The following is a 142,576-nucleotide window of genomic DNA, read 5'->3' on the forward strand; positions in this document are numbered from 1 at the left end:
ATACACGGATAACTCTAAATTTAGTGTTCCCGTAACAAAAGTCACACAAAACAGAACGCCAATGTAGGCAAGCCTGCAGGGGCGCCTGCGCAAGTAGGCGTTTGGTGTGTAGCGACATCACGGACCCGAGCTAACGGGGGAGTTTCTACTCCCTCCCACGCCTAGCCGTGCGTGGTTTTGCCGTGTCCGGGGAAAAGGGGATCCTGGGGGTTGAGCCGACGCTGGGTGATTGGACCTTTAAGGCCCCCCGGCAGAGGCAACACACCCCTTTAGCCCCGGCTTCACGTAGACGGCACCCCTGGGCTGACCCACCCAGGGGAAATCGGCAGTCGCCTTTTCCTATCTCTCTCTCCCTACATATCTTCGTCTTTATCTCTTACTGTTTATCTGTCCTGTCTTCTACTCTCTTCCGTTTACTTCCAAACTTCCTGGCGGCTAGGGTTAACCCTGTGCAAATAGCCTACCTTGGTCTAGGCGCATTGGGTTATAGTGGCGTTGTACGGCTGGCGTCTGCAGGTTTCAGCATCCGCAAACTTGTAGCATCCCCTCGTTGGGCTCCGTGGTGGGTGGCCGCCAACGCTGCTGAACAACATACAATTAGCATGCATAAAGCATTCCCTTTACTTAGTGATCGTGCCTCCTCAAAGCGGGTACGCACCGAAGTTATCAATTTTTTCATCCGGCCAAGACAAATCTTTCCTCATTTCCACGTTATACACTGCGAGAAAACTAACAAGCAAGCCAGAACTGTATCCCCCTTCGTAGTGGCTAGATGCTTAACCGACACTCTCGGTGCCTGGTACAAGGTTACCAAAATTGCCAGTGGAGATCTACTCCTTGAAATACGTGACAAAGACCAATTCGATAAACTGAACACCATCACAACGTTTGGAGACACCCATCAGTATTACGCTGCACAGGTCCATGAACTCTGCTCGCGAGGTAGTATCGGGCGCAGATTCGCTTGACCTGACCGAAGCTGAACTTCTGGAAGGATGGAGAAGCCAGAACGTGACAAACGTAGAGCGTATTAAGATAAAAAGAGGTTAAAAGGAAATACCAACCAAACACTTAGTACTGACCTTTGCTTCGAGCGATTTGCCGGAAACCATTCAAACTGCGTATACAAAGACATCCGTGAGGCCATAAATTCCCAGCCTCCGCCATTGCTTTCAATGTCAGAGATATGGCCATAGCTCGCAAAGCTGTCGTGGCCGGAAAACTTCTGCTCTGTGTGGAGTCGCGGGCCATGCGTCCGACAGCTGTGAAGCACCTGCACACTGTGTGAACTGTGGCGGTAATCATGCCGCGTACTCAGGTGCCTGTTCTTTCTGGAAAAAAGAAAAAGAGATCATCACTTTAAAGATAAAAGAAAACATTAAATTTAAAGAAGCAAGAAGGAGAGTCTCGCCATTTTATGGCCCCACATATGCTGATGCGGCGTGCCAGGGGGAGGCGTCGCACCAGCCCTCGCCACTCCTTCGGCTTGCGCAGAGCGAGCCATTGGCTGTGGCGCCTGCCGCCAAGGCGGCAGTAGTTGAGTCTACTTCGCCTGCTATTGAACGGACACCAGAGACTCCAGGGTCCTCGGGTCTCAAGGCCTCACCTCGTCAGGCGAGGGCCAAGCTTCGAAAAACCAGCTCGCATAAACGGGCATCCAGTTCCTCCGAGGAGGCAATGAATACGGCGGCACCCCTGTTGCCAAAAGAGCGGAGCGGCTCTCTGGAGGGCGCCAAGAGAACTAAAAAGCTCATAACAGGGCCCGATGATAGCCCTGTTACTTGAGCTCGACCTTTCAGCTTAAACAAGTCACTCCCTTAATGTACACACAGCACTACTTTACTTCCAATATGGAAACACAAATTATACATTGGAACGTCAGAGGACTGCTTAAAAACCTCGACGATGTCCAAGAGCTTTTATACAAACACTTACCTCAAGTGCTGTGTGTACAGGAAACACACCTAAAATCCTCCAATACAAATTTTTTACGTGATTACGTCATATACCAAAAGGACCGAGATGATGCTGTGGCGTCATCCGGTGGCGTAGCCATTATTATTAACCGAGAAGTAGCGTGTACACATTTACCACTCCAGACATCCCTTGAGGCGGTGGCTGTTCGAGCGGTACTTTTAAACAAACTCGTCACCATCTGCTCTTTGTATGTACCTCCCCACCACCGTCTTGAAAGACGTGAATTTCAGTCTTTAATAGATGAACTGCCTGAACCCTATTTGCTTCTTGGGGACCTAAATGCACATAGTGGACCGTGGGGCGATTCTCGCTCTGATGCACGAGGTCGTCTCATTGAACAATTTCTCTTCTCTTCCGGTGCCTGTTTGTTGAATAGGAAAGAGCCAACATACTATAACGTTGCCAACAAAACTTACTCGTCTATCGACCTCAGCATCGTATCACCTTCACTCCTACCCCTACTCAAATGGAAAACCATAAATAATCTATATGGTAGTGACCATTTTCCTGTAGTGCTGAGTTCGCAAACAACATATGAAGGTCCTCTACACGTTCCCAAATGGCTGATAAACAAAGCAGACTGGGAACAGTTCCATAACACTACTAGTTTGAGTTGGACAGACATATGTAGGTTAAACATAGACGAAGCTGTGCAGTATTTCACAGCTTTTCTAACTGACGCAGCAGCCAGGTGCATACCGCAAACATCTGGAATGCACGGCAAACGACACGTCCCATGGTGGAACACGGAGTGTCGTAATGCGCGAAAGAAACAGAACAGGGCATGGAGATTGCTGTGGAACTCGCCAACAGCGGAAAACCTTGAGAGCTTTAAGAAAATAAAATCTCGAGGCAGGAGAACCCGTCGGCAGGCCAGAAGAGAAAGTTGGCACAAGTTTTTATCAGGAATAAATTCGTATACACAAGAGGCCAAAGTCTGGAACATGGTTCGTGGGTAGCAGGAAGAAAAGTACACTCACTCCCACTCGTAAACACTCAGGGTGATACCTTGGAAGATCAGGCGAACTTCCTCGGTGCACACTTTGAACAGGTATCCAGCTCGTCCCACTACACTGACACTTTCCAAAAATACAGAACAAGAATAGAAAAGCAGAAACTCGAACACAAATCCACCAGATACGAGGCATATAACCAAGCTTTCAGTCTAGCTGAGCTCCGAACATCTCTAAACTCCTGCAGTACTTCTGCCCCAGGTTCTGACCGTGTGATGTATGAAATGTTAAAAAACCTACCAAACGAAACCCAAAAATTCTTACTTTGTACAATGCTATTTGGTCTTCTGGCACTATTCCTACCTCCTGGAAAGACGCTATCGTTATTCCCATTTTGAAAGAGGGCAAGGACCCTTCTTTACCCTCGAGTTATAGGCCTATAGCACTTACAAGCTGCTTGTGCAAAGTATTCGAAAAAATGATAAACTGCCGACTTGTACATTTTCTTGAAACAAATGATTTGCTCGACCCATTTCAGTGCGGGTTTCGAGAAAGTAGATCCACCACAGACCACCTTGTTCGTATCAAGGCACAGATCAGCCTTGATCACACACAGCCTTCGTCCATAAACAATATTTTCTCTCTGTGTTCCTCGATATCGAAAAGACTTATTATACAACATGGCGTTTCGGAATTCTAAGAGACCTGTCCCACCTTGGTGTGCGCGGAAGAATGTTTCATATAATCGAAAGTTACCTGTCAAACCAGACATTCGGTGTCCGTCTGGGCAGTGTGCTTTCCCAAACATTTGTCCAGGAAACAGGCGTGCCACAAGGTGGTGTGCTTAGTTGCACACTTTTTATTATTAAAATGAATTCTTTGCACTTGTCCATTCCCCACAATATGTTCATTTCTACATATGTCGACGACGTTCAGCTTGGCTTCAAGTCATGCAACTTGGCCATGTGTGAGTGGCAGGTACAGCTGGGTTTAAATAAAGCCTCCAAATGGGCAGATGAAAACGGATTTCGACTTAACCCACAAAAAAGCACGTGTGTCTTGTTCTCTCGAAAGAGAGGCATGCACTCGGAACCTGACATTCGACTGAACGGGCAATGTCTGTCCGTCAAAGCCGAGCATAAATTCTTAGGCTTAATCTTTGACAACAAGTTGACCTTCGTACCCCACATAAAGTATTTAAAAACAAAATGTTTAAAAGCCTTGAATGTTATAAAAGTGTTGTCGCGTACTACGTGGGGTAGTGACAGGAAATGCCTCATGAACCTGTATAGGAGCCTTATTCGCACCCGCTTAGATTATGGGGCCATTGTTTATCAGTCTGCGACTCAAAGTGCTTTGAAGATGTTGGATCCCGTGCATCATTCGGGCATCGGCCTTTCAACGGGTGCTTTTCGCACCAGCCCCGTAGAAAGCCTTTACGTTGAGTCCAATGAGTGGTCGCTTCATCTGCAAAGAACCTACATGTCCTTTGTATATTTCGTTAAGGTGAAAGCAGACAATAGGCACCCCTCATACTCTACTATTAATGACTTGTCGAGCTCCATTCTTTTTCAAAACAGGCCTTCAATGAGGCAGCCCTTCTCAGTTCGCCTGAAGGGTCTAGCTGAGGACACTGGAGTGTCACTCGAAGACAGTTTAATGGCTCCTGTAGCATAACCGCCAACGTAGCAGAGGCAGACTATAGATTGTGATGTGTCTTTCCTAGAAGTTACTAAACATGCGCCTATTGCCCATATTCGAACATACTTCTTGGAACTTCAATACAAATACACACGTCCTGACTTTTTTACAGCTGCCTCTAAGTCTAACTCGTCTGTGTCCTACGCTGCTGTTGGCCCTTCCTTTTCGGATGCTGGCCCTCTACATCCAGGCACAAGTATCTTCACAGCGGAAGCTTACGCGATACTTGTGGCAGCTAAACACATCAAACAATCACAAATACAAAAGCAGTAATTTATACAGACTCCCTCAGTGTGGTAACGGCTCTGCACAGTCTTAAAAAACAAAACAACCCTGTCCTCGTTTCACTTTACTCCATTTTATGCACACTCAGGGTGTCTACCAATTACATTTTTTCAAATTCCTTGACTTTTCCAGGTTTTCCATGACCATTTCAAGCAAATTCCATGACCGGTACGTCTGCTTGGAAGAAACTGCGCACTGGAAAACAAACTCTTGAGCGCGGTAAAAAGAAATTATGAGGTGCTCATATAAAATGGAAACCATGCTGCTTTATTGCATTCTCTTGTCTGAAAGCATTTTTTACAATAAATAAAATATTCAAAGACACAGTAATTGTCCCTCGACAAACAGAAAAGCTTGTTTACTTGCATCGGCAATGCCTTCACTGTTTCAAGGATTCAATCTCTTGCTGCAACATGGAGACCTGAAGCTGTGTGTCTTCCATCAGTTTTTGCTTCTTTGATTCAAGCTCTTTCACAAGAGCCGCAGTCCTCTTCTTTTTCCTTTCAGCATCCAATACGTCCAACCGTTGCTTTTTCCTCTCCAGGTCTTCCTTCCATTTGATGTTGGAACTTCGAACCATGTCTATCATCTTGTCTGCTACGTCAACTTCTGCAACACCACCTGCTGCAGACACCTCATTGTACACTAACCTTTGTGCTACAAGTGACTCCTCCTTCATATTTTCCACAAGACATTCCTTGTTCACTGAAAATCCCCGCTCCACGGAAGAATTTCCATGTGAAAGGCACAGCACAATCTTCACAAACAGCAGTAGCTCTTCATGAGAACTTGCACAGAGTTCCACCCACAGCTTCTCCAAGCGCTCTCTTGCACGATCAAATTTTCGCAAACGCACTTGTGCAGTGCTGTTCGAGCACACTTGTACATATGATCTACTTGCTCTCTCTCCTTGTACCCCGCAGGGGCGCCTGCGCAAGTAGGCGTTTGGTGTATAGCGACACCACGGACCCGAGCTAACGTGGGAGTTTCGGCTCCCTCCCACGCCTAGCCGTGCGTGGCTTTGCCGTGTCCGGGGAAAAGGGGATCCTGGGGGTTGAGCCAATGCTGGGTGATTGGACCTTTAAGGCCCCCCGGCAGAGGCAACACACCCCTTTGGCCCCGGCTTCACGTAGACGGCACCCCTGGGCTGACCCACCCAGGGGAAATCGGCAGTCGCCTTTTCCTATCTCTCTCTTCCTACATCTTAGTCTTTTCTCGTCTTTAAATCTGTCCTGTCTTCTTCTCTCTTCCATTTACTTCCGATTTTTCCTGGCGGCAAGGGTTAACCTTGTGTAATTACTCAACCTTGAGTAGTTATATTTGGTTATAGTGGCAATGTACGGCTGGCGTCTGCAGCCTTATGCTATTAAGTGCTTCAGCGTCCCCTGGTTGGACTCCATGGTGGGTGGTCGCCATTGCTGCCGAAAAAAAAGTACACTACTATGGGAACACCTGCATTTCCCCGTCTCCTAGATCGTCCTCCGCCTAAGAGGGGACGCACCGATGACATCTCAATTTTCAGCCAACCCAGACAATGCTTTCCCAAATTCCATGTTGTGCACAGCAAAAACCCAACAAAACAAGCCAGAGCGATATCTCCATTTCTTGTAGCTAAATATCTGACCGAGCTCTTTGGCCCAGGATACAAGGTTACAAAGATGGCTAGCGGAGACCTTCTCCTTGAGCTGCCTGAAAAACACCACTATGAAAAACTTGGCAGTCTCGTAGCATTTGGTAATATCCCAGTATCTGTTTCACCTCATAGATCAATGAACACCTCACGCAGAGTTGTTTCAGAAGCAGACCTTCTTGAAATGTCTGAACAGGAACTGCTTGAAGGGTGGAAAGAGCAAAATGTCACGGATGTGAAACTAATCGTCATTAGACGCGACAACAAAGAAATACCTACTAAACATTTAATACTCACTTTTGCATCTAGCACACTGCCTTCATCTATAGACACAGGCTACATCAAACTCTCTGTCCGTCCCTACATTCCCAATCCAAGACGGTGTTATAAATGTCAACGATTTGGTCATGGCTCGCAGAACTGCCGGGGTCAGGAAACTTGTGCAAGATGTGGTAGCCACGGCCACCCATCTGATAACTGTGTTACTACGCCTCACTGCGTGAATTGTGATGGGGAACACGCCGCGTATTCGCGTTCCTGTCCTAACTGGAAGAAAGAAAAAGAAATAATCACTATTAAAGTCAAAGAAAACATCACAATCAAAGAAGCAAGACGAAGAGTGTCGCCATTTTACGGCACAACATATGCTGATGCGGCGCGTCAGGGGGCACTGCCGCACCAGCCCTCGCCACCCCTCCGGCCCGCGCATACCGAGCCGGCGGTTGTGGCACCTGCCCCCAAGGCGGCTGTAGCCCAGGCTACACCGCCTACTCCCAAACAGAGACCGGAGACTCCAGAGTCTTCGGGTCTCAAGGCCTCCCTTCACCAGGCGAGGCCCAAAATCCGAACTAACAGCCCGCACGTGCGGGCATCCAGTGGCTCCGAGGAGGCAATGGATACGTCGGCACCCTTGGTGCCGAAAGAGCGGCGTGGCTCCTTGGAGCGCGCCAAGAAAACAAAAAAGCAAATAACAGGGCCTGGTGATGGCCCTGTTAAGTGAACTCAAACTCCCCGTCTAAACAGCCACTCGCTTTTCGTACACACAGCATTATTTTACATTCACCATGAACACCCAAATTATACAATGGAACGTCAGGGGCCTTCTCAGAAACCTTGACGACATCCAAGAACTCTTACACGAACACTCACCAAAAGTGCTGTGTGTACAAGAAACACACCTTAATTCAAAACACACAAATTTTCTTCGTAAATACGTTATTTTTCGAAAGGACCGTGATGATGCCATGACATCATCCGGAGGTGTTGCCATCATAGTGAATCAAGGAATTGCATGCACACACTTACAACTCCAAACATCCCTTGAGGCAGTGGCTGTTCGAGCGGTTATTTTTGATAAACTGATCACAATCTGCACTATTTACATTCCTCCTAGCTATCAGGACATGTAACATTTATGTAAACATTTAGACACTCTAAGAAGACAACACTTCCCACTATCCTACCGACAACATATACCTTTACACCCTGCAATGTTCGTCGGTAGGGAACCGCTTTTTAGTCACAAATCATTATTAGCGTTTTTAAAGGAAATCCATAATTTTCATATCATATACCCGGGCATACCGTAGCACGACCTCTCTAGAGAGGTTTTTGCTGCGGTGGCTACACAGGAAAGCACTTGCCTCACGGCCCTTGCACGCAAGGGTACTAACGTGTGAGGTACTTGTGCTAATGCCATACATGTCCACCATCGTTTTTCATTATCACCAACTTTTGTCACCTATTCACACCACACACATCTTTCACGGCATGGTCATCATTTTATTACTTGTATGTTCTTACCCGCCTTATCGCGAGGAATTTTATGGCCCTTATACAGCCGCTTATCACAATCATTGTCCATATTTTTAGTAAGATGAAATGGCGCTCTTTGGCCAACAAATGGCCCTTGCGCCAAAAAACACCATATATCATCATCATATTCACACCATGCACACCTTTCACGGCATAGTCATGATTTTATTACTTGTATGTTCTTACCCGCCTTATCGCGAGGAATTTTATGGCCCTTATACAGCCGCTAATCACAACCATTGTCCACATTCCTGTCTCATGAACTGGCGCTCTTTGGCCATCAAATGGCCCTTGCGCCAAAAAACACCATATATCATCATCAGCGTTTTTAAAAGAAATTCATAATTTTCATATCATATACCCGGGCATTCCGTAGCACGACCTCTCCAGAGAGGTTTTTGCTGCGGTGGCTACACAGGAAAGAACTTGCCTCACGGTCCTTGGACGCAAGGGTATGAACGAGTGAGGTACTTGTGCTAATGCCATACATGTCCACCATCGTTTTTCATTATCACCAACTTTTGTCACCTATTCACACCACACACACCTTTCACGGCATGATCATGATTTTATTACTTGTATGTTCTTACCCGCCTTACCGCGAGGAATTTTATGGCCCTTTTACAGCCGCTAATCACAATCATTGTCCACATTCCTTGTCCCATGAACTGGTGCTCTTTGGCCATCAAGTGGCCCTTGTGCCAAAAAACACCATATATCATCAATTCAGCCGGAACGTACACTCTGTCCAGTAGGGCGTGGCTCGCTGCTTGGAAATGCGTGAAGCGCACAATGCAGTCGTATTCTAAGCATTCTGCCACGTCCTCAAGCCCGTATTCATCAATTATTTCGCGAAGCTCAGCCGTGCTGGCGTCTCTATACGCTGTACCACTTGATTTATCACGCGCTGCCAGTACACAATTAAAGTCCCCCATCAGTACCAGGTTCCTTTCGACGTTGCAGTAATTTCTGACACTCTCGAAGAAATGTCTTCGTTCGTCGAGTAAATTAGGAGCATAAAGGCATATCACTCGCCATTCAACTGAACCATAACGAAAATCACACAAAACCATGCTCCCCGCCAAGTCTGACCTCACATTCCTCACTTCAAGGCCCGGGTGTTGGCGCACAAAAAAAAAACGCACCCCGCAGATCGCCCTATATGGCGTGACTCACACCCGTGTAGTACATTGACATGAAAGGTAGCACCATACTCTTGGTCTCATCATCACTTCCAATTTCGGTTTCTTGTATGGCAATGATGTCTAAATCGTGTTCGATCACCAGGCTATACAGCTGTCGTTGTTTTCTCCTCGCCGCAAGCCCTCGAACATTGATTGTAGCAAATCGCAAGGGTTTATCTGGCAGCGCCATTGGAATAATTTATAATAGAGACCCAGAATATGGGCTTATGCTCCTGTCTACACATGACCTTGGGGCCCGCGACATAGGTCGGGGCTTCCACAGCTTACTGCTACGTGACCGGTGGCGGTGGCGGCGGCATCGTCGCTGCTGTCAGCCTCCGATCCTGTGGGATGTTCGGCCGTGGCCGCACTGTCGGTCGACGTACAGGGGCTGGTTTTGCTGGAGGTTCACCGGGACTGCTTGGGTTAGTAGATTCACTCTCTCCCTCGGCGCCTTCGTGTGATCGCTTATTCGTCGTGGTGCCCTCCTTGGAAATGTCCATTTGCTCCAGTACTTCCCTGTTGACCACCTCTGTCACGTTGCTTTTGTCCTCCTGTGTCTGCAGTGCTTCCGAGGAGTCATTTTTCACAAACAATGTATCTTCGGCTTTGAGGTTCGTCGACTTTACGTGAGCTCTCTCACCTGAGATTCACTCAGCTGACACGCTGTCCATCGTGGCACTTTCTGCTTCCGCTCTCGCTGCTGCCTCAGAATCTGCTTCGTCCATTAGCAGCTCCGAAGTGTGGTCGCTCCCCACGGGCCCTGCAACACTGGCGTAGGTACGCACGCATTCCGACTCGTTGTGTCCAAAGCGACGACACAACGTGCACCGTCGTACCTTACAGTCCCGACGAATGTGTCCGGTGCACTGGCAACCAAGGCATAGCGGTGCCCTTCCCGCTTCCACCACAAGAGCCAGCTCACCAGCAATCCTTATTTGATGGGGCAAATCTTCTGGCTTGACTCCCGCCTTAAGTGTCATCGTCACATTACGCGTCGTTGACGCTTTGTCAGCCACACCACTAACCTTCCACCGTTCCTTGATAATGTCCGTCACTCTTCCATAGTTCAGGAAGGCCGCTCGCACGTCGTCGTCCGGTACGGTAGGCAGGAGCCAGTGCAGCTTTAACCGAAGCTCCTGGTTCGATGGATCGATGAGGAGGCAACGCTGGCCCTTCACTTTCACTTCCGCTTTTTCCAGCAGCCTCTTCGCACCTTCGGCACATTTGAACGTGACGGCCCAAACGTGATTCATTTGATACGCCCCCAAGGCCGTAACCTCGGAGAGCAGTTTCAAATCACTCAGCATATCCCTGAAGTCTTCTACACGGTAAAGCCGTGCCCTCACATCCGCATGCACAAAAACAGTATTCAAAACCAGACGTCCTGAAGGCAGACTAGGCAGAACAACGCGATACTCGTTATCCGAGGCAGCTATCACCCTGTTTCTGCGGCCAGAAACGGCCGCTGATACCGCTCATACAGAGCCCATTCCAAACGCGTCCGCTCGCTATCGCGGCCGGAAGTGGAATCGCATGGTATGGCCGATGGCGAGAACAGGCCGTTCCGCAACACTACTTATAAGAAACTTCAGGCGATTTCCATCTTGTCAAGCTGAAATAACGGCTTATGCAACGCGTTAAATTCTCTTGGCGAAAAACTTCGAAGGCGTGGCTATACCCTCTGTGATTCTCCGACTGAAAGCTCTCTCTGTTCCTTCGTTGGGGCCCCCGCAGGGGCGCCTGCGCAAGTAGGCGTTTGGTGTGTAGCGACACCACGGACCCGAGCTAACGGGGGAGTTTTGACTCCCTCCCACGCCTAGCCGTGCGTGGCTTTGCCGTGTCCGAGGAAAAGGGTATCCTGGGGGTTGAGCCGACGCTGGGTGATTGGACCTTGAAGGCCCCCCGGCAGAGGCAACACACCCCTTTGGCCCCGGCTTCACGTAGACGGCACCCCTGGGCTGACCCACCCAGGGGAAATCGGCAGTCGCCTTTTCCTATCTCTCTCTCCCTACATCTTCGTCTTTTGTTCTCACTTTACATCTTTCCTGTCTTCTCCTCACTTCATTTTACTTCCAATTTTTCCTGGCGGCAAGGGTTAACCTAGTGTAAATATCCAACCTTGGGTAGATATTGTTGCGTGAAGGCACAAGGGAAACTAGGCGTTTTAAAATATATTTACACAGCGCCAACGCGCAAGCCAAGATGGCGAACAAGAGAGAGCGCGCGCACCCACAAAATCACCTCGTCTTCCTCAGCGCCTATCTCACTGTTTAAGTGGGGCATTGTCTCGTAACATAACCCCCGGGTGCTGAAGCACCGTCTCGGTGCTTTCTATTGTGTTGCCGAGTGGTAAAGCTTAAGGCGGGATACGTGGACAATGTCTGTAGACAGCGAAGCGGAGGCGGAGGAAGACTCGAGCGGGGCTATCTCGTATGTCACATCTGTCACCTGGCGCAATACGCGGTAGGGTCCCGAGTACCGGGAAAGCAGTTTTTCAGAAAGTCCGACGCGTCTAGTCGGAGTCCACAATAGCACAAGAGAACCTGGTGTAAAGGAAATTTGGCGGTGATGTGAGTCGTAACGATGGCGCTGGTGATCTTGCGATGCTAAAAGGCGCTGACGAGCAACTTCTCGTGCTTTGCGAGCCCTGGTGATAGCATCACGGGTGTATTCAGTCGTGAAGTCGACGGCTGTCGGAAAGATGGTGTCGAAAGGTAAAGTTGGATGACGGCCAAACACCAGATAGAAAGGTGAAAAACCAGCTGCATCATGGCGTGAAGAATTATAGGCAAACGTAACGAAGGGCAATGCAACGTCCCAGTCCTGGTGGTCGGACGATACGTACATAGCGAGCATATCAGTTAAAGTCCGGTTGAATCGTTCAGTGAGTCCGTTAGTTTGCGGGTGGTAAGCTGTCGTAAATTTATGTTTCGTCTCGCAGGAGCGAAGCAGGTCGTCGATAACTCGGGAAAGGAAATAGCGCCCACGATCTGTTAGGAGTTGGCGTGGGGCGCCATGGTGAAGTATGACGTCGTGCAGGAGAAAATCGGCAACGTCTGTGGCGCAGCTGGTTGGCAAAGCCCGCGTGATAGCGTACCGGGTTGTATGATCCGTCGCGACAGCTATCCACTTATTCCCCAAAGTGGATGCAGGGAAAGGGCCTAGGAGGTCAAGACCAAGTCGGAAGAAGGGATCAAAGGGAACGTCAAGTGGTTGAAGGAACCCGGCAGGACTCATAGAAGGTTTTTTGCGGCGTTGACACTGATCGCATGAGGCGACGTAGCTGCGGACCGAGCGATAAAGACTGGGCCAGTAAAATCGACGCTGTACGCGGTCATACGTCCGAGACAGTCCGAGGTGACCGGCAGTGGGAGCGTCATGAAGCTGGCCGATCACGCTCGCACGTAAGTGGGAAGGTACTACAAGGAGCAGTTCGTGTCCATCAGGGCGGACGTTGCAACGGTACAATGTGTCATCCTTAAGCACGAACAATCGAGTAGAAGGATCGGGTGCCGCAGAATGAAGCTTCTCGATGATGTTACGCAAGGTAGGATCTCGGCGCTGTTCCTCACGGATGTTGCTTAAAGCGGAGAGAGACAGCACACATGGCGATTCATCGAACGCTTCAGGTGGGTCCACTGGATTCCGAGATAAGCAGTCAGCGTCATGGTGTAAACGGCCAGATTTGTAGGACACCGAGTAGTTATACTCTTGAAGCCGTAGTGCCCATCGACCAAGGCGCCCAGTGGGGTCCTTCAAGGACGAGAGCCAGCAAAGTGCGTGGTGATCGGTTATGACAGTGAAATGTCGACCATGTAAATAAGGCCGAAATTTTGCTACTGCCCAAACGAGAGCAAGGCATTCCCTTTCGGTGATGGAGTAGTTCCTTTCCGCCTGCGAGAGGAGACGGCTGGCATAGGCGATAACGCGGGCGCAGCCGCTTTGATGCTGAACCAAAACAGCACCGATTCCGTAACCGCTGGCATCTGTGTGTACTTCTGTAGGGGCAGAAACGTCGAAATGGGCCAGAACAGGTGGTTTTGTTAGCGATTCAATAAGTGTAGAGAACGCCGTAGCCTGCGCAGCGCCCCATGTGAATGAGACATCTTTTCTCAATAAGTCTGTGAGAGGACGGGCGACTTCCGCAAAGTTGTTCACAAAACGTCGAAAGTACGAGCACAGACCGAGAAAGCTGCGTACTTCTTTAGTGCAGGTCGGAACAGGGAAGTTACGCACGGCTCGCACTTTATCGGGATCAGGACGTACACCAGAGGAGTCGACAAGGTGGCCCAACATTGTTAGTTGCTGGCGTCCGAAGTGACACTTTGACGAGTTCAGTTGGAGACCGGCATTGCGAAATACGGCCAGTATTGAGGAAACGCGGTCGAGGTGGGTTTCAAAGGTCGGGGAAAAGACGATAACGTCGTCAAGGTAGCATAGACAAATTGACCATTTGAACCCACGCAAAAGAGAGTCCATCATCCGCTCGAAGGTGGCTGGAGCGTTGCATAATCCGAAGGGCATGACCTTAAATTGGTAAAGACCATCGGGGGTGACAAAAGCGGTCTTCTCGCGGTCCATGTCATCGACAGCAATTTGCCAGTAACCTGCTCTTAGATCAATAGAAGAAAAATACTTAGCGCCGTGAAGACAATCTAGGGCGTCGTCTATGCGCGGTAGCGGGTAGACGTCTTTTTTAGTGATCTTGTTCAGATGTCGGTAGTCAACACAGAATCGCCAAGTGTTGTCCTTCTTTTTGACAAGAACAACAGGGGAAGCCCATGGACTACATGATGGTTCAATTATGTCTTTGGCGAGCATGTTGTCGACTTCTGCTTGAATTATGTGACGCTCGGTCGAAGATACGCGGTATGGCCGTCGATGGACAGGGGAGGCATCGCCGGTGTCAATGCGGTGCTTTACCGCACTGGTTTGACCTAGTGGACGATCACAAAAGTCAAATACGTCCCAGTATGACTCAAGAACGCGAAGGAGTTCGTCAGCTTGATGCGGCAAAAGGTCTGACGCGATCATTTTTTTAACATCAGGAGACGGGCTTCCTTGCGAAGATCGAGCATGTGTGAAGTTGGAGTGTCGAGCCTCGTTCGAAGACAGAGCTGATATGACGCATTCTTCAGAAGGAGTCAGCATGGCGAGGGCGATTCCGCGCGGAAGCACTTGCGGACACAGAGCAAAGTTGAGCACAGGAATGCAGGCGCGGTTTGCACGTAACTGAATAACAGTGTGTGGTAAGGTAACACTGTGGGTCAAGAGAAGGGATGTGATGGGCGCGAGCACATAGTCACCATCGGATACAGGTGGCGAGGGCGTAACGGTGATGCAGGTCACAGTTTGCGGTAACAAACGGACATGTTCAGCAGAGCACATACGGGCTTGCGGTCGACTGGGCGGATCAATCGGACACGGTAGGTCAAGTTGCACAGTACCGGCTGAACAGTCGATGAGAGCGGAATGAGTGGACAAAAAGTCAAGGCCGAGGATCACGTCATTGGTGCAATGAGAAAGAACAGTGAAGAGAACTGAAGTTTGACGGCCGGCAATAGTAACGCGTGCAGTACAGACGCCAATAACAGCAGCCGTACTACCATCAGCAACGCGAACGCTGCGTGAAGGGGCTGGAGTAAGTACTTTCTTTAAGCGGTCTCGAATGTGCAGGCTCATCACAGAAATATGGGCGCCAGTGTCTACTAAGGCTTTAACAGATAAACCGTCCACTTCAACGTCGATCAAGTTCTGATTGGTCGGGAGCGTCAACAGAGGAATTGGAGAGCAAGTCGTATCAGCAGCGTCACCTGCTGATTAGGTTATAGCGGCCATGTACGGCTGGCGCCTGCGCATCCTTCGCGTCTCGCAGCGTCCCCTTGTTGGGCTCGGTGGTGGGTGGCTGGCATGGCCGCCGAATAACCTATCAAATTTATGGGAACCCCTAGCCCTCTTACAACTAATCGCCCCTCCAAGAGGTGGCGCACCGATGCAATTTTTGAGTTTGTTCCAAACAAAAAAGATAACTTCCCCAAATACCACATAATTCACTGTGAAAGTACAGAAAAGAAAGCTAGAAGTATTTCACCTTTCCTTGTGTCCAAATGTCTCATAGAAACGCTGGGCGCAGGCTACAAGGCCACAAAGACTGCCAGTGGTGACCTGTTACTTGAACTAAAAGACAACGCACAGTACCCCCCGCAGGGGCACCTGCGCAAGTAGGCGTTTGGTGTGTAGCGACACCACGGACCCGAGCTAACGGGGGAGTTTTTACTCCCTCCCACGCCTAGCCGTGCGTGGCTTTGCCGTGTACGGGGAAAAGGGGATCCTGGGGGTTGAGCCGACGCTGGGTGATTGGACCTTTAAGGCCCCCCGGCAGACGTAACACACCCCTTTGGCCCCGGCTTCACGTAGACGGCACCCCCGGATTGACCCGCCCGGGGGGAATCGGCAGTTGCCTTTTCCTGTCTCCACCTCACATCTTCGTCTTTCCTCTCACTTTAAATCTTTCCTGTCCTCTACTCACTTCTGTTTACTTCCAAACTTCCTGGCGGCTAGGGTTAACCCTGTGCAAATAGCCTACCTTGGTCTAGGCGCATTGGGTTATAGTAGCGTTGTACGGCTGGCGTCTGTAGGTTTTAGCACCTGCAAACTTGTAGCGTCCCCTCATTGGGCTCCGTGGTGGGTGGCCGCCAACGCTTCTGAAGAAAATTAAACTGGCATGCATAGAGCATTTCCAATATTAAGTGATCGTACCGCCTTAAAGCGCGTACGCACCGAAGACTTAGGATTTTTTAACCGATCAACTGAGAACTTCCCCCATTTCCATGTTATACATAGTGAGATAAGCAGCAAGCAAGCCAGAACTGTATCCCCCTTTGTAGTAGCCAGATGTCTCACTGAAACTCTAGGAGCCGGGTACAAAGTTACCAAAATGGCCTGCGGAGACCTCCTCCTTGAAGTTCAAGAAAAAGAACAGTTTGAAAAGCTACAGAATCTTTCAAATTTTGGTGACACTCCCATCACTGTAACGCCACACAGATCCATGAACACAACCCGTGGAGTAGTATCTGATGCTGATTTGCTCGGCTTGACTGAAGACGAACTTCTGGAGGGGTGGAAGAGTCAGAATGTGACCAATGTACAAAGGATCACCATTAGAAGAGACAACAAGGTAACACCAACAAAACACCTAATACTCACGTTCGCTTCCAGTAATCTGCCAGAAAGTATTCAAACAGGGTACACTAAGACGTCGATCAGACCATACATACCTAACCCACGTCGTTGTTTCAAATGCCAGAAGTATGGCCACGGCTCACAAAGCTGTCGTGGTCACCAAACTTGTGCACAATGTGGAGTGTCAGGCCACAACTCTGACAATTGCGAAGAACCATCACACTGTGTGAACTGTGGCGGAAATCATGCCGCATACTCACGGTCTTGCTCATTTGGAAAAAAGAAAAAGAAATTATCACATTGAAAATTAAAGAAAACATCACATTCAAGGAAGCAAGACGAAGAGTGTCGCCATTTTATGGCGCTACATATGCTGATGCGGCGCGTCAGGGGGCAACGCCGCACCAGCCCTCGTCACTCCTTCGGCCAGCGCAGAGCGAGCCGACGGCTGTGGCACCTGCCCCCAAGGCGGCAGTAGTTCAGTCTACTCTGCCGCCTAGCGAATTGAGGCCGGAGACTCCAGGGTCCTCTAGTCTCAAGGCCTCCCCTCACCAGGCGAGGCCTGCCCGCAGGGGCGCCTGCGCAAGTAGGCGTTTGGTGTGTAGCGCCACCACGGACCCGAGCTAACGGGGGAGTTTTGACTCCCTCCCACGCCTAGCCGTGCGTGGCTTTGCCGTGTCCGGGGAAAAGGGGATCCTGGGGGTTGAGCCGACGCTGGGTGATTGGACCTTTAAGGCCCCCCGGCAGAGGCAACACACCCCTTTGGCCCCGGCTTCACGTAGACGGCACCTCTGGGCTGACCCACCCAGGGGAAATCGGCAGTCGCCTTTTCCTATCTCTCTCTCCCTATATCTTCGTCTTTTGTTCTCACTTTACATCTTTCCTGTCTTCTCCTCACTTCATTTTACTTCCCATTTTTCCTGGCGGCAAGGGTTAACCTTGTGTGGCTATCCAAACTAGGGTAAACCATATTGGGTTATAGTAACTGCGTACTGCTGGCGTTGCGCAGACATGCCCACATGCTCTGCCACGACCCCTTGTTGGACTCCGTGGTGGGTGGTAGGCGCCGTTACCGAAAAATACACATTTTCCCATGGGATCCTCGACCCCCTCTCTAAATGATCGTGCCTCGAAAAGGGTACGCACCGACGCAACTTCACTACTTTGGTCGAAAAACAGAGAAACTTTCCCAAAATACCATGTCCTCCACTGCGAACAATCTACAAAAGCTAGAGCAATCTCACCCTTTCTTGTGGCCAAGTGCTTGAGAGAGACCATTGGAACCGGTTATAAGGCCACGAAGATGGCAAGTGGAGATCTGCTTCTCGAATTAAAAGACAAGGAACAGTACAATAAACTCTCGCACCTCGTAGCCTTTGGTAACATCCCCGTCTCTGTGAGTGCACACCGTACAATGAATACAGTGCAGGGCGTGGTATCGGACGAAGATTTGATGACACTGAGTGAAGAAGAGCTTCTTGATGGATGGAAAGACCAAGGTGTAATACATGTCCAGCGCATCATAATCAGACGCAACAACGAAATAGCAACAAAGCACTTAATACTCACCTTCAACTCAACCACTTTACCTGAGACTCTCGAAACTGGCTATATAAAACTCCATGTCCGACCCTTCATTCCTAACCCGAGGCGTTGTTTCAAATGCCAGCGATTTGGTCATGCATCCCAGAGCTGCCGAGGGCAGCTGATCTGTGCTAAGTGTGGCACAACCGGCCACAGTGCTGATGAATGTAGTCATGATGAGGTCCTCTGTGCTAACTGCGAAGGTAGTCACCCCGCATACTCCACAGCGTGCTCAGCCTGGAAAAAAGAAAAAGAAATAATAACTATAAAAGTAAAGGAAAATATCACATTCAGGGAAGCAAGACAACGGGTCTCACTAACATTGGCATTGAAAACACCTTTCGCCGAAGTGGTGCAACGAGGGGCGGCACCACAAAGGCCCTTGGCATTTGCCCGGACCTCGCCTAGCGTGCCGAGGCCAATGCCACAAGCCCCTACGGCGGGAGCAGCTAGCGCTGCCCTGCCCAAATTCAGCCTGTCCACACCAGCGACCTCGACAAGCTCTGGCGGCAGCCAGGGCAATCGCGAGGCCAAGGGGGCTCCATCGACCCCCAGCTCGGTAGGGACAAAGACTTCGTCGACCGAGGCGAAGTCTAAGCGACGCACAGATCGCTTTTTAGAGCGGGTGTCCAGTGCCTCGCAAGAGGCTATGGACACCAGTTCAAGCCAAACGGCGCAGGAAGCGCCGAAGGAGCGGCGAGCTTCGCTCGACCGCCCCAAAAAGGACAGAACGCCGATTACAGGGCCTGGCAAAGGCCCTGTAAAATGAGTTAATCCCCGTCTTCTTTGCACACAGCACTTTTCCCTTCTTTTTTTCCACTATGGGCAACATCATACAGTGGAACGTAAGAGGAATACTTAGAAATTTAGATGACGTCCAAGAAATTCTGTGTAAGTTTAATGCGAAAGTGCTATGTGTGCAAGAAACGCACTTAACTCCTAAGCACAAGGACTTCCTACGACAATATATTATTTTCCGAAAAGACCGGGAGGATCCTGTCGTACCATCTGGCGGTGTAGCCATTATAGTCGATCGTAGTATATATAGCATGCCAGTATTTGAAGCTCCAAACGGCCCTGGAGGCAGTGGCCATTCGAGCTGTACTTTTTAACAAACTCATTACCATATGTTCTGTGTACATACCACCGCATCAACAGCTACACAGACGTGATCTGGAATCATTAATAGATGAACTCCCAGAGCCATTTCTGGTTCTAGGTGATTTTAATGCACACAATGTCCTGTGGGGCGATGCTCACTGTGATGTGCGAGGACGTCTCATTGAGCAGCTCCTTTTCTCTTCTAGGTTATGTCTTTTAAATATGAAGGAGCCTACGTATTTTAGCCTTGCAAACAACACATACTCCTGCATAGATCTTAGCATTTCATCACCGTCCCTTTTACCTGTTTTTAAGTGGAACGTTCGAAAAACTCTTATGGGAGTGATCACTTCCCAAACATCCTGAGTGCGGCAAACGAAGATCAACTACCATCGCAGGTTCCTCGATGGAAGATTGACTCAGCTGATTGGGAAGAGTATAGAACTCTTACACACATGACATGGACTGAGATGTCTGCCCTGACCATAGATGACGCTGTCACGTATTTTACTGCTGTTATACTTGATGCCGCATCTAAATGTATTGCCCAAACGAGTGGCATGTCTTCTAAACGGCGAGTCCCATGGTGGAACGACGCATGCAGTAAAGCACGGACCACTCAGAACAAAGCATGGGCATTGCTTCGCGATTCCCCTACAGCAGAAAACCTGGAAAATTTCAAGCGGGTCAAATCGCAGGCAAGGAGAACGCGCCGACAAGCTAGACGAGAGAGCTGGACAAAGTTTATATCGAGTATCAACTCGTACACAGACGAGGGAAAAGTGTGGAATAAGATAAAGAAAATTAAGGGCCAACAAACGTATTCTCTTCCACTAGTTAATAGCCTTGGGGAAAGCTTGGAGGATCAAGCCAACTTTCTTGGCACACATTTCGAACACTTATCGAGCTCCTCACACTACTCCGAATCCTTCCAGAATTACAAGGCACGAATAGAAAAACAAAAGTTAGAAAGAAAATCCCCAAGAAATGAGGCATATAATGCACCATTCTGCTTAGCAGAACTGCGAACAGCACTCAGCTGCTGTAATACATCTACCCCAGGTTCTGACAACGTAATGTACGCGATGCTGAAGGAACTACCCTCCGAAACTAAAGAAACCCTCCTCTCTCTTTATAATCGCATATGGTTTTCGGGTGTGATCCCCTCCGCCTGGAAGCAGGCTGTTATAATTCCAATTTTGAAGCAGGGAAAAGATCCCTCTATTGTATCAAGTTACAGACCTATAGCGTTAACAAGCTGCCTCTGCAAGCTATTTGAAAAAATGATTAATTGTCGCTTACTCCACTACTTAGAAACAAATAAATTGCTCGACCCATACCAATGTGGGTTTCGAGAGGGTAGATCCACCATCGACCATCTGGTGCGTATCGAGGCACAGATCCGAGACGCTTTCGCCCACAAACAATACTTCCTCTCTGTGTTTCTCGATATCGAGAAGGCCTACGACACAACATGGCGTTTCGGCATATTAAGAGACTTGTCTCACCTGGGTGTGCGCGGTAGAATGCTTTCCATAATCGAGAGTTACTTGTCCAATCGGAAATTCCGTGTCCGTGTGGGCAGTATTCTCTCCCAAACATTTGTCCAGGAAACAGGCGTGCCACAAGGTGGTGTGCTTAGTTGCACACTTTTTATTATTAAAATGAATTCCTTGCACTTGTCCATTCCCCGCAATATGTTCTATTGTACATATGTCGACGACGTTCAGCTTGGCTTCAAGTCATGCAACTTGGCCATGTGTGAGCGGCAGGTTCAGCTGGGTTTAAATAAGATCTCCAAATGGGCAGATGAAAACGGATTTCGACTTAACCCACAAAAAAGCACGTGTGTCTTGTTCTCTCGAAAGAGAGGCATGCACTCGGAACCCGACATTCGACTGAACGGGCAACAACTGTCCGTCAAAGCCGAGCATAAATTCTTAGGCTTAATCTTGGACAACAAGTTGACCTTCGTACCCCAAATAAAGTATTTAAAAACAAAATGTTTAAAAGCTATGAATGTTATAAAAGTGTTGTCACGTACTACGTGGGGTAGTGACAGGAAATGCCTCATGAACCTGTATAGAAGCCTTATTCGCACCCGCTTAGATTATGGGGCCATTGTTTATCAGTCAGCGACTCAAAGTGCTTTGAAGATGCTGGATCCCGTGCACCATTCGGGCATCCGCCTTTCTACGGGTGCTTTTCGCACCAGCCCCGTAGAAAGCCTTTACGTTGAGTCAAATGAGTGGTCGCTTCATCTGCAAACCTACATGTCCTTTGTATATTTCCTTAATGTGAAAGCAGACAAGAGGCACCCCTCATACTCTACTATTAATGACTTGTCGAGCTCCATTCTTTTTCAAAACAGGCCTTCAATGAGACAGCCCTTCTCAGTTCGCCTGAAGGGTCTAGTTGAGGACACTGGAGTGTCACTCGAACACAGTTTAATGGCTCCTGTAGCATACCCGCCACCGTGGCAGTGGCAGACTATAGATTGCGATGTGTCTTTTTTAGAAGTTACTAAACATGCGCCTATTGCCCATATTCGAACATACTTCTTGGAACTTCAACACAAATACACACGTCCCGAGTTTTTTACAGATGCCTCTAAGTCTAACTCCTCCGTGTCCTACGCTGCTGTTGGCCCTTCCTTTTCGGATGCTGGCCCTCTACATCCAGGCACAAGTATCTTCACAGCGGAAGCTTACGCGATACTTGTGGCAGCTAAACACATCAAACAATCACAAATACATAAAGCAGTAATTTATACAGACTCCCTCGGTGTGGTAACGGCTCTGAACAGTCTTAAAAAACAAAAAAACCCTGTCCTCGTTTCACTTTACTCCATTTTATGCACCCTCTACACACTCAACAGAGATGTTGTTGTGTGCTGGCTGCCAGGGCACCGTGAAATTCAAGGCAACGTGATGGCGGATCAGCTTGCTGCATCCGCCCACGAAAGCACCGCCATTACACCGACATCAATCCCGGCCCCTTATCTTAAGCCGTCTCTCGAACGAAAACTCAGGGACTACTGGCAGAGCAAGTGGGATACACACACACAAAACAAACTACACGTTATCAAGCCACACCTTGGCCATTGGCCACCAGTATCAAAATCACGTCTAACAGAGGTAACACTAACAAGACTCAGGATAGGACACATATACACGACACACACACATCTTTTGTCCGGTGATGATCCACCATTGTGTGATAAATGTGGTGAGGCATTAACAGTTCTTCACGTTTTAATTCAATGTAAACATTTAGACACTCTAAGAAGACAACACTTCCCACTATCCTACCGACAACATATACCTTTACACCCTGCAATGTTCGTCGGTAGGGAACCGCTTTTTAGTCACAAATCCTTATTAGCGTTTTTAAAGGAAATTCATAATTTTCATATCATATACCCGGGCATACTGTAGCACGACCTCTCTAGAGAGGTTTTTGCTGCGGTGGCTACACAGGAAAGCACTTGCCTCACGGCCCTTGCAAGCAAGGGTACTAACGTGTGAGGTACTTGTGCTAATGCCATACATCTCCACCATCGTTTTTCATTATCACCAACTTTTGTCACCTATTCACACCACACACACCTTTCACGGCATGGTCATGATTTTATTACTTGTATGTTTTTACCCGCTTTACTGCGAGGAATTTTATGGCCCTTATACAGCCGCTAATCACAACCATTGTCCACATTCCTGTCTCATGAACTGGCGCTCTTTGGCCATCAAATGGCCCTTGCGCCAAAAACACCATATATCATCATCACCAGGCGAGGCCTAAAATCCGAACCACCAGCTCGCATGTGCGGGCAACCAGTGCCTCTGGGGAGGCAATGGATACAACGGTACCCTTGGTACCAAAAGAGCGGCGCGCCTCCTTGGAGCGCGTTAAGAAAAATAAAAAACCAATAACGGGGCCGGACGACCGTCCTGCCACCTGAATTAACGAGCTCACTCCAACACAGGATACTCTTTGTACACACAGCAGTATCTCTCTTGTTTAAATATGCAGACAGAAATATTACAGTGGAACATCCGAGGCCTTCTTCGAAACCTCGATGACTTACAAGAACTCCTCCATGAACACAATCCAAGAGTGCTGTGTGTACAGGAGACACACTTAAAACGAACTAACACAAACTTTTTACGTAACTACATAATCTTCCGAAAGGATAGAGATGATGCCATGCTACCATCCGGTGGTGTAGCGGTTATAGTAAGTCAAGGTATAGCATGCACACAATTACCCCTTCAAACTTCCCTCGAGGCGGTGGCTGTCCGAGCAGTTATTCTAAACAAACTTGTCACTGTTTGCTCTTTGTACATACCTCCACACCACCGTCTCGAAAAACTTCAATTCCAGTCTTTAATCGACGAACTACCTGAACCTTATCTGGTCCTTGGGGACCTGAACGCACATAATGGTCTGTGGGGTGACTCTCGCTGTGATGCCCGAGGTCGTCTCATTGAACAATTCCTCATTTCATCGGGTGCTTGTCTGTTGAATAGGAAAGAGGCAACATACTATAACCTTGCCAACAAAACTTACTCTTCCATAGACCTCAGTATCGCATCTCCTTCACTTGTACCATTACTTCAGTGGAAAGTCATAAATAATCCATACGGAAGTGACCATTTCCCTTTAGTTTTGAGTACACCAATAATAAATGAATGTCCTCCACGTGTTCCCAAATGGCTGGTAAACAAAGCCAACTGGGAACGATTTCAAAAGCTTACTCACCTAAATTGGACTGACATATGCGGGTTAGGCATAGATGAAGCTGTGCAGTACTTCACGGCTTTTCTTACTGACGCAGCAACCAAGTGCATTCCACAAACATCTGGACTGCCCGGCAAACGACACGTTCCGTGGTGAACACTGAGTGCCAGAATGCGCGAAAGGAACAGAACAGGGCATGGAGGTTGCTGCGGAACTCGCCGACAGCGGAAAACCTTGAGAGCTTTAGGAAAATAAAATCTCGAGGCAGGAGAACGCGTCGGCAGGCCAGAAAGGAAAGCTGGCACAAGTTTTTATCAGGGATAAATTCATATACACAAGGGGCTAAAGTCTGGAACATGGTTCGTAGGGTAGCAGGAAGACAAGTACACTCACTCCCACTCGTAAACACACGGGGTGATAGCCTAGAAGATCAAGCGAACTTCCTCTGTGCACACTACGAGCAGGTGTCTAGCTCGTCACACTACACTGAAGCTTTCCAAAGACACAAAGCAAAGATAGAAAAGCAGAAACTAGAATCCAAGTGCACAAATTACGAGGAATACAACCAACCTTTCAACTTAGCTGAGCTACAAACATCACTAAACTCTTGCAATAATTCCGCTCCAGGCTACGACCGTGTCACATATGAAATGTTGAGAAACTTGCCGCTCAAAACGCGAAAAATTTTACTCTGTCTATACAATGCTATCTGGCTTTCAGGCACCATCCCTGCTTCCTGGAAAGAGGCTATTGTTATCCCTATTTTGAAACAGGGCAAGGACCCTTCCTCAGTTTCAAGTTATAGGCCCATTGCACTAACCAGCTGCGTTTGTAAACTTTTTGAAAAAATGATAAACCGCCGACTTTTACATTTCTTGAAACACACAATCTGCTCGACCAATTTCAGTGTGGGTTTCGGGAGGGTAGATCCACCACCGACCATCTGGTGCGTATCGAGGCACAGATCCGAGACGCTTTTGTCCACAAACAATACTTCCTCTCAGTGTTTCTCGATATCGAGAAGGCTTACGACACAACATGGCGTTTTGGGATATTAAGAGACTCTTCTCACCTGGGTGTGCGCGGTAGAATGCTTTCTATAATCGAGAGTTACTTGTCCAATCGGAAATTCCGCGTCCGTGTGGGCAGTAATCTCTCCCAAATATTTGTGCAAAAAACGGGAGTACCGCAAGGTGGTGTACTTAGTTGTACACTTTTTATTATAAAAATGAATTCCTTGCACCTCTCCATCCCCCGCAACATGTTCTATTCCTCATATGTCGATGACGTCCAGCTTGGCTTTAAGTCATGCAACCTAGCAATGTGTGAGCGACAGGTTCAGTTATGTTTAAACAAGGTCTCCAAATGGGCAGAGGAAAACGGATTCCGGCTGAACCCAGGAAAAAGCACGCGTGTCTTGTTCTCCCGAAAGAGAGGCATGCACTCAGAACCCGACATAGAACTGAACGGCCAACGTCTGTCTGTGAATGCGGAGCATAAATTCCTAGGCTTAATCTTGGACAAGTTGACCTTCGTACCACACATAAAGTATTTAAAAACAGAATGTTTAAAAGCCATGAATGTTATAAAAGTGTTGTCACGTACTACGTGGGGTAGTGACAGGAAATGCCTCATGAACCTCTATAAAAGCCTCATTCGCACCCGCTTAGATTATGGGGCCGTTGTCTATCAGTCTGCTACTCAAAGTGCCTTGAAGATGCTGGACCCCGTGCACCATTTGGGCATCCGCCTTTCTACGGGTGCTTTTCGCACCAGCCCCGTAGAAAGCCTTTATGTTGAGTCAAATGAGTGGTCGCTTCATCTGCAAAGAACCTACATGTCCTTTGTATACTTCCTTAAGGTGAAAGCAGACAAGAGGCACCCCTCATACTCTACTAATAATGACTTGGCGAGCTCCATTCTTTTTCAAAACAGGCCTTCATTGAGGCAGCCCTTCTCAGTTCGCCTGAATGGTCTAGCTGAGGACACTGGAGTGTCACTCGAACACAGTTTAATGGCTCCTGTAGCATACCCGCCACCGTGGCAGTGGCAGACTATAGACTGCGATGTGTCTTTCCTAGAGGTTACAAAACATGCACCTATTGCCCATATCCGAACATACTTTCTGGAACTTCAACACAAATACACACGTCCTGAGTTCTTCACAGATGCCTCCAAGATCAACTCCTCTGTGTCCTACGCTGCTGTCGGCCCATCCTTTTCGGATGCTGGCCCTCTACATCCACGCAAAAGTATCTTCACAGCGGAAGCTTACGCGATACTGGTGGCAGCTAAACACATCAAACAATTACAAATACAAAAGGCAGTAATTTATACAGACTCCCTCAGTGTGGTAACGGCTTTGCACAGTCTTAAAAAACAAAAAACCCAGTCCTTGTCTCACTTTACTCCATTTTGTGTACACTCTACACACACAAACAACATGTTGTAGTGTGCTGGGTGCCAGGGCACCGTGAGATCCAAGGCAACGTGAGGGCGGATCAGCTCGCTGCATCCGTCCATGAGAGCACTGCCATCACAACTATATCAATCCCGGCCCTTGATCTTAAGCCGTCTCTCAAATGAAACCTCAGGGACTACTGGCAGAGCAAGTGGGATACACACACACAAAAGAAACTACACGTTATCAAGCCACACCTTGGCCATTGGCCACCAGTATCAAAATCACGTTTAACAGAGGTAACACTAACAAGACTCAGGATAGGACACACATACACGACACACACACATCTTTTATCCGGTGGTGATCCACCATTGTGTGATAAATGTGGTGAGACATTAACAGTTCTTCACGTTTTAATTCAATGTAAACATTTAGACACTAAGAAGACACCACTTCCCACTATCCTACCGACAACATATACCTTTACACCCTGCAATGTTCGTCGGTAGGGAACCGCTTTTTAGTCACAAATCATTGTTAGCGTTTTTTAAAGAAATTCATAGTTTCCATATCATATACCCAGGCATCCCGTAGCATGACCTCTCCAGAGAGGTTTTTGCTGCGGTGGTTACACAAGAAAGCACTTGCCTCACGGCCCTTGGACGCAAGGGTATGAACGAGTGAGGCACTTGTGCTAATGCCATACATATCAACCATCGTCTTTTATTATCACCAACTTTTGTCATCTATTCACACCACACACACCTTTCACGGCATGGTCATGATTTTATTACTTGTATGTTTTACCCGCCTTACCGCGAGGAATTTTATGGCCCTTATACAGCCGCTTATCACAATCATTGTCCATTTTTTTTAGCAAGATGAACTGGCGCTCTTTGGCCGTGAAACGGCCCTTGCGCCATAAAACATCAAATATCATCTTCGTCATAAACACCACCAGGTACGCTGCAGGTTGATACAACCATGTTAGGCAAGTGTTGCCCCAGGCGAAGTTGACAGACAGTGCGAAGGAATGGGTTGTCGACGTCTCTAAAGAAACAAAATCGATTGACTACCTGTCTTAAAAACAAATGCGACAAGCCCAGTCCTCCATTTCGCACTCGAATAAATAAATTGGTCCGACTCGATCTTTCCCAAGACGATTCCCACACAAAGACAGCGAACACACGGTGAAATTTTTGGATGTTTACCCTTGAACAATGTAAGACTTGTAAAATATACCAAATTTTACTCACTAAGAGTATGTTGCAAATTGTGGCTTTAGAAAACATAGACCAATTCCAGCCATTCCACTTGTTCACTCTTTCCCGCAGGTTATCCACTTGGCTCTTCCAGTACGAATCGCTGTCTTTGTAGCATTCGAGGGGGGCACCCAAGTATTTCACCGGTGTCGTAACAAACCTTATGCTGGCAAAACTGTCTGGGGTTTCTGGCCAGTCACCGTGCCAAAAGCCAAGGCATTTTCCCCAGTTTACAGCGCTGCCACTTGCAGCACAGAAGTTAGTAACGCATTTGACAGCATCTGCTATGCTGTCAGAGTCCGCGCAAAAAATGGCAATATCGTCCGCATAAGCCAACAGTCGGACTTCAACCTCGTGCAGCTTAAACCCACGGACACAGTCATTCTCTATGACACTCAAACAAAAGGACTCTATGTACAAACAAAACAATAGTGGTGAGAGAGGACAACCCTGACGGACCGAACGCTTGACTGGGATGCGCTTCCCCACCACCTTGTTAACGATTAGCCGCGTTGAGCAGTCTCGGTACGCCATGACAACCCCCTCTTTGATTATTTTCCCTAAATTCACATAATATAGGATGCACAGCAGAATTGCATGAGGCACCCTGTCAAAAGCCTTCTCGAGGTCGATTTGCAGCATTGCGACTGGCGCACCAATAGCGTCGTAACATTCGAGGATGCTCCGGGCTGCGTGTATATTCGTGAGGATAGTTCGACCTTTAATGCCACACGTCTGATGCGGCCCCACGAGCTCCGTAATGACTGTTTGCAACCTTTTAGCTAGGATTTTCATGAATATCTTGTAATCTCCATTAGTGAGGCAGATTGGGCGGTAAGAATTTACTCTGCGCAGTGCAACGGGGTCTTCCGATTTTGGTATAAGAACAGTGTGAGATGATGAAAAGGACGGGGGTAATATTTTCAGCTCGAATGCCTCATTATAAATGTCGGCTAAGACTGGTGTTATTTCAAACTTGAAACACTTATAAAAGGCGGAAGTCAGGCCATCAGGGCCAGGCGATTTCCCGGGATGCATACTTTCAATAGCACTGTTAACTTCCTCTTCCGAAATGGGTTCCTCCAATATTTCTTTTGTATTATTGTCAAGCTTTGGCATCAGCGGTAAAAAATCTTTTTTAAAACGATCGACATCAACTGAGCTGGCGGCGAATAAACCATTGAAGTGCTCAAAGAAAGCACGCTCGATAACATCTGCGTCATCGCTGACTTCACCCTCGTGTTCAATTTCTGTTATCTGATTACGGCGCGCATGCCACTTTTCTGAGCCCAACGCCCTTTTTGACGGTGCTTCTGCCGTTATCAGTCGCTCGGCTCTTGCCCGAACCATAGCACCGCGGTATCTTTCGACATCGAACCGCTCAATTTTACTTTTCAACGCGCGAATATCTTCAAGAAACATGCCGGGCATTCTACATTCTTCGAGGAGCAATTTTTCCAGGTTTCTGCGCATGAGCTTTTCTTCTGCTCCTTTTTCTCTGCTAATAGTGCTCGAGCGTTCCAAAGCCTTCAATTTAACGACCTGCTTGAAGTTCTCCCATTTTTCTCTAAACGTGTTTTTACTGCGAACTTTCATTTTTTCAACTTCTGTCATTACTTCCTCTATAAATTTTTCATCACTCAGCAGATTCGAATTCAATTTCCATAGTTGCCACTCGAAGGCCCTTTTCGTTTCTTTCGTGCTAGCTACTACAAAGCTAACCAAGCAGTGGTCACTAAATGAAACGGCGTTAACACGGTATGCCTTGCAAAGCGGTACCAATTCAACACTCACGTACGCCCTATCTAGTCGGGCGTGGCTGGCTGCCTGAAAGTGGGTGTACTGCATAGTCCGGCCACCACCGAGACATTCGGCCACATCCTCCAAATCATGTTCTCTTACTGTATCGCTTAAGACAGCCGTACTTGCATCCCTGTAATGTCGTTCGCTAGTTTTGTCTTTGGCTGAAAGGACGCAGTTGAAATCGCCAATAATGATTAGGAGCCTATTACATTTGGTATACTGCTTTAGTTGTTCGAAAAATATGCGTCTTTCGTCAGTGACAGTCGGTGCGTACAAGCATCTTACGCGCCATTCCAATCCCGAAAACAAAAGATCACAAACAATGAGCCGACCAGACGGACATGACGTTGAGGCTTCTACTTTAGCACCCAGACTCTGTCTGACGAACAAAACGCAACCAGAAGAAGTCCCTATGACATGGCTAACTATAACAGAATACCGCGGCAAGAATTGGCGCACCATGCCCGCAGTTTCATCGTCGCCATGGACTTTAGTCTCTTGGACTGCCAGTATGTCAAGGTCGAGGTCACTTACTAGCCGATAAAGCTGACATTGTTTTCTCCGTGAGGCCAGGCCACGCACATTTAAAGTGGCCACACGGATTGAATTTTCTATTTGCACCATTGTAAGGCTACGAAAAACCCAGGGGCATGGCGCTTACCTTACAACTGCAATTCCTTCCTGAACGCCTTGTCCCAGTACAGTCCTTAAGTTGGCGAAGGCGGCGTTTCCGCCGTCTTGCGCTCCGACGAAATGTTTGGCCGTGGCCGGATGATAGGCCGCCGAGCGGGAGTCGTTTTGGCGGGTGGTTCGTCCGGCGAGGCAGCAGTGGTGCCCTTGTCTTTTTTCCCTTCGTCACGGGGACGCTTCCCCGTCACAGTGCCACTGTCGCTTTCAATCCCAGTCATCGGTTCAGCCTCGGAGGGGGTCTCGTCTGCTGAGCCAAGACACGTGTCACCGGTGCTGCTTGCATCCACCTTTTCACTGCTTTCTTTTACGCCTTCGTATGGAAGCCCGGCGTCGGGCTTACCTGGTGCTCCACACACGCCCTCTTCTTCATGGCATGACGACCCATCTTCCACAGCAGAGTTTGGGTTAACTCCTGCTGTTTCTTCCGAGTCTGCTTCGTCCATGAGGTGCTCCAGTGCATCACTTTCCTGCGCTGGTCCGGTCACACTGGCATATGTCTTCGCGCAGTCGTCGTCTTCGTGGCCGAAGCGGCGACAACGACTGCAGCGGGGTACTCGGCAGTCGCGACGTATGTGACCGGTACTCTTGCACCGTAGGCACAACGGTGCACGGCCCGGAACGACAACGAGAGTCAGCTCTCCGGCAATCTTGAGCTGGTGCGGAATGTCATCCACCTTGACATCGGAGTGCAGCTTTAATCCCACAGACCGCGTCGTTGAGCCCTTTTCTGTGATGCCCGGTGCTCGCCACTTCTCCCGTTTCACTTCGAATACTTTCCCATAGGGAGTCAAGGCAACACGCACGTCTTCGTCGGTCACGCCGTGCAGCAACCAGTGAAGCTTCAAGCGAACCTCGCGGTTCGCTTGAACATGGGCGAACATGGGCGATTCTTTACCTTCACATCGACGGCGGAGAGCAACTTCCGAGCAGCTTCAGCACTCGTCAGTGTCACAGCCCATACGTGGTTCATTTGATACGCCCCCAACGCCAAAACGTCGTCGAGCGCACCAAGCTTGGCCAAAGTGTCCCGGTAATCTTCGACGCGGTAAGGCCGGGCTCTCGGATCACCATGCAGGAAAACGGTATTCGCAGCGATGCGTCCGGAAGGCAGATTGGGCAGAATCACCTGATAATCGTCGGCGCTAGGCGCAAAAACCCTGTTACCGCGGCCTGTTCGGGCCGCTGGTACCGCTCCGTCGGAGCCGAACATTCCGCGACCGTATCGCTCGAAAGCCGGAAGTGGAATGCATGGTATGGCCGATGGCGAGAACAGGCCGTTCTGCAACACTACTTATAACAAACTGTAGGCGATTTCCGTCTTCTCAAGCTAAAATAACGGCTTATGCAGCGCGTTAAGTTCTCTTGGCAAAAAACTTTGAAGGTGCTTGGCTATACCCTCTGTGATTCTCCGACTGAAAGCTCTCTCTGTTCCTTCGTTGGGGCGCAAAAGCACGAGTGCGCCAACCTTTACGCACGGATGTGTGTGCGCTTGCGGGCCGCCGCCACCGGCCATGCTCGTTAAGGCATTTTCCGTAACTTTAAGAACGTCTGTTGCGTCGGCGTTTATAACTGAGCCGCACACGAGTGACCGATATAAAGCAGGTATGTTTGGAAGACCAAGACACCCTCCACTGTGGTCTATACTGGCTTGGCACTTGATGCTGGCCCGCAAGTCACGCAGTGTCGAATCCCGACCTCGGCGGCCGCATTTTCTGTAGAGGCGGAAATGTTTGAGGCCCGTGAGCTTAGCTTATATTGGGCGCACCTTGAAACAAACAAACAAGAAGAACCCACGACGCCAAAATTTCCGGAGCAGTCCACTACGACGTATCCCATAATCATATGAACATCATATACCGACAAATATATCTTCTTGAAGCTATTGTACAAACCGGCAATAAATAATGTCGAGTAGAGATTTCACACGATCGAACTGCCATGCGCGCTATACAGCTAAGCAAACGTGCGCCGGCATAATACACACGCAATAATTTCCTTCGTGAGAAACGAATGACGTGCAAAAGTTGAACAACACCCTCGAACTCTTCCCCCGCTCCTCTATTTTTCCTCTGAGCCAAAAAAACCACACATCAAGGCAGATTAAAACAGAAGAATGTGCCATGTGCCCTCGGTGTTCTTCCGATTAGAGATATCGCACACACCAACTGCACGCGCGTCAAAGTTAAACCCGTGTGCGCAAGGATTAAGTTTCCGCGTGCGCGTGATGATACGAGCAACGAATGACGACGAAAAGTTAAACAACACCCCCACCCCGCCCCTCTGTCTTCTCTTAACAAAAATAGCAAAAAGAAAAGATGAAGGGAGATTGAAAAAATGGAGTATGTCATGCGCACTGGGTGCCAAAGATAAACCCATGTGCGCACGCATCAAATTGTGATTGGCTAATTGTATGCTAATGTTCGCGTGTTAAACGGGCAACCAATAACGTCGCAAGATTAAACAACACCCTTCTCCACTTTCTGTTCCTTCTGTGCAAAAAAAAGTTTGAGAAGTAAAAAAGTTGCCATCAGCACTCGGTGTTCCCAGGTGGTCTCCCTCCCAAGTACTGACCGAGCCCAATGCTGCTTAGCTTCGGTGATCGGACGAGAACCGGCGCATTCACCATGGTATGGCCGATGGCGAGAACAGGTCGTTCCGCAACACTACTTATAACAAACTGTAAGCGCTTTCCATCTTGTCAAGCTAAATTAACAGCTTATGCAACGCGTTAAATTCTCTTGGCGAAAAACTTCGAAGGTGCGTGACTATAGCCTCTGTGATTCTCCGACTGAAAGCTCTCTCTGTTCCTTCGTTGGGGCGCAAAAGCACGAGTGCGCCAACCTTTACGCACGGATGTGTGTGCGCTTGCGGGCCGCCGCCACCGGCCATGCTCGTTAAGGGATTTTCCGTAACTTTAAGAACGTCTGTTGCGTCGGCTTTTATAACTGAGCCGCACACAAGTGACCGATATAAAGCAGGTATGTTTGGAAGACCAAGACACCCTCCACTGTGGTCTATACTGGTTTGGCACTCGATGCTGGCCCGCAAGTCACCCAGTGTCGAATCCCGACCTCGGCGGCCGCATTTTCTGTAGAGGCGGAAATGTTTGAGGCCCGTGAGCTTAGCATATATTGGGCGCACCTTGAAACAAACAAACAAGAAGAACCCACGACGTCAAAATTTCCGGAGCAGTCCACTACGACGTATCCCATAATCATATGAACATCATATACCGACAAATATATGTTCTTGAAGCTATTGTACAAACCGGCAATAAATAATGTCGAGTAGAGATTTCGCACGATCGAACTGCCATGCGCGCTATACAGCTAAGCAAACGTGCGCCGGCATAATACACACGCAATAATTTTCTTCGTGAGAAACGAATGACGTGCAAAAGTTGAACACCCTCGAACTCTTCCCCCGCTCCTCTATTTTTCCTCTGAGCCAAAAAAAAACACACATCAAGGCAGATTAAAACAGAAGAATGTGCCATGTGCCCTCGGTGTTCTTCCGATTAGAGATATCGCACACACCAACTGCACGCGCGTCAAAGTTAAACCCGTGTGCGCAAGGATTAAGTTTCCGCGTGCGCGTGATGATACGAGCAACGAATGACGACGAAAAGTTAAACACCCCCACCCCGCCCCTCTGTCTTCTCTTAACAAAAATAGCAAAAAGAAAAGATGAAGGGAGATTGAAAAAATGGAGTATGTCATGCGCACTGGGTGCCAAAGATAAACCCATGTGCGCACGCATCAAATTGTGATTGGCTAATTGTATGCTATTGTTCGCGTGTTAAACGGGACACCAGAGACGTTGCAAGATCAAACAACACCCTTCTCTACTTTCTGTTCCTTCTGTGCAAAAAAAAAGTTTGAGAAGTAAAAAAGTTGCCATCAGCACTCGGTGTTCCCAGGTGGTCTCCTCCCAAGTACTGACCGAGCCCAATGCTGCTTAGCTTCGGTGATCGGACGAGAACCGGCGCATACAGCATGGTATGGCCGATGGCGAGAACAGGTCGTTCCGCAATACTACTTATAACAAACTGTAGGCGCTTTCCATCTTGTCAAGCTAAATTAACAGCTTATGCAACGCGTTAAATTCTCTTGGCGAAAAACTTCGAAGGTGCGTGACTATAGCCTCTGTGATTCTCCGACTGAAAGCTCTCTCTGTTCCTTCGTTGGGGCGCAAAAGCACGAGTGCGCCAACCTTTACGCACGGATGTGTGTGCGCTTGCGGGCCGCCGCCACCGGCCATGCTCGTTAAGGGATTTTCCGTAACTTTAAGAACGTCTGTTGCGTCGGCTTTTATAACTGAGCCGCACACAAGTGACCGATATAAAGCAGGTATGTTTGGAAGACCAAGACACCCTCCACTGTGGTCTATACTGGTTTGGCACTCGATGCTGGCCCGCAAGTCACCCAGTGTCGAATCCCGACCTCGGCGGCCGCATTTTCTGTAGAGGCGGAAATGTTTGAGGCCCGTGAGCTTAGCATATATTGGGCGCACCTTGAAACAAACAAACAAGAAGAACCCACGACGTCAAAATTTCCGGAGCAGTTCACTACGACGTATCCCTTAATCATATGAACATCATATACCGATAAATATATGTTCTTGAAGCTATTGTACAAACCGGCAATAAATAATGTCGAGTAGAGATTTCACACGATCGAACTGCCATGCGCGCTATACAGCTAAGCAAACGTGCGCCGGCATAATACACACGCAATAATTTCCTTCGTGAGAAACGAATGACGTGCAAAAGTTGAACAACACCCTCGAACTCTTCCCCCGCTCCTCTATTTTTCCTCTGAGCCAAAAAAACCACACATCAAGGCAGATTAAAACAGAAGAATGTGCCATGTGCCCTCGGTGTTCTTCCAATTAGAGATATCGCACACACATACTGCACGCGCGTCAAAGTTAAACCCGTGTGCGCAAGGATTAAGTTTCCGCGTGCGCGTAATGATACGAGCAACGAATGACGACGAAAAGTTAAACGACGCCCCCACCCCGCCCCTCTGTCTTCTCTTAACAAAAATAGCAAAAAGAAAAGATGAAGGGAGATTGAAAAAATGGAATATGTCATGCGCACTGGGTGCCAAAGATAAACCCATGTGCGCACGCATCAAATTGTGATTGGCTAATTGTATGCTATTGTTCGCGTGTTAAACGAGACACCAGAGACGTTGCAAGATCAAACAACACCCTTCTCCACTTTCTGTTCCTTCTGTGCAAAAAAAAAATAGTTTGAGAAGTAAAAAAAAATTGCCATCAGCACTCGGTGTTCCCAGGTGGTCTCCCTCCCAAGTACTGACCGAGCCCAATGCTGCTTAGCTTCGGTGATCGGACGAGAACCGGCGCATTCAGCATGGTATGGCCGATGGCGAGAACAGGTCGTTCCGCAACACTACTTATAACAAACTGTAGGCGCTTTCCATCTTGTCAAGCTAAATAAACAGCTTATGCAACGCGTTAAATTCTCTTGGCGAAAAACTTCGAAGGTGCGTGACTATAGCCTCTGTGATTCTCCGACTGAAAGCTCTCTCTGTTCCTTCGTTGGGGCGCAAAAGCACGAGTGCGCCAACCTTTACGCACGGATGTGTGTGCGCTTGCGGGCCGCCGCCACCGGCCATGCTCGTTTAGGGATTTTGCGTAACTTTAAGAACGTCTGTTGCGTCGGCTTTTATAACTGTGCCTCACACAAGTGACCGATATAAATCAGGTATGTTTGGAAGACCAAGACACCCTCCACTGTGGTCTATACTGGCTTGGCACTTGATGCTGGCCCGCAAGTCACGCAGTGTCGAATCCCGACCTCGGCGGCCGCATCTTTGTAGAGGCGGAAATGTTTGAGGCCCGTGAGCTTAGCTTATATTGGGCGCACCTTGAAACAAACAAACAAGAAGACCCCACGACGTCAAAATTTCCGGAGCAGTCCACTACGACGTATCCCATATTCATATGAACATCATATACCGACAAATATATTTTCTTGAAGCTATTGTACAAACCGGCAATAAATAATGTCGAGTAGAGATTTCACACGATCGAACTGCCATGCGCGCTATACAGCTAAGCAAACGTGCGCCGGCATAATACACACGCAATAATTTCCTTCGTGAGAAACGAATGACGTGCAAAAGTTGAACAACACCATCGAACTCTTCCCCCGCTCCTCTATTTTTCCTCTGAGCCAAAAAAACCACACATCAAGGCAGATTAAAACAGAAGTATGTGCCATGTGCCCTCGGTGTTCTTCCGATTAGAGATATCGCACACACCAACTGCACGCGCGTCAAAGTTAAACCCGTGTGCGCAAGGATTAAGTTTCCGCGTGCGCGCAATGATACGAGCAACGAATGACGACGAAAAGTTAAACAACGCACCCACCCCGCCCCTCTGTCTTCTCTTAACAAAAATAGCAAAAAGAAAAGATGAAGGGAGATTGAAAAAATGGAGTATGTCATGCGCACTGGGTGCCAAAGATAAACCCATGTGCGCACACATCAAATTGTGATTGGCTAATTGTATGTTATTGTTCGCGTGTTAAACGAGACACCAGAGACGTTGCAAGATCAAACAACACCCTTTCCACTTTCTGTTCCTTCTGTGCAAAAAAAAAGTTTGAGAAGTAAAAAAGTTGCCATCAGCACTCGGTGTTCCCAGGTGGTCTCCCTCGCAAGTACTGACCGAGCCCAATGCTGCTTAGCTTCGGTGATCGGACGAGAACCGGCGCATTCAGCATGGTATGGCCGATGGCGAGAACAGCTCGTTCCGCAACACTACTTATAACAAACTGTAGGCGCTTTCTATCTTGTCAAGCTAAATTAACAGCTTTTGCAACGCGTTAAATTCTCTTGGCGAAAAACTTCGAAGGTGCGTGACTATAGCCTCTGTGATTCTCCGACTGAAAGCTCTCTCTGTTCCTTCGTTGGGGCGCAAAAGCACGAGTGCGCCAACCTTTACGCACGGATGTGTGTGCGCTTGCGGGCCGCCGCCACCGGCCATGCTCGTTTAGGGATTTTCCGTAACTTTAAGAACGTCTGTTGCGTCGGCTTTTATAACTGAGCCTCACACAAGTGACCGATATAAAGCAGGTATGTTTGGAAGACCAAGACACCCTCCACTGTGGTCTATACTGGCTTGGCACTTGATGCTGGCCCGCAAGTCACGCAGTGTCGAATCCCGACCTCGGCGGCCGCATCTTTGTAGAGGCGGAAATGTTTGAGGCCCGTGAGCTTAGCTTATATTGGGCGCACCTTGAAACAAACAAACAAGAAGACCCCACGACGTCAAAATTTCCGGAGCAGTCCACTACGACGTATCCCATATTCATATGAACATCATATACCGACAAATATATGTTCCTGAAGCTATTGTACAAACCGGCAATAAATAATGTCGAGTAGAGATTTCACACGATCGAACTGCCATGCGCGCTATACAGCTAAGCAAACGTGCGCCGGCATAATACACACGCAATAATTTCCTTTGTGAGAAACGAATGACGTGCAAAAGTTGAACAACACCCTCGAACTCTTCCCCCGCTCCTCTATTTTTCCTTTGAGCCAAAAAAAAACCACACATAAAGGCAGAATAAAACAGAAGAATGTGCCATGTGCCCTCGGTGTTCTTCCGATTAGAGATATCGCACACACCAACTGCACGCGCGTCAAAGTTAAACCCGTGTGCGCAAGGATTAAGTTTCCGCGTGCGCGTAATGATACGAGCAACGAATGACGACGAAAAGTTAAACAACGCCCCCACCCCGCCCCTCTGTCTTCTCTTAACAAAAATAGCAAAAAGAAAAGATGAAGGGAGATTGAAAAAATAGAGTATGTCATGCGCACTGGGTGCCAAAGATAAACCCATCTGCGCACACATCAAATTGTGATTGGCTAATTGTATGCTATTGTTCGCGTGTTAAACGAGACACCAGAGACGTTGCAAGATCAAACAACACCCTTCTCCACTTTCTGTTCCTTCTGTGCAAAAAAAAAGTTTGAGAAGTAAAAATAATTGCCATCAGCACTCGGTGTTCCCAGGTGGTCTCCCTCCCAAGTACTGACCGAGGCCAATGCTGCTTAGCTTCGGTGATCGGACGAGAACCGGCGCATTCAGCATGGTATGGCCGATTTTTTTTTTTTCTTTATTGCTTTGCATATCATGACTGTTCACATTTTACATATTTACATATTGGTTCAAATTCAAATGCGACACAAAATACACCCACAGAATTCATTGAGGTACCGTCAGCTCTTGGCTGACTGTTAATCAATACCTCGGCATTCGTAACAATCGCTCAATGCACCCAATCCAGTCTGGCACATCCTCTTGGCTTTTCAGCATTTCAAGAAAATGGCACACAGATTTACAAAAATATTCGCGCACAGCTAGCACTTCTACATCCGCGTTTTCAAAGGCACATCGGGTTTTCCATATACTGTGCAGGCCCAGAAGCATGATGAGATCATAAGGTACACCTGCCTCATTTTTAACCGAAAGAAAACGGATGCCATGTGGACTTAACGGTAATTCTTTTTTCAAGGTTCTTTGCAGTATGTCCCAGAAAAAAACCCCGCTCCAGCAATCTATAAACACGTGTTCAATTGTTTCCGGTTTTTTACACAAGTGGCAATTTGTGCTCCATGGCACGAATATTCCCTTATCCTGCAACCACGTTTTAACTGGTAAGGTACCAGTATGTAATTTAAAGAAAAAAGTTTTGACCCCTGGCACTACAAGCATTCTTTTAACACGTTTCAGAACATCCTGTCCTGGGCCTGCACAATATAGCTGACGGTACAATGGAACAGGCAGTAAAACATCGACAAGGTCTCTATACAATTTTTTGCGTGGTACTTCAGCCAGATACTCTAACGAAAATCTCACTGACAAAAAGCGGAAAGACAAAACAACTTCTTTTAAATACCCTTGTATTGGTCCTTGCATATTTGATGATGATACGAGAAATCCCGGCAGCACTCTAGATAACCTTAGTTGTATAACAGTTCTCAAAAAGGGGTCATCCACATCACGCAGAAAAAGGAAACGATTGACCAGTTGTCTTATGTACAAATGAACTAACCCGAGCCCGCCATCTCTAACTTTTCTGAACAGGTTTGTGCGGCTTGATCTTTCCCATACAGAGCTCCATATGAAAATTGCAAATACTCTGTGTATTTTCTGCACACTTATTCTACTGCAGTGCAAAACTTGCATTACGTACCACAGCTTGCTCACCAGAAACAAGTTGCACGTTGTGGCCCGTGCGAATATCGAAATACCCCAACCTTTCCATTTTTCTACATCCTTGCGCAATGCCTCTGTTTCTTTTTTCCAATACGGTTCACTGTCCTGATAGAACTCAAGCGGCACTCCTAAATACTTCACTGGTGTTTCCTGCCATTTAATGTTTAGAAATACTCTTGGCTTGACGTCCCATTCCCCATGCCAAAAGCCAAGGCACTTATCCCAGTTCACGGCACTACCACTCGCCTGGCAAAAGGTTTTCACGGCATTTACAGCATGCATTACACTCTCATAATTTGTACAGAAAACTGCAATGTCGTCTGCGTATGCAAGGAGGCTAACCTCAGCTTCATGCAATTTAAATCCGCTTATTGCAGGGTTATTAATTACACTTAAACAGAAAGGTTCAATAAAAATAGCAAAAAGCAGGGGCGATAGTGGACACCCCTGTCTCACTGACCGCAGCACAGGTATACGCTCACCCGCAGTTTTATTTATTACCAATCTCGTCGTGCATCCAGTGTAAGCCATGCGCACTCCTTCGCTAATCAAACTCCCTACGTTAATGTGCTCAAGTAATGAAAGGAGCACGTTGTGCGGCACGCGATCAAATGCCTTTTCGAGGTCAATTTGAAGCATGGCAACATTGAGATGCATAGCGTCACAACTTTCTAGGATTGATCGTGCTATGTTTATGTTGGTCATTATTTTCCTTCCCTTTATGCCACAAGTTTGGTGGGGCCCAATCAGTTTTGTCATAACTGTCTGGAGTCTTCTGGCCAATATTTTCATCAATATTTTATAGTCGACATTAGTTAGGCTAATTGGTCTATACGCAGTAACACTTCTTAACTTCGCGGGATCTTCTGTTTTTGGTATTAAGACTGTGTGGGCTGACAAAAACGATGGTGGAAGTTGTTTGCACTTAAAAGCCTCGTTAAATACCTCCCTCAAAATAGGTGAAACTACGTGTTTGAATTCCTTGTACACTGCAGCACTAAGGCCATCTGGTCCTGGAGACTTACCATTGTTTAACTTATCAATTGCTTTTTCAACTTCTCGCTCTGTTATAGGCAATTCTAAAATTTCCTTTCTTTCATCATCAAGTCTTGGCATTAATGAAATGAAATCGCTATTAAAACGTTCTACGTGTACACTGGTTGGTGTGAATAACTCTTTGTAATATTCGAAAAAAGCACCGGATATTGCTTCTTTCGTATGGCACCTTGCTCCTTTATATTCTATTTCTCTTATTTCATTTTTACAGGCATGTCTCTTCTCAGCTCCAAGAGCTCGTTTTGTTGGCATTTCTCCCGCTACCAAGTTTTCTGCTCGAGCTCGAATCAATGCTCCACGATAACGTTCTTGGTCTATCAACTCTAGCTTCTGTTTAGTTATGTTTATCTCCTCTGAAAATGTTCCGGCCTGAGTACATTCATCCGCTACTAACTGTTGCAAGTTTTCACGCAAGCGCACTTCAAGTTCTTTTTCAGCATGTCTCAGGATACTGGCTCTCTCAAGTGCTTTCAGTTTAATGGTCTGTTTAAATGTTTCCCACCTATGTCCCCAGGATTCAAGTGTTCTATTTAGTAAGTCTTCTATGCCCTCTAGAAAAATTCGATTAAACTCTTCATCCTTTAGTAGCTTTACATTAAATTTCCAGAGGTCACAAGAGAAATGTTTGTTATTCCTTTTATGTTTACCCATTGAGAATGAAACCAAACAATGATCACTAAACGTAACAGGTGTAACTCTGTAATCATGGCACGAAGGAATGATTTCGGAAGACACGTATACTCTGTCAAGTCTAGCATGGCTTGAACGCTGAAAGTGGGTAAACATAACCGCTTTTCCACTGCAAAGACATTCACCCACGTCCTCTAGCTGAGCTTTCGCCACCATATCGGTTAGAACGGCAGTGCTTAAATCTTTGTATGGCCTGGAACTTGATTTATCTATACTCGAACAAACACAGTTGAAATCCCCGGCCAAAATTAGTTTACGTTCACATTCCAAATACACCTCAAGTTTTTCAAAAAACTCCTTACGCTCTTGAATCACAGTGGGTGCGTACACACAGATTACTCTCCATTTTTCTTTTGGTAGGGATAAATCACATATAATAAAACGACCCGCCTCGCAGGTAGTTACAGACTCCACTTTCGCATTAAGGCTCTGCCGAATTAACAAGAGGCAACCTGCCGACGCACCTACTGCATGACAAACACACACATCAAACAGTCTCGTGAAAGGCTGCACCATTCGCTCAGCGTGCTCTTCACTCTCTACTTTAGTTTCCTGTACAGCGACGATGTCTAGATCTTGTTCTATAATCAGGCGGTAAAGCTGGTTTTGCCGCCGTTTGGCAGAAAGCCCACGTACATTTAGCGTCGCCAATCTAATCGTCGCCATCGTGATGAGAGAAAGCCGAGCGAAAGACGCTTACCTTACCAACACCTAAACCTCTGTGCGGCCGACGCTCAAGGCGTCGTCCCGTCGCCGCCGCGTGAAAGCGACGACGAACGCAGGCGGCCAGCACCCCGAGACTTTTTGGAGCCAGCCACTCGCCACTGCCCTTGATCTTCCTGGGCCAGACGCTGCTGGGACGCCGCGTCTCCCTCATTCAGGCGTCGCTTTACTGGCGTAGCTTCAGCTGTATCCATGTCCGAAGTAGCGTCGGACCCGATGACTGGTTCAGCCTTGTGCTGGGTCTCGCTTTGAGTCGAACGCCGTTGCGTTGGAGTGCCCGTAACCGTATTTTCATCTGCGTCTTCCTTAGGTGTCTCCATCTTTCTCTCGCTGGTCGCCACTGCTTGAGACGCCTCCGTTCCTGCCTTCGACGCCGCGGCCCTCTCTGCTTCCTCTTCATCCATGAGCAATTCACTGTGGTCGGCATTTGTTGCTCGACTTGCTGCACTGGCATAAGAACGGGTACAGTCCGCCTGCTCATGCCCAAAAGCGCGACAACCAGCGCACCTGGGCACCCTGCAGTCGCGACGAATGTGTCCCGTGTTCCGGCAACGCAGGCAAAGCGGCGCTCTTCCTGGCACGACCACCAGTGCCATGCCGCTCCCGAGACGCATCTGGTGGGGTATGCGATCCGTAGTAACGCCTTCTTTAAGTAATATTCGAACGAATCTTGTGGTTGACTCAACTCCTTCGAAGTCTTCGTCTCTCCACTTGTCGCTGATGACTTCTTTTACTTCACCGTACTCCCGGAAAGCACGCCGTACAGTCTCTGCGTTGACGTCAAAGGCTACCCAATGCAACTTGAGACGCACCTCTTGCCTTTCTGGGTCGACGACGACGCAAGGCTGGTCTTTCACGGAGAGTAGGCCAGCGTCCAGAAGTTTCTTCTTGGCTTCATCTGTCTTCATTTCAAGAAGCCAGACGTGCGACATCTGATACGCTCCTATGCCGCTTACCTCTTTAATGATGCCTAGTTCCTTGAGCGGCTTTCGGAAGTCATTAATCCCGTACGGACGCGCTGCGATGTCGCAGTGCAGAACCAACGTGCGTCTGAGTCCTTCTCCTGTGGGCAGTGGTGGCAGAATTAAACGGTAGTCCTTGGGAAGTGATGTGCACGAGAAACCGCGGCCAGCATCGGCCGCTGTAACAGCTCTTGAGGAGCCTGCCATCCTGCGTCCGCACGCGTCGGTGACCAGAAGCAGAATGAGCATGGTATGGCCGATGGCGAGAACAGGTCGTTCCGCAACACTACTTATAACAAACTGTAGGCGCTTTCCATCTTGTCAAGCTAAATTAACAGCTTATGCAACGCGTTAAATTCTCTTGGCGAAAAACTTCGAAGGTGCGTGACTATAGCCTCTGTGATTCTCCGACTGAAAGCTCTCTCTGTTCCTTCGTTGGGGCGCAAAAGCACGAGTGCGCCAACCTTTACGCACGGATGTGTGTGCGCTTGCGGGCCGCCGCCACCGGCCATGCTCGTTAAGGGATTTTCCGTAACTTTAAGAACGTCTGTTGCGTCGGCTTTTATAACTGAGCGGCACACAAGTGACCGATATAAAGCAGGTATGTTTGGAAGACCAAGACACCCTCCACTGTGGTCAATACTGGCTTGGCACTCGATGCTGGCCCGCAAGTCACGCAATGTCGAATCCCGACCTCGGCGGCCGCATTTTCTGTAGAGGCGGAATCGTTTGAGGCCCGTGAGCTTAGCTTATATTGGGCGCACCTTGAAACAAACAAACAAGAAGAAACCACGACGTCAAAATTTCCGGAGCAGTCCACTACGACGTATCCCATAATCATATGAACATCATATACCGACAAATATATGTTCTTGAAGCTATTGTACAAACCGGCAATAAATAATGTCGAGTAGAGATTTCACACGATCGAACTGCCATGCGCGCTATACAGCTAAGCAAACGTGCGCCGGCATAATACACACGCAATAATTTCCTTTGTGAGAAACGAATGACGTGCAAAAGTTGAACAACACCATCGAACTCTTCCCCCGCTCCTCTATTTTTCCTCTGAGCCAAAAAAACCACACATCAAGGCAGATTAAAACAGAAGTATGTGCCATGTGCCCTCGGTGTTCTTCCGATTAGAGATATCGCACACACCAACTGCACGCGCGTCAAAGTTAAACCCGTGTGCGCAAGGATTAAGTTTCCGCGTGCGCGTAATGATACGAGCAACGAATGACGACGAAAAGTTAAACAACGCACCCACCCCGCCCCTCTGTCTTCTCTTAAAAAAATAGCAAAAAGAAAAGATGAAGGGAGATTGAAAAATGGAGTATGTCATGCGCACTGGGTGCCAAAGATAAACCCATGTGCGCACGCATCAAATTGTGATTGGCTAATTTTATGCTATTGTTCGCGTGTTAAACGAGACACCAGAGACGTTGCAAGATCAAACAACACCCTTCTCCACTTTCTGTTCCTTCTGTGCAAAAAAAAAAAGTTTGAGAAGTAAAAAAAATTGCCATCAGCACTCGGTGTTCCCAGGTGGTCTCCCTCCCAAGTACTGACCGAGCCCAATGCTGCTTAGCTTCGGTGATCGGACGAGAACCGGCGCATTCAGCATGGTATGGCCGATTTTTTTTTTCTTTATTGCTTTGCATATCATGACTGTTCACATTTTACATATTTACATATTGGTTCAAATTCAAATGCGACACAAAATACACCCAAAGAATTCATTGAGGTACCGTCAGCTCTTGGCTGACTGTTAATCAATACTTGGGCATTCGTAACAATCGCTCAATGCACCCAATCCAGTCTGGCACATCCTCTTGGCTTTTCAGCATTTCAAGAAAATGGCACACAGATTTGCAAAAATATTGGCGCACAGCTAGCACTTCTACATCTGCGTTTTCAAAGGCACATCGGGTTTTCCATATACTGTGCAGGCCCAGAAGCATGATAAGATCATAAGGTACACCTGCCTCGTTTTTAACCGAAAGAAAACGGATGCCATGTGGACTTAACGGTAATTCTTTTTTCAAGGTTCTTTGCAGTATATCCCAGAAAAAGACCCCGCTCCAGCAATCTATAAACACGTGTTCAATTGTTTCCGGTTTATTACACAAGTGGCAATTTGTGCTCCATGGCACGAATATTCCCTTATCCTGCAACCACGTTTTAACTGGTAAGGTACCAGTATGTAATTTAAAGAAAAAAGTTTTGACCCCTGGCGCTACAAGCATTCTTTTAACACGTTTCAGAACATCCTGTCCTGGGCTTGCACAATATAGCTGACGGTACAATGGAACAGGCAGTAAAACATCGACAAGGTCTCTATACAATTTTTTACGTGGTACTTCAGCCAGATACTCTAACGAAAATCTTACTGACAAAAAGCGGAAAGACGAAACAACTTCTTTTAAATACCCTTGTATTGGTCCTTGCATATTTGATGATGATACGAGAAATCCCGGCAGCACTCTAGATAACCTTAGTTGTATAACAGTTCTCAAAAAGGGGTCATCCACATCACGCAGAAAAAGGAAACGATTGACAAGTTGTCTTATGTACAAATGAACTAATCCGAGTCCACCATCTCTAACTTTTCTGAAAAGGTTTGTGCGGCTTGATCTTTCCCATACAGAGCTCCATATGAAAATTGCAAATACTCTGTGTATTTTCTGTACACTTATTCTACTGCAGTGCAAAACCTGCATTACGTACCACAGCTTGCTCACCAGAAACAAGTTGCATGTTGTGGCCCGTGCGAATATCGAAATACCCCAACCTTTCCATTTTTCTACATCATTGCGCAATGCCTGTGTTTCTTTTTTCCAATACGGTTCACTGTCATGATAGAACTCCAGCGGCACTCCTAAATACTTCACTGGTGTTTCCTGCCATTTAATGTTTAGAAATACTCTTGGCTTGACGTCCCATTCCCCATGCCAAAAGCCAAGGCACTTATCCCAGTTCACGGCACTACCACTCGCCTGGCAAAAAGTTTTCACGGCATTTACAGCATGCATTATACTCTCATAATTTGTACAGAAAACTGCAATGTCGTCTGCGTATGCGAGGAGGCTAACCTCAGCTTCATGCAGTTTAAAGCCGCTTATTGCAGGGTTATTAATTACACTTAAGCAGAAAGGTTCAATGAAAATAGCAAAAAGCAGGGGCGATAGTGGACACCCCTGTCTTACTGACCGCAGCACAGGTATACGCTCACCCGCAGTTTTATTTAATACCAATCTCGTCGTGCATCCAGTGTAAGCCATGCGCACTCCTTCGCTAATCAAACTCCCTACGTTAATGTGCTCAAGTAATGAAAGGAGCACGTCGTGCGGCACGCGATCAAATGCCTTTTCGAGGTCAATTTGAAGCATGGCAACATTGAGATGCATAACGTCACAACTTTCTAGGATTGATCGTGCTATGTTTATGTTGGTCATTATTTTCCTTCCCTTTATGCCACAAGTTTGGTGGGGCCCAATCAGTTTTGTCATAACTGTCTGGAGTCTTCTGGCCAATATTTTCATCAATATTTTATAGTCAACATTAGTTAGGGTAATTGGTCTATAAGCAGTAACACTTCTTAACTTCGCGGGATCTTCTGTTTTAGGTATTAAGACCGTGTGGGCTGACAAAAACGATGGTGGAAGTTGTTTACACTTAAAAGCCTCGTTAAATACCTCCCTCAAAATAGGTGAAACTACGTGTTTGAATTCCTTGTACACTGCAGCACTAAGGCCATCTGGTCCTGGAGACTTACCATTGTTTAACTTATCAATTGCTTTTTCAACTTCTCGCTCTGTTATAGGCAATTCTAAAATTTTCTTTCTTTCGTCAAGTCTTGGCATTAATGAAATGAAATCGCTATTAAAACGTTCTGCGTGTACACTGGTTGGTGTGAATAACTCTTTGTAATATTCGAAAAAAGCACCGGCTATTGCTTCTTTCGTATGGCACCTTGTTCCTTTATATTCTATTTCTCTTATTTCATTCTTACAGGCATGTCTCTTCTCAGCTCCAAGAGCTCGTTTTGTTGGCATTTCTCCCGCTACCAAGTTTTCTGCTCGAGCTCGAATCAATGCTCCACGATAACGTTCTTGGTCTATCAACTCTAGCTTCTGTTTAGTTATGTTTATCTCCTCTGAAAATGTTCCGGCCTGAGTACATTCATCCGCTACTAACTGTTGCAAGTTTTCACGCAAACGCACTTCAACTTCTTTTTCAGCATGTCTCAGGATACTGGCTCTCTCAAGTGCTTTCAGTTTAATGGTCTGTTTAAATATTTCCCACTTATGTCCCCAGGATTCAAGTGTTCTATTTGCTAAGTCTTCTATGCCCTCTAGAAAAATCCGATTAAACTCTTCATCCTTTAGTAGCTTTACATTAAATTTCCAGAGGTCCCAAGAGAAATGTTTGTTATTCCTTTTATGTTTACCCATTGAGAATGAAACCAAACAATGATCACTAAACGTAACAGGTGTAACTCTGTAATCATGGCACGAAGGAATGATTTCGGAAGACACATATACTCTGTCAAGTCTAGCATGGCTTGAACGCTGAAAGTGGGTAAACATAACCCCTTTTCCACTGCAAAGACATTCACCCACGTCCTCTAGCTGAGCTTTTGCCACCATATCAATTAGAACGGCAGTGCTTGAATCTCTGTATGACCTGGAACTTGATTTATCTATACTCGAACAAACACAGTTGAAATCCCCAGCCAAAATTAGTTTACGTTCACATTTTAAATACACATCAAGTTTTTCAAAAAACTCCTTTCGATCTTGAATCACAGTGGGTGCGTACACACAGATTACTCTCCATTTTTCTCTTGGTAGGGATAAATCACATATAATAAAACGACCCGCCTCGCAGGTAGTTACAGACTCCACTTTCGCATTTAGGCTCTGCCGAATTAACAAGAGGCAACCTGCAGACGCACCTACCGCGTGACAAACGCACACATCAAACACTCTCGTGAAAGGCTGCACCATTCGCTCAGCGTGCTCTTCACTCTCTACTTTAGTTTCCTGTACAGCGACGATGTCCAGATCTTGTTCTATAATCAGGCGGTAAAGCTGGTTTTGCCGCCGTTTGGCAGAAAGCCCACGTACATTTAGCGTCGCCAATCTAATCGTCGCCATCGTGATGAGAGAAAGCCGAGCGAAAGACGCTTACCTTACCAACACCTAAACAACTGTCCGGCCGACGCTCACGGCGTCGTCCCGTCGCCGCCGCGTGAAAGCGACGACGAACGCAGGCGGCCAGCACCCCGAGACTTTTTGGAGCCAGCCACTCGCCACTGCCCTTGATCTTCCTGGGTCAGACGCTGCTGGGACGCCGCGTCTCCCTCATTCAGGCGGCGCTTTACTGGCGTAGCTTCAACTGTATCCATGTCCGAAGTAGCGTCGGACCCGATGACTGGTTCAGCCTTGTGCTGGGTTTCCATTTGAGTCGAACGCCGTGGCGTTGGAGTGCCCACAACCGTATTTTCATCTGTGCCTGCGTCTTGCTTAGGTGTCTCCGTCTTTTCCTCGCTGGTCGCCACTGCATGAGACGCCTCCTCTCCTGCCTTCGACGCCGCGGCCCTCTCTGCTTCCTCTTCATCCATGAGCAATTCACTGTGGTCGGCATTTGTTGCTCGACTTGCTGCACTGGCATAGGAACGAGTACAGTCCGCCTGCTCATGCCCAAAAGCGCGACAACCAGCGCACCTGGGCACCCTGCAGTCGCGACGAATGTGTCCCGTGTTCCGGCAACGCAGGCACAGCGGTGCTCTTCCTGGCACGACCACCAGTGCCATGCCGCTTCCGAGACGCATCTGGTGGGGTATGCGATCCGTAGTAACGCCTTCTTTGAGTAGTAGCCGAACGAATCTTGTGGTTGACTCAACTCCTTCGAAGTCTTCGTCTCTCCACTTGTCGCTGATAACTTCTTTCACTTCACCGTACTCCCGGAAAGCACGCCGTACAGTCTCTGCGTTGACGTCAAAGGCTACCCAATGCAACTTGAGACGCACCTCTTGCCTTTCTGGGTCGACGACGACGCAGGGCCGGTCTTTCACGGAGAGTAGGCCAGCGTCCAGAACTATCTTCTTGGCTTCATCTGTCTTCATGTTAAGAAGCCAGACGTGCGACATCTGATACGCTTCTATGCCGCTTACCTCTTGAATGATGCCTAGTTCCTTGAGCGGCTTTCGGAAGTCGTTAATCCCGTACGGACGCGCTGCGATGTCGCAGTGCAGAACCAACGTGCGTCTGAGTCCTTCTCCTGTGGGCAGTGGTGGCAGAATTAAACGGTAGTCCTTGGGAAGCGATGTGCACGAGAAACCGCGGCTAGCGTCGGCCGCTGTAACAGCTCTTGAGGAGCCTGCCATCCTGCGTCCGCACGCGTCGGTGACCAGAAGCAGAATGAGCATGGTATGGCCGATGGCGAGAACAGGTCGTTCCGCAACACTACTTATAACAAACTGTAGGCGCTTTCCATCTTGTCAAGCTAAATTAACAGCTTATGCAACGCGTTAAATTCTCTTGGCGAAAAACTTCGAAGGTGCGTGACTATAGCCTCTGTGATTCTCCGACTGAAAGCTCTCTCTGTTCCTTCGTTGGGGCGCAAAAGCACGAGTGCGCCAACCTTTACGCACGGATGTGTGTGCGCTTGCGGGCCGCCGCCACCGGCCATGCTCGTTTAGGGATTTTCCGTAACTTTAAGAACGTCTGTTGCGTCGGCTTTTATAACTGAGCCTCACACAAGTGACCGATATAAATCAGGTATGTTTGGAAGACCAAGACACCCTCCACTGTGGTCTATACTGGCTTGGCACTTGATGCTGGCCCGCAAGTCACGCAGTGTCGAATCCCGACCTCGGCGGCCGCATCTTTGTAGAGGCGGACATGTTTGAGGCCCGTGAGCTTAGCTTATATTGGGCGCACCTTGAAACAAACAAACAAGAAGACCCCACGACGTCAAAATTTCCGGAGCAGTCCACTACGACGTATCCCATATTCATATGAACATCATACACCGACAAATATATGTTCCTGAAGCTATTGTACAAACCGGCAATAAATAATGTCGAGTAGAGATTTCACACGATCGAACTGCCATGCGCGCTATACAGCTAAGCAAACGTGCGCCGGCATAATACACACGCAATAATTTCCTTCGTGAGAAACGAATGACGTGCAAAAGTTGAACAACACCCTCGAACTCTTCCCCCGCTCCTCTATTTTTCCTTTGAGCCAAAAAAAACCACACATAAAGGCAGAATAAAACAGAAGAATGTGCCATGTGCCCTCGGTGTTCTTCCGATTAGAGATATCGCACACACCAACTGCACGCGCGTCAAAGTTAAACCCGTGTGCGCAAGGATTAAGTTTCCGCGTGCGCGTAATGATACGAGCAACGAATGACGACGAAAAGTTAAACAACGCCCCCACCCCGCCCCTCTGTCTTCTCTTAACAAAAATAGCAAAAAGAAAAGATGAAGGGAGATTGAAAAAATAGAGTATGTCATGCGCACTGGGTGCCAAAGATAAACCCATCTGCGCACACATCAAATTGTGATTGGCTAATTGTATGCTATTGTTCGCGTGTTAAACGAGACACCAGAGACGTTGCAAGATCAAACAACACCCTTCTCCACTTTCTGTTCCTTCTGTGCAAAAAAAAAGTTTGAGAAGTAAAAAAAATTGCCATCAGCACTCGGTGTTCCCAGGTGGTCTCCCTCCCAAGTACTGACCGAGCCCAATGCCGCTTAGCTTCGGTGATCGGACGAGAACCGGCGCATTCAGCATGGTATGGCCGATGGCGAGAACAGGTCGTTCCGCAACACTACTTATAACAAACTGTAGGCGCTTTCCATCTTGTCAAGCTAAATTAACAGCTTATGCAACGCGTTAAATTCTCTTGGCGAAAAACTACGAAGGTGCGTGACTATAGCCTCTGTGATTCTCCGACTGAAAGCTCTCTCTGTTCCTTCGTTGGGGCGCAAAAGCACGAGTGCGCCAACCTTTACGCACGGATGTGTGTGCGCTTGCGGGCCGCCGCCACCGGCCATGCTCGTTAAGGGTTTTTCCGTAACTTTAAGAACGTCTGTTGCGTCGGCTTTTATAACTGAGCGGCACACAAGTGACCGATATAAAGCAGGTATGTTTGGAAGACCAAGACACCCTCCACTGTGGTCAATACTGGCTTGGCACTCGATGCTGGCCCGCAAGTCACGCAGTGTCGAATCCCGACCTCGGCGGCCGCATTTTCTGTAGAGGCGGAATCGTTTGAGGCCCGTGAGCTTAGCTTATATTGGGCGCACCTTGAAACAAACAAACAAGAAGAACCCACGACGTCAAAATTTCCGGAGCAGTTCACTACGACGTATCCCATAATCATATGAACATCATATACCGATAAATATATGTTCTTGAAGCTATTGTACAAACCGGCAATAAATAATGTCGAGTAGAGATTTCACACGATCGAACTGCCATGCGCGCTATACAGCTAAGCAAACGTGCGCCGGCATAATACACACGCAATAATTTCCTTTGTGAGAAACGAATGACGTGCAAAAGTTGAACAACACCATCGAACTCTTCCCCCGCTCCTCTATTTTTCCTCTGAGCCAAAAAAACCACACATCAAGGCAGATTAAAACAGAAGTATGTGCCATGTGCCCTCGGTGTTCTTCCGATTAGAGATATCGCACACACCAACTGCACGCGCGTCAAAGTTAAACCCGTGTGCGCAAGGATTAAGTTTCCGCGTGCGCGTAATGATACGAGCAACGAATGACGACGAAAAGTTAAACAACGCACCCACCCCGCCCCTCTGTCTTCTCTTAAAAAAATAGCAAAAAGAAAAGATGAAGGGAGATTGAAAAATGGAGTATGTCATGCGCACTGGGTGCCAAAGATAAACCCATGTGCGCACGCATCAAATTGTGATTGGCTAATTGTATGCTATTGTTCGCGTGTTAAACGAGACACCAGAGACGTTGCAAGATCAAACAACACCCTTCTCCACTTTCTGTTCCTTCTGTGCAAAAAAGAAAAGTTTGAGAAGTAAAAAAAATTGCCATCAGCACTCGGTGTTCCCAGGTGGTCTCCCTCCCAAGTACTGACCAAGCCCAATGCTGCTTAGCTTCGGTGATCGGACGAGAACCGGCGCATTCAGCATGGTATGGCCGATGGCGAGAACAGGTCGTTCCGCAACACTACTTATAACAAACTGTAGGCGCTTTCCATCTTGTCAAGCTAAATTAACAGCTTATGCAACGCGTTAAATTCTCTTGGCGAAAAACTTCGAAGGTGCGTGACTATAGCCTCTGTGATTCTCCGACTGAAAGCTCTCTCTGTTCCTTCGTTGGGGCGCAAAAGCACGAGTGCGCCAACCTTTACGCACGGATGTGTGTGCGCTTGCGGGCCGCCGCCACCGGCCATGCTCGTTAAGGGTTTTTCCGTAACTTTAAGAACGTCTGTTGCGTCGGCTTTTATAACTGAGCGGCACACAAGTGACCGATATAAAGCAGGTATGTTTGGAAGACCAAGACACCCTCCACTGTGGTCAATACTGGCTTGGCAATCGATGCTGGCCCGCAAGTCACGCAATGTCGAATCCCGACCTCGGCGGCCGCATTTTCTGTAGAGGCGGAATCGTTTGAGGCCCGTGAGCTTAGCTTATATTGGGCGCACCTTGAAACAAACAAACAAGAAGAACCCACGACGTCAAAATTTCCGGAGCAGTCCACTACGACGTATCCCATAATCATATGAACATCATATACCGACAAATATATGTTCTTGAAGCTATTGTACAAACCGGCAATAAATAATGTCGAGTAGAGATTTCACACGATCGAACTGCCATGCGCGCTATACAGCTAAGCAAACGTGCGCCGGCATAATACACACGCAATAATTTCCTTTGTGAGAAACGAATGACGTGCAAAAGTTGAACAACACCATCGAACTCTTCCCCCGCTCCTCTATTTTTCCTCTGAGCCAAAAAAACCACACATCAAGGCAGATTAAAACAGAAATATGTGCCATGTGCCCTCGGTGTTCTTCCGATTAGAGATATCGCACACACCAACTGCACGCGCGTCAAAGTTAAACCCGTGTGCGCAAGGATTAAGTTTCCGCGTGCGCGTAATGATACGAGCAACGAATGACGACGAAAAGTTAAACAACGCACCCACCCCGCCCCTCTGTCTTCTCTTAAAAAAATAGCAAAAAGAAAAGATGAAGGGAGATTGAAAAATGGAGTATGTCATGCGCACTGGGTGCCAAAGATAAACCCATGTGCGCACGCATCAAATTGTGATTGGCTAATTGTATGCTATTGTTCGCGTGTTAAACGAGACACCAGAGACGTTGCAAGATCAAACAACACCCTTCTCCACTTTCTGTTCCTTCTGTGCAAAAAAAAAAGTTTGAGAAGTAAAAAAAATTGCCATCAGCACTCGGTGTTCCCAGGTGGTCTCCCTCCCAAGTACTGACCGAGCCCAATGCTGCTTAGCTTCGGTGATCGGACGAGAACCGGCGCATTCAGCATGGTATGGCCGATGGCGAGAACAGGTCGTTCCGCAACACTACTTATAACAATCTGTAGGCGCTTTCCATCTTGTCAAGCTAAATTAACAGCTTATGCAACGCGTTAAATTCTCTTGGCGAAAAACTTCGAAGGTGCGTGACTATAGCCTCTGTGATTCTCCGACTGAAAGCTCTCTCTGTTCCTTCGTTGGGGCGCAAAAGCACGAGTGCGCCAACCTTTACGCACGGATGTGTGTGCGCTTGCGGGCCGCCGCCACCGGCCATGCTCGTTTAGGGATTTTCCGTAACATTAAGAACGTCTTTTGCGTCGGCTTTTATAACTGAGCCTCACACAAGTGACCGATATAAATCAGGTATGTTTGGAAGACCAAGACACCCTCCACTGTGGTCTATACTGGCTTGGCACTTGATGCTGGCCCGCAAGTCACGCAGTGTCGAATCCCGACCTCGGCGGCCGCATCTTTGTAGAGGCGGAAATGTTTGAGGCCCGTGAGCTTAGCTTATATTGGGCGCACCTTGAAACAAACAAACAAGAAGATCCCACGACGTCAAAATTTCCGGAGCAGTCCACTACGACGTATCACATATTCATATGAACATCATATACCGACAAATATATGTTCTTGAAGCTATTGTACAAACCGGCAATAAATAATGTCGAGTAGAGATTTCACACGATCGAACTGCCATGCGCGCTATACAGCTAAGCAAACGTGCACCGGCATAATACACACGCAATAATTTCCTTCGTGAGAAACGAATGACGTGCAAAAGTTGAACAACACCCTCGAACTCTTCCCCCGCTCCTCTATTTTTCCTCTGATCCAAAAAAACCACACATAAAGGCAGAATAAAACAGAAGAATGTGCCATGTGCCCTCGGTGTTCTTCCGATTAGAGATATCGCACACACCAACTGCACGCGCGTCAAAGTTAAACCCGTGTGCGCAAGGATTAAGTTTCCGCGTGCGCGTAATGATACGAGCAACGAATGACGACGAAAAGTTAAACAACGCCCCCACCCCGCCCCTCTGTCTTCTCTTTACAAAAATAGCAAAAAGAAAAGATGAAGGGAGATTGAAAAAATGGAGTATGTCATGCGCACTGGGTGCCAAAGATAAACCCATGTGCGCACACATCAAATTGTGATTGGCTAATTGTATGCTATTGTTCGCGTGTTAAACGAGACACCAGAGACGTTGCAAGATCAAACAACACCCTTTCCACTTTCTGTTCCTTCTGTGCAAAAAAAAAGTTTGAGAAGTAAAAAAGTTGCCATCAGCACTCGGTGTTCCCAGGCGGTCTCCCTCCCAAGTACTGACCGAGCCCAATGCTGCTTAGCTTCGGTGATCGGACGAGAACCGGCGCATTCAGCATGGTATGGCCGATGGCGAGAACAGGTCGTTCCGCAACACTACTTATAACAAACTGTAGGCGCTTTCCATCTTGTCAAGCTAAATTAACAGCTTATGCAACGCGTTAAATTCTCTTGGCGAAAAACTTCGAAGGTGCGTGACTATAGCCTCTGTGATTCTCCGACTGAAAGCTCTCTCTGTTCCTTCGTTGGGGCGCAAAAGCACGAGTGCGCCAACCTTTACGCACGGATGTGTGTGCGCTTGCGGGCCGCCGCCACCGGCCATGCTCGTTTAGGGATTTTCCGTAACTTTAAGAACGTCTGTTGCGTCGGCTTTTATAACTGAGCGGCACACAAGTGACCGATATAAAGCAGGTATGTTTGGAAGACCAAGACACCCTCCACTGTGGTCAATACTGGCTTGGCACTCGATGCTGGCCCGCAAGTCACGCAATGTCGAATCCCGACCTCGGCGGCCGCATTTTCTGTAGAGGCGGAATCGTTTGAGGCCCGTGAGCTTAGCTTATATTGGGCGCACCTTGAAACAAACAAACAAGAAGAACCCACGACGTCAAAATTTCCGGAGCAGTCCACTACGACGTATCCCATAATCATATGAACATCATATACCGACAAATATATGTTCTTGAAGCTATTGTACAAACCGGCAATAAATAATGTCGAGTAGAGATTTCACACGATCGAACTGCCATGCGCGCTATACAGCTAAGCAAACGTGCGCCGGCATAATACACACGCAATAATTTCCTTCGTGAGAAACGAATGACGTGCAAAAGTTGAACAACACCCTCGAACTCTTCCCCCGCTCCTCTATTTTTCCTCTGAGCCAAAAAAACCACACATCAAGGCAGATTAAAACAGAAGAATGTGCCATGTGCCCTCGGTGTTCTTCCGATTAGAGATATCGCACACACATACTGCACGCGCGTCAAAGTTAAACCCGTGTGCGCAAGGATTAAGTTTCCGCGTGCGCGTAATGATACGAGCAACGAATGACGACGAAAAGTTAAACAACGCCCCTACCCCGCCCCTCTGTCTTCTCTTAACAAAAATAGCCAAAAGAAAAGATGAAGGGAGATTGAAAAAATGGAATATGTCATGCGCACTGGGTGCCAAAGATAAACCCATGTGCGCACGCATCAAATTGTGATTGGCTAATTGTATGCTATTGTTCGCGTGTTAAACGAGACACCAGAGACGTTGCAAGATCAAACAACACCCTTCTCCACTTTCTGTTCCTTCTGTGCAAAAAAAAAATAGTTTGAGAAGTAAAAAAAATTGCCATCAGCACTCGGTGTTCCCAGGTGCTCTCCCTCCCAAGTACTGACCGAGCCCAATGCTGCTTAGCTTCGGTGATCGGACGAGAACCGGCGCATTCAGCATGGTATGGCCGATGGCGAGAACAGGTCGTTCCGCAACACTACTTATAACAAACTGTAGGCGCTTTCCATCTTGTCAAGCTAAATTAACAGCTTATGCAACGCGTTAAATTCTCTTGGCGAAAAACTTCGAAGGTGCGTGACTATAGCCTCTGTGATTCTCCGACTGAAAGCTCTCTCTGTTCCTTCGTTGGGGCGCAAAAGCACGAGTGCGCCAACCTTTACGCACGGATGTGTGTGCGCTTGCGGGCCGCCGCCACCGGCCATGCTCGTTTAGGGATTTTCCGTAACTTTAAGAACGTCTGTTGCGTCGGCTTTTATAACTGAGCCGCACACAAGTGACCGATATAAAGCAGGTATGTTTGGAAGACCAAGACACCCTCCACTGTGGTCAATACTGGCTTGGCAATCGATGCTGGCCCGCAAGTCACGCAATGTCGAATCCCGACCTCGGCGGCCGCATTTTCTGTAGAGGCGGAATCGTTTGAGGCCCGTGAGCTTAGCTTATATTGGGCGCACCTTGAAACAAACAAACAAGAAGAACCCACGACGTCAAAATTTCCGGAGCAGTCCACTACGACGTATCCCATAATCATATGAACATCATATACCGACAAATATATGTTCTTGAAGCTATTGTACAAACCGGCAATAAATAATGTCGAGTAGAGATTTCACACGATCGAACTGCCATGCGCGCTATACAGCTAAGCAAACGTGCACCGGCATAATACACACGCAATAATTTCCTTTGTGAGAAACGAATGACGTGCAAAAGTTGAACAACACCATCGAACTCTTCCCCCGCTCCTCTATTTTTCCTCTGAGCCAAAAAAACCACACATCAAGGCAGATTAAAACAGAAGTATGTGCCATGTGCCCTCGGTGTTCTTCCGATTAGAGATATCGCACACACCAACTGCACGCGCGTCAAAGTTAAACCCGTGTGCGCAAGGATTAAGTTTCCGCGTGCGCGTAATGATACGAGCAACGAATGACGACGAAAAGTTAAACAACGCACCCACCCCGCCCCTCTGTCTTCTCTTAAAAAAATAGCAAAAAGAAAAGATGAAGGGAGATTGAAAAATGGAGTATGTCATGCGCACTGGGTGCCAAAGATAAACCCATGTGCGCACGCATCAAATTGTGATTGGCTAATTGTATGCTATTGTTCGCGTGTTAAACGAGACACCAGAGACGTTGCAAGATCAAACAACACCCTTCTCCACTTTCTGTTCCTTCTGTGCAAAAAAAAAAGTTTGAGAAGTAAAAAAAATTGCCATCAGCACTCGGTGTTCCCAGGTGGTCTCCCTCCCAAGTACTGACCGAGCCCAATGCTGCTTAGCTTCGGTGATCGGACGAGAACCGGCGCATTCAGCATGGTATGGCCGATTTTTTTTTTTTTCTTTATTGCCTGCTTAGACGTACACATAGAAACACAAATACAGTCAGGGAACACAAGTAATAATGCAAGGCACATAAGACATAGATACATAAATGGGCATGGGTAAAATGAGACACCAAACTTTGGCTGGCGTGTAATGGCTAAAATCGTCTCATGTTCATGAGTGGCTCGATCCTCGATACCCATTCAGGTATCGGATCTAAAGATTTATGTGCTTCCAGGAACCTGCCCACAGGATTCGCGGAAGTACTCTTGTGCCGATCTTGCATCTATATCTACATGTCGTGCGGCCATGCAGGCCTTCCATATGCAGTGCAAACCCAGTAGCATAACAGCATCAAACGGGACACCTTCTTCGTTGTCCACAGTTAGGAAACGAATTCCTTGTGGGTCTAAAGGGAGGTCTTTTTTTAGCGTTCTTTGTAATATATCCCAGAAGAACACGCCTTCCCAGCATTCTAAGAAGACGTGCTCAATGGTTTCAGGCTTTCTGCATAAAAAACAGTGCACTCCCCATGGTACATACATTCCTTTTTCCTGTAGCCATGTTTTTACCTCTAGTGTCCCGGTGTGCAATCTGAAGAAAAAGGACTTGGCTCCTGGAGCTACATACATATGTTTGACACGCTTCAGGACATCACTTCCAGACTTGGCACTATATATTGTGCGATACAAAGGCACGGGGAGTAGTATATCCACAAGATCTTTGTATAGCTTCCTTCGTTTCACTCCCGCCAGATATTCGCATGAGAATCGAGCACGCAAGAACTTATAAGCCATCACAACCTCCTTCAAAAAACCGAAAACCCCGCCTTCAATACATTCGGTGGATACCACAAAGTCCGGCACAAGTTTGCAAAGTCTGAGCTGTAATACAGTGCGCAAAAAGGGGTCCTTCACATCCCTAAGGAAGCAGAACCGGTTCACTATTTGCCTCAGGAATAAGTGCGACAGGCTAAGACCTCCATGACGTACACGTCGGAACAAGTTGGTGCGGCTTGTCCTCTCCCAACTCGATCCCCAAACAAAAACAGCCAGAATTCTGTGGAGCTTTTGTATGTTAATGCGTGAGCAGTGCAAAACACTCAACACATACCAAAGTTTAGTAATGAAAAACACATTACACACCGTGGTACGTGCAAACATAGACAATTCCGAGCCCTTTGTCCTCTCAGTCCTTCCACGCATTTCCGCAACTTGGTTCTGCCAGTATGGTTCACTGTCCCGGTAAAACTCTAAAGGAACGCCTAGGTATTTCGTGGGAGTGGAAATCCATTGAATGTTGGCAAAGGTACTGGGTTTCATTGTCCATGCTCCATGCCAGATTCCGAGGCTCTTGCCCCAGTTAACTGCACTGCCACTAGTAACACAATAACGCTTCACAATTTCCACAGTTTTCATGATACTGGCGTGGTCCCCACAAAACACCGCGATGTCGTCCGCATAAGCGAGTAGTTTTACCTCCGCTTGCTGCATTTTAAAGCCATTGATACAGTTAGCCCGTATTACGCTGAGGCACAAGGGCTCAATATATAAAGCGAAAAGTAACGGCGATAGTGGGCACCCCTGGCGCACCGACCGCTGCACTTCGATAAGCTCTCCTACTGACTTATTTATTATCAACCTTGTCGTGCAACCCCTGTACGCCATTGCGACACCTTCCATGATAACAGATCCTACGTTCACGTACTCCAGAATGGCAAATAGTATGTCGTGCGGTACCCGGTCGAACGCCTTTTCCAGATCCAACTGGAGCATTGCGACCTTCTCGCACAATACGTCACAACACTCTAGTATGCTTCTCGCCGTATGAATGTTCGTGAAAATGGTTCGTTCCTTGATACCGCACGTCTGGTGTGGTCCAACTATATCTTTCACTACTGTTTGCAGTCTTTTAGCCAACACTTTCATGAATATCTTATAGTCGACGTTCGCTAAGCTGATAGGGCGATATGCTGTTACCCGCTTTAATGTGTCGCGATCATCTGTTTTCGGGATAAGAACTGTGTGTGTGGACAGGAATGAAGGTGGTAGTCGTTTGCGCTCATATGCATCGTCTAAAATTGCGGCCAGTATAGGGGCTACTTCGTACTTGAACGCCTTATAAAAATCGGCTCCTAGCCCGTCGGGCCCGGGAGATTTCCCACGTTTCAAATCGTCTATCGCCACCGCAATCTCATCGGCCGTAATACGGCGCTCTAACATTTCCTTTGAGCTATCGTCAATCTTTGGCATTAAAGGCATGAATTCAGTCTCGAAACCCTCTACGTCCACCGGACAACGCGCGAACAGCTTTCTGTAGAACGCTGTGAACACGTGTTCGATGCCGCTCTGATCATATAAGATAACACCGTCTTGTTCCACTTCGTGAATCTCGTTCCGGCGGGCCCACTTTTTTTCCTTTGCGAGGGCTCGTTTAGTTGGCGCCTCGCCTGTTATCGTTGCTTCTACTCTAGCTCGCACCAACGCTCCCCGATAGCGTTCGATATCAGCCTGCTCAAGTTTTTGCTTCAGTGTGTTAATGTCGTCTTTGAACGTCCCAGGCGATAGGCTTTCTTCATAAGTTAGCATTTGCAAGCTTTGCCGCAGGTTTTCCTCGTACTTATTCTTTTCGTGTTTTAAAGCGCTGGCTCGTTCAAGTGCCTTCAATTTAGCTGTTTGCTTAAATGTTTCCCATTTCTCACATATTGTTGTGTTTGTCTGGTTCTTTATCTCTTCGAGCAGGGCTAACACTTTCTCACAGAAAACCTCATCCTCCAAAATTTTAGCATTAAGTTTCCATAATTCCCACGCAAAGTTATTTCGGTTTTTCGCTTTCTTATTAACATCGAACATGACTAGACAGTGGTCACTGAATGACACCGATTGCACACGATATTCTTGCGCAAGGGCTATCAATTCAGCCGGAACATACACTCTGTCCAGTCGGGCGTGGCTGGCTGCTTGGAAATGCGTGAAGCGCACAATGCGGTCGCACTCCAAGCAGTCCGCCACGTCCTCAAGCCCGTATTCATCAATTAATTCGCGAAGCTCAGCCGTGCTGGCGTCTCTATACGCTGTACCACTTGATTTATCACGCGCTGCCAGTACACAATTAAAGTCCCCCATCAGTACCAGGTTCCTTTCGACGTTGCAGTAATTTCTGACACTCTCGAAGAAATGTCTTCGTTCTTCGAACAAATTAGGAGCATAAAGGCATATCACTCGCCATTCAACTGAACCATAACGAAAATCACACAAAACCATGCGCCCCGCCAAATCTGACCTCACGCCCCTCACTTCAAGGCCTGGGTGTTGGCGCACAAAAAGAACGCACCCCGCGGATTGCCCTATGGCGTGACTCACACCCGCGTAGTACATTGACATGAAAGGTAGCACCATACTCTTGGTCTCATCTTCACTTCCAATTTTGGTTTCTTGTATGGCAATGATGTCTAAATCATGTTCGATCACCAGTCTATACAACTGTCGTTGTTTTCTCCTCGCCGCAAGCCCTCGAACATTGATTGTAGCAAATCGCAAGGATTTATCTGGCAGCGCCATTTGAATAATTAATAATAGAGACCCAGAGTATGGGCTTATGCTCCTGTCTACACAAGACCTTGAGGCCCGCGACATAGGTCGGGGCTTACACAGCTTACTGCTACGTGACCGGGGGCGGTGGCGGCGGCTTCGTCGTCGCCGTCAGCCTCCGATCCTGTGGGATGTTCGGCCGTGGCCGCACTGTCGGTCGACGTACAGGGGTTGCTTTTGCTGGAGGTTCATCGCGACTGCTTGGGTCGGTAGATTCGCTCTCTCCCTGGGCGCCTTCGTGTGATCGCTTATTCGTCGTGGTGCCCTCCTTGGAAATGTCCATTTCCTCCACTACTTCCCTGTTGACCTCTTCTGTCACGTTGCTTTTGTCCTCCTGCGTCTGCAGTGCTTCGGAGGAATCATTTTTCACCAACAATGTATCTTCGGCTTTGAGGTTCGTCGACTTTACGTGAGCACTCTCACCCGAGATTTGCTCAGCTGGCACGCTGTCCATCATGGCACTTTCTGCCTCCACTCTCGCTGCTGCCTCGGAATCTGCTTCGTCCATTAGGAGCTCCGAAGTGTCGTCGCTTCCCACGGGCCCTGCAACACTGGCGTAGGTACGCACGCATTCCGACTCGTTGTGTCCAAAGCGATGACACAACGTGCACCGTGGTACCTTACAGTCCCGACGAATGTGTCCAGTGCACTGGCAACGAAGGCATAGCGGTGCCCTTCCCGGCACCACCACAAGAGCCAGCTCACCAGCAATCCTTATTTGATGGGGTAAATCTTCTGGCTTGACTCCCGCCTTAAGTGTCATCGCCACATTTCGCGTCGTTGACGCCTTGTCAGTCACACCACTGACCTTCCACCGTTCCTTGATAATGTCCGTCACTCTGCCATAGTTCAGGAAGGCCGCTCGCACGTCGTCGTCCGGTACGGTAGGCAGGAGCCAGTGCAGCTTCAACCGAAGCTCCTGGTTCGATGGATCGATGAGGAGGCAACGCTGGCCCTTCACTTTCACTTCCACTTTTTCCAGCAGCCTCTTCGCACCTTCGGCACATTTGAACGTGACGGCCCAAACGTGATTCATTTGATACGCCCCCAAGGCCGTAACCTCGGAGAGCAGTTTCAAATCACTCAGCATATCCCTGAAGTCTTCTACACGGTAGGGCCGTGCCCTCACATCCGCGTGCACAAAAACAGTATTCAAAACCAGACGTCCTGAAGGCAGACTAGGCAGAACAACGCGATACTCGTTATCCGAGGCAGCTATCACCCTGTTTCCGCGGCCAGAAACGGCCGCTGATACCGCTCCGACGGAGCCCATTCCAAACGCGTCCGCTCGCTATCGCGGCCCGAAGTGGAATCGCATGGTATGGCCGATGGCGAGAACAGGCCGTTCCGCAACACTACTTATAACAATCTGTAGGCGCTTTCCATCTTGTCAAGCTAAATTAACAGCTTATGCAACGCGTTAAATTCTCTTGGCGAAAAACTTCGAAGGTGCGTGACTATAGCCTCTGTGATTCTCCGACTGAAAGCTCTCTCTGTTCCTTCGTTGGGGCGCAAAAGCACGAGTGCGCCAACCTTTACGCACGGATGTGTGTGCGCTTGCGGGCCGCCGCCACCGGCCATGCTCGTTAAGGCATTTTCCGTAACTTTAAGAACGTCTGTTGCGTCGGCTTTTATAACTGAGCCGCACACAAGTGACCGATATAAAGCAGGTATGTTTGGAAGACCAAGACACCCTCCACTGTGGTCTATACTGGCTTGGCACTCGATGCTGGCCCGCAAGTCACGCAGTGTCGAATCCCGACCTCGGCGGCCGCATTTTCTGTAGAGGCGGAATCGTTTGAGGCCCGTGAGCTTAGCTTATATTGGGCGCACCTTGAAACAAACAAACAAGAAGAACCCACGACGTCAAAATTTCCGGAGCAGTTCACTACGACGTATCCCATAATCATATGAACATCATATACCGATAAATATATGTTCTTGAAGCTATTGTACAAACCGGCAATAAATAATGTCGAGTAGAGATTTCACACGATCGAACTGCCATGCGCGCTATACAGCTAAGCAAACGTGCGCCGGCATAATACACACGCAATAATTTCCTTTGTGAGAAACGAATGACGTGCAAAAGTTGAACAACACCATCGAACTCTTCCCCCGCTCCTCTATTTTTCCTCTGAGCCAAAAAAACCACACATCAAGGCAGATTAAAACAGAAGTATGTGCCATGTGCCCTCGGTGTTCTTCCGATTAGAGATATCGCACACACCAACTGCACGCGCGTCAAAGTTAAACCCGTGTGCGCAAGGATTAAGTTTCCGCGTGCGCGTAATGATACGAGCAACGAATGACGACGAAAAGTTAAACAACGCACCCACCCCGCCCCTCTGTCTTCTCTTAAAAAAATAGCAAAAAGAAAAGATGAAGGGAGATTGAAAAATGGAGTATGTCATGCGCACTGGGTGCCAAAGATAAACCCATGTGCGCACGCATCAAATTGTGATTGGCTAATTGTATGCTATTGTTCGCGTGTTAAACGAGACACCAGAGACGTTGCAAGATCAAACAACACCCTTCTCCACTTTCTGTTCCTTCTGTGCAAAAAAAAAAAGTTTGAGAAGTAAAAAAATTGCCATCAGCACTCGGTGTTCCCAGGTGGTCTCCCTCCCAAGTACTGACCGAGCCCAATGCTGCTTAGCTTCGGTGATCGGACGAGAACCGGCGCATTCAGCATGGTATGGCCGATGGCGAGAACAGGTCGTTCCGCAACACTACTTATAACAATCTGTAGGCGCTTTCCATCTTGTCAAGCTAAATTAACAGCTTATGCAACGCGTTAAATTCTCTTGGCGAAAAACTTCGAAGGTGCGTGACTATAGCCTCTGTGATTCTCCGACTGAAAGCTCTCTCTGTTCCTTCGTTGGGGCGCAAAAGCACGAGTGCGCCAACCTTTACGCACGGATGTGTGTGCGCTTGCGGGCCGCCGCCACCGGCCATGCTCGTTTAGGGATTTTCCGTAACATTAAGAACGTCTTTTGCGTCGGCTTTTATAACTGAGCCTCACACAAGTGACCGATATAAATCAGGTATGTTTGGAAGACCAAGACACCCTCCACTGTGGTCTATACTGGCTTGGCACTTGATGCTGGCCCGCAAGTCACGCAGTGTCGAATCCCGACCTCGGCGGCCGCATCTTTGTAGAGGCGGAAATGTTTGAGGCCCGTGAGCTTAGCTTATATTGGGCGCACCTTGAAACAAACAAACAAGAAGACCCCACGACGTCAAAATTTCCGGAGCAGTCCACTACGACGTATCCCATATTCATATGAACATCATATACCGACAAATATATGTTCCTGAAGCTATTGTACAAACCGGCAATAAATAATGTCGAGTAGAGATTTCACACGATCGAACTGCCATGCGCGCTATACAGCTAAGCAAACGTGCACCGGCATAATACACACGCAATAATTTCCTTCGTGAGAAACGAATGACGTGCAAAAGTTGAACAACACCCTCGAACTCTTCCCCCGCTCCTCTATTTTTCCTCTGATCCAAAAAAACCACACATAAAGGCAGAATAAAACAGAAGAATGTGCCATGTGCCCTCGGTGTTCTTCCGATTAGAGATATCGCACACACCAACTGCACGCGCGTCAAAGTTAAACCCGTGTGCGCAAGGATTAAGTTTCCGCGTGCGCGTAATGATACGAGCAACGAATGACGACGAAAAGTTAAACAACGCCCCCACCCCGCCCCTCTGTCTTCTCTTTACAAAAATAGCAAAAAGAAAAGATGAAGGGAGATTGAAAAAATGGAGTATGTCATGCGCACTGGGTGCCAAAGATAAACCCATGTGCGCACACATCAAATTGTGATTGGCTAATTGTATGCTATTGTTCGCGTGTTAAACGAGACACCAGAGACGTTGCAAGATCAAACAACACCCTTTCCACTTTCTGTTCCTTCTGTGCAAAAAAAAAGTTTGAGAAGTAAAAAAGTTGCCATCAGCACTCGGTGTTCCCAGGCGGTCTCCCTCCCAAGTACTGACCGAGCCCAATGCTGCTTAGCTTCGGTGATCGGACGAGAACCGGCGCATTCAGCATGGTTTGGCCGATGGCGAGAACAGCTCGTTCCGCAACACTACTTATAACAAACTGTAGGCGCTTTCCATCTTGTCAAGCTAAATTAACAGCTTATGCAACGCGTTAAATTCTCTTGGCGAAAAACTTCGAAGGTGCGTGACTATAGCCTCTGTGATTCTCCGACTGAAAGCTCTCTCTGTTCCTTCGTTGGGGCGCAAAAGCACGAGTGCGCCAACCTTTACGCACGGATGTGTGTGCGCTTGCGGGCCGCCGCCACCGGCCATGCTCGTTTAGGGATTTTCCGTAACTTTAAGAACGTCTGTTGCGTCGGCTTTTATAACTGAGCCTCACACAAGTGACCGATATAAAGCAGGTATGTTTGGAAGACCAAGACACCCTCCACTGTGGTCTATACTGGCTTGGCACTTGATGCTGGCCCGCAAGTCACGCAGTGTCGAATCCCGACCTCGGCGGCCGCATCTTTGTAGAGGCGGAAATGTTTGAGGCCCGTGAGCTTAGCTTATATTGGGCGCACCTTGAAACAAACAAACAAGAAGAACCCACGACGTCAAAATTTCCGGAGCAGTCCACTACGACGTATCCCATAATCATATGAACATCATATACCGACAAATATATGTTCTTGAAGCTATTGTACAAACCGGCAATAAATAATGTCGAGTAGAGATTTCACACGATCGAACTGCCATGCGCGCTATACAGCTAAGCAAACGTGCGCCGGCATAATACGCACGCAATAATTTCCTTTGTGAGAAACGAATGACGTGCAAAAGTTGAACAACACCATCGAACTCTTCCCCCGCTCCTCTATTTTTCCTCTGAGCCAAAAAAACCACACATCAAGGCAGATTAAAACAGAAGTATGTGCCATGTGCCCTCGGTGTTCTTCCGATTAGAGATATCGCCCACACCAACTGCACGCGCGTCAAAGTTAAACCCGTGTGCGCAAGGATTAAGTTTCCGCGTGCGCGTAATGATACGAGCAACGAATGACGACGAAAAGTTTAACAACGCCCCCACCCCGCCCCTCTGTCTTCTCTTAACAAAAATAGCCAAAAGAAAAGATGAAGGGAGATTGAAAAAATGGAATATGTCATGCGCACTGGGTGCCAAAGATAAACCCATGTGCGCACGCATCAAATTGTGATTGGCTAATTGTATGCTATTGTTCGCGTGTTAAACGAGACACCAGAGACGTTGCAAGATCAAACAACACCCTTCTCCACTTTCTGTTCCTTCTGTGCAAAAAAAAAATAGTTTGAGAAGTAAAAAAAATTGCCATCACCACTCGGTGTTCCCAGGTGCTCTCCCTCCCAAGTACTGACCGAGCCCAATGCTGCTTAGCTTCGGTGATCGGACGAGAACCGGCGCATTCAGCATGGTATGGCCGATGGCGAGAACAGGTCGTTCCGCAACACTACTTATAACAAACTGTAGGCGCTTTCCATCTTGTCAAGCTAAATTAACAGCTTATGCAACGCGTTAAATTCTCTTGGCGAAAAACTTCGAAGGTGCGTGACTATAGCCTCTGTGATTCTCCGACTGAAAGCTCTCTCTGTTCCTTCGTTGGGGCGCAAAAGCACGAGTGCGCCAACCTTTACGCACGGATGTGTGTGCGCTTGCGGGCCGCCGCCACCGGCCATGCTCGTTTAGGGATTTTCCGTAACATTAAGAACGTCTTTTGCGTCGGCTTTTATAACTGAGCCTCACACAAGTGACCGATATAAATCAGGTATGTTTGGAAGACCAAGACACCCTCCACTGTGGTCTATACTGGCTTGGCACTTGATGCTGGCCCGCAAGTCACGCAGTGTCGAATCCCGACCTCGGCGGCCGCATCTTTGTAGAGGCGGAAATGTTTGAGGCCCGTGAGCTTAGCTTATATTGGGCGCACCTTGAAACAAACAAACAAGAAGATCCCACGACGTCAAAATTTCCGGAGCAGTCCACTACGACGTATCACATATTCATATGAACATCATATACCGACAAATATATGTTCTTGAAGCTATTGTACAAACCGGCAATAAATAATGTCGAGTAGAGATTTCACACGATCGAACTGCCATGCGCGCTATACAGCTAAGCAAACGTGCACCGGCATAATACACACGCAATAATTTCCTTCGTGAGAAACGAATGACGTGCAAAAGTTGAACAACACCCTCGAACTCTTCCCCCGCTCCTCTATTTTTCCTCTGATCCAAAAAAACCACACATAAAGGCAGAATAAAACGAAGAATGTGCCATGTGCCCTCGGTGTTCTTCCGATTAGAGATATCGCACACACCAACTGCACGCGCGTCAAAGTTAAACCCGTGTGCGCAAGGATTAAGTTTCCGCGTGCGCGTAATGATACGAGCAACGAATGACGACGAAAAGTTAAACAACGCCCCCACCCCGCCCCTCTGTCTTCTCTTAACAAAAATAGCAAAAAGAAAAGATGAAGGGAGATTGAAAAAATGGAATATGTCATGCGCACTGGGTGCCAAAGATAAACCCATGTGCGCACGCATCAAATTGTGATTGGCTAATTGTATGCTATTGTTCGCGTGTTAAACGAGACACCAGAGACGTTGCAAGATCAAACAACACCCTTCTCCACTTTCTGTTTCTTCTGTGCAAAAAAAAAAATAGTTTGAGAAGTAAAAAAAATTGCCATCAGCACTCGGTGTTCCCAGGTGGTCTCCCTCCCAAGTACTGACCGAGCCCAATGCTGCTTAGCTTCGGTGATCGGACGAGAACCGGCGCATTCAGCATGGTATGGCCGATGGCGAGAACAGGTCGTTCCGCAACACTACTTATAACAAACTGTAGGCGCTTTCCATCTTGTCAAGCTAAATTAACAGCTTATGCAACGCGTTAAATTCTCTTGGCGAAAAACTTCGAAGGTGCGTGACTATAGCCTCTGTGATTCTCCGACTGAAAGCTCTCTCTGTTCCTTCGTTGGGGCGCAAAAGCACGAGTGCGCCAACCTTTACGCACGGATGTGTGTGCGCTTGCGGGCCGCCGCCACCGGCCATGCTCGTTTAGGGATTTTCCGTAACTTTAAGAACGTCTGTTGCGTCGGCTTTTATAACTGAGCCTCACACAAGTGACCGATATAAATCAGGTATGTTTGGAAGACCAAGACACCCTCCACTGTGGTCTATACTGGCTTGGCACTTGATGCTGGCCCGCAAGTCACGCAGTGTCGAATCCCGACCTCGGCGGCCGCATCTTTGTAGAGGCGGAAATGTTTGAGGCCCGTGAGCTTAGCTTATATTGGGCGCACCTTGAAACAAACAAACAAGAAGAACCCACGACGTCAAAATTTCCGGAGCAGTCCACTACGACGTATCCCATAATCATATGAACATCATATACCGACAAATATATGTTCTTGAAGCTATTGTACAAACCGGCAATAAATAATGTCGAGTAGAGATTTCACACGATCGAACTGCCATGCGCGCTATACAGCTAAGCAAACGTGCGCCGGCATAATACACACGCAATAATTTCCTTCGTGAGAAACGAATGACGTGCAAAAGTTGAACAACACCATCGAACTCTTCCCCCGCTCCTCTATTTTTCCTCTGAGCCAAAAAAACCACACATCAAGGCAGATTAAAACAGAAGTATGTGCCATGTGCCCTCGGTGTTCTTCCGATTAGAGATATCGCACACACCAACTGCACGCGCGTCAAAGTTAAACCCGTGTGCGCAAGGATTAAGTTTCCGCGTGCGCGTAATGATACGAGCAACGAATGACGACGAAAAGTTAAACAACGCCCCCACCCCGCCCCTCTGTCTTCTCTTAACAAAAATAGCAAAAAGAAAAGATGAAGGGAGATTGAAAAAATGGAATATGTCATGCGCACTGGGTGCCAAAGATAAACCCATGTGCGCACGCATCAAATTGTGATTGGCTAATTGTATGCTATTGTTCGCGTGTTAAACGAGACACCAGAGACGTTGCAAGATCAAACAACACCCTTCTCCACTTTCTGTTTCTTCTGTGCAAAAAAAAAAAATAGTTTGAGAAGTAAAAAAAATTGCCATCAGCACTCGGTGTTCCCAGGTGGTCTCCCTCCCAAGTACTGACCGAGCCCAATGCTGCTTAGCTTCGGTGATCGGACGAGAACCGGCGCATTCAGCATGGTATGGCCGATGGCGAGAACAGGTCGTTCCGCAACACTACTTATAACAAACTGTAGGCGCTTTCCATCTTGTCAAGCTAAATTAACAGCTTATGCAACGCGTTAAATTCTCTTGGCGAAAAACTTCGAAGGTGCGTGACTATAGCCTCTGTGATTCTCCGACTGAAAGCTCTCTCTGTTCCTTCGTTGGGGCGCAAAAGCACGAGTGCGCCAACCTTTACGCACGGATGTGTGTGCGCTTGCGGGCCGCCGCCACCGGCCATGCTCGTTTAGGGATTTTCCGTAACTTTAAGAACGTCTGTTGCGTCGGCTTTTATAACTGAGCCTCACACAAGTGACCGATATAAATCAGGTATGTTTGGAAGACCAAGACACCCTCCACTGTGGTCTATACTGGCTTGGCACTTGATGCTGGCCCGCAAGTCACGCAGTGTCGAATCCCGACCTCGGCGGCCGCATCTTTGTAGAGGCGGAAATGTTTGAGGCCCGTGAGCTTAGCTTATATTGGGCGCACCTTGAAACAAACAAACAAGAAGACCCCACGACGTCAAAATTTCCGGAGCAGTCCACTACGACGTATCCCATATTCATATGAACATCATATACCGACAAATATATGTTCTAGAAGCTATTGTACAAACCGGCAATAAATAATGTCGAGTAGAGATTTCACACGATCGAACTGCCATGCGCGCTATACAGCTAAGCAAACGTGCGCCGGCATAATACACACGCAATAATTTCCTTCGTGAGAAACGAATGACGTGCAAAAGTTGAACAACACCCTCGAACTCTTCCCCCGCTCCTCTATTTTTCCTTTGAGCCAAAAAAACCACACATAAAGGCAGAATAAAACAGAAGAATGTGCCATGTGCCCTCGGTGTTCTTCCGATTAGAGATATCGCACACACCAACTGCACGCGCGTCAAAGTTAAACCCGTGTGCGCAAGGATTAAGTTTCCGCGTGCGCGTAATGATACGAGCAACGAATGACGACGAAAAGTTAAACAACGCCCCCACCCCGCCCCTCTGTCTTCTCTTAACAAAAATAGCAAAAAGAAAAGATGAAGGGAGATTGAAAAAATGGAATATGTCATGCGCACTGGGTGCCAAAGATAAACCCATGTGCGCACGCATCAAATTGTGATTGGCTAATTGTATGCTATTGTTCGCGTGTTAAACGAGACACCAGAGACGTTACAAGATCAAACAACACCCTTCTCCACTTTCTGTTCCTTCTGTGCAAAAAAAAAATAGTTTGAGAAGTAAAAAAATTGCCATCAGCACTCGGTGTTCCCAGGTGGTCTCCCTCCCAAGTACTGACCGAGCCCAATGCTGCTTAGCTTCGGTGATCGGACGAGAACCGGCGCATTCAGCATGGTATGGCCGATGGCGAGAACAGGTCGTTCCGCAACACTACTTATAACAAACTGTAGGCGCTTTCCATCTTGTCAAGCTAAATTAACAGCTTATGCAACGCGTTAAATTCTCTTGGCGAAAAACTTCGAAGGTGCGTGACTATAGCCTCTGTGATTCTCCGACTGAAAGCTCTCTCTGTTCCTTCGTTGGGGCGCAAAAGCACGAGTGCGCCAACCTTTACGCACGGATGTGTGTGCGCTTGCGGGCCGCCGCCACCGGCCATGCTCGTTTAGGGATTTTCCGTAACTTTAAGAACGTCTGTTGCGTCGGCTTTTATAACTGAGCCTCACACAAGTGACCGATATAAAGCAGGTATGTTTGGAAGACCAAGACACCCTCCACTGTGGTCTATACTGGCTTGGCACTTGATGCTGGCCCGCAAGTCACGCAGTGTCGAATCCCGACCTCGGCGGCCGCATCTTTGTAGAGGCGGAAATGTTTGAGGCCCGTGAGCTTAGCTTATATTGGGCGCACCTTGAAACAAACAAACAAGAAGAACCCACGACGTCAAAATTTCCGGAGCAGTCCACTACGACGTATCCCATAATCATATGAACATCATATACCGACAAATATATGTTCTTGAAGCTATTGTACAAACCGGCAATAAATAATGTCGAGTAGAGATTTCACACGATCGAACTGCCATGCGCGCTATACAGCTAAGCAAACGTGCGCCGGCATAATACGCACGCAATAATTTCCTTTGTGAGAAACGAATGACGTGCAAAAGTTGAACAACACCATCGAACTCTTCCCCCGCTCCTCTATTTTTCCTCTGAGCCAAAAAAACCACACATCAAGGCAGATTAAAACAGAAGTATGTGCCATGTGCCCTCGGTGTTCTTCCGATTAGAGATATCGCACACACCAACTGCACGCGCGTCAAAGTTAAACCCGTGTGCGCAAGGATTAAGCCCAAACTCCATAAGCGCGAAAATGCACGCGACAGCGACGAGCGACGCTATGAGCGACGAAACAGGGCGTTCGCGCGACGTGTCGCGGGCTCATTTTCGCGCGATCGCTCGGTTCTCCAGATTTGGAAACCGTCGCTCATCGCCCGGAAGTGCTGGGCTCAAGCAGCCAATAGCAAAAAACCGGAAAAGACGAAAACTACATAGGTGCACGTGACCCTGCCCGAGTCACGTTTGCGCAACAAGAAATAACGCAATGTTTATTACGCATGCGCATATAAAAAATGCTGCAAGGCAATAATAAACACTTTCCGTTCCATTACACAACAATATATCTTATTTTTAAATTGGAAACCGCTCGCTACGCGGTTTTCTTGGTGCGAGTTGACGGCCTCATGCCACCAACAGTGGAATTCGCTCGCCGAAGCCGTCGCGTGAATGAGGTTTGCCTGCGCTAGCGACTGATCGCGCGACGCCGATCTACGTCGCGTCGCTCGTCGCTGTCGCGTGCATTTTCGCGCTTATGGAGTTTGGGCCTTAAGTTTCCGCGTGCGCGCAATGATACGAGCAACGAATGACGACGAAAAGTTAAACAACGCACCCACCCCGCCCCTCTGTCTTCTCTTAAAAAAATAGCAAAAAGAAAAGATGAAGGGAGATTGAAAAAAGGAGTATGTCATGCGCACTGGGTGCCAAAGATAAACCCATGTGCGCACGCATCAAATTGTGATTGGCTAATTGTATGCTATTGTTCGCGTGTTAAACGAGACACCAGAGACGTTGCAAGATCAAACAACACCCTTTCCACTTTCTGTTCCTTCTGTGCAAAAAAAAAGTTTGAGAAGTAAAAAAGTTGCCATCAGCACTCGGTGTTCCCAGGCGGTCTCCCTCCCAAGTACTGACCGAGCCCAATGCTGCTTAGCTTCGGTGATCGGACGAGAACCGGCGCATTCAGCATGGTATGGCCGATGGCGAGAACAGCTCGTTCCGCAACACTACTTATAACAAACTGTAGGCGCTTTCCATCTTGTCAAGCTAAATTAACAGCTTATGCAACGCGTTAAATTCTCTTGGCGAAAAACTTCGAAGGTGCGTGACTATAGCCTCTGTGATTCTCCGACTGAAAGCTCTCTCTGTTCCTTCGTTGGGGCGCAAAAGCACGAGTGCGCCAACCTTTACGCACGGATGTGTGTGCGCTTGCGGGCCGCCGCCACCGGCCATGCTCGTTTAGGGATTTTCCGTAACATTAAGAACGTCTTTTGCGTCGGCTTTTATAACTGAGCCTCACACAAGTGACCGATATAAAGCAGGTATGTTTGGAAGACCAAGACACCCTCCACTGTGGTCTATACTGGCTTGGCACTTGATGCTGGCCCGCAAGTCACGCAGTGTCGAATCCCGACCTCGGCGGCCGCATCTTTGTAGAGGCGGAAATGTTTGAGGCCCGTGAGCTTAGCTTATATTGGGCGCACCTTGAAACAAACAAACAAGAAGAACCCACGACGTCAAAATTTCCGGAGCAGTCCACTACGACGTATCCCATAATCATATGAACATCATATACCGACAAATATATGTTCTTGAAGCTATTGTACAAACCGGCAATAAATAATGTCGAGTAGAGATTTCACACGATCGAACTGCCATGCGCGCTATACAGCTAAGCAAACGTGCGCCGGCATAATACACACGCAATAATTTCCTTCGTGAGAAACGAATGACGTGCAAAAGTTGAACAACACCATCGAACTCTTCCCCCGCTCCTCTATTTTTCCTCTGAGCCAAAAAAACCACACATCAAGGCAGATTAAAACAGAAGTATGTGCCATGTGCCCTCGGTGTTCTTCCGATTAGAGATATCGCACACACCAACTGCACGCGCGTCAAAGTTAAACCCGTGTGCGCAAGGATTAAGTTTCCGCGTGCGCGTAATGATACGAGCAACGAATGACGACGAAAAGTTAAACAACGCCCCCACCCCGCCCCTCTGTCTTCTCTTAACAAAAATAGCAAAAAGAAAAGATGAAGGGAGATTGAAAAAATGGAATATGTCATGCGCACTGGGTGCCAAAGATAAACCCATGTGCGCACGCATCAAATTGTGATTGGCTAATTGTATGCTATTGTTCGCGTGTTAAACGAGACACCAGAGACGTTGCAAGATCAAACAACACCCTTCTCCACTTTCTGTTTCTTCTGTGCAAAAAAAAAAATAGTTTGAGAAGTAAAAAAAATTGCCATCAGCACTCGGTGTTCCCAGGTGGTCTCCCTCCCAAGTACTGACCGAGCCCAATGCTGCTTAGCTTCGGTGATCGGACGAGAACCGGCGCATTCAGCATGGTATGGCCGATGGCGAGAACAGGTCGTTCCGCAACACTACTTATAACAAACTGTAGGCGCTTTCCATCTTGTCAAGCTAAATTAACAGCTTATGCAACGCGTTAAATTCTCTTGGCGAAAAACTTCGAAGGTGCGTGACTATAGCCTCTGTGATTCTCCGACTGAAAGCTCTCTCTGTTCCTTCGTTAGGGCGCAAAAGCACGAGTGCGCCAACCTTTACGCACGGATGTGTGTGCGCTTGCGGGCCGCCGCCACCGGCCATGCTCGTTTAGGGATTTTCCGTAACTTTAAGAACGTCTGTTGCGTCGGCTTTTATAACTGAGCCTCACACAAGTGACCGATATAAATCAGGTATGTTTGGAAGACCAAGACACCCTCCACTGTGGTCTATACTGGCTTGGCACTTGATGCTGGCCCGCAAGTCACGCAGTGTCGAATCCCGACCTCGGCGGCCGCATCTTTGTAGAGGCGGAAATGTTTGAGGCCCGTGAGCTTAGCTTATATTGGGCGCACCTTGAAACAAACAAACAAGAAGACCCCACGACGTCAAAATTTCCGGAGCAGTCCACTACGACGTATCCCATATTCATATGAACATCATATACCGACAAATATATGTTCTAGAAGCTATTGTACAAACCGGCAATAAATAATGTCGAGTAGAGATTTCACACGATCGAACTGCCATGCGCGCTATACAGCTAAGCAAACGTGCGCCGGCATAATACACACGCAATAATTTCCTTCGTGAGAAACGAATGACGTGCAAAAGTTGAACAACACCCTCGAACTCTTCCCCCGCTCCTCTATTTTTCCTTTGAGCCAAAAAAACCACACATAAAGGCAGAATAAAACAGAAGAATGTGCCATGTGCCCTCGGTGTTCTTCCGATTAGAGATATCGCACACACCAACTGCACGCGCGTCAAAGTTAAACCCGTGTGCGCAAGGATTAAGTTTCCGCGTGCGCGTAATGATACGAGCAACGAATGACGACGAAAAGTTAAACAACGCCCCCACCCCGCCCCTCTGTCTTCTCTTAACAAAAATAGCAAAAAGAAAAGATGAAGGGAGATTGAAAAAATGGAATATGTCATGCGCACTGGGTGCCAAAGATAAACCCATGTGCGCACGCATCAAATTGTGATTGGCTAATTGTATGCTATTGTTCGCGTGTTAAACGAGACACCAGAGACGTTGCAAGATCAAACAACACCCTTCTCCACTTTCTGTTCCTTCTGTGCAAAAAAAAAATAGTTTGAGAAGTAAAAAAAATTGCCACCAGCACTCGGTGTTCCCAGGTGGTCTCCCTCCCAAGTACTGACCGAGCCCAATGCTGCTTAGCTTCGGTGATCGGACGAGAACCGGCGCATTCAGCATGGTATGGCCGATGGCGAGAACAGGTCGTTCCGCAACACTACTTATAACAAACTGTAGGCGCTTTCCATCTTGTCAAGCTAAATTAACAGCTTATGCAACGCGTTAAATTCTCTTGGCGAAAAACTTCGAAGGTGCGTGACTATAGCCTCTGTGATTCTCCGACTGAAAGCTCTCTCTGTTCCTTCGTTGGGGCGCAAAAGCACGAGTGCGCCAACCTTTACGCACGGATGTGTGTGCGCTTGCGGGCCGCCGCCACCGGCCATGCTCGTTTAGGGATTTTCCGTAACTTTAAGAACGTCTGTTGCGTCGGCTTTTATAACTGAGCCTCACACAAGTGACCGATATAAAGCAGGTATGTTTGGAAGACCAAGACACCCTCCACTGTGGTCTATACTGGCTTGGCACTTGATGCTGGCCCGCAAGTCACGCAGTGTCGAATCCCGACCTCGGCGGCCGCATCTTTGTAGAGGCGGAAATGTTTGAGGCCCGTGAGCTTAGCTTATATTGGGCGCACCTTGAAACAAACAAACAAGAAGAACCCACGACGTCAAAATTTCCGGAGCAGTCCACTACGACGTATCCCATAATCATATGAACATCATATACCGACAAATATATGTTCTTGAAGCTATTGTACAAACCGGCAATAAATAATGTCGAGTAGAGATTTCACACGATCGAACTGCCATGCGCGCTATACAGCTAAGCAAACGTGCGCCGGCATAATACACACGCAATAATTTCCTTCGTGAGAAACGAATGACGTGCAAAAGTTGAACAACACCATCGAACTCTTCCCCCGCTCCTCTATTTTTCCTCTGAGCCAAAAAAACCACACATCAAGGCAGATTAAAACAGAAGTATGTGCCATGTGCCCTCGGTGTTCTTCCGATTAGAGATATCGCACACACCAACTGCACGCGCGTCAAAGTTAAACCCGTGTGCGCAAGGATTAAGTTTCCGCGTGCGCGCAATGATACGAGCAACGAATGACGACGAAAAGTTAAACAACGCACCCACCCCGCCCCTCTGTCTTCTCTTAAAAAAATAGCAAAAAGAAAAGATGAAGGGAGATTGAAAAAAGGAGTATGTCATGCGCACTGGGTGCCAAAGATAAACCCATGTGCGCACGCATCAAATTGTGATTGGCTAATTGTATGCTATTGTTCGCGTGTTAAACGAGACACCAGAGACGTTGCAAGATCAAACAACACCCTTTCCACTTTCTGTTCCTTCTGTGCAAAAAAAAAGTTTGAGAAGTAAAAAAGTTGCCATCAGCACTCGGTGTTCCCAGGCGGTCTCCCTCCCAAGTACTGACCGAGCCCAATGCTGCTTAGCTTCGGTGATCGGACGAGAACCGGCGCATTCAGCATGGTATGGCCGATGGCGAGAACAGCTCGTTCCGCAACACTACTTATAACAAACTGTAGGCGCTTTCCATCTTGTCAAGCTAAATTAACAGCTTATGCAACGCGTTAAATTCTCTTGGCGAAAAACTTCGAAGGTGCGTGACTATAGCCTCTGTGATTCTCCGACTGAAAGCTCTCTCTGTTCCTTCGTTGGGGCGCAAAAGCACGAGTGCGCCAACCTTTACGCACGGATGTGTGTGCGCTTGCGGGCCGCCGCCACCGGCCATGCTCGTTTAGGGATTTTCCGTAACTTTAAGAACGTCTGTTGCGTCGGCTTTTATAACTGAGCCTCACACAAGTGACCGATATAAAGCAGGTATGTTTGGAAGACCAAGACACCCTCCACTGTGGTCTATACTGGCTTGGCACTTGATGCTGGCCCGCAAGTCACGCAGTGTCGAATCCCGACCTCGGCGGCCGCATCTTTGTAGAGGCGGAAATGTTTGAGGCCCGTGAGCTTAGCTTATATTGGGCGCACCTTGAAACAAACAAACAAGAAGAACCCACGACGTCAAAATTTCCGGAGCAGTCCACTACGACGTATCCCATAATCATATGAACATCATATACCGACAAATATATGTTCTTGAAGCTATTGTACAAACCGGCAATAAATAATGTCGAGTAGAGATTTCGCACGATCGAACTGCCATGCGCGCTATACAGCTAAGCAAACGTGCACCGGCATAATACACACGCAATAATTTCCTTCGTGAGAAACGAATGACGTGCAAAAGTTGAACAACACCCTCGAACTCTTCCCCCGCTCCTCTATTTTTCCTCTGATCCAAAAAAACCACACATAAAGGCAGAATAAAACGAAGAATGTGCCATGTGCCCTCGGTGTTCTTCCGATTAGAGATATCGCACACACCAACTGCACGCGCGTCAAAGTTAAACCCGTGTGCGCAAGGATTAAGTTTCCGCGTGCGCGTAATGATACGAGCAACGAATGACGACGAAAAGTTAAACAACGCCCCCACCCCGCCCCTCTGTCTTCTCTTAACAAAAATAGCAAAAAGAAAAGATGAAGGGAGATTGAAAAAATGGAATATGTCATGCGCACTGGGTGCCAAAGATAAACCCATGTGCGCACGCATCAAATTGTGATTGGCTAATTGTACGCTATTGTTCGCGTGTTAAACGAGACACCAGAGACGTTGCAAGATCAAACAACACCCTTCTCCACTTTCTGTTCCTTCTGTGCAAAAAAGAAAAGTTTGAGAAGTAAAAAAAATTGCCATCAGCACTCGGTGTTCCCAGGTGGTCTCCCTCCCAAGTACTGACCAAGCCCAATGCTGCTTAGCTTCGGTGATCGGACGAGAACCGGCGCATTCAGCATGGTATGGCCGATGGCGAGAACAGGTCGTTCCGCAACACTACTTATAACAATCTGTAGGCGCTTTCCATCTTGTCAAGCTAAATTAACAGCTTATGCAACGCGTTAAATTCTCTTGGCGAAAAACTTCGAAGGTGCGTGACTATAGCCTCTGTGATTCTCCGACTGAAAGCTCTCTCTGTTCCTTCGTTGGGGCGCAAAAGCACGAGTGCGCCAACCTTTACGCACGGATGTGTGTGCGCTTGCGGGCCGCCGCCACCGGCCATGCTCGTTAAGGGATTTTCCGTAACTTTAAGAACGTCTGTTGCGTCGGCTTTTATAACTGAGCCGCACACAAGTGACCGATATAAAGCAGGTATGTTTGGAAGACCAAGACACCCTCCACTGTGGTCTATACTGGCTTGGCACTCGATGCTGGCCCGCAAGTCACGCAGTGTCGAATCCCGACCTCGGCGGCCGCATTTTCTGTAGAGGCGGAATCGTTTGAGGCCCGTGAGCTTAGCTTATATTGGGCGCACCTTGAAACAAACAAACAAGAAGAACCCACGACGTCAAAATTTCCGGAGCAGTTCACTACGACGTATCCCATAATCATATGGACATCATATACCGATAAATATATGTTCTTGAAGCTATTGTACAAACCGGCAATAAATAATGTCGAGTAGAGATTTCACACGATCGAACTGCCATGCGCGCTATACAGCTAAGCAAACGTGCGCCGGCATAATACACACGCAATAATTTCCTTCGTGAGAAACGAATGACGTGCAAAAGTTGAACAACACCCTCGAACTCTTCCCCCGCTCCTCTATTTTTCCTCTGAGCCAAAAAAACCACACATCAAGGCAGATTAAAACAGAAGAATGTGCCATGTGCCCTCGGTGTTCTTCCGATTAGAGATATCGCACACACATACTGCACGCGCGTCAAAGTTAAACCCGTGTGCGCAAGGATTAAGTTTCCGCGTGCGCGTAATGATACGAGCAACGAATGACGACGAAAAGTTAAACAACGCCCCCACCCCGCCCCTCTGTCTTCTCTTAACAAAAATAGCCAAAAGAAAAGATGAAGGGAGATTGAAAAAATGGAATATGTCATGCGCACTGGGTGCCAAAGATAAACCCATGTGCGCACGCATCAAATTGTGATTGGCTAATTGTATGCTATTGTTCGCGTGTTAAACGAGACACCAGAGACGTTGCAAGATCAAACAACACCCTTCTCCACTTTCTGTTCCTTCTGTGCAAAAAAAAAAATAGTTTGAGAAGTAAAAAAAATTGCCATCAGCACTCGGTGTTCCCAGGTGGTCTCCCTCCCAAGTACTGACCGAGCCCAATGCTGCTTAGCTTCGGTGATCGGACGAGAACCGGCGCATTCAGCATGGTATGGCCGATGGCGAGAACAGGTCGTTCCGCAACACTACTTATAACAAACTGTAGGCGCTTTCCATCTTGTCAAGCTAAATTAACAGCTTATGCAACGCGTTAAATTCTCTTGGCGAAAAACTTCGAAGGTGCGTGACTATAGCCTCTGTGATTCTCCGACTGAAAGCTCTCTCTGTTCCTTCGTTGGGGCGCAAAAGCACGAGTGCGCCAACCTTTACGCACGGATGTGTGTGCGCTTGCGGGCCGCCGCCACCGGCCATGCTCGTTAAGGGTTTTTCCGTAACTTTAAGAACGTCTGTTGCGTCGGCTTTTATAACTGAGCCGCACACAAGTGACCGATATAAAGCAGGTATGTTTGGAAGACCAAGACACCCTCCACTGTGGTCAATACTGGCTTGGCACTCGATGCTGGCCCGCAAGTCACGCAATGTCGAATCCCGACCTCGGCGGCCGCATTTTCTGTAGAGGCGGAATCGTTTGAGGCCCGTGAGCTTAGCTTATATTGGGCGCACCTTGAAACAAACAAACAAGAAGACCCCACGACGTCAAAATTTCCGGAGCAGTCCACTACGACGTATCCCATAATCATATGAACATCATATACCGACAAATATATGTTCTTGAAGCTATTGTACAAACCGGCAATAAATAATGTCGAGTAGAGATTTCACACGATCGAACTGCCATGCGCGCTATACAGCTAAGCAAACGTGCGCCGGCATAATACACACGCAATAATTTCCTTCGTGAGAAACGAATGACGTGCAAAAGTTGAACAACACCATCGAACTCTTCCCCCGCTCCTCTATTTTTCCTCTGAGCCAAAAAAACCACACATCAAGGCAGATTAAAACAGAAGTATGTGCCATGTGCCCTCGGTGTTCTTCCGATTAGAGATATCGCACACACCAACTGCACGCGCGTCAAAGTTAAACCCGTGTGCGCAAGGATTAAGTTTCCGCGTGCGCGTAATGATACGAGCAACGAATGACGACGAAAAGTTAAACAACGCACCCACCCCGCCCCTCTGTCTTCTCTTAAAAAAATAGCAAAAAGAAAAGATGAAGGGAGATTGAAAAATGGAGTATGTCATGCGCACTGGGTGCCAAAGATAAACCCATGTGCGCACGCATCAAATTGTGATTGGCTAATTGTATGCTATTGTTCGCGTGTTAAACGAGACACCAGAGACGTTGCAAGATCAAACAACACCCTTCTCCACTTTCTGTTCCTTCTGTGCAAAAAAAAAAAAAGTTTGAGAAGTAAAAAAAATTGCCATCAGCACTCGGTGTTCCCAGGTGGTCTCCCTCCCAAGTACTGACCGAGCCCAATGCTGCTTAGCTTCGGTGATCGGACGAGAACCGGCGCATTCAGCATGGTATGGCCGATTTTTTTTTTTCTTTATTGCCTGCTTAGACGTACACATAGAAACACAAATACAGTCAGGGAACACAAGTAATAATGCAAGGCACATAAGACATAGATACATAAATGGGCATGGGTAAAATGAGACACCAAACTTTGGCTGGCGTGTAATGGCTAAAATCGTCTCATGTTCATGAGTGGCTCGATCCTCGATACCCATTCAGGTATCGGATCTAAAGATTTATGTGCTTCCAGGAACCTGCCCACAGGATTCGCGGAAGTACTCTTGTGCCGATCTTGCATCTATATCTACATGTCGTGCGGCCATGCAGGCCTTCCATATGCAGTGCAAACCCAGTAGCATAACAGCATCAAACGGGACACCTTCTTCGTTGTCCACAGTTAGGAAACGAATTCCTTGTGGGTCTAAAGGGAGGTCTTTTTTTAGCGTTCTTTGTAATATATCCCAGAAGAACACGCCTTCCCAGCATTCTAAGAAGACGTGCTCAATGGTTTCAGGCTTTCTGCATAAAAAACAGTGCACTCCCCATGGTACATACATTCCTTTTTCCTGTAGCCATGTTTTTACCTCTAGTGTCCCGGTGTGCAATCTGAAGAAAAAGGACTTGGCTCCTGGAGCTACATACATATGTTTGACACGCTTCAGGACATCACTTCCAGACTTGGCACTATATATTGTGCGATACAAAGGCACGGGGAGTAGTATATCCACAAGATCTTTGTATAGCTTCCTTCGTTTCACTCCCGCCAGATATTCGCATGAGAATCGAGCACGCAAGAACTTATAAGCCATCACAACCTCCTTCAAAAAACCGAAAACCCCGCCTTCAATACATTCGGTGGATACCACAAAGTCCGGCACAAGTTTGCAAAGTCTGAGCTGTAATACAGTGCGCAAAAAGGGGTCCTTCACATCCCTAAGGAAGCAGAACCGGTTCACTATTTGCCTCAGGAATAAGTGCGACAGGCTAAGACCTCCATGACGTACACGTCGGAACAAGTTGGTGCGGCTTGACCTCTCCCAACTCGATCCCCAAACAAAAACAGCCAGAATTCTGTGGAGCTTTTGTATGTTAATGCGTGAGCAGTGCAAAACACTCAACACATACCAAAGTTTAGTAATGAAAAACACATTACACACCGTGGTACGTGCAAACATAGACAATTCCGAGCCCTTTGTCCTCTCAGTCCTTCCACGCATTTCCGCAACTTGGTTCTGCCAGTATGGTTCACTGTCCCGGTAAAACTCTAAAGGAACGCCTAGGTATTTCGTGGGAGTGGAAATCCATTGAATGTTGGCAAAGGTACTGGGTTTCATTGTCCATGCTCCATGCCAGATTCCGAGGCTCTTGCCCCAGTTAACTGCACTGCCACTAGTAACACAATAACGCTTCACAATTTCCACAGTTTTCATGATACTGGCGTGGTCCCCACAAAACACCGCGATGTCGTCCGCATAAGCGAGTAGTTTTACCTCCGCTTGCTGCATTTTAAAGCCATTGATACAGTTAGCCCGTATTACGCTGAGGCACAAGGGCTCAATATATAAAGCGAAAAGTAACGGCGATAGTGGGCACCCCTGGCGCACCGACCGCTGCACTTCGATAAGCTCTCCTACTGACTTATTTATTATCAACCTTGTCGTGCAACCCCTGTACGCCATTGCGACACCTTCCATGATAACAGATCCTACGTTCACGTACTCCAGAATGGCAAATAGTATGTCGTGCGGTACCCGGTCGAACGCCTTTTCCAGATCCAACTGGAGCATTGCGACCTTCTCGCACAATACGTCACAACACTCTAGTATGCTTCTCGCCGTATGAATGTTCGTGAAAATGGTTCGTTCCTTGATACCGCACGTCTGGTGTGGTCCAACTATATCTTTCACTACTGTTTGCAGTCTTTTAGCCAACACTTTCATGAATATCTTATAGTCGACGTTCGCTAAGCTGATAGGGCGATATGCTGTTACCCGCTTTAATGTGTCGCGATCATCTGTTTTCGGGATAAGAACTGTGTGTGTGGACAGGAATGAAGGTGGTAGTCGTTTGCGCTCATATGCATCGTCTAAAATTGCGGCCAGTATAGGGGCTACTTCGTACTTGAACGCCTTATAAAAATCGGCTCCTAGCCCGTCGGGCCCGGGAGATTTCCCACGTTTCAAATCGTCTATCGCCACCGCAATCTCATCGGCCGTAATACGGCGCTCTAACATTTCCTTTGAGCTATCGTCAATCTTTGGCATTAAAGGCATGAATTCAGTCTCGAAACCCTCTACGTCCACCGGACAACGCGCGAACAGCTTTCTGTAGAACGCTGTGAACACGTGTTCGATGCCGCTCTGATCATATAAGATAACACCGTCTTGTTCCACTTCGTGAATCTCGTTCCGGCGGGCCCACTTTTTTTCCTTTGCGAGGGCTCGTTTAGTTGGCGCCTCGCCTGTTATCGTTGCTTCTACTCTAGCTCGCACCAACGCTCCCCGATAGCGTTCGATATCAGCCTGCTCAAGTTTTTGCTTCAGTGTGTTAATGTCGTCTTTGAACGTCCCAGGCGATAGGCTTTCTTCATAAGTTAGCATTTGCAAGCTTTGCCGCAGGTTTTCCTCGTACTTATTCTTTTCGTGTTTTAAAGCGCTGGCTCGTTCAAGTGCCTTCAATTTAGCTGTTTGCTTAAATGTTTCCCATTTCTCACATATTGTTGTGTTTGTCTGGTTCTTTATCTCTTCGAGCAGGGCTAACACTTTCTCACAGAAAACCTCATCCTCCAAAATTTTAGCATTAAGTTTCCATAATTCCCACGCAAAGTTATTTCGGTTTTTCGCTTTCTTATTAACATCGAACATGACTAGACAGTGGTCACTGAATGACACCGATTGCACACGATATTCTTGCGCAAGGGCTATCAATTCAGCCGGAACATACACTCTGTCCAGTCGGGCGTGGCTGGCTGCTTGGAAATGCGTGAAGCGCACAATGCGGTCGCACTCCAAGCAGTCCGCCACGTCCTCAAGCCCGTATTCATCAATTAATTCGCGAAGCTCAGCCGTGCTGGCGTCTCTATACGCTGTACCACTTGATTTATCACGCGCTGCCAGTACACAATTAAAGTCCCCCATCAGTACCAGGTTCCTTTCGACGTTGCAGTAATTTCTGACACTCTCGAAGAAATGTCTTCGTTCTTCGAACAAATTAGGAGCATAAAGGCATATCACTCGCCATTCAACTGAACCATAACGAAAATCACACAAAACCATGCGCCCCGCCAAATCTGACCTCACGCCCCTCACTTCAAGGCCTGGGTGTTGGCGCACAAAAAGAACGCACCCCGCGGATTGCCCTATGGCGTGACTCACACCCGCGTAGTACATTGACATGAAAGGTAGCACCATACTCTTGGTCTCATCTTCACTTCCAATTTTGGTTTCTTGTATGGCAATGATGTCTAAATCATGTTCGATCACCAGTCTATACAACTGTCGTTGTTTTCTCCTCGCCGCAAGCCCTCGAACATTGATTGTAGCAAATCGCAAGGATTTATCTGGCAGCGCCATTTGAATAATTAATAATAGAGACCCAGAGTATGGGCTTATGCTCCTGTCTACACAAGACCTTGAGGCCCGCGACATAGGTCGGGGCTTACACAGCTTACTGCTACGTGACCGGGGGCGGTGGCGGCGGCTTCGTCGTCGCCGTCAGCCTCCGATCCTGTGGGATGTTCGGCCGTGGCCGCACTGTCGGTCGACGTACAGGGGTTGCTTTTGCTGGAGGTTCATCGCGACTGCTTGGGTCGGTAGATTCGCTCTCTCCCTGGGCGCCTTCGTGTGATCGCTTATTCGTCGTGGTGCCCTCCTTGGAAATGTCCATTTCCTCCACTACTTCCCTGTTGACCTCTTCTGTCACGTTGCTTTTGTCCTCCTGCGTCTGCAGTGCTTCGGAGGAATCATTTTTCACCAACAATGTATCTTCGGCTTTGAGGTTCGTCGACTTTACGTGAGCACTCTCACCCGAGATTTGCTCAGCTGGCACGCTGTCCATCATGGCACTTTCTGCCTCCACTCTCGCTGCTGCCTCGGAATCTGCTTCGTCCATTAGGAGCTCCGAAGTGTCGTCGCTTCCCACGGGCCCTGCAACACTGGCGTAGGTACGCACGCATTCCGACTCGTTGTGTCCAAAGCGATGACACAACGTGCACCGTGGTACCTTACAGTCCCGACGAATGTGTCCAGTGCACTGGCAACGAAGGCATAGCGGTGCCCTTCCCGGCACCACCACAAGAGCCAGCTCACCAGCAATCCTTATTTGATGGGGTAAATCTTCTGGCTTGACTCCCGCCTTAAGTGTCATCGCCACATTTCGCGTCGTTGACGCCTTGTCAGTCACACCACTGACCTTCCACCGTTCCTTGATAATGTCCGTCACTCTGCCATAGTTCAGGAAGGCCGCTCGCACGTCGTCGTCCGGTACGGTAGGCAGGAGCCAGCGCAGCTTCAACCGAAGCTCCTGGTTCGATGGATCGATGAGGAGGCAACGCTGGCCCTTCACTTTCACTTCCACTTTTTCCAGCAGCCTCTTCGCACCTTCGGCACATTTGAACGTGACGGCCCAAACGTGATTCATTTGATACGCCCCCAAGGCCGTAACCTCGGAGAGCAGTTTCAAATCACTCAGCATATCCCTGAAGTCTTCTACACGGTAGGGCCGTGCCCTCACATCCGCGTGCACAAAAACAGTATTCAAAACCAGACGTCCTGAAGGCAGACTAGGCAGAACAACGCGATACTCGTTATCCGAGGCAGCTATCACCCTGTTTCCGCGGCCAGAAACGGCCGCTGATACCGCTCCGACGGAGCCCATTCCAAACGCGTCCGCTCGCTATCGCGGCCCGAAGTGGAATCGCATGGTATGGCCGATGGCGAGAACAGGCCGTTCCGCAACACTACTTATAACAATCTGTAGGCGCTTTCCATCTTGTCAAGCTAAATTAACAGCTTATGCAACGCGTTAAATTCTCTTGGCGAAAAACTTCGAAGGTGCGTGACTATAGCCTCTGTGATTCTCCGACTGAAAGCTCTCTCTGTTCCTTCGTTGGGGCGCAAAAGCACGAGTGCGCCAACCTTTACGCACGGATGTGTGTGCGCTTGCGGGCCGCCGCCACCGGCCATGCTCGTTAAGGCATTTTCCGTAACTTTAAGAACGTCTGTTGCGTCGGCTTTTATAACTGAGCCGCACACAAGTGACCGATATAAAGCAGGTATGTTTGGAAGACCAAGACACCCTCCACTGTGGTCTATACTGGCTTGGCACTCGATGCTGGCCCGCAAGTCACGCAGTGTCGAATCCCGACCTCGGCGGCCGCATTTTCTGTAGAGGCGGAATCGTTTGAGGCCCGTGAGCTTAGCTTATATTGGGCGCACCTTGAAACAAACAAACAAGAAGAACCCACGACGTCAAAATTTCCGGAGCAGTTCACTACGACGTATCCCATAATCATATGAACATCATATACCGATAAATATATGTTCTTGAAGCTATTGTACAAACCGGCAATAAATAATGTCGAGTAGAGATTTCACACGATCGAACTGCCATGCGCGCTATACAGCTAAGCAAACGTGCGCCGGCATAATACACACGCAATAATTTCCTTTGTGAGAAACGAATGACGTGCAAAAGTTGAACAACACCATCGAACTCTTCCCCCGCTCCTCTATTTTTCCTCTGAGCCAAAAAAACCACACATCAAGGCAGATTAAAACAGAAGTATGTGCCATGTGCCCTCGGTGTTCTTCCGATTAGAGATATCGCACACACCAACTGCACGCGCGTCAAAGTTAAACCCGTGTGCGCAAGGATTAAGTTTCCGCGTGCGCGTAATGATACGAGCAACGAATGACGACGAAAAGTTAAACAACGCACCCACCCCGCCCCTCTGTCTTCTCTTAAAAAAATAGCAAAAAGAAAAGATGAAGGGAGATTGAAAAATGGAGTATGTCATGCGCACTGGGTGCCAAAGATAAACCCATGTGCGCACGCATCAAATTGTGATTGGCTAATTGTATGCTATTGTTCGCGTGTTAAACGAGACACCAGAGACGTTGCAAGATCAAACAACACCCTTCTCCACTTTCTGTTCCTTCTGTGCAAAAAAAAAAAGTTTGAGAAGTAAAAAAATTGCCATCAGCACTCGGTGTTCCCAGGTGGTCTCCCTCCCAAGTACTGACCGAGCCCAATGCTGCTTAGCTTCGGTGATCGGACGAGAACCGGCGCATTCAGCATGGTATGGCCGATGGCGAGAACAGGTCGTTCCGCAACACTACTTATAACAATCTGTAGGCGCTTTCCATCTTGTCAAGCTAAATTAACAGCTTATGCAACGCGTTAAATTCTCTTGGCGAAAAACTTCGAAGGTGCGTGACTATAGCCTCTGTGATTCTCCGACTGAAAGCTCTCTCTGTTCCTTCGTTGGGGCGCAAAAGCACGAGTGCGCCAACCTTTACGCACGGATGTGTGTGCGCTTGCGGGCCGCCGCCACCGGCCATGCTCGTTAAGGCATTTTCCGTAACTTTAAGAACGTCTGTTGCGTCGGCTTTTATAACTGAGCCGCACACAAGTGACCGATATAAAGCAGGTATGTTTGGAAGACCAAGACACCCTCCACTGTGGTCTATACTGGCTTGGCACTCGATGCTGGCCCGCAAGTCACGCAGTGTCGAATCCCGACCTCGGCGGCCGCATTTTCTGTAGAGGCGGAATCGTTTGAGGCCCGTGAGCTTAGCTTATATTGGGCGCACCTTGAAACAAACAAACAAGAAGAACCCACGACGTCAAAATTTCCGGAGCAGTTCACTACGACGTATCCCATAATCATATGAACATCATATACCGATAAATATATGTTCTTGAAGCTATTGTACAAACCGGCAATAAATAATGTCGAGTAGAGATTTCACACGATCGAACTGCCATGCGCGCTATACAGCTAAGCAAACGTGCGCCGGCATAATACACACGCAATAATTTCCTTCGTGAGAAACGAATGACGTGCAAAAGTTGAACAACACCCTCGAACACTTCCCCCGCTCCTCTATTTTTCCTCTGAGCCAAAAAAACCACACATCAAGGCAGATTAAAACAGAAGAATGTGCCATGTGCCCTCGGTGTTCTTCCGATTAGAGATATCGCACACACATACTGCACGCGCGTCAAAGTTAAACCCGTGTGCGCAAGGATTAAGTTTCCGCGTGCGCGTAATGATACGAGCAACGAATGACGACGAAAAGTTTAACAACGCCCCCACCCCGCCCCTCTGTCTTCTCTTAACAAAAATAGCCAAAAGAAAAGATGAAGGGAGATTGAAAAAATGGAATATGTCATGCGCACTGGGTGCCACAGATAAACCCATGTGCGCACGCATCAAATTGTGATTGGCTAATTGTATGCTATTGTTCGCGTGTTAAACGAGACACCAGAGACGTTGCAAGATCAAACAACACCCTTCTCCACTTTCTGTTCCTTCTGTGCAAAAAAAAATAGTTTGAGAAGTAAAAAAAATTGCCATCAGCACTCGGTGTTCCCAGGTGCTCTCCCTCCCAAGTACTGACCGAGCCCAATGCTGCTTAGCTTCGGTGATCGGACGAGAACCGGCGCATTCAGCATGGTATGGCCGATGGCGAGAACAGGTCGTTCCGCAACACTACTTATAACAAACTGTAGGCGCTTTCCATCTTGTCAAGCTAAATTAACAGCTTATGCAACGCGTTAAATTCTCTTGGCGAAAAACTTCGAAGGTGCGTGACTATAGCCTCTGTGATTCTCCGACTGAAAGCTCTCTCTGTTCCTTCGTTGGGGCGCAAAAGCACGAGTGCGCCAACCTTTACGCACGGATGTGTGTGCGCTTGCGGGCCGCCGCCACCGGCCATGCTCGTTTAGGGATTTTCCGTAACTTTAAGAACGTCTGTTGCGTCGGCTTTTATAACTGAGCCTCACACAAGTGACCGATATAAAGCAGGTATGTTTGGAAGACCAAGACACCCTCCACTGTGGTCTATACTGGCTTGGCACTTGATGCTGGCCCGCAAGTCACGCAGTGTCGAATCCCGACCTCGGCGGCCGCATCTTTGTAGAGGCGGAAATGTTTGAGGCCCGTGAGCTTAGCTTATATTGGGCGCACCTTGAAACAAACAAACAAGAAGAACCCACGACGTCAAAATTTCCGGAGCAGTCCACTACGACGTATCCCATAATCATATGAACATCATATACCGACAAATATATGTTCTTGAAGCTATTGTACAAACCGGCAATAAATAATGTCGAGTAGAGATTTCACACGATCGAACTGCCATGCGCGCTATACAGCTAAGCAAACGTGCGCCGGCATAATACGCACGCAATAATTTCCTTTGTGAGAAACGAATGACGTGCAAAAGTTGAACAACACCATCGAACTCTTCCCCCGCTCCTCTATTTTTCCTCTGAGCCAAAAAAACCACACATCAAGGCAGATTAAAACAGAAGTATGTGCCATGTGCCCTCGGTGTTCTTCCGATTAGAGATATCGCACACACCAACTGCACGCGCGTCAAAGTTAAACCCGTGTGCGCAAGGATTAAGTTTCCGCGTGCGCGTAATGATACGAGCAACGAATGACGACGAAAAGTTAAACAACGCACCCACCCCGCCCCTCTGTCTTCTCTTAAAAAAATAGCAAAAAGAAAAGATGAAGGGAGATTGAAAAATGGAGTATGTCATGCGCACTGGGTGCCAAAGATAAACCCATGTGCGCACGCATCAAATTGTGATTGGCTAATTGTATGCTATTGTTCGCGTGTTAAACGAGACACCAGAGACGTTGCAAGATCAAACAACACCCTTCTCCACTTTCTGTTCCTTCTGTGCAAAAAAAAAAGTTTGAGAAGTAAAAAAAATTGCCATCAGCACTCGGTGTTCCCAGGTGGTCTCCCTCCCAAGTACTGACCGAGCCCAATGCTGCTTAGCTTCGGTGATCGGACGAGAACCGGCGCATTCAGCATGGTATAGCCGATGGCGAGAACAGGTCGTTCCGCAACACTACTTATAACAATCTGTAGGCGCTTTCCATCTTGTCAAGCTAAATTAACAGCTTATGCAACGCGTTAAATTCTCTTGGCGAAAAACTTCGAAGGTGCGTGACTATAGCCTCTGTGATTCTCCGACTGAAAGCTCTCTCTGTTCCTTCGTTGGGGCGCAAAAGCACGAGTGCGCCAACCTTTACGCACGGATGTGTGTGCGCTTGCGGGCCGCCGCCACCGGCCATGCTCGTTTAGGGATTTTCCGTAACTTTAAGAACGTCTGTTGCGTCGGCTTTTATAACTGAGCCGCACACAAGTGACCGATATAAAGCAGGTATGTTTGGAAGACCAAGACACCCTCCACTGTGGTCTATACTGGCTTGGCACTCGATGCTGGCCCGCAAGTCACGCAGTGTCGAATCCCGACCTCGGCGGCCGCATTTTCTGTAGAGGCGGAATCGTTTGAGGCCCGTGAGCTTAGCTTATATTGGGCGCACCTTGAAACAAACAAACAAGAAGAACCCACGACGTCAAAATTTCCGGAGCAGTTCACTACGACGTATCCCATAATCATATGAACATCATATACCGATAAATATATGTTCTTGAAGCTATTGTACAAACCGGCAATAAATAATGTCGAGTAGAGATTTCACACGATCGAACTGCCATGCGCGCTATACAGCTAAGCAAACGTGCGCCGGCATAATACACACGCAATAATTTCCTTCGTGAGAAACGAATGACGTGCAAAAGTTGAACAACACCCTCGAACACTTCCCCCGCTCCTCTATTTTTCCTCTGAGCCAAAAAAACCACACATCAAGGCAGATTAAAACAGAAGAATGTGCCATGTGCCCTCGGTGTTCTTCCGATTAGAGATATCGCACACACATACTGCACGCGCGTCAAAGTTAAACCCGTGTGCGCAAGGATTAAGTTTCCGCGTGCGCGTAATGATACGAGCAACGAATGACGACGAAAAGTTTAACAACGCCCCCACCCCGCCCCTCTGTCTTCTCTTAACAAAAATAGCCAAAAGAAAAGATGAAGGGAGATTGAAAAAATGGAATATGTCATGCGCACTGGGTGCCAAAGATAAACCCATGTGCGCACGCATCAAATTGTGATTGGCTAATTGTATGCTATTGTTCGCGTGTTAAACGAGACACCAGAGACGTTGCAAGATCAAACAACACCCTTCTCCACTTTCTGTTCCTTCTGTGCAAAAAAAAATAGTTTGAGAAGTAAAAAAAATTGCCATCACCACTCGGTGTTCCCAGGTGCTCTCCCTCCCAAGTACTGACCGAGCCCAATGCTGCTTAGCTTCGGTGATCGGACGAGAACCGGCGCATTCAGCATGGTATGGCCGATGGCGAGAACAGGTCGTTCCGCAACACTACTTATAACAAACTGTAGGCGCTTTCCATCTTGTCAAGCTAAATTAACAGCTTATGCAACGCGTTAAATTCTCTTGGCGAAAAACTTCGAAGGTGCGTGACTATAGCCTCTGTGATTCTCCGACTGAAAGCTCTCTCTGTTCCTTCGTTGGGGCGCAAAAGCACGAGTGCGCCAACCTTTACGCACGGATGTGTGTGCGCTTGCGGGCCGCCGCCACCGGCCATGCTCGTTTAGGGATTTTCCGTAACATTAAGAACGTCTTTTGCGTCGGCTTTTATAACTGAGCCTCACACAAGTGACCGATATAAATCAGGTATGTTTGGAAGACCAAGACACCCTCCACTGTGGTCTATACTGGCTTGGCACTTGATGCTGGCCCGCAAGTCACGCAGTGTCGAATCCCGACCTCGGCGGCCGCATCTTTGTAGAGGCGGAAATGTTTGAGGCCCGTGAGCTTAGCTTATATTGGGCGCACCTTGAAACAAACAAACAAGAAGATCCCACGACGTCAAAATTTCCGGAGCAGTCCACTACGACGTATCACATATTCATATGAACATCATATACCGACAAATATATGTTCTTGAAGCTATTGTACAAACCGGCAATAAATAATGTCGAGTAGAGATTTCACACGATCGAACTGCCATGCGCGCTATACAGCTAAGCAAACGTGCACCGGCATAATACACACGCAATAATTTCCTTCGTGAGAAACGAATGACGTGCAAAAGTTGAACAACACCCTCGAACTCTTCCCCCGCTCCTCTATTTTTCCTCTGATCCAAAAAAACCACACATAAAGGCAGAATAAAACGAAGAATGTGCCATGTGCCCTCGGTGTTCTTCCGATTATAGATATCGCACACACCAACTGCACGCGCGTCAAAGTTAAACCCGTGTGCGCAAGGATTAAGTTTCCGCGTGCGCGTAATGATACGAGCAACGAATGACGACGAAAAGTTAAACAACGCCCCCACCCCGCCCCTCTGTCTTCTCTTAACAAAAATAGCAAAAAGAAAAGATGAAGGGAGATTGAAAAAATGGAATATGTCATGCGCACTGGGTGCCAAAGATAAACCCATGTGCGCACGCATCAAATTGTGATTGGCTAATTGTATGCTATTGTTCGCGTGTTAAACGAGACACCAGAGACGTTGCAAGATCAAACAACACCCTTCTCCACTTTCTGTTTCTTCTGTGCAAAAAAAAAATAGTTTGAGAAGTAAAAAAAATTGCCATCAGCACTCGGTGTTCCCAGGTGGTCTCCCTCCCAAGTACTGACCGAGCCCAATGCTGCTTAGCTTCGGTGATCGGACGAGAACCGGCGCATTCAGCATGGTATGGCCGATGGCGAGAACAGGTCGTTCCGCAACACTACTTATAACAAACTGTAGGCGCTTTCCATCTTGTCAAGCTAAATTAACAGCTTATGCAACGCGTTAAATTCTCTTGGCGAAAAACTTCGAAGGTGCGTGACTATAGCCTCTGTGATTCTCCGACTGAAAGCTCTCTCTGTTCCTTCGTTGGGGCGCAAAAGCACGAGTGCGCCAACCTTTACGCACGGATGTGTGTGCGCTTGCGGGCCGCCGCCACCGGCCATGCTCGTTTAGGGATTTTCCGTAACTTTAAGAACGTCTGTTGCGTCGGCTTTTATAACTGAGCCTCACACAAGTGACCGATATAAATCAGGTATGTTTGGAAGACCAAGACACCCTCCACTGTGGTCTATACTGGCTTGGCACTTGATGCTGGCCCGCAAGTCACGCAGTGTCGAATCCCGACCTCGGCGGCCGCATCTTTGTAGAGGCGGAAATGTTTGAGGCCCGTGAGCTTAGCTTATATTGGGCGCACCTTGAAACAAACAAACAAGAAGAACCCACGACGTCAAAATTTCCGGAGCAGTCCACTACGACGTATCCCATAATCATATGAACATCATATACCGACAAATATATGTTCTTGAAGCTATTGTACAAACCGGCAATAAATAATGTCGAGTAGAGATTTCACACGATCGAACTGCCATGCGCGCTATACAGCTAAGCAAACGTGCGCCGGCATAATACACACGCAATAATTTCCTTCGTGAGAAACGAATGACGTGCAAAAGTTGAACAACACCATCGAACTCTTCCCCCGCTCCTCTATTTTTCCTCTGAGCCAAAAAAACCACACATCAAGGCAGATTAAAACAGAAGTATGTGCCATGTGCCCTCGGTGTTCTTCCGATTAGAGATATCGCACACACCAACTGCACGCGCGTCAAAGTTAAACCCGTGTGCGCAAGGATTAAGTTTCCGCGTGCGCGTAATGATACGAGCAACGAATGACGACGAAAAGTTAAACAACGCCCCCACCCCGCCCCTCTGTCTTCTCTTAACAAAAATAGCAAAAAGAAAAGATGAAGGGAGATTGAAAAAATGGAATATGTCATGCGCACTGGGTGCCAAAGATAAACCCATGTGCGCACGCATCAAATTGTGATTGGCTAATTGTATGCTATTGTTCGCGTGTTAAACGAGACACCAGAGACGTTGCAAGATCAAACAACACCCTTCTCCACTTTCTGTTTCTTCTGTGCAAAAAAAAAAAAAATAGTTTGAGAAGTAAAAAAAATTGCCATCAGCACTCGGTGTTCCCAGGTGGTCTCCCTCCCAAGTACTGACCGAGCCCAATGCTGCTTAGCTTCGGTGATCGGACGAGAACCGGCGCATTCAGCATGGTATGGCCGATGGCGAGAACAGGTCGTTCCGCAACACTACTTATAACAAACTGTAGGCGCTTTCCATCTTGTCAAGCTAAATTAACAGCTTATGCAACGCGTTAAATTCTCTTGGCGAAAAACTTCGAAGGTGCGTGACTATAGCCTCTGTGATTCTCCGACTGAAAGCTCTCTCTGTTCCTTCGTTAGGGCGCAAAAGCACGAGTGCGCCAACCTTTACGCACGGATGTGTGTGCGCTTGCGGGCCGCCGCCACCGGCCATGCTCGTTTAGGGATTTTCCGTAACTTTAAGAACGTCTGTTGCGTCGGCTTTTATAACTGAGCCTCACACAAGTGACCGATATAAATCAGGTATGTTTGGAAGACCAAGACACCCTCCACTGTGGTCTATACTGGCTTGGCACTTGATGCTGGCCCGCAAGTCACGCAGTGTCGAATCCCGACCTCGGCGGCCGCATCTTTGTAGAGGCGGAAATGTTTGAGGCCCGTGAGCTTAGCTTATATTGGGCGCACCTTGAAACAAACAAACAAGAAGAACCCACGACGTCAAAATTTCCGGAGCAGTCCACTACGACGTATCCCATAATCATATGAACATCATATACCGACAAATATATGTTCTTGAAGCTATTGTACAAACCGGCAATAAACAATGTCGAGTAGAGATTTCACACGATCGAACTGCCATGCGCGCTATACAGCTAAGCAAACGTGCGCCGGCATAATACACACGCAATAATTTCCTTCGTGAGAAACGAATGACGTGCAAAAGTTGAACAACACCCTCGAACTCTTCCCCCGCTCCTCTATTTTTCCTTTGAGCCAAAAAAACCACACATAAAGGCAGAATAAAACAGAAGAATGTGCCATGTGCCCTCGGTGTTCTTCCGATTAGAGATATCGCACACACCAACTGCACGCGCGTCAAAGTTAAACCCGTGTGCGCAAGGATTAAGTTTCCGCGTGCGCGTAATGATACGAGCAACGAATGACGACGAAAAGTTAAACAACGCCCCCACCCCGCCCCTCTGTCTTCTCTTAACAAAAATAGCAAAAAGAAAAGATGAAGGGAGATTGAAAAAATGGAATATGTCATGCGCACTGGGTGCCAAAGATAAACCCATGTGCGCACGCATCAAATTGTGATTGGCTAATTGTATGCTATTGTTCGCGTGTTAAACGAGACACCAGAGACGTTGCAAGATCAAACAACACCCTTCTCCACTTTCTGTTTCTTCTGTGCAAAAAAAAATAGTTTGAGAAGTAAAAAAAATTGCCATCAGCACTCGGTGTTCCCAGGTGGTCTCCCTCCCAAGTACTGACCGAGCCCAATGCTGCTTAGCTTCGGTGATCGGACGAGAACCGGCGCATTCAGCATGGTATGGCCGATGGCGAGAACAGGTCGTTCCGCAACACTACTTATAACAAACTGTAGGCGCTTTCCATCTTGTCAAGCTAAATTAACAGCTTATGCAACGCGTTAAATTCTCTTGGCGAAAAACTTCGAAGGTGCGTGACTATAGCCTCTGTGATTCTCCGACTGAAAGCTCTCTCTGTTCCTTCGTTGGGGCGCAAAAGCACGAGTGCGCCAACCTTTACGCACGGATGTGTGTGCGCTTGCGGGCCGCCGCCACCGGCCATGCTCGTTTAGGGATTTTCCGTAACTTTAAGAACGTCTGTTGCGTCGGCTTTTATAACTGAGCCTCACACAAGTGACCGATATAAATCAGGTATGTTTGGAAGACCAAGACACCCTCCACTGTGGTCTATACTGGCTTGGCACTTGATGCTGGCCCGCAAGTCACGCAGTGTCGAATCCCGACCTCGGCGGCCGCATCTTTGTAGAGGCGGAAATGTTTGAGGCCCGTGAGCTTAGCTTATATTGGGCGCACCTTGAAACAAACAAACAAGAAGACCCCACGACGTCAAAATTTCCGGAGCAGTCCACTACGACGTATCCCATATTCATATGAACATCATATACCGATAAATATATGTTCTTGAAGCTATTGTACAAACCGGCAATAAATAATGTCGAGTAGAGATTTCACACGATCGAACTGCCATGCGCGCTATACAGCTAAGCAAACGTGCGCCGGCATAATACACACGCAATAATTTCCTTCGTGAGAAACGAATGACGTGTAAAAGTTGAACAACACCCTCGAACTCTTCCCCCGCTCCTCTATTTTTCCTTTGAGCCAAAAAAACCACACATAAAGGCAGAATAAAACAGAAGAATGTGCCATGTGCCCTCGGTGTTCTTCCGATTAGAGATATCGCACACACCAACTGCACGCGCGTCAAAGTTAAACCCGTGTGCGCAAGGATTAAGTTTCCGCGTGCGCGTAATGATACGAGCAACGAATGACGACGAAAAGTTAAACAACGCCCCCACCCCGCCCCTCTGTCTTCTCTTAACAAAAATAGCAAAAAGAAAAGATGAAGGGAGATTGAAAAAATGGAATATGTCATGCGCACTGGGTGCCAAAGATAAACCCATGTGCGCACGCATCAAATTGTGATTGGCTAATTGTATGCTATTGTTCGCGTGTTAAACGAGACACCAGAGACGTTGCAAGATCAAACAACACCCTTCTCCACTTTCTGTTCCTTCTGTGCAAAAAAAAATAGTTTGAGAAGTAAAAAAAATTGCCATCAGCACTCGGTGTTCCCAGGTGGTCTCCCTCCCAAGTACTGACCGAGCCCAATGCTGCTTAGCTTCGGTGATCGGACGAGAACCGGCGCATTCAGCATGGTATGGCCGATGGCGAGAACAGGTCGTTCCGCAACACTACTTATAACAAACTGTAGGCGCTTTCCATCTTGTCAAGCTAAATTAACAGCTTATGCAACGCGTTAAATTCTCTTGGCGAAAAACTTCGAAGGTGCGTGACTATAGCCTCTGTGATTCTCCGACTGAAAGCTCTCTCTGTTCCTTCGTTGGGGCGCAAAAGCACGAGTGCGCCAACCTTTACGCACGGATGTGTGTGCGCTTGCGGGCCGCCGCCACCGGCCATGCTCGTTTAGGGATTTTCCGTAACTTTAAGAACGTCTGTTGCGTCGGCTTTTATAACTGAGCCTCACACAAGTGACCGATATAAAGCAGGTATGTTTGGAAGACCAAGACACCCTCCACTGTGGTCTATACTGGCTTGGCACTTGATGCTGGCCCGCAAGTCACGCAGTGTCGAATCCCGACCTCGGCGGCCGCATCTTTGTAGAGGCGGAAATGTTTGAGGCCCGTGAGCTTAGCTTATATTGGGCGCACCTTGAAACAAACAAACAAGAAGAACCCACGACGTCAAAATTTCCGGAGCAGTCCACTACGACGTATCCCATAATCATATGAACATCATATACCGACAAATATATGTTCTTGAAGCTATTGTACAAACCGGCAATAAATAATGTCGAGTAGAGATTTCACACGATCGAACTGCCATGCGCGCTATACAGCTAAGCAAACGTGCGCCGGCATAATACACACGCAATAATTTCCTTCGTGAGAAACGAATGACGTGCAAAAGTTGAACAACACCATCGAACTCTTCCCCCGCTCCTCTATTTTTCCTCTGAGCCAAAAAAACCACACATCAAGGCAGATTAAAACAGAAGTATGTGCCATGTGCCCTCGGTGTTCTTCCGATTAGAGATATCGCACACACCAACTGCACGCGCGTCAAAGTTAAACCCGTGTGCGCAAGGATTAAGTTTCCGCGTGCGCGTAATGATACGAGCAACGAATGACGACGAAAAGTTAAACAACGCCCCCACCCCGCCCCTCTGTCTTCTCTTAACAAAAATAGCAAAAAGAAAAGATGAAGGGAGATTGAAAAAATGGAATATGTCATGCGCACTGGGTGCCAAAGATAAACCCATGTGCGCACGCATCAAATTGTGATTGGCTAATTGTATGCTATTGTTCGCGTGTTAAACGAGACACCAGAGACGTTGCAAGATCAAACAACACCCTTCTCCACTTTCTGTTTCTTCTGTGCAAAAAAAAAAATAGTTTGAGAAGTAAAAAAAATTGCCATCAGCACTCGGTGTTCCCAGGTGGTCTCCCTCCCAAGTACTGACCGAGCCCAATGCTGCTTAGCTTCGGTGATCGGACGAGAACCGGCGCATTCAGCATGGTATGGCCGATGGCGAGAACAGGTCGTTCCGCAACACTACTTATAACAAACTGTAGGCGCTTTCCATCTTGTCAAGCTAAATTAACAGCTTATGCAACGCGTTAAATTCTCTTGGCGAAAAACTTCGAAGGTGCGTGACTATAGCCTCTGTGATTCTCCGACTGAAAGCTCTCTCTGTTCCTTCGTTGGGGCGCAAAAGCACGAGTGCGCCAACCTTTACGCACGGATGTGTGTGCGCTTGCGGGCCGCCGCCACCGGCCATGCTCGTTTAGGGATTTTCCGTAACTTTAAGAACGTCTGTTGCGTCGGCTTTTATAACTGAGCCTCACACAAGTGACCGATATAAAGCAGGTATGTTTGGAAGACCAAGACACCCTCCACTGTGGTCTATACTGGCTTGGCACTTGATGCTGGCCCGCAAGTCACGCAGTGTCGAATCCCGACCTCGGCGGCCGCATCTTTGTAGAGGCGGAAATGTTTGAGGCCCGTGAGCTTAGCTTATATTGGGCGCACCTTGAAACAAACAAACAAGAAGAACCCACGACGTCAAAATTTCCGGAGCAGTCCACTACGACGTATCCCATAATCATATGAACATCATATACCGACAAATATATGTTCTTGAAGCTATTGTACAAACCGGCAATAAATAATGTCGAGTAGAGATTTCACACGATCGAACTGCCATGCGCGCTATACAGCTAAGCAAACGTGCGCCGGCATAATACACACGCAATAATTTCCTTCGTGAGAAACGAATGACGTGCAAAAGTTGAACAACACCCTCGAACTCTTCCCCCGCTCCTCTATTTTTCCTTTGAGCCAAAAAAACCACACATAAAGGCAGAATAAAACAGAAGAATGTGCCATGTGCCCTCGGTGTTCTTCCGATTAGAGATATCGCACACACCAACTGCACGCGCGTCAAAGTTAAACCCGTGTGCGCAAGGATTAAGTTTCCGCGTGCGCGTAATGATACGAGCAACGAATGACGACGAAAAGTTAAACAACGCCCCCACCCCGCCCCTCTGTCTTCTCTTAACAAAAATAGCAAAAAGAAAAGATGAAGGGAGATTGAAAAAATGGAATATGTCATGCGCACTGGGTGCCAAAGATAAACCCATGTGCGCACGCATCAAATTGTGATTGGCTAATTGTATGCTATTGTTCGCGTGTTAAACGAGACACCAGAGACGTTGCAAGATCAAACAACACCCTTCTCCACTTTCTGTTCCTTCTGTGCAAAAAAAAAAAATAGTTTGAGAAGTAAAAAAAATTGCCATCAGCACTCGGTGTTCCCAGGTGGTCTCCCTCCCAAGTACTGACTGAGCCCAATGCTGCTTAGCTTCGGTGATCGGACGAGAACCGGCGCATTCAGCATGGTATGGCCGATGGCGAGAACAGGTCGTTCCGCAACACTACTTATAACAAACTGTAGGCGCTTTCCATCTTGTCAAGCTAAATTAACAGCTTATGCAACGCGTTAAATTCTCTTGGCGAAAAACTTCGAAGGTGCGTGACTATAGCCTCTGTGATTCTCCGACTGAAAGCTCTCTCTGTTCCTTCGTTGGGGCGCAAAAGCACGAGTGCGCCAACCTTTACGCACGGATGTGTGTGCGCTTGCGGGCCGCCGCCACCGGCCATGCTCGTTTAGGGATTTTCCGTAACTTTAAGAACGTCTGTTGCGTCGGCTTTTATAACTGAGCCTCACACAAGTGACCGATATAAAGCAGGTATGTTTGGAAGACCAAGACACCCTCCACTGTGGTCTATACTGGCTTGGCACTTGATGCTGGCCCGCAAGTCACGCAGTGTCGAATCCCGACCTCGGCGGCCGCATTTTCTGTAGAGGCGGAAATGTTTGAGGCCCGTGAGCTTAGCTTATATTGGGCGCACCTTGAAACAAACAAACAAGAAGACCCCACGACGTCAAAATTTCCGGAGGAGTCCACTACGACGTATCCCATATTCATATGAACATCATATACCGACAAATATATGTTCTTGAAGCTATTGTACAAACCGGCAATAAATAATGTCGAGTAGAGATTTCACACGATCGAACTGCCATGCGCGCTATACAGCTAAGCAAACGTGCGCCGGCATAATACACACGCAATAATTTCCTTCGTGAGAGACGAATGACGTGCAAAAGTTGAACAACACCCTCGAACTCTTCCCCCGCTCCTCTATTTTTCCTCTGAGCCAAAAAAACCACACATAAAGGCAGAATAAAACAGAAGAATGTGCCATGTGCCCTCGGTGTTCTTCCGATTAGAGATATTGCACACACCAACTGCACGCGCGTCAAAGTTAAACCCGTGTGCGCAAGGATTAAGTTTCCGCGTGCGCGTAATGATACGAGCAACGAATGACGACGAAAAGTTAAACAACGCCCCCACCCCGCCCCTCTGTCTTCTCTTAACAAAAATAGCAAAAAGAAAAGATGAAGGGAGATTGAAAAAATGGAGTATGTCATGCGCACTGGGTGCCAAAGATAAACCCATGAGCGCACACATCAAATTGTGATTGGCTAATTGTATGCTATTGTTCGCGTGTTAAACGAGACACCAGAGACGTTGCAAGATCAAACAACACCCTTCTCCACTTTCTGTTCCTTCTGTGCAAAAAAAAATAGTTTGAGAATTAAAAAAAATTGCCATCAGCACTCGGTGTTCCCAGGTGGTCTCCCTCCCAAGTACTGACCGAGCCCAATGCTGCTTAGCTTCGGTGATCGGACGAGAACCGGCGCATTCAGCATGGTATGGCCGATTTTTTTTTCTTTATTACCTGATTCTGGTAATCTTTCACGTAACTCAAATGACACAGACAATCAATCGCGCCATGTACAATGCACATAGGTAGTGTCACCAGTGCACCAACATATTGCTGGTGTCGCGCTAAAATTCGGGCAGAGTCACGAGATTTTCTACCCGCGGGAGCCAGTCAGGTGGCTCGGGTACTGCTTTCTGAACAGAGAGAAACCAGTCTATGCTTTCACGAAAATAGGCTCGAGCGGGCCGCGCATCTCTGTCGAAATGGTAGCCCGCCATTCTCGCTTTCCACAAAGAGTGGAGGCCCAGGAGCATAATTGCATCATATGGTACCCCGTCTTCGTTTTCAACATTCAGGAACCGGATTCCATACGGGTCCAATGGAAGGTCTTTCTTAATAGCTCTTTGCAGCACGTCCCAAAAATACACGCCCTCCCAACAATGCAAGAAGACGTGGTCAATTGTTTCTGGTGCCTTGCAAATTATGCAATGGGATCCCCAAGGGGAAAAACATCCCTTTGCTTCCATGAACACTTTCACTGGCAATGTGCCCGAGTGCAGCTTAAAGAAGAATGTTTTGCTTGCAGGCTGTACATGCATGTTTTTAACCCTTTTTAAAACATTGCTTCCTGGTCCTCCACTGTGTATAGCCCAATAAAGCGGTACTGGAAACACAATGTCACACAATGCGAAATAAAGCTCTTTTCTTTTTACGCTCCACAGATATTCGTTTGAAAATCTCACAGAAAGGAATCTTATACTAGACACAACTTCTCGATAGAACCCACCAATCCCTCCTGCACAGGCCTCAGTAGTGACAACATATCCAGGGAGAAATTTACTGAGGTGCAGTTGACACAGGGTACGCAGGAATGGATCAGTAAGGTCTCTAAAAAACAAAAACCTGTTCACAAGTTGCCGTAAAAACAGGTGACCGAGGCCTAGGCCCCCGTCTTTAACCCGTCTGAACAAGTTGGTTCGGCTGCACCGTTCCCACTGGGAAGCCCATACAAAGACAGCGAATATCCGGTTTAACTTCTGCACATTAGTTCGCGAGCAGTGCAGCACCTGTAGCACGTACCAAAGCTTGCTTATAAAGAACAGGTTGCAGACGGTGGCTCTGGCAAAGATTGACAGGCTCGCCCCCCTCCACTTCTCGGCTTTTTCCTGCATATCTTTAACTTGGTTCTGCCAATATTGGGCACTGTCTCGATACGCATCGAGCGGGACGCCCAAATACTTGCCCGGGACTGTCGCCCAGGGCACATTTGCAAAGTGGTCAGGTTTCGTGTGCCAGGATCCGTGCCAGAGCCCGAGACTCTTGGACCAATTGACGCCGCTTCCTGTGACATGGCTGAACTCGCGAACAGTGTCAACTGCCTGTTTAATACTACTTTGGTCTGTTGAAAAAATGGCCACATCGTCAGCATAAGCGAGCAGCTTGACTTCTGAAGATTGTAGCCGGAAGCCATTTATGCGCGTGTCATTTAGAATGGCTAAGCAAAGGGTTTCAATATACAAGCAAAATAACAGGGGGCTGAGGGGACAACCCTGGCGCACCGAACGTTGCACACTAATGGGGGACCCAAGGCTCTTATTCACAATCAATCTTGTTGTACAGTTTCGGTACGCCAGGGCCACTCCATCACAAATAACAGAACCAACATTAGCATGGTCCAAAACAGCAAACAATAAGCTATGATCCACACAGTCAAATGCCTTCTCAAAATCTATTTGTAAAATGGCGACTCGTTCATCAGAGTAATCACAACACTCGAGAACACTGCGTGCCTTATGGATATTTAGGACAATCGAGCGACCTTTGATGCCACATGTTTGGTGCGGCCCAACGATGTCCTTCATAACCGTCTGCAATCTTCGGGCTAATACTCTCATATAAATTTTATACTCGACATTTGTCAGAGCTATAGGTCGATATGCTGTTACAGATCTCAGTTTATGGACATCCTCTGTTTTTGGAATCAGGACTGTATGGGATGACCTGTATGATGGAGGCAACGTATTTACTTTATACGCTTCATTATATATGAAAGTCAAAAGAGGGCTGATTTCGTCTTTAAACTCCTTGTAAAAAGCGGCAGTGAAACCGTCCGGTCCCGGCGTCTTTCCCGGGTTTAATTTATTTATGGCTTCCTCTACCTCGGCAACAGTTATTTTACTTTCCAGGTTCTTTTTCCTGTCATCGTCAAGACGGGGCATGACAGGCAAAAATTTTTCCTTGAAGGCTTCACAGTCGGTCACGTGCAATGCGAACAGCTTGCGATAATGCTCCGCGAAAACTGTCGCTATACCGTCCGTGTCGGTTGATAAGATACCGCCCCACTCTATCTCCCGTATGTGGTGATTTTCGGCGCGTGATTTTTCCAGTCTAAGCGCGCGCCTAGACGGTGCTTCACCCGCCGCGGTATCTTCCGCCCTTGCTCTCACTAGCGCACCCCGATAACGCTGTTCGTCCAGCAGTTCTAACTTTTGTTTTATTTTTCTTATGTCTTCGATCCATTTGCCGGGGGCTAAACCTTCATACTTCCCTAGATTTTTGAGAAGTGCTTTCAATTCAGTCTCCTTTCTTCTCTCCTCAAGTCGGATGCACGTGGCCCTATCAATGGCTTTTAATTTCAAAGTTTCCTTGCAAAGCTACCACTGCTGCCAAGTGTGAAGGTGTTTGCTGGCGTCTACCTCGCTAATTGCCTCCTTTACATATGAAGTAAATTCTTCGTCCTGGAGAAGCTTACTATTAAATTTCCATGTTTCTCACGAGAAACCATTGCGTTTCTTGACAGTTCTAATCGAGCACAAGACTGCACAGTGGTCAGAAAATGACATCGGGACAACATCGTAACTAGAACACATCGGCAGAATGTCAACAGATACGTAAATGCGGTCGAGTCTCGCGTAACTTGGGCTCTCAAATCGCGTGAACCTAATCGAACTCACACACTCGAGACACTCTGCTACATCCTCAACGGACCAATCCTCAAGCATCCGTGCCAACACGCCCGTGCTGTTATCTCTGAAACTTCGAGTGCTTGTCTTGTCATGTGCACTCAAAACGCAGTTAAAATCGCCCAAAACTACTAACTTCTTTCCTTCGCCAAGCTGCTGTTCTAGGCCGTTAAAGAAAAGGGTCCTGTCTTCTACCCTGTTGGGCGCGTACACGCACATGATACGCCACTCGGTGTTATTCAGTGAGAAGTCAACCATAGCACACCGACCAGCTGCACAGGAGGAACGGGCGTTAACTTGCAGCCCCGGAAGCTTCTTTTCAAAAATATACAGCCAGACGATGTGCCTACGGCATGACTGAGGACCACAAAACACCTTGACGCGAAAAGTCGCACCATGCTGCCGGTCTCTTCTTCACAGTCAACTTTTGTCTCCTGCACTACTAGGACGTCTATATCTCGTTCCGTTACAAGTCTATAAAGCTGGGTTTGCTTTCTTTTCGTTGCCAGACCCCTAACGTTGATGGTAGCGACTTTTAACAGAATTATAGGTGCCAATTTAACGGAAGGAAGGGAGACCTGCAGCATGGCGCATACCTCTCGCGTCTAGCACAAGGCTAGACGGCGCCATCACTGGCATTGTCGTTCGCCAGAACGGTGGGTCCGGCAGAACGGTCGAACCGGCGACTCGAACCTGATGGGGGAGGTCATCCACTTTCAAACCCGGCTTCACCTTTAGGAGAACGCTTCTGGTGGTCGAGCCTTTCTGCCTCATGCCTTGCACACGCCACCGATCGCGAGTCACTTCAGTGACATGCCAAACGCGGCAAAGGCTGTCCGAATGTCCTCATCTTGGACACCGTACAGCATCCAACGCAGGCGAAGCTTTACCTGCTGATGTTCGGGATCAATAATTACGCACAGGCGGCCCTTGACCTTCAATTCTTTCATGGCGGCGAGTTTCTTCGTCACTTCACCGCTGGTGAGGGTGACGGCCCAGACGTGGTTAATCTGGTACGCCTCCAAGGCGACGACGTCGGGTAGCACTCCAGCCGTCACGAGGGCGTCTCTGAAGTCCTCGACCCTGTATGGACGTTCACACACGTCACCTTGCAAAAACAACGTGTTCAGTACAACACGGCCGGTGGCCAACGTAGGCAGCACAATCTCGCAGTCCTTATCATCTTCACCATCGATCCTGTTTCTACGGCCGGCACGGGCCATTATCGCCGCTCCGTCGGAGAACATGATTCTGCGTCCGTTCGCTTGAGCTGCCAGAAGAAGAATGAGCATGGTATGGCCGATGGCGAGAACAGGTCGTTCCGCAACACTACTTATAACAAACTGTAGGCGATTTCCATCTTGTCAAGCTAAAATGACGGCTTATGCAACGCGTTAAATTCTCTTGGCGAAAAACTTCGAAGGTGCGTGACTATAGCCTCTGTGATTCTCCGACTGAAAGCTCTCTCTGTTCCTTCGTTGGGGAGCAAAAGCACGAGTGCGCCAACCTTTACGCACGGATGTGTGTGCGCTTGCGGGCCGCCGCCGGCGGCCATGCTCGTTAAGGGTTTTTCCGTAACTTTAAGAACGTCTGTTGCGTCGGCTTTTATAACTGAGCCGCACACAAGTGACCGATATAAAGCAGGTATGTTTGGAAGGCCCAGTAACCCGCCACGGATGTCTATAGTGGCTTGGCACTCGATGCTGGCCCGCAAGTCACGCAGGGTGGAATCCCGACCTCGGCGGCCGCATTTTCTATAGAGGCGAAAATGCTTGAGGCGCGTGAGCTTAGCTTATATTTGGCGCACGTTAAAACAAACAGACAAGAAGAACCCACGAGGTCAAAATTTCCGGAGCACTCCACTACGGCGTATACCATAATCATATAACACGATCGAACTGCCATGCGCGCCACAGTTAATCACACGTGCGCAGGCATAATACTTCGATTCACTACACGCATTAATTTCCTTCGTGAGGAACGAATGACGTGCGAAAGTTGAACAACGCCCTCGAACTCTTCCCCCACCCCTCTATCTTTCCTTTGAGCAAAAAAACAAAAGCACACATTCTATATGCTGTCTTGTCACCCGATGCATCACCCGAGTTATCATGGTAGTGTTACCGCACAAAACGAAAAAGAACCGAAAATAACGACGTGGATACCACGCCCTTGTTTTCCGTTCTTGGTCTTTTTGTGCAAAAAGAAAAAAAAAGTAAATGAACTACGGACATGCCAAAGCATATGCGTCTTACATACGGTTGATGCTTAGAGCGAACAGGCGCCGTCCCCACACATATATTAGTAAACTAAAATTGATGTGCAGCACGAGCGGGCCCCGTTAAAAAAAACTGCTGCCAACAAAGGGCACCGCAAAAATCTGTTCAATTTCTTCGCTGAACCTCAGCGGCGCACGCTCAATCTGCTTTGTACTCCAAACAATCTAAAAAACAAACAAACAAAAAACTTGCCCCTAATCCCACTTCGCCATCATCCCCGTGAAACAGTTCGGACAAATATTCTCGCTAAGAAAACAAAGGCTGATTTGACATCAACTAGTTGAAAACAAAATTGTTTGGAGGCGCTATTCTCGTGCTTATGCAGTTAAGAAAGCGCTGGGAACAACGTGAGAGCGGTACTCACTATTCCACTTCGTGTGCTCCACAATATGAATCCGCTGGTCCAGCCTTCAGGATGGTGCGTCTTCGCAATAATCAGCACTGACAGAACACACAAGTCGAGCACAGAGCGCAGGCACTTTTCAAACTAAACACCGACTAACGAACTCTACCGATCGAGAAGCCACACGCACACACACGGGAGGGTTTTTCGCCAGCGCACGCAGTGACATGTAAGACGACGCCGGCCCCTTTTCCGCGCTGTGCGCCCGGCACGCAGCAATACCGGGCAGCCACGGTTGTCTAGGCGACGAGGCTTCATGGCATCGGCGCGCTTTCAAACCGGCTAGATCCGGTTTAACGCTTGCTCCGGCCCTCTGCTGTTAACGCGGGCGCCGCTTTTTTTATTTTTTTTTTTTTGCGGCTGCGATCTGTTGCGTTACAGTGCATCTGAATCGCAGTGAACTTTGTGACGGTGCAGTGCGGCCAGCACGAGCTACTAGTCAGAACACGCATTTGTAATATTCAGGAGCAATGTTTAGCGCACCTCCACCGACCTAATGTAGTGAATTTTGGTAAAGAAGCTAAGCTGATGCTTTTTGCTTAGCTCTATGGGTCTTTAGGGACTGCAGATTCAAGGGCACGCAGGCGATATTTTATCAGCACTTTCATTTCGGTAAAGACATTGGAACATTGCATGCATCGGCCGTCACACTATGTTGTTGTTGATGTTCTCCTATTGTTAGTGGCGCATACCCACTGTGGGGGATTGGCCAAGAATCGAGTGGTTTCAAAATTTACTGTTCAAATTTGGATTGATGGAGGTTTAAGAGAAAGATTACCGATAGCCTAGGAAAGTATGGTACTTAATGTAATGCATACAACCATTTACATAAACGAATTTATTCTTAGAAAAGAGTAATAATCTGATTTTATACGTATATATTTATGTGGACCTGTTAGGATAATGAAACTGGTTAGTTAGTCAACCTATTAGTTTCATCAATATAGTCCCGGACGGCCGCGCATACTGTCACATTAGAGAAACCAGAAATGGAAGCTCCAAAGACAAAATGACAGGCAGAGATAAGTCCATACCAATACCACGTAAAGGTATTTCTAATAGGGTTTCTCGTAATGTGTTAAACCGCCTGCAGGTCAAAAAGAAATGGTCTATTGTTTCCAGTTCATCACAGAATGCACACAGTGGCGAAGGTGCCTGATGTTAGGAATTTGCTGTGACGCGATGGTAGCGGTGGCGAAGAGCGGCGAGCCGTCGAGCGGACTTCGCTGAAGCCTTTGCCCGAAGGCGAAGCAGGGAGGCAATCCGTTTTGAAAACAGCAACAAGGAGCATTTACTGTAGCAGGTTGTCGTTTTTACAGAGCCGGCCAGCACGACAACGTCGGCTGGGGCAAAATCATCTAAACATGGGGCCGGCAACGTCTTAAATAGCGTTTTTGGACTCTTCTGAGGGACCAGTTCCCCGGAACGGCACCGTGGCTCGGCTGAGGAGACGCAGCCATACCGGGAACTGCAAGGTGGTTTGGCGGAGGAAGCGACGCTATCCCCGGAACTGCACGGTTCTCCTGCACGAAAGGCGGCGCTGGGAGGGGGGGAGACAGTTCGTCGGAACAGCGCTCGATCTCGTGAGACGTGCTTCCGAACGAGGAAAATGTCTGTGGCATAACACTGAACAGACCTGTGTTTATAGAAATTTAGATTTGGTACCCGGCAACGCAGCCTTATGATAGCTACTTCTTGTTTTCGAGTGCGGCAAAAGTCTCTTCGCCAGGGATATAATAAATAATGATATTCTGTGGAGTTTGTTAGTGCTGAACCTTTGAAGACTTGCATAAGCGTACGTCTGCGGAATCGGGCAGCAGTCACATAAGCGGATGATGGACAGAGCGGTAGAATTGGTTCGCTGATTGACGACTTAGCTAAGCAATCGGCTATTTCATTTAGAAACAAACCTTTATGTCCAGGCACCCAAACTAATCGTACTTTTCTCAAACGCACAGGTACTAGAGCCCGGAACGCCTTGGTTACTTGATTATCAGCACCAACAGAAAGTGCCGCACAGAGAGATAGGGAATCTGTTATTATGACAGCTGATGTAATTGCTGTATCTAACTTGCGTAAGGCGAGCACCACTGCCAGAATCTCAGCCACAAAAACGGGTATGAAATCGGGTAGTCGAAGGGAATAAATTCAATTTAAAATCGGGCTGCAAATACCAACCCCTTACTTTTCGTCGTATTGCGATGCGTCTGTAGCAATAATAACGTTCGTTGTAATACGGCGCAGGTGATCTTGTAGTAAACCATCCAAGATATTATGGGGAAGTAATTTGGCATTATTAGGAAAAATGTCGTCGAATTGAATTTCCACCGGGGCTAAATTATCACGACTCCGCATGATGTCGCATATACGTACGTTTAGAGGCTCCAGTAAATTTTGCACAAATATAATTTGTGGCGTGTGAAATCGCGGCCATCTAGCAGCAAAAAATGATTCCAGGGTGGAAATAAACGCTGTTTCTGAATGTCGTAATGGTGATTCATAAATTCTTAAGAATGTCTGAACAGTCAGAAGGCGAATTCTACAAGAAAGTGGAGGGACCTTCGATTCGAGATACAATACATTGTTGGCAACTGTTTTGGGAAGGCCAAGGCATAAGCGCAGAGCTTCTTTTTCCAGAAGAATTAGAGGCCGCAACTTGTAAGCTGGAACTGCAGAGAAAAGTACACAATTAAATTCCAAAATGGGACGAACGTACATGGGATATATCATTACCAATGTGTCTCTTCTCATACCTATGCGGTAGTTGCTTAGCCTACGTAATATGCCAATGGCCCGCACACCTTTTCCGGCGATATATTCGATACGAGGTCGCCAGTTAAGACATGTGTGATAAATTACTCCAAGGTATATAACAGATTCCACCAGTGGTATATCTTCATGATGGTAAGACAGAGAGATGTTCACAAGGTATTGCAGCGGGAAAACAACGAGGGCACATTTACTCCGATTAAGTAAAAAGCTGTTGCCATCGAGCCAGCTCTCCAATATATTAAGGTAAGTCTGCAGCCGTTCATATAAGGTCTGAATGTTATCTTCCATTGCAAAAAAATGTGATATCGTCTGCATAAACATAAGTTGTTATATCCTGTTTACGTGGAATGGTGCTCATTAGTAAATTAAGTAGCACCGGGGAAAGCACCGAGCCTTGCGGTACTCCCCTCGTTTGGGTATGAGTAGAAGATGCCTGTAATCTTTGAGGTAATACCTTCATGTAAATTTTATAGTGTACGTTTGTTGGGGCTATAGGACGATATGCTGAGACAGCTTTCAGTTTACGTGAATCCTCTGTTTTCGGTATGAGTATCGTATTGCACGCCCTGCATGATGGCGGCAAGGTATTTTAATTTACAGGCTTCATTAAATATGCCTGTAAAAATTGGGCTAATTTCGTGCTTAAACTCTTAACAAAAGGCGGCTGTGAAACCGTCTGGAGAGGGTTTAACTTGTCTATTGCGGCCTCTACTTCAGTCACAGTAATTGCACGCTCCAAGCTCTCTTTTCGTTCGTCATCCAGACGGGGTAACAACGGCAGAAATTCAGTCTGGAAGCTCGCTGAATTTGCGTCGTGCAATGCGAACAACTCGCGATAATGGTCCGTAAAAGCTCTTGTGATGCCCTCAGGATCAGTTATTACGGTGCCACCCCACTCGATCTCGCGTACGCAGTTTCTTCCCGCGCGGGATTTTTCGAAGCCTAGAGCGCGTTTCGACGGCATTTCACCTGCTGCAGTGTCCTCCGCCCTTGCCCTCACCAGTGCGCCCCGATAACGCTCTTCATCTAGCTGCTCTAACTTTTGTTTTACTTTTCTCATATCTTTGCTCCACTTTCCAGGGGCTCGGCACTCATGCATCAGTAACTTGTCGAGTAACAGCCTCAACTCAGTCTGCTTCTTTTTTGCATCGTACCGAATGCTCGTGGCCCTGTTTATTGCTTTAAGTTTGAGCTTTTTTTTTTACAATGTACCCACTGTTGCCACAGAAGAATCTTTTCGCTGGGGCTTATTTTACTAATTTCTTCTTTCACTTTCGGATTATAAATGTCGTCATGCAGAAGGTTATCATTCAATTTCCACAGTTCCCAAGAGAATGACTTATTTCGCTTCTAATACCGATAGAGCTGAGTATTAGGCAGTGATCCGAAAAAGACACAAGGATGACATCATAACTGTTGCATTCTGGTAGGATGTCAACGGAAACGTAAATGCGGTCAAATCTTGCGTGGCTAGGGCCTTCAAAACGCGTGTACTTGACCGCACTTGTGCCTGTATTACACTCCGCTACATCCTCGACGTCCCATTTTGCGGACAATACTAGTCAAGAGATGAGTAGTCTTATCTCTGTAACCCCGACTGCTTGCTTTGTCGTGTGCGCTCAGGACACAAACGAAGTCGCCCAGCATTACTAATTTCTTTCCCACACATAGGCGTTGCTCAAATCCGAGAAAAAACTGCCCTTTCTTCAACCCTGTTGGGCGCGTACACGCACACGACCTGCCACTCGGTGTTATTCAGAGCAAAGTCAAGAACAACACATTGGCCCGCTTCACACGAAAATTGGGCGTTCACTTTATGCCCAGGCAACTTTTTAATAACAAGTGCGCAGCCAGCCGATGTGCCCACTGCGTGGCTAACTACAACAAAAAACCTTGAAGCAAACAGTTGCACCATGCTGCCGGTGTCTGCATGGTCGTCAACTGTCGTTTCCTCTACCGCTAACACGTCAATGTCGCGCTCCGTTACGAGACGGTAAAGCTGGCTTTGTTTTCGTTTACCTGCCAGTCCTTTGACGTCAAGAGTGGCGACATTCAACGAAAAAGCAGGTGCCAATTCGAAGATAAGAAAGGAGACCGTCAGCATAGTGTTCACCCTTCGCGTCTAGCCTATGGCTAGACTGTACCATCGCCGGCGGTACCGTCCGTCGGAGCTGTTGACTGCCCGACTGGCTCGACGTTGCCGCCACGCTTATCAGCCGGAAAGTTGGGGTGTGGTCGAATATACGGCCGCCGTCCGTGCAAAGTCTTTGCTCGCGGTTCCTCGGTGCCAGTCGTGGTCGTTTCAACACTCTCATTGCTGGTCGGGGGAAAGGGGGGGGGGGGGGACGTTTGGGAGCCGCAGCGACGTAGGTCGGTGCTTGAACGCCACTCTTCTCCAGCGGTAGCTCGGTGGCATCCTTGCGCTTGCCGTCCTTGGGTGCTGGTGAGCTTTCGGGGGCTTTCACAGTCACCACGGATGACATGGATGTGTCGCCCGCCACTTTTTGGGGGGTTGGTGTGTCACCCTTACTGGCGTCGACTCCCAAAGCCGCAGGCAAAAGCTGTGCCGCCGGTTGGTTGACAAATCCTGCCGAGTCGCTTTGAGCTTCTTGGTCCGCCGGGGCGTTCCTTTCCGGGGCTTCACCGCAGGAAGGCGCCAACGAGTTTTGAGGTCCAGCTTCTTTGTGGCCTCGTTGATGCCCCGAGCCGCCTCCTCGGCCTCGACGACATCCATCATTTCCTCCCGGTCACCCGCCTTCGATAGTCCTGTCGCCGAACCGTAGGTGCGTACGCAGACCACGTCCGCATGCCCATAACGACGGCACTTGGAGCACCGAGGCACCTTGCAGTTCCTGCGGACGTGTACCGTGCCATGACATGGTAGACACTGCATGGCTCGTCCGGGCACCACAACGAGGGCCAACTACCCTGCAACTCGGACTTGACAGGGAAGGTCGCCCACTTTGTACCCGGGCTTCAACTTCAGCAGGACGGTTCTTGTGCTTGAGCCCTTTTACTTCATACCTTGGACCCACCGACGCTCTCGAGTTACCTCGGTGACGCTGCCAAAGGCCGCAAAAGGTGTGCGAATATCTTCGTGTTGGACGCTGTGAAGCATCCAGTGGAGGCGAAGCTTCATTTGCTGGTCCTCTGGGTCCAGGATATTACACCGACGGCCTTTCACTTTAAGTTCCTTAACTACAGCCAGTTTCTCGGTGGCTTCACTGGTGTTCAAGGTCACTGCCCACACGTGGTTAATTTGGTATGCGCCTAACACCACGACGTCAGGAAGCACACCAACTGATGCGAGGGCGTCCCGGGAATCCTCGACTCTGTAGGGCCTTTCACGCACGTTGGCGTGCAAAAACAACGTGTTCAGTACAACACGGCCGGTGGGCAACGTAGGCAGTACGATCTCGTACTCCTTGTCACCTGCACCGTCGATCCTGTTTCCGCAGCGGGCATGGGCCGCTATCGCCTCTCCGTCGGAGCTCATGATTCTGCGACCGTCCGCTTGCGCTGCCGGAAGAAGAATGAGCATGGTATGGCCGATGGCGGAAATAGCTCATTCCACAACACAACTTATAACGGACTATAGGTGATCACCATCTTGCCGAGTTAAAATTAACGGCTTATACAGCGCGTTAAATTTTCTTGGCGAAAAACTGCGAAAGTGCGTGACTATGCCGTCTGATGTTCTCCGGCTGAAAGCTTGCTCTGTTCCTTCGTTCACTGGAAACTTTTTTACACCCATAAGGGTGCATTTTTTGTCTCATGGGCAACATCGTTTTAGGATGCTTAGGAACACCCTAAACAATAAGGTGTTTAGAAACACCCTGAAAACATACGCTGTAAAAAAACGTTGCACCCTACTTTTATATGTGTTTATGAACACCCCTTAAATTTGGGCGTTGGATGAAGGTGCACCCGTGTGAGTAGAGTGTAACACTAAAAACACCCTTGAAATGATGGCAGTTACATGGATAAGCATACTTGATCAAATGAAGCGCAATTATTGGGACAACAAAAGGAGAGACACAGGGGGGACGCTTCGTATTGTGTGTTGAGGAGAGCCGTACATAGCACTTCATTCCATCAAATATGCATCACCCAAACAGAACCCAAGAGAACAGTTGAGGCCAAAGCCTCAACTCTTCTCAGGGAGAAGCATATATGAACCTTCTCTGCCGATGACAGGGAAGAATGAAGATACTGCTGTCACCCACTGCACTTATTATACCTGCATTCATGCAGCTGCTAAAATAAGGTGCCGTGGTCATGAATGAGCTGCATAACACCAGTGTATATATGTGTAGATAGACTGGGCCAAATACGACAAAGTAGGACGCAGCAGGCACACACACACATACACACAAGCATGCACCACACCACAGTAGTGCAAGCAGTAAGCTGTAGCGACAGGTTCAACCAAACATAACGCCGAAGCAAGAAACAATTAAGCGCATATGTTCACATCTGCCTTTATTTATACAAAAAATGCAAGAAGTCTGGAAAACAGAACTGTGACGGCATTCTGCAAAATTTTTATATATCTCACATGAGCAAGGTTTTTTCTCTCTATACAAGAAATTAATTGTTTTCAATACGATAAATTCCCACAACTTTATAAAAAACATTTGCGCTAGTCGGGCAAATGACTGAGAGGTATGGCGTTGAATGACGCCTATACAATAAAAAAAAAAAACACGTAGAAAGAGTAAGCGAGTTTCTGGAGTCACATTTACAACCTAATATATGGCGCAGTATGAATTTCGACATTAAAAAATGAGAACATTCGACAAGGTAGTGTAATTGGGATTGGATTAATGTAATGTCAGTGTTAGTATACTTTTAATTGCAAAACCACAGCTCGTCACTGCTGCTTGCACAATCATATTCAGCTGCTGAGATGACTATAGTGCCTTGGAGAGAAGTGGGACCAAGCTGTTCTCTCTGTACAGAAAATTTAATCCCGTAAATCTAAAATAAATACACAAGGAACAATGACCGAAATTTCACAAAATGCAAGATACAGTATGCACCCTGCATAACTAACTGTTTTCTTATGTGTCAGTATAAATTGAGTGTATAGCAAGCATATTCAGTGGCATCTGGCTCCACTGCAGTGAAAACTGCTAGAAAAGGTATGCTGAGCAATAAACTCCATGAAAAGCGCGCTGTGGAAGAATCATTACACCTTTCGTCCCGTAGATATAAACCTTACTTTACTCTTTCAGCTTGCTTGCACAGGCAAATAAAAAGGTGCTGCTTTAAGTTGACAATGTTCCATTAGCTGCATGCATCGACCAATGTAAGTGAATGTAAAGTTCCATGCTTAAGTATGCATCAACACAGCTACGTGTGTATTTCTGCAGATCTACAATCGTACTCACTCGATTAGTTTATTAAAAGGAGTGCAGTGCAACGTGCAACAACATAGACTTATTTTATCTATATTGCACAAAAGTAGAATGCCACTGAGTATACAATGCGGTATGCACACGGAGAAGGTTTTCAGCCCAGGTAACTTGTAAAATAAGTAGTGTGTAGTTAGGTGTTAAAACGCGAATGATACTAGTGTTCTTGAACTGGCTCACATTGACACGATTATATAATAGAAGAATTGGCTATTGGGTCATACCACGCCCGACGTCCAAGCCATTTTGGCGACCATCTCAAATCTATTCGAAAAAAAATATCGCACTTATTTACTGCATTGAACAGGTAACTGCTAGAATATTTCGCAGACAAGTAATTTTTTTGGTCACGTGGCTGTCTCCTGAACTTCCCGGAATGTCGTCTGGGTGTTTGTGAAAAAAATTGTTTTATAAGTACCTCTTCTTCTTCCGTGCCAAATTTGGTCTACAAGTTAAGTAAAGGGCTTGTGTAAAGTGTTTGAAGCTCCGTAATAATATTACCATTTTCGACTACATACGCCTCAAATAATTTAGCCAAAATGTGTTATATCTGCATTTTTCTATATCAATACTGCACATTGAATGAATATCTGAGGAGTGAATACTTAATCTGAATAAGGTATATTTTGAGAAAAAAAATATTCTAGACCTCTCAACCTGTCAAACTATACGAGTAAAAATTGCGAATTTCACAAAATAGTTCTTTTGTCCATAATGAGACGCAACTTTCCCCATGTGGTGGTTGAATTGAAATAACCTTTGTACCTAAATCGAAAGCAAGTAAACAGTTCTTTTCTTGTGCCAAATTTTGTCATAGCAATTTATGTTTTGGGAAAAAGATCACAGCATATCCACGGAGTGAATGATGATGAGTGGGGCGAAGCGTCCATTCGTCCGGACGCACAAACGGATGGACAGACAGTATGACTTGCGTATGAACGGACAGAAAGACGGGCGGACTCACGAACACACTGACAGACGGAAGCCCGGACGGACGGATGAGCGGACGGACGGATGAAAGCACAAATGTACGGACGAACGATTTGCCCCACTAATCATCATTTTGTCCGTGTATATGCTATGAAGAGCGCTAACGGCATTAATTGGGCAACTCATAAAGTGGCTGCGTCCTACTAATACGACTACAGAGGAGGGAACAACCCATGGCCTAAAGAGCTTTGCCCCTAAATGATTTTTGAAGTTCCCCATTCACCATTTGGTCATACGGCAGCCGACGGCTCGAAGTTCCCCATTGCCGTTGATGGGAAAATTCAAAAATGATTTTTTTCCCTAAAATAGAAATTATAATGATGAAACTTGTGACATTCAAAGAACTGTTTATTTGCTTTCAGCTTAGGTAAAAAGTGATTTTTAATTGGACCCCCACATGGCGCAAATTGCGCCTCGATATGAACAAAAGTGACAATTTTGTGGAATGGGGGATCTTTTCTCATACAGGTTAACAGCTTGAGATGTCTAAAAATAATTTTTCATCGAAATGTATTTTCCGTGAAGTAAGTAGTCACAGCTCAGATATTCATGCAAAATGCAGTCTCGCAATGAGAAAATGCAAAGATGGCACATTTTGGATAAATTCTTGGAGACGTATATGGCCGAAAAATTGTATTTATATTACTGAGTTTCAAACACCTGACATAAGTATCTTTACTTAACATGCACCAAACTTTGTATAGAAAAAAAGAGTGGTACTTGTAAAAATTTTTTTTTCACAAACAACACTTAGACAACTTTCTGCGAAATTTAAAAGGCGACCACGTCACCCAAAATTTTTTTCTCTCCGAAATATTGAAGCAGTTCATTGTTTTCAGAGCATTAAATCATCACGATTTTTTTTTTCAAACACATTTGCCATAGCTGCCAAATTGACTGGGAAATTTGGCATAAGTGACCCTGTTACTTCCACTCAATGACCATTGCATACTGCTAAATTAGGGCCATTTGTTTCAATCACGCCGGCAGGCTGAGAAAGCATAGCACCTTCCTGATGCAGCGTAGGCTGTTCAGTGGCTGTGCCCGTTGTCTTCCCAGATAAACATGCTGCCCAGTCTTGCATTTTGACTGCAACACAAGCTTAGATGCCGCGCAGTACGTATAACAATAAAGTGTTTTTTCTGCAACAAAAACTATTAATATGCATCACATAGCGAAAACACCTTTAACATCTGAAGTAGTTAGCGAAGTTAAACGTGAAAGCGAGGCAAGGGCAATATATCTCTAAATAACAAGAATAATATGACAGTTACACATGATGGAAACAAGTGGAATAAAATGAAATGTTCTCGAACGTTAGCAGTTATGCCCAAACAAGCGTTTGCACTGTTCAAGTAGGCAATTCGACCACACACACAGACGAAAGGCCCGTTGAAACAAAAGTCCAGCTTCAGTGCTCGATCCGCTACGAAGTACGGCTGCCGGCAGTGTCACGCTACGTTGCGGGTGAACGAAAATACTGGTGAAAACGAATTTAACGAAATTGAATGTATTAGCAAGTAGGCAAACTTCAGGAGGCGCACCTAACGCGAAGCAATATGCTGTGTTGTTACCCGATGCATCAACCCGAGTTATCACAGTAGTATTAGCGCACATAACGAAAAAGAAAAGAAGGAGAAAAAAAAAGAGAGAGCAAATGAACTACCAACATGCCCAAGCATATGCGTCGTCATCCCGTATTATAGAACGCCCCTTCACTCAACGCTCCACATTCCCTTGAGAAAGCTGATGGGAGCGCCATCTCTATGCAGGGCAAGTCACTGCATATCAGTGATAATTTGCTGCCATTTTTGAGTAGCGCAGCGTCATTTTCAGCCGAACAGCGGCGCAGTGCTCAACTCTGTCAAGTGAACGGTGAAAGTCGAGTCGAGGATCATTTGTGAAGACGCAGGGGTTAGACACGGTTGATGCTTAGAGCTGACAGGCGCCATCCGTTCACATGAATTAATTAGTAAACTAAGATGGATGTTCATCACGAGCGGGCCCCGGTAAACACGGCTGCCAACAAAGGGCACCGCAAAAATCTTTCCGAATTCTTATCTCAACCCCAGCCGCTCATGCTCACTTTGCTTTGTACTCCAAACAATCCAAACAAACGAACAAAAAAAACTCGCCCACAATCACACTTCTCCATCATGCCCGCGAAACAGTTCGGATAAATATTCTCGCTAAGAAAACAAAGGCTGATTTGACATCAACTAGTTGAAAACAAAATTGTTTGGAGGCGCTATTCTCGTGCTTATGCAGTTAAGAAAGCGCTGGGAACAACGTGAGAGCGGTACTCACTATTCCACTTCGTGTGCTCCACAATATGAATCCGCTGGTCCAGCCTTCAGGATGGTGCGTCTTCGCAATAATCAGCACTGACAGAACACACAAGTCGAGCACAGAGCGCAGGCACTTTTCAAACTAAACACCGACTAACGAACTCTACCGATCGAGAAGCCACACGCACACACACGGGAGGGTTTTTCGCCAGCGCACGCAGTGACATGTAAGACGACGCCGGCCCCTTTTCCGCGCTGTGCACCCGGCACGCAGCAACACCGGGCAGCCACGGTTGTCTAGGCGACGAGACTTCATGGCATCGGCGCGCTTTCAAACCGGCTAGATCCGGTTTAACGCTTGCTCCGGCCCTCTGCTGTTGGCGCGGGCGCCGCTTTTTTTTTTTTTTTTCGCAGCAGTGATCTGTTGCGTTGTACTCGTTCTTTAACAGTTCATCTGAATCGCAGTGAATATTGTGATGGCGCAGTGTGGCCAGCACGAGCTGCTATTCAGAACGCGCATTTGTAATATTCAGGAGCAATATTTAGCGCACCTTCACCGACCTAATGTAGCGAATACTGGTAAAAAAGCTAAGCTGATGGCTTTTACTTATCTCTATGGGCCTTTAGGGACTGCGCATTCAGGGTCACGCCGGCGATATTTTATCAGCGCTTTCATTTCGGTAAAGACATTGCTTCTCGCAATATTGAATGCATCAGCCGTGACACTATCCGATGAGAACATAATGCTGCGTGCATGCTGCGAGGAAGCCAAAGACGACAGCGCATACGCGCATCTGCACGCTTTTATGCAGAAAGCAATAACGAGAAAAAAAGAGGAACACTCTGGCGCTTGGTAAATAAAAATACTGAGCCAAGATCTCCTAGGCGACAAGACTAGACATGCTGCTACTTTATCAACCTGTTAAATACTACTTCTGTCTTCACGTCACGACAATATATTTGTACTTAGCTTGCAGTCCTTAGAACAAGACCGCGGCTATATTTCATCAATGTTGATTTCTCACTACTGTTACGACCGCCATCGGTAGGCGCCATGCTGTCGCTGAGAAGCGTAGCCGGGCCGCGTTCCCATGCCTGGAACCCAGGTTTTCTTGGAACCAGCGTCGAGATCTGACGGGGGAGCGGCGCTCTTTTAACCCTCAAACAAGTAGCCGACTCGCCGAATGCTTATGCCCGCCAGGTATTGTCCCGGCTGGCCGGCGGATGCGACGTGGTGTCACCACGAAGCTGTAAGCCGTGCCAGAGGGGACAACAAAGACAGCGTATTCCTTTGAAGAAACGGCGACGCCGCCACAAAGTGCCCTGCTAATTGAGCAGACAGATTGGCGGACCGTTTGATGTCTGCTGTCCGAAGCTTGGGACCCCTCGACCAGCGACATACACGACGAGCAAGAGACTCTCTGGCGCCACCTTTAAGTGCAGTGATCTTGACTCGAAATTGGATGTTCACGTGCGCCGTGCCTGCTCGTACCTTTCACCTGTTGTGTGTGTGTGATTGGTGTTCCCCGCAAGAAGGAGGAGCCCGAGAGGGCTTATAAGGACGCCGCCGAGTGCGGGACGTTGCTCTGGACCAAAGTAAAGGTTCAACCACCACGTTCGTAGTTTGTGAACGCTCTGAACCAAGAAAAGGTTTAACCACCACGCTCGTGGTTTGTGAACTCTTAACCTCATGCTGTAAATATTTGTAAATAGTGCCATAAACCTTGTTTGTTTTTCGTATCCCCATCTTGTAAGCGGTCGTTTCCTCAACCCGAAGCTACACCACGCTACCACAGCACCCCGGGATCACAACAACTGGTTGGCATCGGTGGGATCGCGACAACTGGTGATCAGCGGTGGGATACGACTCAGAACCCCGAGTTACGACAACTGGTGGCAGCGGTGGGATTCCCAACAACTGGGTGAACAGCGGTTGGATTCGAAGCTACAAGTGACAACAACAGTCGGCCCAGGAGAAGCAGCTGGCTCGAGACATGGATCACGTATGGGTGAGTGCTTGGCTTTTCCTTTGAGTGAACCAGGTTCTAAAAGAGGGTTAAATTTTAGAACTGGTAGTTAACTTTGCCGAAAGACTCAGTTTCGCCGTTTCGGAAAGTTATTTTGGAAGTAGCGAGCACTCAGTATGATCATGGACTTACGGGAGCTGCAGAAGTCAGACTTGTTGCTGTTGTGTGAGGAATTGGGGATCGATACAAAGGGTTTGGCACGAAAACCCATAATCATTCAAGCGATTAATGATTTGGGGGCTGATGATGAGGAACTAAGTGAAGAATGGGACCTCATCATCGAAAGAAAACTAAGAGCAGCTCAGATGGAAGGAAAGAGTGAACACGAAAAACTAGGCCTCAAGAGAAAGTTTTTCAATCAAGATTATGAGTTGAGTATGAGGTTGGGACCCCAGCGAGGAGTACTTCTTCTCGACAATGAGGCAGAGTTCGAGATGTCTAGGTACATGCAGCCATATGAGGTATCATGGGATATGGGCCTGTATCTTAGACTCTTTGAACGAAAGTGTAGTCAACTTAAGTGTGAGCGAGACACCTGGTCTCAGAGGCTACGCACGGTTCTGCCCTGCGAGGCAGCGGATGTTGTTGCGCGACTCAGTGAGCAGCACGCGAACAACTACGAAGTTGTTAAATCAGAGCTAATCAGAAGATTCGGAACTTCTGTTAGCCAAAATAAAGAAAGAATCAGACCGGAGTCTGAAAGTGAGGCGCGTCACAAAGCGCTGGAAGTTGTGGCGCGTCATGAAGCGCTAGAAACAGAGATCGCGCCAGAGAAGGGCCCGCATATTCTCGAATGCATCCATGTAAATGATGTAGAGAACGAGGCCGTGGCCGGTCTGGAGGTGGGGACGATGTCGAAAGACGCTCATTGCGCGGATGAAGAGGGTGCCAGCAGCCCTAATGGGCCCAGTAAGAGGCTGGAAACCTTCTTCGTGCCTCAGGGGGACCTTTCGACATTGTCAAATTTAGGCATGGTTAGCGCAGTGGCTGTTGAGGGCAAGAACGCCACGCTTCAGCAGTGCAGCGATAACACCGAGCAGGTTTGCAAACATCGCAGAAAAAGGAAGAAGCGAAAGCGTTCGGCACTGCCTAAGCATAGGACTAGTCCCACACCGCCCCGCGAAAGACGAAAGGTTAGGCCACTAATCCGTTTAAGGAAACGTCAATGGGGCTGTTCATGGAGGCACAAGCGGCGAGCCAGGTGTGGAGGGAGAAAGGGAGGTGCGTCACCCCAACGAAGCGCGCGGTTCAGCTCGACGACTTCGGAAAAGCGGCCTTGCCCGAAGGATCAAAGTCGAAAGCGCAGAGGGGCTAAATACCGCACAGGGGTGAATACAAAGAGAAAATGGCACAGGCTCCCTCCGAGCTACTGGCATCCCTTTCAAATTCCTGAGGAGAACAGGCCGAAGTGCAGAATGAGGCGTGACGGCCGAACACAGCCTAGCGGTTGCACGTTTTGTAGCCTCCGGCGTGCTCGAAATCCGCCGGGACCGCGACCCCATCGTGTGCGATTCAAGCGAATCTAATTGAGAAAAGGGGGCGGTCAGTTTGAGTAATTTTGGTGCGTGCGTGTTAATTGTGTCTACTCATATTGCATTGAAGATGCAGATTTGAGCCACTTTAAATTTGGTAAGTTTGATGCGGAGTAAATTTTTCAAAAAGAAAACCGCCGAACTAAAGGCTGAAAATTGAAGTCAGTTTAATCACAAGTGCGAAAATTTCCATAAGGTAAAAACCGAGAAATTATGTTATTTTTCTCGTTTTTTTTAAAAGGTTTAGTGTAATATTGTATGCCTTCACTGCCATTGGGATGTGGCGTGAACGAGCATTCGAGGAAGAAGTTAACATGGACCAAGTGATTTCATAAGTTGATTAAGTTTGGCGCGACACAGTGGAGTTGTCGTTGCACGCATTAAGAATTGAATGTCAGTGGGGCACGATTTTAGCATAAAACTTGTGCATTATTGTGAGGTGCATTTGATGAGTATCGCACCTAGGATTACTTTTGTGTTGTTCACTGTGCGTTACAACGTAACGTAAGAATAAGTCGTTAGACAAACTGCGAAGGAATAAGCGTTTGGTTGATAGCGCCGTGTATTTTGTAGTGCTTAGAAATGAGAGTAATTGAAGGCTCAGGAGAGCCCAGTGAGATTTACTCAGAGGCATTAGCAAAGGCAGTTTGCTTCAACCGGGCGAACATTCTAGAAAGAAGTGTTTGTCTCTGTTTTGTTGGTCTTCTTTGAAGACAATTGATCATTGAACATATGAGCGGATCATTTAAGCTTTCCCTAATCATTGAGGTAGCCCGTTAGGTCAAGGCTTAGGTTAAGCTTTCAGGAAAGCTAGATAGCTTACTGTATCAGTAGTAGACAATTATTGGTACACGTAAACAAAAACGGACATTAGGACAATCTCAGCGCTCGCTGAGTCCGGAACCGAACCGGTGCTCTCAGCGGGACAGAACCGATGAAAGCAGTCAGCGACGAAAAGAAGGAGACAGCCGTATTAATTCAGGACGACAATGGTATCAAGCAAAGCTGCGCGTTGCTTGCGCCAGAATTTGGGCTCTCGTGAGATAACGTACTGCGCTTCAGGAAAGGAGTGCGCCTGCATTGTGTAGAGCATTCATCAGTGGCAGTGTTATCTCAGGGGAGGGCTAAATTTAAAGTAGATACAGGTCATTGTCCCCTTGGCTGCAAACCATGACATCGAAGAACAGTCGCCTTGTGAGGCGGAGCTTGATTCTTCGAAAATATCATTTTGGCATTAGGAAAAGGGCAAATTGAATGGAAACGCTGGCGTGCTCCGTCGCTCTTTCTAATCTATCTAGGTATGCTCTTGATGTATCAAAATTGATATTTTAGTTTTTTTCGTGCATCTAATGTAAATTTTTAAGGTAGCACGTTTGATTTCTCAGCACAAGTGAATCCTGAGAGTTCTGAGTGTGAGCTTTTGTTAAAGCTAGTAATTAAAATTGGTTTGTCATCCCTCTTTTGGCTTGGTTTGTTCGAAGGGGGCCGAGTGCTTGCTTGTGCATGTGGTCCAGTTTCAGAAACGGTGTCGAAGATTCGGCATTTACTCAGACCATGCCACAAGCGAAGGCCAGTTCTTGGGATTCGACTACGGACCCTTTCGTCGTCCCTGCGAGCAGCAGTGTTGACCGCTGCCCTCCGTGACTCATCTGGCGAGGGGGAAGCTGTTACGACCGCCATCGGTAGGCGCCATGCTGTCGCTGAGAAGCGTAGCCGGGCCGCGTTCCCATGCCTGGAACCCAGGTTTTCTTGGAACCAGCGTCGAGATCTGACGGGGGAGCGGCGCTCTTTTAACCCTCAAACAAGTAGCCGACTCGCCGAATGCTTATGCCCGCCAGGTATTGTCCCGGCTGGCCGGCGGATGCGACGTGGTGTCACCACGAAGCTGTAAGCCGTGCCAGAGGGGACAACAAAGACAGCGTATTCCTTTGAAGAAACGGCGACGCCGCCACAAAGTGCCCTGCTAATTGAGCAGACAGATTGGCGGACCGTTTGATGTCTGCTGTCCGAAGCTTGGGACCCCTCGACCAGCGACATACACGACGAGCAAGAGACTCTCTGGCGCCACCTTTAAGTGCAGTGATCTTGACTCGAAATTGGATGTTCACGTGCGCCGTGCCTGCTCGTACCTTTCACCTGTTGTGTGTGTGTGATTGGTGTTCCCCGCAAGAAGGAGGAGCCCGAGAGGGCTTATAAGGACGCCGCCGAGTGCGGGACGTTGCTCTGGACCAAAGTAAAGGTTCAACCACCACGTTCGTAGTTTGTGAACGCTCTGAACCAAGAAAAGGTTTAACCACCACGCTCGTGGTTTGTGAACTCTTAACCTCATGCTGTAAATATTTGTAAATAGTGCCATAAACCTTGTTTGTTTTTCGTATCCCCATCTTGTAAGCGGTCGTTTCCTCAACCCGAAGCTACACCACGCTACCACAGCACCCCGGGATCACAACAACTGGTTGGCATCGGTGGGATCGCGACAACTGGTGATCAGCGGTGGGATACGACTCAGAACCCCGAGTTACGACACTACCTACAAAGTCAAGGCGTTGACCGAAGCGCGTCTGCTGGGGAAGTAACATAAATAAAAAAGGGGATTCACAAAAACACAGAGAGGTACAGAGAGAGAACTAGAGAATGCGTTTCGGCTCCTCTGAGGAGAGCTTTGTTTTGAATTTAGTCAACACGGCTGCCATCATTGTCAGCAAGGCTGTGTCAAGGTCACCGAACTGTCTCTATTTTGCGTTTTTCTATATGGTCGGTGTCATCTTCCTAGTTTCCATGACGCACTTTTGAGGACACATGAACTGGGACATTCGCTACATTAATTAAATAAAACGTGCCTGCCAAAAATACACTACGTCAATGTTCATTTTTAAGGGACCTGATGGCCCGTTGACATGGTGGTTCTTGCTAAACAACTGTGCAGATGTTTTTTTTTTTTTTGCAGGCGGTGGATCTTTTATTTCCAGCTTTAAAAGCTTCGATCTTATATGGGACGGGGGGAGAAGGGAGTGTTCCATGCATGGCTACGCCAATGTGCGCTACATTACCTTGTTCAGGCAAGTTAGGGAACTTTGTGCGTGTTGAATAATTACGCAAATGACACAGATCAAAGGAACAGATACAAGAGGATTGGCCCTTATTTTATTGGACAAGAGGCGCTCCTGTTGAATCTTCCGTCTTATAGTAGTTTGCGTGCTTTATTGATGAAAACTGCGTTTCGGTCAGATTACTTTGTGCTTCGATTCATTACTACACCCGCAAGCAGCTAGTAGTAGGAGCCTTGCTGGTGGCAAGATGGTTCATATATACCTACAATATAAGCAAAACTGCCCGAAAATGTCGTGCATTTGTAGCCTTGTAGGCCCGTGTGCGAAGATTTGGGTGCACGTTAAACAACCCCAGGTGGTCAAAATTTCCGGATCCCTCCACTACGATTTCTTTCATAATCATGTGGTGGTTTTGTGACGTTAAGCCCCACATTTCAATCAATAGTTGGTAGCCTTGTTCATAACACACCAAATGTAAGGGTGTAAACGAGTTTTTTGAGGGTGTTTTATTCAAGAACACCTCAAATTTTAAAATTGGAATGTAAAAAGGTTGTTCATATGGGTGCTTTATAGCGTACACCCGCTTTACACCCTTTAGGTTGTAAAAGTTTTTTGCAGTGTTAGGGCGCAAAAGCCCGAGTGCGCCAACTTTTACGCGCGGATGTGTGTTCGCTTGCGGGCTGCCGCCACCGGCCATGCTCGTAAGTGATTTTCCGAAACTTAAAGAACGTCTGTTGCGTCGGCTTTTATAACGGAGCCGCACACGAGTGACCGATATAAAGCAGGTATATTTGGAAGACCATGACACCCTCCACTGTGATCTATACTGGTTTGGCACTTGATGCTGGCCCGCAAGTCGCGCAGAGACGAATCCCGACCTCGGCGGCCGCATTTTCCATAGAGGCGAAAATGCTTGAGGCCCGTGAGCTGAGCTTATATTTGGCGCACGTTAAAACAAACAAACAAAAGGACTCACAAGGTCAAAATTTATGGAGTCCTCCACTATGGCGTCTTCCATAATCATATGAACATTCTACCCGACAAATATGATACGTTCTCGAACCTATTTGTACAAACCGGCAATAAAATCTGTCGAGTAGAGATATCACACGATCAAACTGCCATGCGCGCCACAGTTAAGCGCACGTGCGCAGGCATCAGATTTTGATTCACTACACGCATTAATTTCCTAGTGGCTAAGGTACTCGGCTGCCGACCCGCAGGTCGCGGGTTCGAATCCAGGCTGCGGCGGCTGCAATTCCGATGGAGGCGGAAATGTTGTAGGCCCGTGTGCTCAGATTTGGGTGCACACTCAAGAACCCCAGGTGGTGGAAATTTCCGGAGCACTCCACTACGGCATCTCTCATAATCATATGGTGGTTTTGGGACGTCAAACCCCACAAATCAATCAAACCAACGCATTAATTTCCTTTTTGAGGAAGGAATGGCGTTCAAAAGTTGAACAACGCCCTCTAACTCTCTCCCCCCTCTATTTTTTCTCGGAACAAAAAAAAGTACAAATAAAGAGAGACTGAAAAAAAAAGAAGGTGCAGTGCACCCCCCCCCCCCCCCCCCCCGGTGTTCTGTCGATTAGAGATATCGCAGAGTCCAACTGCATGCGGGTCAAATTTAAACCCAGGTGTGCAAGGATTAAGTTTCCACGTGCACGTGCTGCAAATGCCGTCATCGACTACGCATGCACTCAAGTTGAGTTGTCGCCTTTGTGTGACGTCCCATTACTTGACGCTCATCATCAGCCGCCGAAGTTGCTCGTTCGTGAAGATACCGCCATTCCACCTGGAAATTTCACACTTGTCCTGATTTCATGCAACGCCTACACTGACGATACAGTCTTTTTTATGCTTTCCGATGTCTTCATGAGTCGTCGAGTTGTGCCGCTAGCTTTCGCAACGATTGACATTGCCACCAGAAGCAGCAGTATGGTCATCCTCAATACGCTCTTCGCACCTGTGACTTTGCTTTCGGGGGAATGTCCCAGCCATGTGCAGGATCTCGACCCTTCGTCTTTTCTTGATTTTCCGGATCACAACTGCAACCACCCAAAAGCACTGTCGGCACCTGGGGAGTCGTGCAAAGGATACGTTCACCCTCACTCCCACCTGACATGCCGGCCTACTTAATATTCTGCATGAGTTCCAGAATTCTTTCCATGTGTCGGAACTTTAACAGGGCTGCGCGTGACAATTCAAACATTGTGTTGACACCAGCCTGCACCAGCCACTGCGTCAAAGACCATAACGCATTTCCGCTGACGAGCGCTACGTCATTAACGACCATCAAAGATATGCGTCGTAGAGATGGCATTCGGCCATCTGACAGTCCCTGGGCGTCTTCTGTCATCATGGTGCGTAATAAAGACGGATCTATCCCATTTTGTGTGGACAATAGTCGTTTGCATAAGATAGCCCACAAGGACATCTATCCTTTGCCATGCATTGAAGACGCCAGTGACACCCTTCACGGGGCGGAATTCTCGTCGCTAGACTTGTGGTTTGGCTATTGGTAAGTCCCAATGGCTGAAACCGATCACCAAAAATGCATGAATTACACCTGACGGTCTATACAAGTTTAACTTCATCCCCTTAATGCTGTGTAACGTGCCTGCCACGCTTGAACGACTCATGGCTAATACGCTACGTGGCCTTAAGTGGAATACGTGCCTCTGTTACCTCGACGATGTCATGGTTTTCTAGCATGATTTTCCTACGCACCTCCTTCACCTCAGGCACGTTTCGATGTGTCTGAGCAACGCTTGCCTCAAGCTGAACCTGAAAAATGCCACTTCGCTGCACGGGAACTCGTCATCCTAGGCCACATCCTGTCCAAGCACTGCGTATTACCAGATACAGCCAAACTTCGAGCAGTCACAGAATTTCCCAAGCCGACGACCATGAACGAACTTCGCAGTTTTGTACGCCCATGCTCTTATTTCTGGTACCTTGTTCGCAATTTCGCATCCATCAGATCACCATTAACCCAGCTCCTTCGCCGTGACGTGAACCTCTCATCCTGGTCCCCTGCACGTGACGTTGCCTTCACTACCCTGCAGCGTCGGCTCACCTCCCCACCTATTCTTCGCCACTTCGACCCGACGGCTCCTACCAAAGTGCACACCGACGGCAGTGGCATCGGGCTTGGCGCTGTTCTCGCTCAACAGAAGCCCGGCTATTCAGAATACGTTGTAACCTACGCTAGTCACACTCTGACGAAAACCGAATAGAGCGTCACAAAAAAGAGCGTTTGGCTGTGGTGCGGGCGCTTAGAAAGTTCAGGCCGTACTTACGGCCGTTCGTTCGATCTAGAAACCAATCACCACGTGCTTGGCTGGCTCTCCAAGTTGAAAGACCCCTCTGGCTGGCTTGCGTGATGGGCATTCCGCGTCCAGGAGCACGACATTCGCGTTGTATACCGCTGTGGATGCAAACACTCTGAGACTGGCGCCCTGTAACGCTTACATTTACCACCAGATACGACGTGTGAAAACACTTGCGGTCAGCCTTCGTCATCTCTCAATCTCGACTCGATTGCCACCGAACAAAGTCGTGACCCGTGGATCGCAACTCTTCTTGAATGTCTATCCGGCATGCCCAAACTTTCAGTATCTCGACCTCTCGACGTCAAGCTTCCCATTTCGCCATCCGCGATCAACTACTTCTTCGCCGAAACTACGCTCCCGATGGCCATTACATTGGTTGGTGTTGGGACATCGCAAGTATGCGCCTCTCTTCACGACGATCCAGAATGTGGCCACGCCGGGGTGTTCAAAACATATGAACGCCTTCGCCATCGCTGTCACTGGCACGGCATGTATGTACGATTTCCTTCGCAAATTCAAACAGTGCAGTCGTGACTGTGAGTGACGCAAATCAACACCTTTACGTGCGACTGACGCATTGCAACCACTTCCATGCCCTGCCAAGCCACTTGATCGCGTCGGCACTGACTTCTACGGCCACCTTTCATTGACACCAGATGGCAATCGGTGGATTATATACGCGGTCGAGCACCTGACACGCTACGCCAAAACAACCGCTTTACCGAGCGCTACCACTCGGAATGGCGCTTCTTTCTTTTTACATTTGCTTTATCCTTCGACATGGTGCACCTCGAGATTTGATTGATATGTGGGGTTTAACGTCCCAAAACCACTATATGATTATGAGAGACGCCGTAGTGGAGGGCTCCGGAAATTTAGACCACCTGGGGTTCTTTAACGTGCACCCAAATCTGAGCACACGGGCCTACGACATCGGTGCACCTCGAGAGCTCCTTAGTGACAGAGGCCGCGCTTTCCTCTCCGAGGTCGTCGAAGCTCTGCTTTCGGAATGCCACGTCGTCTATCGGATGACGACAGCATACCAACCGCAGACTAACGGGCAAACGGAACGGTTTAACCGCACGCTGGGTGATATGCTCTCGATGTGCGTGGCATCTGATCATAGCAACTGGGACACTATTCTCCCCCATACGCAACGCTCGCATACAAACAAAACTCCTTAGAGTGTTGCCGCAGCACCGTCTGGCCGCCAGCGGAGACGCGCCAATAAGCGCCGCCATGGAGGTGAGTGGGAAACGAATTCGGCCAGCGCAGACGTGGAATCCTCGTCTATGCGAAACGCTATAGCATCATAGTAGTGATTTAAAAAATAGTGGATAGCCTACTTTACCTGGCATTAGCCATCACTTGTTAATCACGTTGTCAATTACTGGAACTTTGTCGGTCTTTTCGTTAAATGTGCGAACCTAAGAAACTCACACAGAACGCTCACAAGACTCGCATGCACTCGCCTGGAAGGCTCCGATGCGAAATTCACTGTTTTCGTCCCAGTGCAGTCCCAAGCAACGCTATTGCCTTTCTGCATTGCCTCTGTAACATAAAAAGCGAGGGTGTAATGTGATAACGTCATGATTTGACGTCACGAAATCTGGTGATCTGTGGCGTCATATGGTGAAGTTGTCGCGTGATTCTTTTTCTTTTCGTCACTCGTGTTGATGCGGCGCGATGACGGCCGATGGTAAGTTTTCTCGTTTGATGATGCATATATAGGGCTCTCGCCTTCGAAATGAACTTGGCCTTCGTGTGGATTCTTGCGTGTCTTGAATGCTTCGTGCGTGTATTCAATCAGGGTGAGAGGCATTGCAGCGTGGAACCAGCCATTCGCAAAAAAATAAAAGCACGTGACGCCCATGATATATACGCCAAACTTGAAGTTTTCTTAAATATATTTGCAGGGTACATTTAAGCCCTGTAAAACGTTAAGGTCCTTAAGCTCCCGTGTCAGCGTTAAAGGGGGCCGCAATTGTTTTTTTTTTCAGTTTGTGCAGAGACCGGCCACGGGAAGAATGCGGTGTCACCAATGTCATCGTCGTCGTCATGAGAACCATCGCGAACGTCATCATCCTGTGAGCGAAGACGAAGGCAGCCAACCGTGAGGAACAGCGTCGTGACAGCGATGTGACGAAACCGCGACCAAGCGGCGCCCCCGTGGCGCGCACAGAGGTGCGCAGTTCGATCAACGGCTCCATGGCCACGGTGGTCATGGTGACGTCCTCACCTCCAGTAAGTTCATTAATTCACTTGGTTTAGAGGGCAGCCACCTCATCAAATGATCCAGACATCCTCAGCGCGAGCGCCAGACACACAAGCTCCGTCAGACGGGGTGACAAACGGCTTCCGAGAAGTTTTCTGGACGAGGATAGATTTTGGAGTTGGTGCTCAGCCTTAAAGGGGCCCTGCAACACTTTCTGATCATGGTCAGAAAACGCTGCCGATCGGCAGTAGAGGCTCCCGACAACACGCGAGCCAAATATTTAGCGATGCACGTGGCCAGGAATCCACAATAAATTAGCAGTCAGCTAAAATTGCTTTCTCTTCTCTCGACAAATCACGAAACAAGCCCAAAAATCGTTCGTAGTTACATCACTGGTTGTTGGCCTAGTTAATACTTGCTTAAGGACATGCTTTGACCGCAAATAACACACACACAAAGTAAAGCACTTCCAAGCTGCTGACTGCTTTAGAAGTTGTCAAGTCGCAGGGTGCTCCCGACAGTGTGTCGGCTGTGGCTAGCAGTTTTCCAGAAAAGTACTTGACAGAGAACTGATAACGCATCACTTTGATCCGCATACGTTGAATTCAAGGTGGCAATACATCTAGATCTTTGCTTGACAGGAGAGCTACAAGCGGAAAATGACCGGATTCAGCCTCAAATGTTAGTCCACGTAGGTATTTGTCGAACCCGGTGACAGCCCATGGGACAGACATAGACTCCATTTGCGTTTGGCTGTGGCGTCTTTCTGTAGTAGTAAGAGATTTGAAAGTATAGGCAACTGCACGTCGAATTCCTGATGGTTAATCTTGGAGCAATTCGGCGCCAAGGCCATGAGAGCTCGCGTCAGCCGATACTCTAGCTCGGTAATGAGGATTGTACATAGCCACACATGTGTCGGAGCTGAGCAAAAACATTATCTTTTTGAACGCTTGCTCTTCGTTGTAACTCCAGCTCCATGCGTTGTTCTTGTTGAGGAGTGCACGAATAGGTGTGAAGATCGCAGACAGGTTTGTAATGAATCGAGCCACATGGTTTACCATTCGAAGTAATCTGCGAACACCACTAACATTGGTTGGTGTTGGGAGATCCATGATAGCCTTGACTTTGTTAGGGTCTAGACTAATTCCTTGCTCGCTGACGACAACTCCTAAGAACTTGACAGACGAGACTCGTAATGGACACTTCTTTTCGTTAAGAGTTACGCCCGTTTGAGTTAAACGCGCCAAGATGTCAGCTAGACGCTGGTCATGCTTCTGACGGTTCATACCAAAGACGAGTATGTCGTCTATTATGTTGACGACAGTGATGCTTTCGAGCAGTCTCGACATGAAGCGGTGGAAATACCCGGGTGCTGTCGCAATGGCAAAGCGAAGATGCTTGTAGCAATAGCGGCTAAAAAGCGAGATGAATGTCGTCAGTTCTTCGCTCTCAACGAGTTTGATTTGGTGGAAGCTGTATCTTACATCGAGCTTGAAAAAAATTCGTGCCCCACCAAGCTAGCCTAAGATGTCTTCAACTGTTGGCAGAATGTAATGTTCCCACTGGATAACCTTGTTAAGCCTCGTCAAGTCGACACAAAGCCTGTACCCGCCCAACGGCTTCGGCACGACGACGAGACCTGCACACCATGTGGTAGGCGTGTCATCCTTGTGAAAGACACGCCTACCACATCAATCCTTGATCATTTCCTTCCTCACCTGCTCGAGCAGAGGCAGATGTATTCGTCAAGGAACACTTAATGAAAGGGGATCAACATCTTGAGCGACGCGGATATGGTATTCTTGCACTTCCCCAAGCCTACAAAAAAGTTTTGCTTGGGTTGACGGAATACCATCCACAGAGTCCGAAACCCGAACGGTGCCAAAGGCTTCAATTGCCGGTAACCCCAGGATGTGTGTCGTCTGGTTCTTGATAACGTACAGTCTTTGCACAGACAACTTGTAACGCCACTGCAAGGTAGCAGTTAAAGATCCCAGAACGTGCAACCTTTGATTTCCAGTACCTCGGCATCTACTTTCTCCAAAACAGTAAATAATGCCGGAAAAGAAAGTGAACCAGCCGTTACTTTTGCTCCTGAGCCCATCTCGAAGTGTGCGAGGTGGCCATTCACGTGAATGTCAGCATATCGTGCCCGACGTGTACTGAGCGCGTGAAATTCAACTGAGCCGACCAGCTCTTTCCGTTGCTTGGCCCGGCAAACATGAATAAAGCGTCCTTGCTTCTTGCAGAAATTGCATGTGGCCTTGCAAGCTGGGTATTCTTTCCGAGAGTGGTGACCACGGCTGCAGTAATTGCGATTACACCGAGTTGGCTGCACCGACTTGCGGCGACGCAATGACGCGTCCTTCACGCGTTGCGCCGCATCCAAGTTCAAGAAGTCCCCACTCTTGCCGGGAGCTTCGCGGAATAGATGCTCTTTTTCAGCTTCTTCGTGAACACGCGCTTGGCACCACGCTTCCTCGGCTGTAAGTTTTGTAGATGGGCACAACTGATCTGATAGCTTCTCATTCCGCAATGCAACGACAAACTTGTCTCGCACAAGGTGGTCTTCGATCTCGGCGTTGTTGTATCCACAACGCTTGACAAGATGACAAGCGCGGTAAAAAATTCATCGACGGGCTCCCCATGTTGCTGTACTCGGTGGTGAATTTGGCGGCTCTTGTAAATCCCATTGATAGGGTGGACAAAACGCGAAGTGAGCTTAGCCTTGACTTCCTCGAATGGGCAGTTTTCCGGAGAAGACAGTGCTAGCGACGACAAGACGCTACGTGCTTGGGAACCTATGCATTATAAGAGTTCGCACCTGCACCTCGTTGGTGGCTGTGTTTATTGCAGCCGCGAAGGAGTAATCTTCGTACCTCGTTATCCATGTTGTCCATTCCCAAGGGCTGGCGAAGTTGAAAGGCGACGGAGGGTAAAGTCCCGGCGTACCGACATGAACGAGGGTGAGTTAGGAAGGCCCGGCGTCTATACCGGTTGTCTCGTCCATAACTCCGCGTTGGACGCCCACTCCTGACACAATGTTCAGAGATGCCAAGTAAGACACAAGCACGGCTCGAAGCAACAAGAAGCCCCTTTATTCTAAACTACCCCTTTGCTATATACCCCACGTGAGGTGGCGCGTGCATGCTCCCAGCGCCATCCATTAGAAAACAAAGATAGCACTCATCGTCCACTACACCCTGCTTCCACCGTGGCGCTTCTGGTTGAGAGTAGATGATGGCCTGTAACATAAACTCTGGATTCATGGTGGACAAAGATACGATGAAAACGTACCTCGAAATCCCCCCACAAGGTGATTTGGGAGCTCCTCGAATGGTACCACTCATTGGCAGCTCCAACCAGTCGGGCATTGGCAATTTACAGCGTGTAGGAAGCTGACCATGAATGAGGTTTCGACGTTCGACGAACGTTTTCAGTCCACTCGCAAGCCGAAAGAGCATCTTCAAAGTCATAAAAGGGGCTGATGTTGCGGCTAAATTGAGTGATCACCTGGAACTTTGGCGCGGGTTGTGGCTGTGCTGCGCCGGCCTAAATCACTCGTTCCAGAAGGGTCGATATCTGTATGTCCTTTTCTTGAAAGGCTTGCAGCAGTTCACGTGCCGTGATAGTGTCTTAACTCTATGGTGTCTCCGTGGGAGTCCACGTCTCCACCGCCAGTCAGGTTGACTCGATCGTCCGTGCGTTCCATTCCAGGGTTAGGGTTGCCAGTTCTGTGCACGGGTAAAACTCCCATTCACTCATCTGTTGGCGACTGGATTTCCATCCTACTTCTGAAGTGTTGTCTTCAACCTCGCAATAAAGGAAATAATTTACTCTCACATAATAAAACACATACCACACAGGCCTACTCATATGCCACAAATGCTACTAAAACTCCAAGCAGGCCAAACTGCTCGAGCGTCTCTCTAAACATCGTCCTGTTTCTTCACTGTGCACAAAAGTGCACACGCATTTACAACAATCGGTTTATAGACATTGCAGCCGCAAAATACATTTGAGGTGTTTGGGAGACTTGTACACTGGCGAAACTTGTTGAAATAAGCCCGACCATGTCGTCAGTCGCTATTAAAAACTACTTCTCAGTTTATTTAAAGTTGTCTTGTCTATCTACAAAGATCGACTGCGTAGATTGCGGTATCTTTGCAAGTGAGCATATCGCGGCACAACTTCATTTAAACATAAAAAAATTCGGCAGTCCCAAACTTCGTCGGAATCTCGTTTCGTGCGAAGCACTCAGCGAGTAGTTCTACGCTGCATTTAATGATTTTTTTGTAGCCTCAGAGGACTATCCACCGAAAAGCTCGGATGGTATTTTATGAAATTCCCGAAGGTGACTGTAAGTCACCGTATTGATTCCTGTTCTCTCCGAAAGTTTTCTGTACCATGGCTCTTCACTAACTCCAGGATCGGAGGTATCGCAAGCTTGCTGCACCCACTTGGCGGCTTTTCCATTGCTGCCGTGATCGACCCACACTTTACCAAGCCTTGACGTCGTGCGATGATGTAAATATTGGACGAATGTGACGTAATTTTGAAGTTTCCTATTTCAAAGATCTGCGATGTCACGATTGCACCACATGAAGTCACCGCACGCTATCTCGTTAACTGTGCAAGTCCCCGTTTTACTATACATTCCAAAAAAATGGCCCCGTATCTGCATGTTTCTGCAAATGTCGTCGAGAGACGATAGTCTTGCGTGTGGAGAGAGTGAACAAGACAATTATTTGATGTTCTGCGCAAGAAAATCGGTGAGTGGTACTCTGGAGGCGCTGCGTTAGACTGCCTCGAGCGTGCAGCGGAGGCAAACCAGCGCATCAAGTCAGGTCATACGTGAGACATGAGCGCCATCTGGCAGTTTTCTCAGAAAACAAAGTGCATGGCTCCGAGACAGGTGTGCGCGCCCTTCCAGAGGTGATAAGGTGTAGAACGCAAAGCGACGGGTAGGCGGCACCACCATCTCGTCTTAGCGAAGCGTTGGAAACACTCCCCATTTCGTGTAAGTGTTGCATGGTCAGCGGAGCGTGATAAGCGCTACTGTCCTTAAAATTACTTATGTATGCCATTTCTAGTAAAAGACACACATGCACAATATATACGTGTTGTTATGGTGCCCCAGACATGCACCATTTTCGCTTTTTAATTGACAATTACACAAGCATGAACGCTCAACCTTGAGCATCATTGGTGGGCGCTGCGGGTGGGGTTGGCCGTTTCAAGTACCCGATGTCGTTAAGAGTAGACAAACAGACATATGTACAGACAGACAGACATATGTACAGACAGACAAACAGACAGACAGACCAAAATTTCTGCGTCGAAAGTCCTCAAGAAAGACTACCGTCTTTAAAAAAAAGGAAACGAGAATGCAGAAACAGGCTTCGTTTCTCCTTCTGCGCAGCTACTTTCTCCCTTTCGGACGCTTTAGCCGCCGCGCCTTCTCGTGGCAGGGACAAATGGAGCAACGTTTCTCCTTCAGTGTTCAAGTTTCTCCTTAACCACGGGGCGGGGGGGGGGGGGTGTCTTGCTTGCGCGCACGCGCACGCCAAGCCTAGCCGGCCGCGGCAAGTCGCGAGCGATTACTTCTACGTAAGATTGATGCAAGCTATGCAGGAGTGATGTTTATTTTTAAAGACGATTCGAGAGAAAAATTTTGGTCTGTCTGTACATTTTTATGTTTTTCCGCCCTAATGATACCTCAAACGGCATCAAACGACCAACCTCATCTGCAGCGCCCACCAATATTGCTTAAGGATTAGCGTGAACAGTTGTGCGATTGTCAATTGAAAAGCAATTTCTGCGCATATCTGATGCGCCATAACAACACGTCGATGTTTTGTATGTCTGCCTTTATACTAGAAGAGGCACACACAAGTAACTATAAGGACTGCAGTGTTTATCGCGCTGCGCTGACAGTACAACGCGATGCTCAAAAAGGTAAATGTTCCCAATGCTTTGCTACGAGGTCATGGTGGTGGCACCTGCCCATCACTTTGCGTTCTAAACCTTCTCCTCTCCGAGACAGGCACGCATCTTTCTTCGCGGGCACGCACGCCTTCATTTTCGAAGATAACTGCCAGATGCCTCCCGTGTCTAACGTGTCTAACGTGATGTCATATAGGAAGTATGATAAGCTCATGCACATAGAGGAAGGTTGCTCCAGTCTGAGTAGTGACCACAAACGTATCAAGCTAACGTATCAAGCACAAACGTATCAAGATGAGCAACTACAAAAAATTTTTATTCAGAAAGGCAAATAGAAATAGCTACTATAATGTAAATGCAAGGTCAAAGCGGTATCAGCGTCTGTACAAAAGCAGCAAGAGCTGGCCGGGTGTACGGGCAGCGTCGCAGCAACAACCAGGCAGTCTTAGCTCGTGTCTCGCGCCAACGTGTCGATGTCGCTTTAGTAGTGGGCATTCCTCTTCACTAAACTTCGTCCCCCGTCGGAAAAGGAGCCATCCTGGCGACTCATGGTGAACAGAGTACGAGCGGGTCGTAATAAGGTTTCAACCGCTGTACGTGAACAGTTTCACGACCCCGAAAGCGCTTGTCTGTGGATGGCGTAACGGGTTCGACGATGTAGTTAACAGGAGAAGTCTGCAAGACAATATGGTAGAATCCTTGATATTTTGAAACAAGCTTCGAGGAAAGGCCTGTAGGCACAGCGGGAACCCAAAGCCACACAAGAGTGTCCGGAACAAAGTTAGGGCACGGCTGGTTATCGTCACGTCGAGATTTTTGTCTTCATTGGTCGACAGTTGTAAATGACTGGGCGAGCTTAGGGCATTCCTTGGCACGGCGGGCAGCTTCAGAGATAGGCGTAGACTCGGAGGAATCTGGGTGGTAGGGTAGAATGGTATCTAGTGTGGTGTAAGGGTCTGGGCCATATAACAGGGAAAATGGCGAAAAGCCCGTAGTTGCCCGTGGAGCAGTGTTATATGCGTACGTCGCAAACGGGAGAATGAGGTCCCAGTCGGAGTGGTCTGAGGCAACATACTTTGATATCATGTCCCCTAGGGTACAGTTGAATCTTTCCGTCAAGCAATTCGCCTGCAGATGGTAGGCGGTGGTAGTCCGGTGAATGATACGGCATTCGGCAAGGAGTGCGTTGACGACTTCAGAGAGGAATGCACGTCCTCTATCGCTGAGAAGTTCACGCAGTGCGCCGTGACGGAGAATGAAGTTCCGCAAGAGAAAAGAGGATACGTCGCGTGCTGTGGCAGCAGACAAAGCGGCTGTTTCTGCGTATCGCGTCAAATAGTCGACAGCGGCAACAATCCAACGGTTTCCGGAAGCCGTGAATGGAAAAGGCCCATACAGATCGATCTCAATGCGGTCAAAAGGCCTGTTTGGGAAAGGGATTGGCTGGATCGGACCAGAGGTATGATGAGACAGAGCTTTCCGTTGTTGGCACTGTGGGCATGACTGAATGTACTTGCGCAAAAAGGTGTACATGCCTCGCCAATAAAACCGGTAGGAAAGCTGAGCGTATGTTTTGAAGATGCCCGAATGTGCGCACGGAGGGTCAGTGTGGAAAGCTGAACACATTGCAGCACGAAGATGGCGTGGAATGACGAGTAATCACTTTCGGCCGTCAGACTTGTAGTTCCTGCGATAAAGGAGGCCATCGCGGACCTCAAAGTGAGCCACTTGACGGCGCAACGTTCGAGAAGATGGAGAAGTTGACGGGTCCGAAAGGAATCGCAGAAGAGTGCTGATCCAGTCATCCTTACGTTGCTCAGACGCCATGTCGCAGTTTTCTGGAAACGCAACCATTTCGTCCACGGCAGACAGACATGCAGAGCTTTCGGAGGACGCAGGTGAACGTGATAGGGCGTCGGCATCAGTGTGACGTCGACCAGACCTGTAGACAACACGCATGTCGAACTCTTGCAACCACAAAGCCCAGCGAGCTAAACGGCCGGAGGGGTCTTTCAATGTGTATAACCAGCAAAGCGCATGGTGATCGGTGACTTCGTCGAAAGTGTGACCATATAGGTATGGTCTAAATTTACCTAGAGCCCATATATATGCCAGACACTCCTTCTCTGTCGTAGAATAGTTCTTTTCCGCTTTGCTGAGGGTATGGCTATCGTATGCGACTACGTACTCCTCGAATCCCGATTTGCACTGCGCGGGCACTGCGCCGAGTCCAACACCACTGGCATCGGTGTGTACCTCAGTCGGAGCAGTCGGGTCAAAGTGACGCAAGATTGGCGGTGAGGTTAGCAGGCGGCGCAACTTTTCGAAAGCATCGTCACAAGCGGATTACCAAGCGTAACTTTTCGAGTCACTGCGCAGAAGTTCAGTCAAGGGGGCGCTAATCATCGCAAAATTCTGAATAAAGCGGCGGAAATAGGAGCAGAGGCCAAGAAAGCTGCGCAGATCCTTCAGAGACGCAGGTTTAGGAAACTCTGCAACTGCCCGAAGCTTGGTGGTGTCAGGAAAAATACCGTCTTTAGAGACAACATGGCCGAGGATGGTGAGCTGATTTGCGCCGAAGCGGCATTTCTTCAGGTTGAGCTGAAGCCCGGAGTCAGTTAGGCACTGCAGTACTACATCTAGCCTGCGGAGATGCGTTGGAAAATCTGGTGAAAATATAACTACGTCATCCAAGTAGCACAAGCATGTTTTCCGCTTCAGGCCACGCAAAATATTATCCATCATCCGCTCAAATGTTGCGGGCGCGTTGCAAAGACCAAAAGGCATGACACAGTATTCGTAAAGGCCATCAGTTGTGACAAAGGCCGCCTTAGGCTGATCTTCAGGTGCCAGAGGGACTTGCCAGCAGCCGCTCCATAGGTCAATAGAAGAGAAGTACTCCGCACCTTGGAGGCAGTCAAGGGCATCGTCGATTCTCGGTAAGGGATAAACGTCTTTTCGATTAATTTTGTTAAGACGACGGTAGTCAACACAGAAGCGAATTGACCCGTCCTTCTTCTTAACGAGAACGACTGGAGATGCCCAAGGGCTATTCGAAGGCTGGATGACGCCACGCTTGAGCATGTCAGCTACTTGGTCATCGATAACCTGGCGCTCGGCTGCGGACACGCGATAGGGTCTTTGACGCAATGGCGCATTGGTACCCGTATTGATTCGGTGACACACAGTGGACGTGCGGTCGAGGGGAGTATTCTGGCAGTCAAAGGAAGAACGGAACTTCTCCAGCAGTCGTAAAGCCGAGCACGTTGCGAAATGGTTAACGTGTCGGCGATAAAGCTGCTGAGTACGTCAGGCCTAGTAGTCTGCGGCGAAGAGGCACAAGTTATTCCGGCGACTTCGTGTTTGGCGGAACGACCAGTCGACATGTCAAAAATGGCAGAAGGGTCGAGACTGTAAACTCACCCGACGCACTCATCCCGAAGTAGTGTTACAGGACATGACAAGGGGTTCGAGATGAGCAGTCTGCTGACGCCGTCATGAAGTTCTAGAAGGGCATAAGGTAGCGGCGAACACTTGCGGCGAACGAAAAGGGCAGATGGCGTGAAAAGGGCACTCGACTCGGCGAGCGAGTAGCAAGAATTCATGGTAAGGGCGAAAGAGTGCGGCGGTATGATGACGTCTTCAGCAACAAATAGTTTGTCCCCGGTTTCAAGAGCATCATTTAACGGCGCGTCGCCAAACCCTTCAAATTCTACCTCAGCGCGAGAGCAGTCGATGACGGCCTTGTTAGCGGAGAGAAAGTTCCAACCAAAAATGAGGTCATGAGAGCAGGAATCCAAAACTAGTAATTCAACGACATAGATGAGGCCATTAATCGTGATTCGAGCAGTACAGGCAGCGGCTGGCGTGACGTGCTCTGCGCTGGCTGTACGAAGTGATATACTTGCTACTGGCGTCATAACCTTTTTGAGCAAGCCGCAGAGTCTGGCACGGATCACTGAAACAGCGGCACCAGTGTCGACAAGAGCGAGTGCAGCGACACCGTCCACATATACGTCGAGAACATTCGTTGGGGAAGAGAGAGGCGTTGGTCTTTTCGTGGGCGATGCAGTTCCTGCCTCTGGAACTGCGGTAATCAGTTTTCCCGCTCCGGCGATGAAGGACGACGACGCATCGGGAATGGCGAGCGGCGTCAAGGTGATGACGAGCGACGGTTAACAGGAGGGCGGTGGTCGGCGTATGATGACATGTGGTCAGGAGGCTGATATCCTGTGAACGAAGGGCGCGGTGGCACATAAGATGCAGGTTCGAAGCTCTGGTGGTAGCTCTGGTGGTAGACAGGGACGCTTCGACGGCAGTATCGCGCTGTGTGGCCAGGTAGGCCACAGGCAAAGCATATGGGCCGATTGTCGACTGTACGCCATTGTCCACTACTCTGGGGACACCTTGGCTGGGCGAACTGAGCAGTAGTAGGTCGCGGTGGCACAGCTGATGGCAGTGACGTGAAAGTCTGAAGAGGTGTCGAGCGGCCACTTTCAGCATAGCTTAGAGGTGCATTTACCTCCGCACAGGCAACGGGGATCGGCAATGGTGAAGCGTCACGGGCAGATGGCAGAGCCATGCAAACTTGCTCCTGGATGGCCTCGCGAATGTTTGCTGGAAGAGGTGACTGTGGTTGGCCGACTGTCAATAGCAGCGATAGCTGACGAGCGACTTCAGCACGAGCAAACTCCTTGATCTGCGATAGCAGGGGCTCATGGTCAGATGTTGTGGTTAGGCTTGAGAGTGTGTCATCCGCGACGTTAGGGCGTCGGGTGAGAAGACGCTGTCGTCGGAGCTCGTCAAAACTCTGACACAACTCGGTGAGCTCAGAGATGGTGACAGGGTTCTTCGAGAGCACCATTTGAAAGGCGTCCTCGGAAATGCTTTTCATGATGTGTCGTACCTTGTCAGATTCCGCCATCGTCGGGTCGACACGCCGGCAGAGGTCGAGGATGTCCTCGATGTAGCTAGCGAATGTCTCGCCAGTTTGTTGGGACCGGCTTCGTAGACGTTGTTCTGCGCGAAGTTTGCGCACACCAGGGCGTCCAAAAACATCTGCGATGCAGGCTTTGAAGGTCGTCCAGGTGAAGATATCCACCTCGTGGTTTCTGTACCACAGCTTGGAACATCCGTTAAATAAAACATCACGGTACCAAGCTTTGTGGGATCGTCCCATTTGTTAGTAGCGCTGGCTCGTTCATAAGATTCCAGCCAATCCTCAACGTCTTTCTCGTCGGTGCCGCTGAAGATGTCGGGCTCTCGCAAGAGCTGGGCACCGGGACAGGTCCTGCGTGGCGAAGCCGGGGGGGGGGGGTGTGTGAAGACAGCGTCGTCAGACATGATAGACGGCAGCTTTCGGCTACGCAGTTCCAGGACTAGGGAAGGCTGCAGCACTCTCCACCAAAATATAATGTAAATTCTATGTCAAAGCGGTATCAGCGTCTGTACAAAAGCAGCCAGAGCTGGCCGGGTGTACGGGCAGCGTCGCAGCTACAACCAGGCAGCCTTAGCTTGTGTCTCGCGCCAACGTGTCGATGTCGCTTTAGTAGTGGGCATTCCTATTCATTACACTACTAAACAAATTGAGAAAGTAATCACTGAGGATAATAAAATAGAGTGGACATACACGAATCTAATTAGACTGTTTCAGCTAGAGCTTGCTAAGGCACGTGACAAGTCACCCCGGAAAAGAAGACACAAACCCAAAAGTTGGTGGGATACGGAAGTTAAGAGAGCCATAGCAAAACGTCGGGAATCCTCTAGGGAACACAGACATGCTAAGCAGCGCGGTCAACCGACAGATGCTGTTGAAAGAAAAAGGGAAATCTTTCTAAGCTGTAGAAGGAATGCATCCCATCAGATCAATGAAAACAATAAAAGAAAGGGAGCTCAGTGGCTGGCAGAAGTAAATAAAAAGATAGAAAGGCACCTGCGAAATTTCGGGGCCAACTAAACCCCCTGAAAAATGAGACGAGCCTAGAGCAGAGATTTATAACTACAGCTCAAGGTGCTAGACTAGAAAGGGGTGAAGCTATTGAACATATAAGAACAAGGGTTACAGGAAAATTTCAACAAAGAAGGGCTTTATGCACCACAATAGACAAGGATGAATCAAGTGATGCAATGGCTCCATTTTCACAACGAGAGTGGGAAAGTGCTAAGAAAAGG

General features: G+C 48.0%; 29 non-coding genes and 7 pseudogenes across 29 annotated transcripts; all 36 read right to left on the reverse strand.

The window, feature by feature from the left end:
- Positions 1-32,836: 32,836 nt before the first annotated feature.
- LOC119173029 (5S ribosomal RNA) lies at positions 32,837-32,955 on the reverse strand. The gene has a single exon (XR_005109984.2). It is a non-coding gene; the product is annotated as a 5S ribosomal RNA (ribosomal RNA).
- Positions 32,956-34,208: 1,253 nt separating this feature from the next.
- Positions 34,209-34,326, reverse strand: LOC142768064 (5S ribosomal RNA). The gene has a single exon (XR_012885246.1). It is a non-coding gene; the product is annotated as a 5S ribosomal RNA (ribosomal RNA).
- Positions 34,327-35,589: 1,263 nt separating this feature from the next.
- LOC142768061 (5S ribosomal RNA) lies at positions 35,590-35,708 on the reverse strand. Its single transcript, XR_012885243.1, has one exon. It is a non-coding gene; the product is annotated as a 5S ribosomal RNA (ribosomal RNA).
- A 1,256-nt stretch (positions 35,709-36,964) lies between these two features.
- Positions 36,965-37,083, reverse strand: LOC142768038 (5S ribosomal RNA). Its single transcript, XR_012885240.1, has one exon. It is a non-coding gene; the product is annotated as a 5S ribosomal RNA (ribosomal RNA).
- A 1,260-nt stretch (positions 37,084-38,343) lies between these two features.
- LOC142768069 (5S ribosomal RNA) lies at positions 38,344-38,462 on the reverse strand (annotated as a pseudogene).
- A 6,067-nt stretch (positions 38,463-44,529) lies between these two features.
- On the reverse strand, positions 44,530-44,648 carry LOC119187125 (5S ribosomal RNA; annotated as a pseudogene).
- Positions 44,649-50,716: 6,068 nt separating this feature from the next.
- Positions 50,717-50,835, reverse strand: LOC119180462 (5S ribosomal RNA). The gene has a single exon (XR_012885229.1). It is a non-coding gene; the product is annotated as a 5S ribosomal RNA (ribosomal RNA).
- Positions 50,836-52,094: 1,259 nt separating this feature from the next.
- LOC119173019 (5S ribosomal RNA) lies at positions 52,095-52,213 on the reverse strand. Its single transcript, XR_005109979.2, has one exon. It is a non-coding gene; the product is annotated as a 5S ribosomal RNA (ribosomal RNA).
- A 1,258-nt stretch (positions 52,214-53,471) lies between these two features.
- On the reverse strand, positions 53,472-53,590 carry LOC142768068 (5S ribosomal RNA). The gene has a single exon (XR_012885247.1). It is a non-coding gene; the product is annotated as a 5S ribosomal RNA (ribosomal RNA).
- A 1,256-nt stretch (positions 53,591-54,846) lies between these two features.
- On the reverse strand, positions 54,847-54,965 carry LOC142768022 (5S ribosomal RNA). The gene has a single exon (XR_012885226.1). It is a non-coding gene; the product is annotated as a 5S ribosomal RNA (ribosomal RNA).
- Positions 54,966-56,227: 1,262 nt separating this feature from the next.
- Positions 56,228-56,346, reverse strand: LOC142768062 (5S ribosomal RNA). Its single transcript, XR_012885244.1, has one exon. It is a non-coding gene; the product is annotated as a 5S ribosomal RNA (ribosomal RNA).
- A 1,258-nt stretch (positions 56,347-57,604) lies between these two features.
- On the reverse strand, positions 57,605-57,723 carry LOC119187126 (5S ribosomal RNA; annotated as a pseudogene).
- Positions 57,724-63,896: 6,173 nt separating this feature from the next.
- On the reverse strand, positions 63,897-64,015 carry LOC119183001 (5S ribosomal RNA). The gene has a single exon (XR_012885248.1). It is a non-coding gene; the product is annotated as a 5S ribosomal RNA (ribosomal RNA).
- Positions 64,016-65,271: 1,256 nt separating this feature from the next.
- LOC142768048 (5S ribosomal RNA) lies at positions 65,272-65,390 on the reverse strand. The gene has a single exon (XR_012885241.1). It is a non-coding gene; the product is annotated as a 5S ribosomal RNA (ribosomal RNA).
- Positions 65,391-66,651: 1,261 nt separating this feature from the next.
- Positions 66,652-66,770, reverse strand: LOC142768066 (5S ribosomal RNA; annotated as a pseudogene).
- Positions 66,771-68,031: 1,261 nt separating this feature from the next.
- LOC142767930 (5S ribosomal RNA) lies at positions 68,032-68,150 on the reverse strand. The gene has a single exon (XR_012885145.1). It is a non-coding gene; the product is annotated as a 5S ribosomal RNA (ribosomal RNA).
- A 1,263-nt stretch (positions 68,151-69,413) lies between these two features.
- On the reverse strand, positions 69,414-69,532 carry LOC142767942 (5S ribosomal RNA). The gene has a single exon (XR_012885156.1). It is a non-coding gene; the product is annotated as a 5S ribosomal RNA (ribosomal RNA).
- A 1,260-nt stretch (positions 69,533-70,792) lies between these two features.
- Positions 70,793-70,911, reverse strand: LOC142767953 (5S ribosomal RNA). The gene has a single exon (XR_012885167.1). It is a non-coding gene; the product is annotated as a 5S ribosomal RNA (ribosomal RNA).
- Positions 70,912-72,704: 1,793 nt separating this feature from the next.
- Positions 72,705-72,823, reverse strand: LOC142768023 (5S ribosomal RNA). The gene has a single exon (XR_012885227.1). It is a non-coding gene; the product is annotated as a 5S ribosomal RNA (ribosomal RNA).
- Positions 72,824-74,085: 1,262 nt separating this feature from the next.
- LOC142767958 (5S ribosomal RNA) lies at positions 74,086-74,204 on the reverse strand. Its single transcript, XR_012885171.1, has one exon. It is a non-coding gene; the product is annotated as a 5S ribosomal RNA (ribosomal RNA).
- A 1,261-nt stretch (positions 74,205-75,465) lies between these two features.
- LOC142768027 (5S ribosomal RNA) lies at positions 75,466-75,584 on the reverse strand. The gene has a single exon (XR_012885233.1). It is a non-coding gene; the product is annotated as a 5S ribosomal RNA (ribosomal RNA).
- A 1,254-nt stretch (positions 75,585-76,838) lies between these two features.
- Positions 76,839-76,957, reverse strand: LOC142768024 (5S ribosomal RNA). The gene has a single exon (XR_012885228.1). It is a non-coding gene; the product is annotated as a 5S ribosomal RNA (ribosomal RNA).
- Positions 76,958-78,216: 1,259 nt separating this feature from the next.
- On the reverse strand, positions 78,217-78,335 carry LOC142768015 (5S ribosomal RNA). The gene has a single exon (XR_012885221.1). It is a non-coding gene; the product is annotated as a 5S ribosomal RNA (ribosomal RNA).
- Positions 78,336-79,598: 1,263 nt separating this feature from the next.
- Positions 79,599-79,717, reverse strand: LOC142767961 (5S ribosomal RNA). The gene has a single exon (XR_012885174.1). It is a non-coding gene; the product is annotated as a 5S ribosomal RNA (ribosomal RNA).
- A 1,261-nt stretch (positions 79,718-80,978) lies between these two features.
- LOC142768065 (5S ribosomal RNA) lies at positions 80,979-81,097 on the reverse strand (annotated as a pseudogene).
- A 6,171-nt stretch (positions 81,098-87,268) lies between these two features.
- LOC142767969 (5S ribosomal RNA) lies at positions 87,269-87,387 on the reverse strand. The gene has a single exon (XR_012885181.1). It is a non-coding gene; the product is annotated as a 5S ribosomal RNA (ribosomal RNA).
- Positions 87,388-88,648: 1,261 nt separating this feature from the next.
- On the reverse strand, positions 88,649-88,767 carry LOC142768063 (5S ribosomal RNA). Its single transcript, XR_012885245.1, has one exon. It is a non-coding gene; the product is annotated as a 5S ribosomal RNA (ribosomal RNA).
- Positions 88,768-90,024: 1,257 nt separating this feature from the next.
- LOC142768025 (5S ribosomal RNA) lies at positions 90,025-90,143 on the reverse strand. Its single transcript, XR_012885230.1, has one exon. It is a non-coding gene; the product is annotated as a 5S ribosomal RNA (ribosomal RNA).
- Positions 90,144-91,404: 1,261 nt separating this feature from the next.
- LOC142768067 (5S ribosomal RNA) lies at positions 91,405-91,523 on the reverse strand (annotated as a pseudogene).
- A 1,260-nt stretch (positions 91,524-92,783) lies between these two features.
- On the reverse strand, positions 92,784-92,902 carry LOC142767977 (5S ribosomal RNA). Its single transcript, XR_012885183.1, has one exon. It is a non-coding gene; the product is annotated as a 5S ribosomal RNA (ribosomal RNA).
- Positions 92,903-94,167: 1,265 nt separating this feature from the next.
- Positions 94,168-94,286, reverse strand: LOC142767987 (5S ribosomal RNA). The gene has a single exon (XR_012885193.1). It is a non-coding gene; the product is annotated as a 5S ribosomal RNA (ribosomal RNA).
- Positions 94,287-95,546: 1,260 nt separating this feature from the next.
- On the reverse strand, positions 95,547-95,665 carry LOC142767998 (5S ribosomal RNA). Its single transcript, XR_012885204.1, has one exon. It is a non-coding gene; the product is annotated as a 5S ribosomal RNA (ribosomal RNA).
- Positions 95,666-96,925: 1,260 nt separating this feature from the next.
- Positions 96,926-97,044, reverse strand: LOC142768009 (5S ribosomal RNA). Its single transcript, XR_012885215.1, has one exon. It is a non-coding gene; the product is annotated as a 5S ribosomal RNA (ribosomal RNA).
- Positions 97,045-98,306: 1,262 nt separating this feature from the next.
- On the reverse strand, positions 98,307-98,425 carry LOC142768020 (5S ribosomal RNA). The gene has a single exon (XR_012885225.1). It is a non-coding gene; the product is annotated as a 5S ribosomal RNA (ribosomal RNA).
- A 1,263-nt stretch (positions 98,426-99,688) lies between these two features.
- On the reverse strand, positions 99,689-99,807 carry LOC142768059 (5S ribosomal RNA). The gene has a single exon (XR_012885242.1). It is a non-coding gene; the product is annotated as a 5S ribosomal RNA (ribosomal RNA).
- A 1,261-nt stretch (positions 99,808-101,068) lies between these two features.
- Positions 101,069-101,187, reverse strand: LOC119184027 (5S ribosomal RNA; annotated as a pseudogene).
- Between the last annotated feature and the right edge of the window lie 41,389 nt (positions 101,188-142,576).

The sequence above is a fragment of the Rhipicephalus microplus genome, chromosome 7, assembly GCF_043290135.1.
Source record: "Rhipicephalus microplus isolate Deutch F79 chromosome 7, USDA_Rmic, whole genome shotgun sequence".
In the NCBI taxonomy this organism is placed as follows: domain Eukaryota; kingdom Metazoa; phylum Arthropoda; class Arachnida; order Ixodida; family Ixodidae; genus Rhipicephalus; species Rhipicephalus microplus.